The sequence below is a fragment of the Urocitellus parryii genome, chromosome 1, assembly GCF_045843805.1.
Source record: "Urocitellus parryii isolate mUroPar1 chromosome 1, mUroPar1.hap1, whole genome shotgun sequence".
NCBI classification, from domain to species: domain Eukaryota; kingdom Metazoa; phylum Chordata; class Mammalia; order Rodentia; family Sciuridae; genus Urocitellus; species Urocitellus parryii.
This window is the reverse complement of record NC_135531.1, coordinates 265,240,404-265,342,316: the sequence shown is the minus strand read 5'-3', so window position 1 is coordinate 265,342,316 and position 101,913 is coordinate 265,240,404. Positions and strand designations below refer to the sequence as shown.

The window sequence follows — 101,913 nt, the reverse complement described above, 5'->3', positions numbered from 1 at the left end:
TGGATTCCTGTCATGCTTCCATTTCTGTGCCTGGGGAGCTGCCTCCGGTGCTCTGGAACATGATATTCTCGCCCTTCAGTACCTCTGCTAGGGACATCTCTTCCCACTCATATGCCTGTAGAATCTGAAGTCATCTTTGTGCTGCATCTGCACCTTCTGCCTCTGTACCTTGTTTTGCATTTTCCCTCTTGCTGGGAAAGTATAACAAACTAAGTCGAGTCCTTCTACATGCAATGAAATGATTTATTTTCTGCTTAGAGTTGGGGGCCATACAAAAAATGAACCAAAAGATCTAGTCCTATCGTCAAGGCCCTGACAGCCTTAAAAAAAAAAAAAAAAATATATATATATATATATATATATATATATATATAATTTATATATATTATTTTTAGTGGGTGATGGACCTTTTTTTAAAAAATATTTTTTAGATGTTGATGAACCTTTATTTTATTCATTTATTTATTATATGTGGTGCTGAGAATTGAACCCAGTGCCTCACACATGACAGGCAGATGCCCTACCGCTGAGCCACAACCCCGCCTTGGCCCCCGCCCCAAGCATTTTATTTATTTATTTATTTAGTTATAGGTGGATACAGTGTCTTTATTTTACTTTATGTGGTGCTGAGGATCGAACCCAGTGCCTCACTGCATGCTAGGCCAACGCTCTATCTCTGAGCCACAACCCCAGCCCCCAAAAGAATTTTTTCCCTCCTAAGGTGCAACATATTTTTAGTTGATACTAAAATACTTGATACTTCCCAACTGAGTCAAGCTTGATGTAAAGAAAGACTTCCTTAAGTATATAACAAGGTATACTTTCTTTGATTTCCATCGATAAAAAATTAATCTAGGCATTGACATAGACACTGAAACAGGGCAAATCTGGCTATGCTTGTCAAACCTAACTTGTTTTGTTCACTTTTAGTATTTGATTTTAGTTGACTTTAAAAATCACCAATTTTAGAGGTAAGCAATGTATTATTAGACTTCAGATGGCTTATTATAGATAACATCCCCGACAAACAGATTCTGATAGTTACAGTTGCCCAGGCCATTTTTCAGGAACTTGGAGCAGCCTTTGTCTAGCTGAATGTGTTGATGCCATAGACCTCTTTGCTTGGGCCTGTGCAAGTGTCCAATGGGTGATATTTCAATGTCAGGGGATCAAAAAATCCAACCTCAGATCATACTAATGCAAACATTTTCTATTAATAGCCATGAAGTTTGATTATCTATGCATTACTTAATTTTTCCTCACCTTCAATCACATTTTCACATACTTTTTTTAATTCTATAAATTTCACAAGCCCTATCTTTAGGTGGATTTGGAGTTTGCTTGCCTGTGTCTGCACCTCATGAATAAACTCTTTTTCTCTTTTGCAGAACTCATCATTTTAGTGACTGGCATACAGTTTAATGGGCAAAACAGGCCTGATTTGGTAACATAACCATTAACTTTTCATATGTATTATCTCACCAAGCAAGCATCCTATTCCACGGCACAATTGTTTGGAATGAAATAATACCTTACTTGTTTAAGTTGACGCTAACATTTTTTTTTTCCCCTCAGAGATGCTGTCAAAGTAACAGAAAGAAAGAAGAAAAACAGTGTGTGTGTTTCATAGAAACCTTGACCCATATCCATAGGCCCTCTCTCTCTCCCCTGCCCCAGTGAAAACAAACTTCTTTACTTAGAAACCATGGATAATTTTCAGGACATTGCAGATCCCCGTCCCCAAATTATAGGCCAACATTTTCACATTAAGTCTTTTTCACTTTTATAATTTGTATAAATAATGTTAATACCTCCCTGCCCACAGGTACTCTAAGACTCTATCAAAAAGCCTAGGAATAAGGGCTGGGAATGTCCTTCAGATAGAGCACTTGCCTGGTATGAGAGAGGCCCTGGGTTCAATCTCCAGCACTGCAGTAAATAAATAAAAGTCTGGCAATAACATTTCCCATATATTCAAATATCGAAGATCCACTTTTTCTCTGGAGTATTTTTCCTTTCTCTTCTTCCAACTGGGCTGACATCTCTCTAGACTTTCCACACTATTGTCACTCTGGGATTTTCATGCAACACCAGCATGAAGGAAAATCCCAGAGTGACAATAGTATGGTGTTGTTCCTGGATCCCATCTCTTCCTCTATCTTAGTTTACAACTCTTTCCTTGTTTTGTGTAAGCACCTCCTCAAGTAACTTCCTAAGAAAGGAATATAGGGGATATGTTAGTATCTTTGCATATTTGTAAATGTCTGAATTATATTCTGACACTTGATTTGTAATGGTGCCGGATATTCATGTTTGAAGGGAATTTCCCTTATCCTTTGGAAGCTATTACTCCATTTTCTTCAAACTCCAGGGTTTTGTTACGGAAGTTCAATTCCTATTCCTATTCTTTTTTTTTTTTTAATATTTATTTATTTATTTATTTATTTTTTAGTTTTCGGTGGACACAACATCTTTGTCTGTATGTGGTGCTAAGGATCGAACCTGGGCCGCACGCATGCCAGGCAAGCGCGCTACCACTTGAGCCACATCCCCAGCCCCCCTATTCCTATTCTTGATCCTTTGTATGTTATACCTCCTGCCATCTTTGAAAGCATTAGGATTTCTCTTTAACTTATTGGCTGAAAGTTTTATAATGATATGCCTTGCTGTGACACTTTCTTATATTTATGAACTGAATACTCATTCAAAATGAAAGCTGGTCCTTCAGTTCTAGAAGAAAATTTCATTCATTACTTCATCAATGATTGTCTGTATGACTATCTGTCTCCTTCTGTAACACCTATCATTTGGAAGTTAGTTTTTCTGGGTTAATCCTGTAATTTTCTTTCTCTTTCTCTTTTTTATAGTACTGGGAGTTTAACCCAAGGGTGTTTTACCACTGAGCTATATTCCTAGCCCTTTTTTTTATTTTTTATTTTGGGCTAGGGTCTTGTTAGGTTTATGAGGCCCTTGATAAGTTGCTGAGGCTGGTCTCAAACGTGCAATCCTCTTGCTTCAGCCTCCTGAGCTGCTGGGGTTGCAGGTGTGCCCCACAGCTTCCTGTGATCCTTTAATTTTCTATTTTTTATTTATTTGAATTTTTTGGTTTGGTTTTTACATTATTTTATTTTATTTTTGCATGCTGGGATTGAACCCAAAAGGACTTTACCACTGAGCTACATCCCCAGCCCTTTTTATTTTTGTTTTGAGACAGGGTCTTGCTAAATTCCCTAAGGTCTTGAACTTGTAACCCTCCTGCCACAGCCTCCTGAGTCCCTTAAATAACATCACTGTGCTTACTGGTTATTAAACCTGGGATACTTAACCACTGAGCCATATCCCTAGCTCTTTAAAAATTTTAAATTAAAAAAAATTAGTTGTAGATGGACACAATACCTTTATTTTATTTATGTGGTGTTTAGGATTGATTCCAGTGCCTCAATCATGCTAGGCAAGCATGCTACCAGTGAGCCACATCCTCAGCCCCAAATTTTTAAAATTTTGAGATAGGGTCTTGCTATTGGTTGGGGCCTAAATTAGCTTCAGGTTTGAGGCTAGCTTCAAACTTGTGATCCTCCTGCCTCAGCCTTCAGAGTTAGTGGGATTATAAAGGTGTACCACCATGCATGGAGGGTTTTTAATTTTTTTTGGTTCTGGACACTTAACCCAGGAGCACTTTACCCACTGTGCTGCATTCCCAATCCTTTTTGCTTTTTTTATTTTGAGACAGTGTCTCAGTAAGTTGGTAGGTCCTCACTAGGTTACTGAGGCTGGTCTCCAGTTTGGGATTCTCTTGCCTCAGCCTCCAGAGTTACTGGGATTACAGATGTGCACTATGGTTTTTACTTTTAACTGGGGTAACACGTATCTTTTGTTTTGCAGTGCAAGAGTGGAGGAGGTAAATATCATCTTAAATATACAATTCAGTAGTGTCCATTACATTGTTATACAACCCACAAGAACTCAACGCTTCTTTTTATCTTGCAAAATTGAAATTCTAAACCCACTTGTTGCTTGTTTTTCTTGTTATTTTTCTGGTATATTTCTTTGCTGTTATCTTCAACCATTTTAAACTTCAGTTTTCTTATATTTATTTATTTATTTTTATGGGGCAGAAGATTGAACTCAGGGCCTGTGCATGCTAAGTAAGCGCTCTATCACTGATCTACACCCCAGCCTGGTGTTCTTATTTTATTTTATTAGTACTGGGATTAAACCCAGGAACTTTACCATTGAGTTATATTCCCAGCCCATTTTTAAATTTTTTTTTTTTTTTTTTTTTTTTTTTTTTTTTTTTTTTTACTCTGAGACACCGTCTCGCTACATTGCTTAGAGTCTCGGTTACTGAGGCTGGCTTTGAACTTGCCATCCTCTGACCTCCTGAGCTGCTGGGATCACAGGCATGTGCCACCATGCATAGATCTGATGTTCTTATTTTAACTCCCAAGATCTTTCTTTTTCTCCCCACTGACTGTCACTTTCCCTATTTTCATTTTATGGGTAGGAGTATCTTCTCTCTCTCTGAGGATATTGTAGTGAATTTGTTTTTAGTTTTCTTCTGCTCTCTGCTTTATCCCTGCTCCTTTGGGTCTTCTTTGCGCTAATTTGTTTGGGTCTTTTTGTTTCATGTTAATGGCAACCTCAAAAGCGTGGCTACCTTAGCAATCTGTTCATTTTAAGGATGAGACACTAAAAAGCTGAGGGCAGATTCTGAATGACAAGATTAGTTGATCAGCACCTGGCATCTCAAAAAGATCTGTCATCTGGGAGCCCACTGGAAAAGCAGTAGGTCCCTTGAACCTACAGAGGTAATATTTATTTATTTTCATTCTGGGGATTGATCCCAGGGCCCCATGCATGCAAAACACATCTTCAACCCTGAGCTACACCCCTATCCCTAACCTACTTATTTAAAAACTGCACTTGAACAGGATCACCTAATGTTTTCAATGCACAATTATATTAAAAAAATTGTATTTGTTTTTTTTAGTTATACATGACCGTAGAATGTATTTTGACATATAACTTCCCGTTCTTGTGGTTGTACATGATGTAGAGTTACATTGGTTATGGATTCATATAAGAACATAGGAAAGTTATATCTGATTCATTCTATTGTCTTTCCTATTCTCATACCCCCTCCCTTCTCTTCATTCCCCTTTGTCTAATCCAGTGACTTTCTACACCCCCTGCCCTACTGCTTACAGTAAGTTAGCATCCTCATATCAGAGAGAACATTCAGCCTCTGGTTTTTTGGGACTGGCTTATTTCACTTAGCTTGATAGTCTCCAGTTCTATCCATTTACCAGCAAATGCCATAATTTCATTCTTCTTTATGGTTGAGTAATATTCCTTCAATGCACATCTTTTTGAGAAAGAACTTGGGATTGAACCCAGGGCCTTGTGTGTTATGCCAGAGCTATACCCCAGTGCTTTTGAAAATTTTATGTTGAGACAGGGTCTTGCTAAGTTGCCAGGGCTAGACTTCAACTTGCAATATTCCTCAGCCTCCTAAGTAACTGGGATTACCAGCATGCTCCACTAAGCCTGCCTCATTACATTGTGTTTTAGTAAAAAACAATTTTTTCCCTTTTAGTTTTTTTAATAAATGTCTGATTTTTTAATCTTTTATTTTGTTTATTTATTTTTATGTGGTGCTGATGATCAAACCCAGTGCCTCACGTGTGCAAGGCAAGTGCTCTGCTACTGAGCCACAACCCCAGCCCTCTTTTTATTTTTTATACTTCATTATGCTTCTGTTTAAAAATTTGTTTGGGGGATATGCATGGTAGTACTCAACTATAATCCCTGAGGCTCTGAAGGCTGAGGCAGGAGGATTGCAAGTTCAAAGCCAGGCTCAGCAACGTAGTGAGGACCTAAGCAATTTAGTGACACCCTGTCTCTAAATCTCTAGATAAAATACATAAAAGGCATATCTGGGTTCAATCCCCAAGTATTAAAATTTGTTTGGGTCTGGGACTGTAGCTCAGTGGTAGAGTGCTTGCCTAGTATGTGCAAGGCCCTGGGTTTGATCCCTAGCATTGAAAAACAAATTCCTCAAATATTTTACTTCCCAATTTTCTTTTTTTTTTTTTTTGTCAACATAAAGATCTTTAAAAGACTAAGATCTTTAACTAAAGAATATAAAATCAGAGCTAGGAAATCTCAGTGGTAGAACACTTGCCTAGCATGCCCAGGGTCCCTGGATTCATTCCAAGGCCTTGGGTTCAATATCTAGTACTGCCAAAAAAAATTTCTTTTTTAAAAAAGCAGATGATATAAAAACTGAAAACTAATTTTTCATACTCTTGGCTTTTAAAATTTTATTGTATAATATTATAACATCATTTGGTTTTGTTGGATTTTAAGTTTCATGCTATATGGTATTACAGTCATGTTCTGTTAAGCATTTGGTTCCCTCATGCAGAGAATGCTTATGGTATTACTTACAATAGTATGTCTTTTACTTCATTAGGAAATCCATGAATAGCAGCACATTCTGTTTTGAAAAGTTCTGGATTCACAGGCTTTGCTCTAAGGTGCATAAATAATGTGCCAGACATCAAATGTCAGTATTGGGAGTTCTCTCCAGAAAACTGTTTGGGGCTCATAAACTTGGCTGTGATTGTTCCCAGAGTACTGAACAAGAGAGAATGCTTTGAGTCCCAGCCAACTTCTACTGATTCCTATTATCAGCCTTCTGCCTTCCCCTCCCGCTGCCCCAACTGCTTTCTATCAGGCTACAGCCATAGAAAATAAATCTCTAGTGGTGAAGGTGGAGGAAGGGTGTGGGTGGAATGGGTGGGGTAGGAAATGGCATAATCATTGATTGCTTGGTGACCTAGAACTCCAAAGGCACTTTATACAGATTTTTCAATCAGTCCTCCCATTTTATTTATCTTGCTTTTGTTTATTTAAACTTGTGATTAATAGAGCCAATATCTCTGTAGCCACCACCAAGCTTTTTTGAAACTTAATGCTTTTTAAAAAATTTTTATTTTTAGTTGTTTTTTAAATATCTTTATTAAATGGAAATATCTTTATTTCATTTTTTTAAGAGAGAGAGAATTTTAATATTTATTTTTTAGTTTTCGGCGGACACAACATCTTTGTTTGTATGTGGTGCTGAGGATCTAACCCGGGCTGCACGCATGCCAGGAGAGTGCGCTACCGCTTGAGCCATATCCCTAGCCCATATTTTTAGTTGTTGATAGACCTTTATTTTATTTATTTATATGTGGTGCTGAGAACTGAACCCAGTGTATCACACATGCCAGGCAAGTGTGCTACTGCTGAACCACAGCCTCAGCCCAAAATGTAATGCTTTATAGTTAAAATTGAGTAAGGTCCTTTAAAAAGTGAAATTTAGTTGACATCTCCTGTGAATCTCCTACAATTATATTCTCTTCTCTGCCTCCTTTCTTATTTCTGAAAATATAACCATCACCTGGCATTTGATATTTTTCTAATGAATGCTTTTAAACTTTTAATACATATACAAGTTCACAAGGAATGTATAGTTTATTTTTCATATAAGGAGGGAAGAGAAACCCTACATATTATGGGAGTGTAGATTGGTACAACTCCTTTGGAGAGCAATTTGGCAACATCTGGCCAAGTTGAAGATGCCCTTTGGCCCCTATCTCAGCAGCCATATTGCTAAGGGGCCAACACAGTTTAAGTCCCCACGGGGCAGGCCTGAAGTGAGTTAAAAATATTTTTTTTTTCTTAGAATAGATCTTTATTTTTTTTATTTATACATGGTGCTGAGAATTGAACCCAGTACCTCACACATGCCAGGCAAGTGTGCTATCGCTGAGCCACAGTCCCAGCCCAGCTGAAGTGAATTTTTGATGGAGAAGATTTAAAGAAATAAAACTGACCTTTTTTATATTTTCCTTTTTTTGCTTCTGGTATTTAAGGAAATCTGTCAGACTCCTTCACTGACTGCAGAGATAATAAAAGAGAGACTCCAGCGATTATACATGACAAGGAGTAGCCCTTGCAAAAATAGTTGGGGAAAAGATCCAAATATGGTTGCAGCCTTCACTAAGCAATAACAATCTTTGAGGCAGGATATAGGGAGAAAATCTGGTTTCTAGAGTTGCAATTTTAACGTTCAAAATATTCAGTCCTCATAAAAAAATTATAAAGCATACAAAGAACTAGGAAAACGTGTTTTTTTCCTCAATAAACAAGAGAAATTGATAGAAACTATCCCCGAGGAAGCCTAGATATTATACTTACAGAAAATACTTAAATTAATTGCCTTAGACATGCTGAAGGAAAAATAAATAAATTGTGGACACATAGAAAAATAGTTAAAGAAAATCAGGTGAATAATGTGTGAAAAAGCATAGAATCTGAATGAAATAATAGAAACAATAAAAGGAACCAAATAGAAATTTTTGGAGCTGAAAAGTATAACTGAAATAAAAATTTATGAGAGGTGTTCAACTGCGGATTTGAGTAGGCAGAAGAAAGAATCAATAAATTTGAAGATAGGGCAATTAAAATTACCTAGCTTGAGGAGCAGAAAGAATAGAATAAAGAAAAATGAATAGAGCCTATTGGACTTTTGGAGTGCAGGCAGGCACACCAAAATATACATATAGAAGTTATAGATAGAGAAGAAAGAAAGAAAGATTTGAACAAACAATGGCTACAAACTTCCCAGAATTGATGAAAGACATGAATCTACATATACTATATGCTCAAAAAAGTAGAACAAATCTGGAGAGTCACACTAAGACATAGTGAAAATGTTGAAAGATGAAGACAAAAAACAAATCATGAAAGTACAAAAGAAAATGAATTTGCCAGGTACAGGGATCCTCAACAAGATTAACAGCTCATTTCTCATCATAGAAACTTCTACTTCTCTTATGGAGGCAAAGGTAGTTGAATGATGATGTAAAAGTGCCAAAAGAAAAAACTTCAGCCAGAAATACTACATACAGGAAAATGTATAAATAAAAATAAGCGAAGTCTTTCCCAGATAAAGACACTAGATAGCAACTTGAAGCCACATGAAGAAATGTGATCACTGATAAAGGTAACTACATAGGTGAACATAAAAATTAGTGTTACTCTATTTTTAATATAACTCCTACCTTTATTTCTTATATGATTTAAAAGCCAAATGCATAAAATAATAATTATAAATCTATGTTATGGGCATGTACTATACAAAGATGTTGTTTGTGACAATACCATCAGAAAGAGAGGATGGGGCTGGATAGGTGCAGAACTAATATATGTTATTGAAGTTAGCTAACACCAATTCAAACAAAATCTTTATGAGTTTAGGGTATCAGTTGTAATCCCCATAGCAACCATTAAGAAAATAAGTTAAAATATACATGGGAAGGAAAATGGAAAAGGAATCAAAATTGTACTGAAAACAAACCAAACACAAAATAAGACAGTATGGGAGGAAAAGGAGAACAAGAGAAGATAGGAGACATAGAAAACACAAGGCACAATCATAGGCGTAATCACTGATCACTTAACAGTTATCATTTTACAAGTACATGGATTAAAATCCCAAATTAATTAAAGCCAGAGATGGGCAAAATGAATAAAAAAAAGTATTCAACTATATACTCTTTTTTAAAATATTTTTTTTAGTTGTAAATGGACACCATTTCTTTATTTTTATTTATTTATTTCTTATGTGATGCTGAGGATTGAACAGGGCCTCACGCATGCAAGGCAAGCCCTCTTCCACTGAGCCCACCAACTATATACTCTTATAAGAGACTACTTTTAGCTCAAAAGATACAAACACGTTAGGCCTGGTGGTTGATGCCCATAATCCCAGCTTCTAGGGAGACTGAGGCAAGAGGGCCACATCTAACTTCAGCAACTTAGTGAGACCTTGTCTCAAAATAAAAAATAAAAAGAGATATGGATATAGCTTCATGATAAAGTACTCCTGGGTTCAATCCCCAGTACTGCAAAAGAAAAAAGAAAGATACAAATAGATTGGAAATAAAAAAGATAGTCAAGCAAATAATAACCAAAAGAGAGCTGAAGTGGGCTATCCTAGCAGCAGAAAAATACATTTTAAGTAAAAAATCATCATAAAAGAAAAAGAAAAGACATTATATATTGATAAAAGGAAAATAATTCTAAACAGAAACATACCAAACAATAGAATCTAAAAATACATAAAGCAAATATTGACAGAATTAAAGGACAAAATAGACAATTCTATAAAAATAGTTGGTGACTTTAATATCTCACTTTCAATAATCAATTTAATAATCTTGGCATAGTGATGCCTGCCTGTAGTGTCAACACCTTGGGAGGCTGAGGCAAGAGGATCATTTTTCATTTATTTATTTATTTATTTATTTATTTATTTATTTATTTTATTGTTGGTCGTTCAAAACATTACATAGTTCTTAATACATCATATTTCACAGTTTGATTCAAGTGGGTTATGAACTCCCAATTTTACCCCGTATACAGATTGCTGTATCACATCAGTTACCTTCCATTGATTGACATATTGCCTTTCTAGTGTCTGATGTATTCTGCTGTCTGTCTTATTCTCTACTATCCTCCCTCCCCTCCCCTCCCCTCCCCTCCCCTTTTCTCTCTCTACCCCTTCTACTGTATTTGAGCCCAGGAATTCAAGATCGGCCTGGTTCAACCCCATTTCAAACAAACAAACAACACAAAAAATTTGAATATCTAGACAGATAAGGAAATAGACGACCTGAAGAACACTATAAATTAACTAGACCAAACAGAACATTCTACCCAACAACAGCAGAATATACATTCTTCTTAAGTGTATATGGAATATTCTCTAGCATAGATGATATGTTAGGCCATGGAACAATTCTCAATCAATTAAACAGTACTCAAACTTTCCATGTCTTCTTCCATCTGAAGACATTCTTCCATCCCCTCTGCCCTTCTACCTTTTCCCACCATGGAGGGAAGCTTTGAGAAAGTGCCATCTACAGAACATGTCCATAGCTGACACCAAATCTCCTGGTACCATGAATTTTGACTTTCCAGCTTCCAGAATTATGATAAATAAAATTCTACTGTTTATTAAGTACATAGTCTAATGCATTTTGTTATAGCAGAAGAAATGAATTAAGGCAGAAGGGAACTTCCTTGACATGATAAAGTCATGAAAAAAACCCACTTTTATGGTTTGGATCGGGAATGTCCTCAAAGGCTCCTGTGCTGAAGGCTTGGTTCCCAGTGCAGCTAGGCTCAGGGGTGAGGCTTTTGGAAAGTGATTGGATCATGTGGCTCTGACCTAATTGATGTACTAATCTGTTGATGGGTTCATAGTGATGGTATTATTGGGAGGTCCTGGAAATTTAGGAGGTGAGGCCTAATCAGCAGAACTAGGTGTAGGGGGTACGCTTTGTCCTTGGCCTCTCTCTCTCTTTCTCCTTCCCAGCTGCTATGAGGGAACAGTTGTGCTCCACCATGCACTCCCCACCATGATGTTCTGTCACCATAAACTTACAGGGATGGGCTAGGTGACTGATTATGGACTGAAACCTCAAACAGTAAGCCAAAATAAATCTTTGCTTCTTTAAATTGATTTTCTCAGGTATTTTGTTACAGTGACAAAAAGCTTACTAACACATCCATAAGACATCATTTTCAGTGGTGAAATTCTGAAAGCTTTCCTTCTAGGATAAGGAACAAGACATAGACATTTGTTTTCACCAGTGCTATTTGACTTTATACAGAAAGTTTTAGTCAGAGCAATTAAGTAAGAAAAGTATATTAAAGACATTCACAATGGAAAAAAAATAAAACTCTATTTGCAAATGACATGATTCGACATAAAGGAAATCCCCCTGAACTAATAAAAAAAAAACCTACTAGAGTTCATAAATGAACTCAGCAAAATTGAAGGGTACAAGGTCAACATGTAAGAATCAGTGTGTCTCTTTACACCAGCAATGAAAAATCTGATAAGGAAATTAAGAAAGTGATTCAAGCTGGGCACAGTAGCTCATTCCTATAATCCCAGTGGTTTGGAAGGCTGAGGCAGGAGGATAGCAAGTTCAAAGCTGGCCTCAGCAACTTATCGAGGACCTAAACAACTTAGAGAGAACCTGCCTCAAAATAAAAAAAATAAATAAATAAAACAGGGCTGGGGATATGACTCATTGGTTGAGCACCCCTTGGTTCAATTCCCGGTACAAAAAAAAAAAATTGCCATTTATAATAACATTCAAAAGAAGAAATTATCTAGGGATAAATTTAGCCAAAGAACAGAGAAACTCCTACACTAAAAACCATAAAACACTAATAAAAGGAATTTTCAAAGAATTAAATCAATGGAAAAATATTTAATGTTTGTGGATTGGGAGAGTTAATACTGTTAAGATGTCAATATTCCCCAAGCAATCTATAGATTCCATGTAATTTTTACTAATTCTCATGGCTTTTTTTTGTTTGTGCAGAAATTAAAGCTAGACTTCCTTAAGACCTTTGAATAGCCAAAATCATGTTGAAAAATAGAACCAAAATGGAAGACACACTTCCTGGTTTCCAAATTTACCAAAAAGTAACAGAAATTAAAACACTGTGGTTTTTGCATAAAGATAGACATATAGATCAATGAAATAGAATTGGAAATCCAGTAACAAACTGATACACCTATGATCAATTGAATTTCAACAATCGTGGCTTTTATCATCATCATCATCATCATCATCATCATCATTATTAAATCAGGGTTTGAAATCAGGAGCACTTAACTACTAAGCCACACCCCTAGCCTTTTTTTTTTTTTTTGATGCTGGGTTTTGAACCCAGGGCCTTGTGCATGTGAAGTAAGCACTCTGCCTACTGAGCCATATCCCTAGCCTATCCCCTGCCTTTTTAATATTTTATTTAAAGACAAGGTCTGACTGAGTTGCTTAGGACCTTGCTTTTGCTGAGTCTCACTTTGAACTCGAAATCCTCCTGCCTCAGCCTCCTGAGCCACTAGGATTACAGGTACAAACCTGTAATGAGTAGGAGGCTGTCATTGGAATCAAAGAGTTGTAACCAGTGAAAAATCATGTGAGTGTGTGTGTGTGTTTCAGGAGTGATGGTGTGTCAAGACGGAATCTATTTTTTCAAGTGTGAAATAAAGGTAGAATGCCTCCTTAATTCACACTCAATCAATGACCTAAATATAAAAGATAAAATTACAAAACTATCAGAAAAAAAACATAGGGCTAAATCTTTTTTAAAAAATATTTTTTAGTTGTAAATGGATATTTATTTATTTATTTATTTATACGTGGTGTGAGGTTCAAACCCAGGGCCTCACACATGCCAGGCAAGTGCGCTACCACTGTGCCACAACTCCAGCCCTGTAAATCTTCATGACCTCATACCTGGCCCTAAAAACACAGCAATATAAGAAATAAAAGATGGATCTGGGGATGTGGCTCGGTGGTAGAGCAATTGCCTTAATTTGATTCCAAACCACAAAAAGGAAAAAAAAAAAGAAAGGAAAACATAACTCATTCTTCATCAAAATTGAAAATTTGTGATTGGCATATACAAACTGTTTCTCTAAACCCGAGTCAGCCAAGTGCCGTGAAGTATGGTGAGCTGAAAATATGAACTTGAATAATGCAATAAGGTGCATTTACAGGAAATAAGATGTTTGTTTATTTGTTGTTTAAACTTTAAGTAGTTGAGTGGGCCTTCCAAGAGGTTATCTGCTTTGGGAAATCGCATGTATCAAGCTTCTTTTTTTTGGCATAAAAGGAGAAGCATGTCACTTTTTATTAATAGACAACCAGTTTCTTCCCATGTTCACTGAAACATTGTAGAATTGAAGGAATGCCAAATTATTGGCTGGGGTGCTCTGTGTCTTGGCCCGATTCCGATAGAAGGGGCAGAAAGAGTTGGGCTGTTCAGCTTGTCTGGGTGGGAGTTGGTGCCAGCTTGCTCAGGTGAAATGGTAGAAATGGAGAAAAGCCAATATTTTCAAGAATTATTTCAGCAAATGAACCCAAAATTCTTGTAATGGTTGGCTGGGTGCCGCACTAGTTTTCCATGCTGAGTAACAAATGACCACAAACTCAGTAACCTCAAAGAACACCTGTGTACTCTCTCGCAGGGTCTCTGGCTCAGGAGTCCAGCACAGCTTAGCTGGTCCTCTGTTCAGGCTCTCACCAGGCTTCAGGCCAGGTGTGACTGAGGATGTGGGCTCCCCAGGGTCTCATCTTTCCAGTAGCTTGGAAAGGTGTATTTACAAGCTTCCTTTTAAGCTTGTAATGTCTACGATGTTTCAGTGAACAGGGGAAGAAATTGCTTGTCTATTAATAAAAAGTGACATGCTTCTCTTTTTATGCCAAAAAAAAGAGGCTTGATACATGTGATTTCCCAAAGCAGATAACCTCTTGGCAGGCCCATCTAACTACTTGAAGTTGAGGTAGCTGGCAAGATCCACCTCCTGGAACTGGGGTACTGCATTTCCTTTCTGGCTGTCAGAGGCCCTCCAGGGTCCCTAGACAAACGGGCCATCATACTTCTTCAAAGCCAGCTACAGACTCTCTATCACTCCAGCCTGCTGAGATGAAGACTGTATTATATAACATAATGGAATTGTGGGGTGGCACTCTGTCACTCTTGGCACCTGGTGGGATCTACATGAGGGTTGACTGACAGCTATCACCTGGGCTAATGTTTAGAAGCAAGTCACAGGGAAGGAAATGGAATTGTACCAAGGCATGACTCATTGCAGGTGTGTGTGTGTGTGTGTGTGTGTGTGTGTGTGCGCGTGTGTGCCTGTGGGTCACTTTAAGTTGTGACTTATCTAATCTTCCATCGATTAGATAAGAGAAAATAAAGTGCCAGCCATGATGTTCAGGTCTTTGGCTTGAGCAGGTAGGTGGGAATTAATTGAGGTGTTTATTGAACACAGAACAGCGTGTTGGTTGAGGGAGGATTTTGAACTCAGCTGTTGACATAAGTTCAGCTGCTCAGGGGCATGAACCATGTCTGTTATGTTCTTTACTCCAAATCCAAGGCCACCTGTAGTTCCCGACATGCAGTAGGTTCCCGAATAAATGCATGAGTGAGATCTGTGAGACAGACATCCAAGCAGAGATGTTGACGAGGCCGGAGTGTCCTGGAGACTTGTTACAAGGTCTCCATGGATGGCCCATTCTCAGAAGTCACTGGGATTGTAAAGTGGTCACCACCCGTCTTGGATGAGATGGCCTAGGAAGGGGGCAGGTGGGGGAGACCAAGCAGAGGAGGACTGAATGCCAGGAGCCCCAACACGGAGAAGTTAGTCCAGAGAGGACACACTGGTCAAGGGTACCAAGAAGTATAGACGCAACAGGGTGAAGAAGCTGTGGACAGGTTCAGACAGACTGAGGAAGGGCCGTGGAGAACTGGTTTCAGCAGTCAATTCAACAGGGGGTGGGGGAATGGAGGGCGAGCGGTGATTCTTTCTAGAACTCTAGTATAGGGTGGGAGGGGCTGAGTGGTGGCTGGAGAAAGTGGGCTCTCCCAGTCAATATCACCCAAGTTCAAAGGCCCCAAGAGGGCACCTGAGACAGGTGCCGGGGCACGCAGAACTGGGGGCCGGGGTCTTGGTCCTGCTTTTATACGGCTTTCTCTTTTTTTTTTTTTTTATAATCAAGCAAATGCATTTCTTTAATGGCTAAAAATCATCACTGTTGGGGAATATTCTTGGATGTCTCTTCTTTCTCCTTTTCTCTCCGCTTCTCCCTCAATTCTGTCCAAGATTTCCTCCCTTCCTTTTCTGTCTCCTTCTCTTTCTTTTAGGACCCCAGAGACTTGAGCAATTTTCATTGTTGACAAGCAGACTGCAGACCAGAGGGAAAGGCCGAAGACTCAAAAAACAGGAGAGTTAGAAACAACCTAAGTGCTTCTGAGAAAAAGGAGGGATGGACTCCAGGACACAGGTACTGGGACTGGGTTGCGTTGACTGAGGGACAGCAACCCCTTTGTGGCGGGAGTAAAGGAGGAAGGTGTGCGTATGGGGGTGCCCAGGGATGGGACTGGCTGGGAGTGGGGAGGTAAACGTTCCCAGAGGTGCAGTTCAATGGTCGTTCATGTCCACTTGATATTGGAGGTATCACTCTGTACACACTAATATTTGTTGAATGAAAGAGTACATGAATAAATACTTTACAGGACAATATAAAGAACACATTTCTTCCTTCATTTTTCCACATGAGATCCTTATTGACTTTTGTTATCACACAAGTAAAATGACCTCCTTGTCAAAAGTTTGATATAAAAAATTCCCTTGAAATTCCAGTCCAGAGAGATAAGCGTTAATGGTAAGTGTTGACTTTGTCAGCGGATTAACCTTCAAACAGAGGGGGATCACGTTTACATGGAATTGTGGGGACTGCTTTTCCCAGAGTTCCCAGCAGTCTTTTCATTGTGTCCACACGTGCAGACGGGGCTGGGGGTGTAGCTTAGTGGTAGAGCCCTTACTTAGCATCCCAAGACCCTGGGTTCCATTCCCACACTAAAAAATATGTGTAAAGCTCTTCCTTATTTTTCATGACACCTGCCTGATCTCTGTAACAACTTGACCTTGATAAATTTATTGAACAAGACCCCTACCGATGGGCACTTAGGTTGTTTCTAACTTTTCAATACCATGGCTGTTCTTGATCATTCCACTTTTGCATATGGTGCCTTTATTTTCTCAAATTCCTAGGTGAGTGAAACATGTTTGCTCATTTCAAATTTTGATACTTATCTTCCAAATTGCCTTCTAGAAAGCTGTGCCAATCTATGTTTCCATCAACAGAACGCGAGGGCACCTACTTCCACACACCCTTGCCAACAAGTGGTTATTAAATATCTTTTTAATCCTGTCCATCTAAAAGAAATATGATAATTCATTGTAATTCTCTGTAGCTGTTAGTAAAGTTGAACATCTTGAATATGAATTTTGTCCACTTGCAGGTCTTCTTTTCTGCAATGCTTCTTTGTGCATTTTACTTACTTTGCTACTGGGCTTAGCGTTTTCTCATTTATAGAGCTGGGTGTGATGGCACACACCTGTAATCCCAGAGACTTGGGAGGCTGAGACAGGGGGATTGAAAGCTTAAGGCCAGTCTCTGCAATTTAGTGAGACCCTAAGCAACTTAGTGAGATTCTGTCTCAACATAAAAAATAGAAAAAGGGCTGGGGATGAAGCTCAGCAGTTAAGCCCCCAGTATCAAATTTTTTTTTCTCATTTATTTCAAAATCACCCATAATTCAATAATGTCACTGTTTATCATATTGTAAGTATCTCTTTTTTTCTCTATATTGTAAGTATTTCTTAAAATTTTTATTTGCCTAAAAGACAATAAACATAAACATACTTAAAAGACATACTTAAAACTATGCTGTTGGGTGTCTGTGCTGTTGGTTAGAGAGATATCACAGTTTCGTGTCAAATTTGTCAGCCTTTTCCTTTCTTTATGGTGCTTGTCATTGGCATAGGACTAAGAAAGCCGATTGCCACATCAAGATTATAAGAAACTTCCTTCTGTGATTTCTCTGTTACTTTGTGGTTCAGTCTTTTTCTTTAAAATCACATTTTCTGCTTACTTTATTTTTTTTTCTTTTGGTGGTGGGGATTGAATTCAAGGGGAATTTACCACTAAACTGTAGTCCCAGCCCTTTTTATTTTTTATTTTGAGACCATGTTGCTTGCTGTGTTGGCCTAGAACTTTCCATCCTCCTGCTCCAGCTTCCTGAGTTGGTGGGATTACAGGCGTGCGTGACCACACTCCACTGACACCTTAGTTTTGAAACAGGACCATTCACTATTACTACTCCTAATCCCGTTTAAGTCTCATGATTAAGCAGACCTGCCAATCATCTCCGTCTCCCTAGAAGAGTGGACGGTGCTATGTGCCATGTGGCTCAGGGAAAGACCTTGATCCATTACTTCCATCCTGAGAATTTAGAGCAACGGTCCCAGAGATAGAGACAGAACTGGTTTTGCTATTGCAAAGTGAGCCACTGGTCAAAATGAGGTGGTCATATGTGGTACGTGACAAAGTTGTTCTAATCATTATTTATTTTAACATGTGTTACAATAAATAAAACACCAGGAAAGTAGGTGAAAAAGAAGATGAAAATAGGTATTCAAGAACATTGTTAGTGAGCTTCATTACTGTAACAAAATGCCTGAGAAAGTTAACTTCCAATGTGAAAAGACTTGTTTTGGCTCATGGTTTTGGAGATTCCAGTTTGTGGCTCTGGACCTGATAAGGCACCATGGCAGGAGCTGTGGCCCAGCAGTCACTCACCTCCTCAGCCCTCTAGCAAAGAGGAAGAGGAAGCACAACCCAATGATGAAAGGACCTCCCGCTGGGTCCCTTCCAAGGTTCCACCACCTCCCAATAGCATCACCCTGGGGACCAAGCCTCTAACGCACAGGCCTTTGGGGACGCTTACTTGAATCAGAGCATTTATTGTACTTGAGAAAACATGGTTAAAATGCTAAAGATGGTTTGAGGATGATTGGAGTTTGGAAAATCCCAAATTAGATGAGAGAATTATCAGTGAAGACGGCCCTCAGATGTAAGTAATCGGAACCGAACTCACAGTAGCTTAAAAACACAGGAGTGAGTTGTTTTTTTTTTTCATGACTGATCTCTTCATGACTCTTTTGCCCTTTTCCTCATGGTTCCATGGTGGTTGCTGTGGCTCTAGCAATCACCACTGAAAAGAAGAACAAGGAAGAGGTGGTTCCAAGCAATGATTTTCTTTTTTTGTTAGGAAAAAGGAAGAGCTTTCCCAGAGTTCCCAGCAGTCTTCTTTTTAAAATACCTTTATTTAATTTATTTTTATGTGGTGCTAGGCAAGTGCCCTACCACTGAGCCACAACCCCAGCCGCCCCCCCAGCAGTCTTCTTAAGACTCATTGGCCAGAACTATATACATGTGCAGCACTAGGTGTAAAGGATGCTGGGAAAGTGGACAATAGTTCACCATAATTGGCTCGGGCCATCTTTATCCCACTGAGGTCCTATTAGTGAGGATAGAAGAGGAAGGGGTAGTGGATAAACTGCTGTATCTGTCACGTGAAAATGTGTGGACCCGCAGGGAGAAGCATGGATGGGAGACCATATGGTCCCAAGTGAATGTCACAGTGGGAGTCGTGTCAGACATCCAGCTCCCATCTGCAGGAACGACTGTACTCTAGTGCCTGTTTTCGCAGGGTGGTAAGATCTTCTGTGTATCATTCCACCAGCTCTCCTTTGACTTGAGCCCGTGAGACTGGGTTCTGCTCTTTATAACCCAAGCAGAGTCTTGGACACATCTTGGCTTTCTCATGGCTTTTATTAGTATCCTTAATTTACAAAAGGGAGATAGAGGCTCCCAGAGGTCCAGGCAGTGGCCCCAAGTCAATTGACTGTGACCTTGGTTTTCTCAGAGCTGGTGTGTGCTTCGTGCTGTCTTTAAAAGGGAAGTGTTTGTTCCTTAAATAGCACCAAGAGGACAAAGGAATAAATACAAGAGAGATTGAATTTCCTCTGGGGCCTGTCAATGTCGCCCATTGGCTCTGTCCCTGGATTAAGTCAGAGGGCAGGAGGCGGCTTGTCTCTGTCTCTGGCATCTGGGGTTTGGAGATCTGGGGAATGTTTAGTTTTCTGCTATTTGTCTATTTCCAGACTTTATGATATGATTTATTGTCCTGACTTAAATAACTTCATATGGTTGGAAGATGGGCGACATTCAAGTCACAGATGTGTATGGGAAGCGGGAGAGAAAACGAGTGCGTTTGGGAGCCATGGCCCTCTGCCCTTCCCAGGCCACAGTCTCCTTCATGAAAAGAAGAACATGGTTTACCACCACCCAGACAGGGCTGGCCTCTGCTCTGTGAGAGCCAATGTTCAGATGACCTCCTGGTTGAGCAGAAGTCACTGCCCCCTCCCCCTGACCGTCTCCCCTGTGTTGCCCTCTTGGTGAGTGGTCCAGCCATTCGGCAGGCCTGCTCCCCTGGGCCTGCCAACCTCTCGCCACATGATGCAGATCCTTCCCCCAAGTCACATCTGTCACATGCCCCCTCCGCTCTGCCCGAATGCCGAAGGCTGTAGCTCAGGCCAGAGGGCAGGGGCTGCAATCTTGTGCTTGCAGGGCTCCTCAGTTCTGGAAAACAGGCTGCTCTTGGATCACAGAGCTCCCAGGCCTTCTCACCACAGGTCTGGGATCTGAAGTGCCCCTGGCAGTTCACCTGAGCTGTAGACAGCACTGGTCTCTTACTGGCCTCCTTGCCTCAGGTCTTCTGTCAATCCCGCCCCTCTCTGCTGTAGAAGTATTCCTAAAATGTGCCAGGGGCTTTTGATCAGCTGCACAAAGCCCAAATTCTGTAGCATGGCCAATAGGGTGTGAAGTGGTTCCTCCCTCCCTCTCCAGTTCGTCTGCTTTCCTTGGTTTTCATAATTCAAGTCTGTTACCAGTGAGGAGCCCGTTGTTCTTTCATTGCTCATGACTTTTCACGTGCTGTTCTTTCTGCCTGGAGAACCCTCCTTCTCCAGGTCCACATGGGAAGCTCCTATCCACCCTGCAAGACCCAATTCCAGTGTTCCTCTTGTTTGGGGGCTTTCCTTGCTGCCCTGTAGAGAGCATATGTTTATGATTCCAGTTGCTCCATTGGCTTCTCTGTGGCGGGGACTCTGCTCAGTTCAGAGATGCGTAGAGTATTCGTCATAGTAGGTGCTCATTAAGCATGATGGTCAAAGATAGCTTTTCTTAAGCGAGAGGAAATTGAATGAAAATAAATAGGGCAATTTCCAGGAACATAGAGTTCCTAACCTTTCCCCGAGTCTGAACTTTAGAGCTTCCGGTCCCGCTTTCTTTTGTGATATTAAGGATTGAACTCAGGGCCTCATGCCTGCTAAGCACATGCTCTACCACTGAGCTATATTCCCAGCCAATCTCAAGTTTTTCCACTGTAAAAATCAGTCATCATTTTATCTATTTACATATTCAAAGCCAATCAATTAAATTGTGTAAAAATAGCACCATTGCCTGGTCCCCATTCTGGGCCAGGAACTTTGCATTCACCATATTACTTCAAGCAGATGAGGAAACCGAGGCTCAGAGGTGAACCGATTGGGCAAGGTCACAAAGCGGGAAAGCAGTGGGATCAGGACTGGGATATTAGGATGCACTTATTTTGGTTTTCGTCCATAGTTCAGGGCCCTGCGCTCCTTCCCCTGGGCAGGCTGTACAGACTGCTCTTCCCGCGGTGGGTCATGGGGTCATCTTCCCCGGCCGTTTTGTCCTGGAGCTGGCCATAATGAAATCCTCCGACCTGCCTTTCAGATAACAGGTCATAAGACCTGCTCATTCCAGAGGCCCTGCCCCACAGCCTGGAGGGAGGAATGTTGCAGAGGAGATCAAGATGAATCTGAACAGACAGGCCCAGCTGGGTCCCCCCCTGTCTGTGCGCCATCAGCCTGTGCAATGAAGTCTCCATAAACACCCCAAAGGATGAAGCTCGGAGTTTCTGGATGGTGGAACACATGGAAGTTTCTGGAAAGGGCATGGAAGCTCTCCACTCCTCCCCCATACTTTATGCATCTCTCTCTCTCTTTTTCCTGAGGTGCAAGGGTTTAAACCAGGGCCCTTCACATAAGAGTATCCCTGAGTTATATGAGTTGCTCAAGAAAATTAATCAAGCCCAGGAAATATAGGAAAAACCTGAAGCTTGTGATTGGGATTGAAAGTGTGTGTGTGTGTGTGTGTGTGTGTGTGTGTGTGTGTGTGTGTTTGGTGGGTCGGGGGCAGAGCTGGTGACTGAGCCCCCAACCTGTGGGATCCAACGTTGTCTCCAGGTAGATAGTTCAGAACTGAACTGGAGTAGAGGGGGTGGGGACGACTATGTGCTTGCTCTCTGACGGGGAGAAACCCACACTCATCTGGTCCGAGCAATAATCTGTACAGTAAGAGAAACAGTCTGAGTTTGAGTTTGGGTCCCCACCCCGCCATGTACAATGTCATCCTACCTCTTCCAGAGATTCAGTTGACAACTCTTAGGGCATGTAGTACGTGTCTAGGATAAAGACATCCTACTCTCAGGTGTGCAAACAAATAAATGAGTGAAGCAGTCCAGGCATGAGGCAATAAGGAGAGGTGGGGAGTGCTGCAAAGAAGAAAGCATACACTGTGTGAAGGAGTCGGCCAAGACTGAACGCCAGCCGGTCCCTCTGCACCACTTGTGAAAAATCTCAAATGCACAGCAAAGTTGAAATAATTTTCCAATGTACATCTATATATATCTACTACTTAGACTTGTTTACTTTATCTCATATTCATCTATTCCTATACCCATTAATCCATTTTTTGATGTTTTCCAAAGTAAATTGCAGAAAGCAGTACATTTCTCCTTAAATAGATTAGCAAGTATATCATTAATTAAAAATCAATATTTATGTATAGTTTTGATGTAAAATTCATATACAATGAAGTACAGAATTGTTTCCAGTGTTGAGGATTGAGTTCAGGGCCACATCATGCTAAGTAAGCAAGTATTCTACCAACTGAAGTATATCCCCAGCCCTACAAATCTTCTTCTTTTTTTCTTTTTTTGTACCAGGGATTGAACCCAGAAGTGCTTAACCGCTGAGCCACATCTCTTTTTATTTTGAGACATGGTCTGGCCAAGTTGCTTAGGGCCTCATTAAATTGCTGCAGCTAGCTTTGAACTTGAAATCCTCCTGCCTCAGCCTCCTGAATTCCTGGGATTACAGGCCTGTGTCACCATGCCTACTAGCCCTGCACATCTTAAATGTATTGTCACAAGATTTTGACAAATATATGATCCTGTACAATCCCAACCTCCATAAATTCAGAAAACATTACCATCTTTCCTAAAAATCACTTCGTCCACCCCTCTTATCTGTAGCCAATGTAGGTTCAACGTAAACAGCTTATGTTTTCATTTCTCAAATTTCTGTTATAAGAAAACTCTTAGCTGCAGCCAAGTGAACATTGCTATCTAACCTTGCTTCTGGAAATTGCAGGAATTTGTCCCAGGACCTACTCCTCTTTCTGGCTAGCATTCTATGATGGCTCAAAAACCACCCCTCACTTTTTTGCAGCTCTGGGGATGGAACCCCCAGCCCTCGGTAACCACCTTCATTTCAGAGATGCCTCTGTCTGTAGAGTCTGGGTTTAACACTGGCTTCCCCTTACCTCCCTCTCTGCCCTGTCTGCCCTTGTTGTCTCTGAATTCAATTCCAAAGCTGGATAAAGTGCCTCTCCACCTTCCTAGGCACTAGAGGAACTTAGCCTGTAGGTTTTAATTTCACCCTGGCAGTGATTCTTGACACCCACTGAATGGCCCTGAGGTCATCCCCTTTATCTTTCACTTAGAATAGGACTTTGGGCTGGGGATGTAGCTCGGTGGCAATGCAAGTGCTTAGCATGCTCAAGGTCCTGGGTTTAAGCCCAGCACCACATTAAAACATATGAGACTTTTGATGTGTACTTTAATGCACATATATCCAGCCTCCTACTGGAATGGCTTCTTCCAGTCCTGACGCCACAGTCCTGATTCAGCCTGCAGATGAATTTCTTTGACTTCAAGGGATTATGTCTTTGTGCATTAATTTTTTTTGGTACTGAGAATTAAAGCCAGGGGTGCCTAGCCACTGAGCCACATCCCCAGCCCTTTTTCATACTTTATTTAGAGACAGGGTCTTGCTGAATTCCTTAGGGCCTCGCTAAATTGCTGAGGCTGGCTTTGAACTCTTGATCCTCCTGCCTCAGCCTCCCGAGAAGCCGGGATTATAGACGTGTGCCATCAAGCCTGACTTGTGCGTTCGTTTCAATTAGAATCGATTTCCAACTTTTAGAAGGACAATTTTGGGACAGACGGTAGTCCATAAGAAGTACCGTTGCTTCTGATTGGTTGGGGTTGTAAGTGGGATTCTTGGCATCTGGGGGGTTGTGGTGGGATATGAGTTGAAGTTTGAATATGCATTCAGGAATGCGCAAGTCTCTGGGTGGTTCGGCCAACGGTTGCGGACTAACTCTCCTAATCTCTCCCTTCCTCCATCCCTCAGCCCTTGTGATTTTCTCTTCTCACAGGATGCCCTGATTTGTGGTGGAAGGATGGAGAATGTAGGCAGCTAGACAGACCCAGGAAAGAGACAGACCCAGAGCTGATTGCAGACTAGAGTCTGGGACAGAAGGAATGAAGAGAATGACGTCTCTAAACCCTGGGCCCAGAGAGCTGCTGCCTGGGGCTGGCCGAAGGCCTCTGGCTCTGTAGGTGGAAGTGAAGTCAGCAGCCAGAGGCCAAGGGCTGCAGCAGCTGGAGTTGCAGGCGGGCTGCTCGCTGCCCCAAGACTTCCCACCACCTTGCTTAAGTTACCACTTGGCATCTTAAAATAAATGTTTTTACATTTAAAATGTACAATGGGAACGATTGCACTTGTTTCACAAAATATTAAAAGCTATTAATGAAAAGTTTCCTTCCCACCTGTCTCCCATCTGCCCAGTTCCACCCCCATAACCATCCGTGGGGTTTATTTTTGCTGCAACCAAGGATACTACTTTGGTGGCTGAGTCCTGTTAGACAGAATGTTGGCTGTGTTGGTGGAGCCTGCAGGGTAGAGTGCGGGACTGTCGGATGCATGGAAGAGAAAGTAATCAAGCCTGTATCAAAGACAGATAAAAGTTTGTTAGAACTCACTGGAACATTGCTTCCTGAGTAGGTAACAGAGTGACACGGTACTTATTGTGGATTAAATGTTTGTATTCTCCCCCCTCCCCAATTAATTCATATGTGAAGGCCCTAAATTCTCCAACTACTCCAATGAGCTGGTGTTTGGATGTTGGGCCTTTGCGAGGTAATTAGGTTTAGATGAGGTCACGAGGATGGGGCCCATGATGGCATTAGGGTCCTTAGAAGAACAGACCAGAGCCCCCGCTCCCCATGTGGACACACCAAGAAGGCAGAGCTCTGCGAGCCAGGAAGGTGCCCTTCCCAGAACCTGGCCAGGCTGACCCCTTCATCCTAGCACTTCTAGGCCCCAGAGCTGCAGGAAATAATCTTCTCTTCTTAAGCCCCGCAGTGTAGTTAGCCTGAGCGTTCTTGAAGAAGTGAGCTGTAAGGATACTGAAAAGATTTCTAGTTCTTTGAAACTCGTGTTCTGAACCTGGTCTAGAGGAGCATGCCTGTCATCCCAGTGACACGGAGGCTGAAGCAGGAGAACCACAAGTTTGAGGCCAGCCTTGGTGACCTAGTGAGACCCTGTCTCAGAATATATATGTGTGTGTGTGTGTGTGTGTGTGTGTGTGTATGTATATATATATTTAAAAGGTCTGAGCTGGGTATGGTGGTGCAGGCCTGTAATCACAGTGGTTCAGGAGGCTGAGGCAGGAAGATCATGAGTTCAAAACCAGCCTCAGCTAAGGTGAGGTGCCAAGCAACTCAGTGACACCCTGACTCTAAATAAAATACAAAATAGGGCTGGGGATGTGGTTTACTGGTCAAGTGCCCCTGGATTCAATCCCCAGTGCCACGAAGCAAAACCAAAAATCTTCCATTCTATGTGCCTTTTAACCACTTGCCTGAGAGTAAATGTGCTGCATTTGAAAATGTGTGGTAACTTAGAAGATGAGAATCTTCTGGAAGATAGATCCGTGGGGCTAGAAAAGGGCTTTGTCCCAGGGACAGGAATGGTAAATACTCTAATCCTGTGACAACCTGAGTAATCTGTGAGCCCATGGGTGATAGAGTTCAGTTGCTCAATTAAACTCAGCTCGAATTCTGGCTGTTGCCGTATTCTCATCGGGAGCATTTCTCTGAGGAGAGAGATTTCCTGGTGAATTGATCTGCTCTGCCTCTCCAGTTTTTTGGTTCGCTTTGAGGACAATGCTGCCCTCTCCTGGACTAGTCCGCCAACCACAGCCCCTGGCCTCCAGGAGTAGATTCTTCTTTTCCCCTTGCTTGGTATCAGGTATTGCAGGAAAAGCTCTGCTTTGCTAAGTTGTTTCTTAGGGCTCCGTGGGCTGAGTTTTCCTTCCTGTATGATTTCCCAGATAATGGAGGTGAGAGAAAACCAGACAAGTCACCGGGGTAGGGGTGGGGGGGTCTCCCAGTCTCAAACAGAATCCATACTTTTTTCTTCTGCAACCACTATATATAATTTATTTATTTATTTATTTATTTATTTATTTATTTAATTTTTCCTGAGACAGGCAGCCCTGGAACTTGTGATCCTCCTGCCTCAGCCTCCTGAGTAGCTGGGATTGTGGTGTGCACCCAACTTGCAACAATTTTTATTGTACCTGCCAGTTGTCAAGTTGTCTCCTAGGTATTTAGAATATAATAATAAAAATGGATAAGGATTTGGTCTTCCTGATGCTTATAGTTGCTATAAGAGAGAGAGGAGAGCAAGCAGCAGACCATGTGTTAACCAATGAAGTATGTAATTTTTTTTTGGGAAGTGATAGGTGCTGTGGGAAAAGACATTTAAAATGGAGCAGGGTAGGGGACATCAGGAAGGCCAGGGGAGGTGCAGTTGTAAGTGGGTGGACAGGGTGAGCTTCAGGGAGAAGGCAGCATGCAGCAAGCACTTGGGCAGTGAGCAAGTAGCCTGCAGGGTATCTAAGGAAGAGCTTTTGGGACAGAGAGCATAGATAACAGATAGTTGCCATGCCCAGGTAAGAGAGGAGCCATAAAGGGGCCAACAGGGAGGAAACCACCAGGGGATATTCTGAGCTGAATGGTGTCCCTTTCCCTCAAAGTCACATGTTGAAGTCCTAAACCCAGAACATCTGAACGTGGCCTTTTTTTTGGAATTAGGGTCTCTGTAGATGTACCTAGTTAAGTTGAGGACATTCGAGAGAGCCCTAGTCCTATAGGAATGGTGTCCTTATAGGAAGGGGAAATTGGGACGTAGACATATGTCCACAGGGGAATGCACCAGGGAGATGAGGGCAGAGACTGGATGATGCTCTACAGATTCAGAATGCCACCGTTGCCAGCAAACCATGAGAGTGGGTTTGCTGGAAGAGTTGTGATTATCCCTCACAGTCCTCAGAAGAAGTCAACTCTGCTGACCCCTTGATCTTGGACTTCTAGCCTCCAAACAGTGAGAGAATAAGTTTCTATTGTTTAAGCCACTCAGTCTTTGGTACTTTGTTATAGCAGCTCTAGCAAGCAAATACAGACGGGTAATGAGGTGGGATGGGGTAGCGTGGGGGAGGTGGCTTAAAGGCCATTTAAGGGCCTCAGCTCTTATCAGATTCACTTTCTTAATGGAGTGGAATTTATTCCAAAAATTCAAGCATCCATTCATATTAAAAATCATTAGTAGTTGGGCGTGGTGGCACGTGCCTGTTATCCCAGTAGCATGGGATGCTGAGGCAGGGGGATCACAAATTCAAAGCGAGCCTCAGCAATTTAGTGAGGCTCTAAGCAACTTAATGAGACCCTGTCTCAACATTAAAAACAAACAAGGCTGGGGATGTAGCTCAGGAGTTAAGTGTCTCTGGGTTCAATCCTTGGTTAAAAAAAAAAGATAAAGAAAACCATTAGTATACATGCTAATATATCTAAGAAGGAAAAATGTCACATGGACTATTTTCATAAGCTTTGACAAGATTAAAATGCTTTTCTTGATTTAAAAAATCAACCTGCCAGGTATGGTGGCTCATGTCTGTAACATCAGCTACTAGGAAGATGGAGGCAGGAAAATTTCGAGTTTGAGGCCAGCATCAGCAATTAAGTGAGAACCTATCTTAAAATAAGATAGGTTATTTAATAAGGGGCTGAGGATGAAGTTCTGTGGTATAGTGCCTCTGGGTTCAATCTCCAGTAGCAAAAATAGAAAAAGCAAGCAACGAATCAAAAGGACTATAAAACGAACAAAAACCCAACTCCAATAATATAGATGGTAAGTTTTAAAACCACTAAACTCCAGATTTTAGTTGGTTTTGCCCAGTTTTTCCATGTGTTTCACTTTCTGTTCCAGAATCCAAACCAGGGTGCCACCTGATATTCAGTTGTTGGGTTTCCCCAATTTCTTGTGGCCTATAATAGTTTCATTCAGCCTTTCCTTGTTTTTCAAGATCTTCAGCATCTTCAGAAACACCTGGCCAGATGTCTGGTAGGATGTCCCTGTTATAATTTAGATAGAAGGGTTTCCCAGAAGCTCCCATGTGAGGTTATGCAAGAGCATTCAGAGTAAAATGATTACATCATGAGAGATGTAACCTCATCAGTGGGTTAATCCCCTGATATGGATGAACTGGCTGGTGACCGCAGGCAGGTCGGGTGTGGCTGGGGGAGGTGGGTCACTGGGGACGTGCCTTTGGGGTTCAGCCCCTGGTGAGTGGAGCTCTCCGTTTCCTTGTTGCCTGTCCTGAGCTGTTTTTCTCTGCCATGCCCTTCTTCCGTGATGCTCTGCCACACCTCAAGCCCTGAGCTAGGGAGTGGCCCACCATGGGCTGAACCTCTGAAACCATGAGCCCAAATAAACTTTTCCTCGTCTAAATTATTCTTGTCAGGTCTGTAGGTCGCAGTAATGAAGAAGCTGACTAAAACATCTCCCAATCTGGCTTCAGGTGATGTTTTCCTCACAATTACACGAAACCTTTAGAGCAAATTCTGCAGAGGTGAGGTGCCCTTCTTGTCACATCATGTCAGAGGTAACTGAAATCCACACAGCACCCTGCTGAAGCTAGCTTTCCTCACATGGATAAGGGAGTGCCTGCCAGGTTTCCCTGCTGTAATGTTACTTAAAATGTACTTTACAAATTTTAGTTCTAGCAAGAATCAGAGAAGAGAAATAATAGGCATTTGAATTGGCAAGGAGGGAGTCAAACTGTGACGGTTTACACATGATATGATCTTATATATAGAAAATCCCAAAGTTTCACCAAAAAGCTATTGGAACTGAAAAATGAACTCAGCCAAGTTGCAGGATCAATACCCCCAAATCAGTAGCGCTTCTATGCACAATAAAGAATTCCTGGAAAAAGACATAACAATGACATTCCATGTGTAATAGCTACAGAAAAAATCAAAACATCTAGAAACAAATTTAATCAAAGAGGCAAAAGGTCTCTGCAACACAAATCTGATGAAAGAAATTGAAGACGTCACAGAAAATTGGAAAAATATTTCATGTTCATGGATTGGAATAATTGATTTTGTTAAAAGATCCATGCTGTCCAAAGCAACCTACAGATTCAATGCAATCCCTATCAAAATACCAGTGACATTATTCACAGAACTTGAAAAAAAATCCTTGGGTTCACAGGGAACCATAGAAAACTCTAATAGCCAAAAGAATGAAGTGGGAGGCATTACATTACTTGACTTCAAAACATACTATAAGCCAGGCGTGGTGGTGCACCTTAATTCCAGCTACTTGGGAGACTGAGGCTGGAAGATCACAAATTCAAGGCCAGCCTGAACATCTTAGTGAAACACTTTTTCAAAATAAAAAAGAGCTGGGTATGGAACTCTGTGGTAGAGCACTTGTCTAGCATGGGCTAGGTCTGAGTTCAATCCCCAGCACCACAAAACAAACAAAACAAAAACAAAAGCAAAAAGCATACTATGAAGCTATAGTAATCAAAAGAGCAAGATGTTGACACAAGAACAGACATATAGACCAATGGAACAGAATAGAGAGGCACAGGAAGATCCACGCACCTATAGTCGATAGATCCTGTCAAAGGTGCTGAGAACACACATTGGGGAAAAGACGTTCTCTTTGATAAAATGGTGTTGGGAACATCAGATATCCACATGCAGAAGAATGAAACTATGTCCCTATCTCTCACCAGTTACCAAAACCAACTCAAAATGGATTAAGGAAATCAATGTTAAGAGTGGAAATCATGAAACTACTAGAAGAAAGCACGGGGAAACAATTTAGGACATTGGAATGGGCAAGAACTTTTTGGACAAGACTCCACACCCACAGGAAACAAAAGCAAAAATAGATGTGGGATTTCATCAAACCAAAAAGCTTCTTTCTGTATAGCAAAGGGAAAAACCAACAAGGAAAAGAGACAAACTACAAAAATATTTGCAAACTGTACATCTGATGAGAGATTAATATCCAGAATAAATAAAGAACTAACACACACACACACACACACACACACACACATACACACACCCTCAAAAGAGAATAAACCAAATACCCAGTTAGAAGTGGGCAATAGACCTAAATAGACATTTCTAAAAGCAGAAGCAGGAATGGCTGACAGATAAATGGAAAAATGCTCAGCATCACCATTCATGGCAGAATTGCAAATCAAAACCACAATGAGATATTATCTCACTCCAGTTAGAATGGCAATTAGCAGAAAGACAAAAGATAATAAGTGTGGGCGAGGATGTCGAGAAAAGGGAACATGGCACCTGGTGATGGGAATGTAAATTAGTGTAGCCATCACTAACAGCATGGCAATTCCTGGAAAAATTAAAAATAGAACTTCCATATGAGCCAGCAATCCCATTACTGGGACGGTACAGAAAGGAAGTGAAATGGGCATGTTGAAGAGACATCTGTATTCACATGTGCATGCTGCAGTATTCCTGGTAGCCAAGAAATGGAGACAATGTTACGTGTCCACCAGTGGATGAATGGACAAAGAAAATGTGATACTTAGACACCAGGGAATACTACTTAGCCCCAAGAGGAGTAAAATGACAAGGTGAGTGACACTGGAGGACATGATATTAAGTGAAATAAGGCAGGCACAAGAAGACAAAGGCCACATGATCCCCCTCATATTGCAAGTTGATCTCATAGAAATGGAGAGTAACATGGTGGTTACCAGAGGCTGAAGAATTAGTGGGGGGCAGAGGAGGTCAGTGGGAACTAAGTTATAGTAAGACAGCATGACAAAGGACTTCTGAAATGCCATCATATGTAGCAGAGTGACTATAAATAAAGATTGTGTGCTGAGTGTTCCAAAAAACCTGGAAGAAAGGATTTTGAACGTGTACACCAAAAGTAAAGGACACATGGCTGGGCGTGGTGATGCAGACCTGTAATTCTAGTGATCAGGGAGGCTGGGGCAGGAGGATCACAAGTTTGAGGTCAACCTGGACTACTCAGAGAGAACCCATCTCAAAATAAAAAGTGCTTGGAATGTAGCTCAGTGGTAGAGCATCCGTGGGTTCAATCCCCAGTACCCAGCCCTCAAAAAGATAAAGGTTTGAGGAGGTAGATATACTTTCCCTGATTAAACATTACATGTATTCATGTTTTAAGACATTCCATGGTGGCCCATAAATGTGTACTATTTCTGTGTCAATTAAAAACAAATTTAAAAAATTAAAGTGGAATTGATGATTTGGAGATATTGGAGGGTAGGGAGGAGTGACGGAGAGAGTGGAAGGATGCCTCTGGCCACATGATGGGGACAGCCTGCAGAAGAGAAAGGGCAATGTGCATGTATGACTACTCGACCTGGGTAACTCTATATCGGGTACCCCCAGACGAATGAGAAGTTGAACCCCATTTATGTATGATGTGTCAAAATGCATTCTACTGTCATGCATGACTAATTAGAACAAATTTAAAAATATTTTTTAAAAAAGGAAGAGGAAGGACAGAAGCAGGGGTGATGGAGAGGTTGTTTCTGTGATCTGGATGAGAAGGGATGGTGACAGGGGTCAAGGCCATGACAGAAGAGCTGGGAGAAAGTAGGAGAGGGATTTATTTGGGGGAGAGCCCATAGCATTTTCAGGTGGGTTGAACGCTGGGTTTAAGAGGTGGAGAGTCTGTGAATGTTGGCGTTTAGGAGGAAGGAGTTGCATTAACTGAGCTAAAATGAAAATCCCATTTTGCCATTTAGCTCTGTGCCCCTCCTTTGTTATTCAATGTATGTAGCAAATATTTATCTAGTATCAGGGCTGGCTGCATACTTTGTGGGACCCACTGCAGAAAGAAAACATGGGTCCCTTGTTCAAAAGGCAGGAAGAAAGTTCTCTCCTTTCTTCCGTGGTCTTTCTCCTAACCAGACTCGGTGTTTTTTATTTGCTAGTTAGTGGTGCATTCCCCGGGCACTGGCACACTCACAGGCAAGTGCAGAGGGTCTCGGGTGCTCCTGCCCTGACATTGACCTTCTCAGTGCCTGTGTCAGGGTTGAGGGTTGTCGTGGTCTAGGAGTGGGAGACTGGGAGGCTGAGCCCTCATCCCAGGGAGGCAACAAGAGGATTGCACTGGGAGCAGAGGCTCAGGACAGGGGCATGAGCACCGTCCCATCAGGCTCCGCTTCCAAAACACAAATTCCAAAGTAACATTATTAAGAATTATAAGACATCGACTGCAGAGCATTAAAACCTAGGGTGGGGCTTTACTGAGCCTGGACCCTGGGAGACTGGGTAGGTCACATGCCCACTCCCTGTGTCACACACTTGGCAGGGCACCAGGGATGCAAACTGGAGTCTTGTATTTCTGTCTTGAAGGGAGGGGCAGGGAGACAGGAAGGAATGTTTTGTCCATCACGGTCCCTGAGAGGCTGGTGCCAGTTTTGACTGCTTACAGTCCAGCGGGAGAGAAAACTTCCTACAGAGAAAAGTGACACAGCCTGAAAAATCAGCCTCAGTGGAGACCTGGGGTGGGAGGCCTGGGGAGGAGACTGCAGGGGACTTCACGGGGGAGGAGTTAAGAGCCCAAGGGGTAGAGGCTGAAGGCTGGATGCACAAGCAAATCTGAGTGTGGCCCCAGGAAGTGGCCATATAGTGCTATTTTTTTTTTTTTTAGTAAAATAGGTATATATATATATATTCCTGATTACAATAGTAATGGTCATTTTTCAAATTAGACAATATCAAAAGACATAAACAAAAAACCAAATGTCAGTCTCTGAAGACAACCACTGTTAATAGTTGGACTATTTTTCCAATTTTCACCCTGGACGACCACATACATATTTTTTTTTACAAAATGTTAGACTATGAATTTGGCTCATTAATCTTTTTTCCATTATTATAGTTTTTCATAGCACTAATTACAATATTATATTATTATTTTTTCATTACAATAAGAATTACATTATTACTTTTAACAGAAGCACAATGTCCTGTTATATATATTTATAATATATATAAATAAATAATATAAATAAATAAATAAATAAATAAATAAATAAATAAATATTATATATATATATATATATATATAGGTATCTCCAGTGTTAATGTCTCTTGGAGGACATTGATGTCCTCACCAAGTTTTATCATCATGAACAACCCTGTGATAAACTTTTTCCTCCCTCCTGCCCTCTCTATTTCCTTCTCTTCCTCCCTCCCTCCTCTCCTCTTTTCCTTCCTCACCCTCTCCTACTTTCCCTTCTTTCTTTCCTTCCTCTTCTCACATTAAATGGAATTGCAGGGTCAAAGATCTGCATTTTTCCTGTTTTGTTTCAACAGGACTGGGGGGGTTGTGTATCAAGACAGCTAGGAGTAACCGAACGCTTATTGTCTGTTAAGCACTTAACATGTATTAACACGTTGATCGTCATCCCAATCCAATGAATAAACTCCTACTTGTTATTGTTAAATTTGACAGTACAAATGGGGCACAGTGTTATAATTTGATACATGTATACAGCATGCAGTGATCAAATTGGAGTAATTAATATTCCCTTCTTTCTAAACATTTACACAATTTTTGATTAACATGTAATATTGTACTTATTCATGTAGTACTGTGTGATATTTCAATACACGTATACAATATGTACTGATCAGATTAGGGTAATTGACATTCTCATCTCCTTTCTCTGCATTTGGAGCCTTCAACTTCCTCTCCTCTGGTGATTCATAAAAATATCCAATAGATTCTAACAATAGTCACCCCATGGAGCTTTTATTCCCATTTTATAGATAAGAAAATTGAGGTTCAGAGGAAGCATCTCAGCTGCCCAAGGGAGCCAATTGGGCCTTGCATCTGGTGGTTTGGTTCTAAGTCCTGTGCTCTGATCCTGATTCATCATCACAGCAGCTCTGGGAATCAAGTATGATTATCTTCATTTTTGCAGCTAAGGATATTTTGATACATGTCAACAAACTTGTCCAAGATCACCAACCCATAAGGTAGAGTCAGCATTTGTATCATGGTGTGTCTGGCTCCAAAGCAGGCCTTTTGGGGTCCTTTGTGGGGATTTCTGAATGTGTTCAGGAGGGGTCCCTCAGGTGGGTCCTCAGGGTCCACTTTTCAAGGTCCTTCCCCAGCTTCCATGGTGCTCGGCAGTCAGGACTAGGAGGTCTGCAGCTCGGCCAGGGCCGTGCCCCGCCAGGTGCTGCACGCTCCTTTCTGACCCTGACTCACTGATATTCCTGCCCCCTCCCTTTCATCCCCCATCACTCTGATTTCCAACTCTCTTACTTGGGAGTGGTTTTAGTTGCAGGTTACAGAAATCTCAACTTGAATAGGTCTTAACAATAAAGAGAATTTACTGGCTCATGTGACTGATTTGTACAGAGAGAAGATGGCCCCGGGTCATGGTTTGTTCAGGATCTTGGCCCCATTTCTCAGCTCTGCCTTCCTCTGTGTGTGCTGGTTTGGGTCCTTGGGCTGGATTCCCATTTATGGTATTGAGTTGCTGCCTGCTACAAGGTGACAAACTTGCTTTTCCACCAGCAGTGAACAAACATGCTGACCTTTGCTTGGATTGACTCATCTGAGGTCACATGCCCTCTGAAGCTCCCTCTGTGATGATGGGAATGTCTTAGGGAGAGGGAAGAGATCCCTTTCCCCGACTCTTTCCTCCACTGAGATCTTCAGAGATAAGTGGATTTTTTTGGAGGATTGTGAAGGGATGTTTTTATGGGCATCAGAGCTGACACTGGGACAAAAATGATGTCTTTGTAGCCACACTCTTCTGCTTACACCATCTTGTGTAAAGCTGTCCATATTTCAAACAGAGTGGCAAAGAACAGTAGCATCTCAGAGAGACCTCCACATTTTGACAGTTGACTGGCATCTGGGCTGCACCTATCAAAGGTCATCTTTGTGGCACAAAGTGTTCTCTTAGGATGGAAAAATGCTTTCCCATTAGGAACAAAATGGCTCAGTGTAAGAGGAGCAGTTGTAAGAGGAAAATGAAATGCAGAAGATGTGTTGGGTGGGCGAGATTTGCTGGAATCTTTTCAAGTGTGTAAAATTTTGTTCCAAGCTTATCTTTATGCGCATTTCTGCCTCCTCTCATGAGACACTCTTTCCTACCATGAAGTGAAAGATTTTTTTCTACCCTTGTCCTCCAGCTCTGTCTTCTGGTAGAGACTGAGCAATCACTATTGTCACCACCAGGCTCATCCTGAGGGGCTGTTTTGCCTTCATTCCCAGGCTCCAGGGGAGACCAGAGTTTTTCCTAGGTCCTCTGGATTCATCGAAACAGACGGGCATGGTGAACTGATTTGACCAAGGGATTAGAAAAAGCAGAAGGGAACTGTACACAAAGAAGAACTTCTAAGTGGGGCTTACTCATAACTGCTCTTGACTGTCATCTTTCTCAATGGGTCTCTTGCTGTCCAGCAACTTGTGCCCCCTTGTGGCAAAACCTCAATTTCTCCATTGCCGCCACTTGTTTTCTTTTTTTAAAAATTTTCTTTTTGTATATGGTGTGTAATTCCACATCATATATGACCACATCAGGTTGTTTTTAGATATATGTGACAACAGAGTCTATTTTGACATATTATGCATACATGGAGTACGTCCCATTCCAATTAAGATCCCATTCGTGTGGTTGTACATAATGTGGAGTTACTGATTGTGTATTCATTTAGGAGCAAAGGTTATGTTCAATTTATTCTACTTCATGATAGCCAAGCTATGGAACCAACCAAGGTGCCCTTCAACAGATGATGGATAAAGAACATGTGAGATATATATAGTGTGTGTGTGTGTGTGTATGTGTGTTGTGGGGGTACCAGAGATGGAACTCAGGGGCTGTCAACCACTGAGCTACATCCCATCCCTATTTTGTATTTTATTTAGAGACAGGGTCTCACTGAGTTGCTTTAGTGCCTCACTGTTGTGGAGGCTGGCTTTGACCTTGAGATCCTCCTGCCTTAGCCTCCCAGCCAATAGGATTACAGGCATGCGCCACCACCCCACGGCTCCTTTTTATATTTTATTTAGGGACATGGTGTCACTGAGTTGCTTTAGTTCCTCACTGTTGCTGAAGCTGGCTTTGAACCTGTGATCCTCCTGCCTCAGCCCCTAGAGCCACTGGGATTACAGGCATGCGCCATCTTGCCTGGCTATCCACTTGTTCATGAGTTCACATAGATAGATGTTTTTGCAGTCTAGGTCCCATGGTCTCTTTCTTCCATGTCCTGAGTCACTATATGTGCAAGCACTCTACAACTGAAGCATATCCTCAGCCTGTAGTCACTATTTTCTGCCCCAGGAGATTCCTTTTCCCTAGATGATTAATAGGGTACGTCCTCTCCCTTCCAGAACTACCCCAACTTTGAGTCCTTTCAGATCTAGGCGTCATATCCCAAGAGTCCAGCATCAGTAAAAGCAGGGTATGAGTAACTCCAGGGCAATTGTCTCCTTACACTTCCTGCCATGCTTATAGATGTGAAAAGAACCCAGAAAGAGGACAATTTAGCTTAAAAAGTCTGCTTGCCAGTGGCAGAAGTGGAGACACCATCTGCACGATAAACTTGGCGTTTACGGGAAGGGCAGGATTTACACTTATACTATGTAGATTGGGGCTATCTTTAGACAAAAGAGGAGGCTGGGCAGCGTCACTGCAGCCAGACCAGCTAGCTGTGTGGAAAGGAAGCTTTTATACAGACTTCAGGTCTGAGTGTGTGACCCTAAGTGATAGATGCTCCGGCTGATGCTGGTGACCCATGCTCTCTAAGATCAGAGACCGCAACCATTTCTTCCACAGCCATTGGCTGAGCTCTTGCTATATTTCCTGGAAGAGGTTCTAAGGATGAGTTGGAGAAGGTCCTTGCATTCTAACAGCTCACCGAGTAGGGGAGAATCCTGGCTTGCCAACACGTGAAGACAGTACAGTAGGGTTCCTGTTACAGTAGTGATTTAAGTGCTAGAAGACTAAAGCCTGGGGACAGCCATCAGCCATTGGGGGCAGCTCAGCTAAGTTCCCAGAGAATCCATCCTTCATTATGGAGAGAGGAGCAGCAATGAAATGGAGCCCAAACCTTCCACAGCTGACTGGCCCCACCACAGTGGTCTCTGTGCTATCCAGCAGCCTCCCCAATGTCCTGTGACCCCTGCCCCAGAGCAATGGGAACCAACCAATCATTGACAGCAGCTGTGGAAAAGAGTGGGGTTGGTTCCGTTCCCAAACTCCACCAGGCCACACCAAAGAAGTCTACTGTGCAAGTAGGAATTCAGTGCAGTCCTCTGCTTCCTTCCCATCAACTGGCCCCAAATCCCTCCTAGGGGCTGAACTCCTTCTGAGCCTCTGCTGTAAAAATAAAAAAACCTTTTGTCTTTATTTTTGTCAGGAACATTGGTGATCTACTAGGGAATTTGGGAATAAACCAATGGAACTAAATTCAAGAAATGGAAGGCAATAATAAATGGTCATCCACGGAGTGGAGAATTCAGATAACAGACCTTAACTCCAGCCCGGTACACAGGAACCTCTGGAGTTTCTGATGTGCTGGAATTCTGTGACTTAATCTTGTTCCCCAAATGCAGACATGGGTGGGGCTCAGGAGGGAGGTGTGGTTTGATGTGGTTTCTCTATTTCCCTTTATTCATCCATTTCCTTCCAAATGTTAAGTCACTGTTGTCTCCGAGTTGCAGGCTCCTGCCTTGGCTGTTCCTGGCTGGTACTTCAGGTAAGAATCTGCCTGTTTGTTCAGGACTTTCTTTGGGCTAGGGAGGCTTGGTTTGACTTGTAGAATACGCATTTATTTCTCTGGAATCTGAGGATTTCGGTTACCTGGCTTCCTGCCTCCTCCCTGTGCCTTCGATTCAGTTCTGACCTTCTACTTGGTCATAGTTGGTGAGAAGGAGCCTTCTTGTCCTTTCTCTGTACTCTTTGCCCTTTTGTAGGGCAGAGGTCAACAGTTCCTCAATTGAATAGTCATTGGTTTGTCCTAAGACTACTATGACTCTGTCCTCTGTGAGAATGCGAATGCTGGAAGGGAGAGAACATACTGAGAACATACTGAACTTATCAGAGAAACTTAGATGTGGAAGCAAGGGAGAGGTACCTTCTCCATCTCCCTCAATTTGCTGATGTGAAATGGAAATGTATAGGTGTAAAAGATCCCAGTCAAGGTCACAAAAGAGAAAGCCACTAAGTGCCAGCTCACCTCGTTTCCAGTTTGGTGAACTTCCAAAGATTTTCAGAGGGTTCTCTGGAGGGCCTGGAGCAGGGGTGGGGTGGGGGTTGGGGACGTCTTCAAGGAGAGACCTGCACATGACCTCCTTGGCCTGCACTAGCAGCTCAGCTTTGATCTGTTTCTCGTACTGGGCTTCTGGGAAGTTTCAACAAATTTTTTTTTTTTTTTTTTTTTAAAGAGAGAGTGAGAGAGGAGAGAGAAAGAGAAATTTTTTTTAATATTTATTTTTCAGTTCTTGGCGGACACAACATCTTTTTGTTGGTATGTGGTGCTGAGGATCGAACCCGGGCCGCACGCATGCCAGGTGAGCGCGCTACCACTTGAGCCACATCCCCAGCCCCCTCAACAAATTGTTTTACAAGAAAAAAAAAACTATTTGAAATCTGCTGAATGATTCTGTGGATGTTTAAGCGATTGAGACGTTGTCCTCTCAAATGCTTAGACTTCCTTTAGACAGAGGACCAAGATATTTAATACTCATTTGAAGATAGGCTTAAAATAGAGACAGTCCCCCACTTACGATGGTTCAATTTATAATCTTTCGACTTTACAATGGTGTGACAGCACCACACAACCATTCTGCTTTTTTTTAAACTTTCAGTAGGGTATCCACTAAATTTAACACGAGATATTCAACATTTTATTACAAAATAGGCTTTGTGCAAGAGGATATTTTCCCAAGCATCATCTAATGTAATGTTCTGAGCACACTTAAGATAGGCAAGGCTAAGCTATGATGTAGGTTAGGTGTATTAAGTGCATTTTTGACTTATGATATTTTCAGCTAATGATTGATATAGTCCCATTGTAAGTTGAGGAGCATCCACATAGCATAATGCAATTTGATGCTGTCAGTTTCTTCTAGCAGATTTGTGAATTGAAGGCACAGGGAGGAGCACAGGAATTGGGAGCTCATAGGAGGAGAAATAAGGTAGAAAGGGACAACTGGATCGGGCTTGCATCCTGCCCTTTTGCAGAGTTCTGGCCTCCCCTGAGTGGGTAAGACCAGCCTGATTTCCCATCTGAATGCACACACATGGCAGAGGATGAAGGCTAAAGAGGGCAAGAGGTGGAGCTGCAGGTAGAGTTTCCCCAGTCCTCGGGCCAATCAAGTGCAAAGGTGTCTTCTCTGAGTTGGATCTTATCCCATGCTCACGCTGGGCCTCAGAGTATATGGAAGGTTGGTAACCCAGGGTGGTCAAGTTGGAGGTAAAGGGAATAATCTCGGGTTTCCAAACCATCAGAGAAGCAAAAATTGTCCTGATAAGTGTTCTCACATCCTTCATAAGAATCACTTGAATCTGAATAACTAAATCTTATTTCTTCTAACCTTTCAACTAGGTCAAACCATGTCTGAAATCAAAGAAGGCATGTGGAATATCTCTGATCTGTGGACATTCTTTGAGTATGATTTCAATTTCACTGGCATGCCACCTGTGGGTGAAGACTACAGCCCCTGTAGCCTGGACACTGAGATGCTTAACAAGCATGTTGTGGTGGTCATCTATGCTGTGGTGTTTCTGCTGAGCTTGCTGGGAAACTCCCTGGTGATACTGGTCATCTTATACAGTCGGGTCAACCGTTCAGTCACCGATGTCTACCTGCTGAATCTAGCCGTGGCCGATCTGCTCTTTGCTCTGACCTTGCCCATCTGGGCGGCTGCTAAGGAGAAGGGCTGGATTTTTGGCACACCCCTGTGCAAGATGGTCTCACTCCTAAAGGAAGTGAACTTCTACAGTGGTATTCTACTACTGGCCTGCATCAGCATGGACCGATATCTGGCCATTGTCCATGCCACACGGACACTGACCAAAAAGCGCCACTTGGTCAAGTTCATATGTCTGGGCATCTGGGGATTCTCTTTGATTCTGTCCCTGCCCTTCTTCATCTTCCGCCAGGCCTTTAGTGTTACCAATTCCAGCCCAGTCTGCTATGAGTTCCTGGGTAATGATACAGCAAAATGGCGGATGTGGTTGCGGATCCTGCCCCAGACCTTTGGCTTTGTCATACCGCTGCTCATCATGCTGTTCTGCTATGGCTTCACCCTGCGCACCCTGTTTAAGGCCCACATGGGGCAGAAGCACCGGGCCATGAGGGTCATCTTTGCTGTTGTGCTGGTCTTCCTGCTCTGCTGGCTGCCTTACAACCTGGTCTTGGTCGCAGACACCCTCATGAGGACCCACTCAATTGAGGAGACCTGTGAGCGCCGCAGTGACATTGGCCGGGCCCTGGATGCTACAGAGATTTTGGGTTTCCTCCACACCTGCCTCAACCCCATCATTTATGCCTTCATTGGCCAAAATTTTCGCAATGGATTCCTCAAGATCCTGGCTACCCATGGCCTGATCAGCAAAGAGTTCCTGACACGTCATCATGTTACCTCATACACTTCTTCCTCTATCACTGTCCCTTCAAACCTCTGAAAAGCATCAATGAAAGGATATGTCACCCTCATAAAGAAAGAATAACCCTCATCCCAAGGTTGTGTGGGGGTAGCCTGGGTCCAGACAGATGTTATCTGGGTTTGGAGGGGAACTATAAAATGTGGGGAAGTTAGGGACTTTTGTCTTCAGGGCCCTCACCAGCCTTCTGAGGAAGTGCCGAGAGACCTCCAAGGACTAGCTTCAGGTTTCCATGGAAAGGAACCCCACCATTTCTGTTGAATTCTTGGATCTTTGACCCATTAACTGGGTAATCAGCACCGTCACATGCATAGCCCCATCTGACATTGGAGCAAAACAAACAAGCAAGCAATCAAGCAAACCAACAAACAAAAATGGGCTGAAACTGTTTGCTCCTATGGGCTGACTGTCTTGGTGACTCTCTGGAGCATCACCCCAACTGCTGAGTATGTTCCAGCCAGCCTGTTTGAGAACTCTGTGTCCTGTGCTCTGAGTTCATGCAACTCTTTCCTTTCTTTCTTTCTTTTTTTTTTTGGGGGGGGGGAGGCTACCAGGGATTGAACACAGGGGCACTTATCTACTGAGCCACATCACCAGCCCTTTTTATTTTTTACTTTAAGACAGGACCTTAAGTTGCTTAGGGCCTCACTAAATTGCTGAGGCTGGCTTTGAACTTGTGATGTTCCTGCCATAGCCTCCCAAGCCACTGGGATTACAGGCATATGTCACCATGCCCGGCCACGCAATTTTTTTTCTATCTCCAGTGTGTTGCAGTGTCTTCTGGGGACATGGAAGCAGGTGCTGCTGAAACATCAAGCCATCCTTGTGACGGAGACCTTGTGATGGAGCAGGAAAGCGTTCTTTCTCTTAGGTAGAGTAGGTGAACAGAGGGTGGTTGGGAAGCCAGACCTATCGCAAGAGATGCCTCTTTTCATCATGACCAACATCCTAGACAGGACAATGTGCACGTTGGGAATGTGCTGAGCCGTGGATGGAACAAGGCTAGCAGCTCGTTGCCCTCTTGGTGCTTCTAACTTACACAGAGTCTCAGCAACCTCACAGATCCCCGCACAGCGGTCAATCAGCTGGGTGCTAGCCATTTCCAATAAAATTTCTGTTTTGTGAAGTTAGCCAATCCCCCAAAAACAAATGCTGAATGTTTTCTCTGATATAAGGAGGCTGATTCATAGTGGGGTAGGGAGGGGGAGCCTGGGAGGAATACTCTAGGGCAGAGGGGTGGGAGGGGAAGGGAGGGGGCAGGGGGTTAGAATTGATTGTAAATGTGATGGACATCATTACCCTAAGTAGGTGTCTGAAGTCACAAATTGGTGGGAATATACTTTGTATACCACCAGAGATATGAAAAATTGTGCTCTATGTGTAATATAAATTGTAATGCATTCCACTGTCAGATATAAAAAAATTAATAATAAAAATATATATAAATTTCTGTTTTGCATTTGTGCCTGTGGGAATTTCTTGGCTGTGATGTAGAGTAAAAGGTGTGAGTGATGTCACTGGTTGTTCCTACAGTAGAATGGGGGTATTACTCCCCCAAAAGTATCTCTTGAGACACAAACACATTGTTCTCGCTCCCTGGGCTGAGGATCCCTGTGGCCTGAGCAAAAGAAAATGTACCTCCAGACAATCTCAGCTTCACCTCCACTTAAGCTTCTTCCCCTGGGGTCCCTCAGAAGCAATTTAGGACATCACACCAGGAAACAGAGACTAAGCTCAGCTCTCAAAATACATACCCCAATCCTGACTGTGTTAAGTCACCCCTTCCCCAAATGCTTACGTGGATGGAATAGCAGTTTATTCATAGTTTTTCCTCTGTGAAGCAGGAATCATCTGTTTGTTCACTCTGTATCCCTGGTATCTGACACGCTGCTTGGAGCCCATTTACCTCTCAGTAAATATTTATTGAATGAATGAATAGTTGCGAAAAGGCCCAAGCTCATTTGCACACCATCTGCTCAGAGCACCTCTTATCTATGGGTCCCCTCCTCTTCACCCTCCTGCTACCCTGGGTGAGTACTTCATCCCTTAAGTTTGCCTGTGTGGTTTATCTTCATTCTGTTTTTATCTGTGTAAAAATGTTCTGAAGACATCGGGGCTCCTTTAATTGCTCATGGTAGATACTCAACTCCAACCAGCTTAAGCAACACTGAGAATGCATTGGAATATGGGGCATGGCGGGTGTCAGATGGCTTGAGCTGGAGGTTCCCAGGTGGGCATTCAATAAAGGGTGAGACTGGGTCAAGGGTTGAGGTTGGAGTCAGATGAGGTGCAGGGATGGGTGGAGGTTGGGTTAAGGTGAAATGTCAGAGAAGGATGGATGTCAGGAATAGGGAGAGATTCAGAAATAAGGAGAGATTGGGGATGGGGTGGGTGAGGATGAGGGATACTATGAGGGCTTGGAGACAGGGAGTGTCCAGTTGGGGCTGGACCAGGTTGGAGAGAGGCTTAGGGGTTGGGTAAGTGCGGAGGTGTGGGAGGCTCAGGGAGGGGTGTCAGGATGGGTGACTGGCTATAAGGCTGGAGCAAAAAGACCTCACTAGTAGGGTCACTCTTTGTTTTAGTCAGCTTTTTTTACTGCTGTGACCTAAAGAAAGACCTGAGGAGAACAATTAGAGCAGGAAAAGTTTATTTTGGGGCTCAGTCCCTTGATGGCCGACTGCATTCCTCAGGGTCTAAGGTAGGGTAGGAAGTCAGGGCCGAAGAGTGAGGCAAAGAAAGCAACTTAGGACATCACACCAGGAAGCAGACGCTAAGCCCAGCTCACAAAATACGTACCCCAAAGGCACACCCCAATTTCCACCTCCTCCAACCACACCCTATCTGCCCACAGTCTCCACCCAGGGAATCCCTATCAGGGGATTAATTCACTGATTGGGTTAAGGCTTTCATAATCCATTCACCCTTCTTGCATGAACTTTCAGGCGACACCTCACATCCAAACCATGACACCATGGTTTCTGGAGCATCATCTACGATGCTCTTGATGGAGGCTCCTGGGCTGGTTCCACCTGAGGTTCCCCAGGCAGGTGGGTGAGAAAGAAGTCAGGGACTCCAGCGCTCAGACACGAATCTGACTCAGGAAAGAAGATGAGAAGAATGCAGAAAGCATCCCTGCGAGGAGGGCTAAAAACAGGAAGGACCTCTTTTCCTCTCTCTCCCGCCCCTGTGTCCTCTGCCCTCCCCTGTTTCCTTAATATCCATCTTTCTTCTCCGACACCCTGTGCCAGTTCCCAAAGCAGCTCCCTTATGGCTTCAGAAAGGAAACGAAGAACCTTATTGGGTCTAGGGAAACACAAGTGACTAGCAACCACTATGCTTTGCTAGTAGTTTGGGAAATGGGAATTTAGCAGCCATAAAATAAGGCGGAAGGGTTTTAAACAGGGGAGGGATATAATCAGAGCTCTTCAACCCAAAAGTTCAACATTATTTGATTAGATATTTCAATGTGGCACGTGGTCCTCTGGGTTTAGCACAAGACATAAATGACTTGGATTTCAGATTTTTTAAAATGCCAGGATTTTGGTACTCCCTTAACATAACATACGAAGTATCCAATAGAGGCGTTTCAATCACTAGATAGAGTGAGGATTAGATGACTGGTCAGATCTAGGGCGATAGGTCCCCGTAGGGAGGGGCTCATGACCAGGATGGGGCTGGGATCAGGGGTGGGCAAATCAGGGGAGGAGTCGGGGTCAGAAATGGGAGATGGTGAGAAAGGGGATTGGGATTAGGATAGAGGGCACATCAAGGATAAAGTGGGGGGCAGGGGCTGGGTCTGAATTTATGTTCTGTACAATGTGCAATGATTTAAGCATTTATTTTTTAAATGTTTAAAATGTTCCAGCCTCCAAGTAATTATGTCAAAATCTACTGTTTTCTCCTGAATTAGTTCCCCTTCTCAGGAGCGACAGCCCTCACCATCTCCTGCCCTCCTATCCAGTAATCCATTCTTGTCAGTTCCAGTAAAAATATTAACCAAAAGTTCAGGTTTTATGCCAAAAGGGTTTAAGATCATCCCTTTCCCAGCAACTTGCATTTTAATAAGGGCCTTTCGGAGGCTAAAAATCTCAGAGAGGCAAAGGAAATAAAATTAAATGACCATCTCTTCTTTGGTCTAAAGGTCTCTCCAGCAATGTGTCCTCCTAGAAATGGCCACTTGCCAACGGGTGGTGTGGAGCTCAGCCTTCTGCTGTCACCAAGACTGAATGGGTCATTCCGGACGGGACCCAGAAACCCACCAAGGGCCCATAGTTGAACCACCTTGGGGTTCTTGCTTTAAATTCAAGATCTTGAGGTAGAAATGAACAAAAGACATAAAAGATAAAAAAATGAACATGTTAACGGGGTCTTTAAAGATTAGCTTTTCTTTATCAAAGTATTTTATACACATTGTTTATAAAGCTTATAAAGAGAATCGGTGGCCTTGCAACCCCAAGTCCTGTGACAAACCCAAGGCAAAGATGACAAAGTTCCACTTTTAAGCTACTTCCTCTAATAGGAGTCCACATAGTCCTCAATGTCATACTCAATATCATACCTGTTCCTTTTAAAAAAATTGTTCTTTTTAGTTAAACATGACAGTAGAATGTATTTTGACATCTTACATACATGGAGTTTAACTTCCCATTTTTGTGGTGGTACACAGTGTGGAGTTACGCTGGTCGTGTATTCACATGTGAACACAGAAAGTTATGTCAGATCCATTCTGCTGTCTTTCCCATTCCCATCCCTGCTCCCCCCACCCCCGCCCCTGCATGTAACCCTGTCTCATCCAGTGAGCCTCCATTCCTCCCTCCCACCTCTGCCTATTGTGAGTCAGCATCCACACATCAGAGAGAACATTCGGCCTTTGGTTTTTTGGAATTGGCTTATTTCATTTAGCGCCATAGTCTCCAGTTCCATCCATTTACCAGCAAATGCCATCGTTTCATTTTTCTTTATGGCTGAGTAATATTCCCTTGTATATATGTATTACTTCTTGCCTGTGCTTGAGACCCCTTAGTTTTGGGTATCATGTATTGACTTTCTGTTTGGTGATGGAGAATTTAATGCTCTCTCGGCTTGTTTTTTGCTTTCATTCTGGTCCAAAAATCCCAAAATACCACTTTCTCCATTCTCCTAGATATGGAGAAGATACCACTGATACCATATTTTTGGTTCAATCAATATTCAATCTTTTTGTTATAACAACCCCATAAAAATTATCACAGTGAGGTACAACATTTACACTTCCTTTTTTTGGACCAGTTCTGTTTTCCCTGGAATTGATGGTAGACTTTCCATGCACCAGTGTCCAATGTCTCTCTCCATGCACTCCATTCATTGGGTAATTTAGTCATTTATTTTCTTTTTTGGAGACATTTCTTCCAGAGCCCTTTGTTGTTTTGCTTCAATCTGGATAGGTTACTCCCTGGTTTGCTCTCTCTTTTTTTTTTCTTCTGAATTTCTTTCATTCCATTTCTAGATGAACTTTAGATCTGCTGGTCAATTTCTACAACAGTTTAGATTTTTATTTGGATTACCTCAAGTCCATAGATCAATTTGGAGAAAATGGTGACATTAATATTGAGTCTCCTAGTCTAGGAACATGGTATCTTTCTTTGTTTGCAAAGAATGTTTTCTAGTTTTTGGTACACCGATCTTGTACATGTTATTAAATTTACCCCTAAGTATCTGTGGCTTTTTTTGGGCAGGGTGCTATCACAAATGGTATTTTGAAAGAAAAAAATTTCCATTTCTTTATTACTAGAGTATAGGAACATAATTGTACTATGTATATTGACTTTGTAACAATTTACTTACTAATGTACTGTCTTTGTAATCTGGAACCTTTTCCACTTATTAGTCCTTGTAGTTTTTTAAAAAAAGTATTCTCTGGATTTTATATGTATGTAATCTGAGAAAATAGCTTTATTTCTTCATTTTACTTATGCCATTTAATCTTTTTCTTGTCTTATTTCACTGAGCAGCATCTCCAGTCCAGTGCTGAATAGAAGTGTCAAAAGCAGACATCTCGCCCTGCTCCTGGTCCTAAGGCATCCAATTTTCACTAAATATGATGTTAGCTGTAGATTTTTCATAGAGACCTTCTATCAGGTTGAGAAAGTTCTACTCGTAGCTTGTTGAGAATTTAAAATTTTTGAAATCATGAATGGATGTTAAATCTTCTTTTCTCTTTAAGGACCTGGGCCCTGAAGCCAGATAGCCTGGTTTAAAATCCCAGTTCTGCTGTTCACAGAATTTACCTCCCGCTTGACAAGAATAAAGCTCAGCTAATTGCTATGAGGATTAAATTAAATGAGTATACATACACATAAGTACTCCTATGGCAGTTAGAAGAATGCCCAGCATACAATAGGTTCTATTTGAAGTGTAACTATCATTATTCTTAAACTGACTCATATTTTGCTGGATTATTTGATTTGACATTTTTTTTCTTGGTAGGGGATTAAACCCAGGGGTTGCTCTATCACTAAGTTATATTCCTAGCCATTTTTATTTTCTATTTTGACAAGGTCTTGCTAAATAGCCCAGGTTGACCTCCGATTTATGATCCTCCTGCCTCAGCCTCCCTAGTTCCTAGAATTACAGGCATGTACCACTGCTGCGCCTGACTGTATTACTGGATTTTGTTGAGAAAGGAGATGTAAGAGATAACCTTTTTGAGAACTTGCATTTCCAATAGTGCCTTTCCTCTACCTTCATGCTGGATTGGTCTTTTGGTTGGGTACTGTGTTCTAGGTTGGAACTCATTTTCCTTCAGAAATTTGCAGGTTTTTCTTGTTTTTTTTCTAGCTTCCAGGGTTGCCATTGAGACTTCTGATACTTTTGTAATTCTTGATCCTTGGTAGGTGATGAATTTTCTCTGAGAATCCTTATCTTCTTTCTCTTTCTCTTAGAATCTTTTCTTTATCTTATCTTTATCAGCTTTAGAAAGCATGATATGTGCTTCCTAGAAGCCTTCTCATTCATTATGCTGGGTACTGGTAAATCTGTTTAATCTGGAAACTTGGGTTCTATAGAATTTGCTTGTTTTATTATTTTTTTTGTTGACACTTGTTGATCCTTCATTTTTCCCTATTCAATTTTTCTAGAACTTCTTTTTATTTAGGTGTTAAACTTCCAAGACTGATTCTCTAATATTCGTATCCCTTTCTGCCTGTTTCAAAATAACTTCATCTTTCTATTTTCCAAGAAGCTATCCTTAATGTGTTTCCCAACTTTCTCACTGAAATATAGATATTTCATATATTTAAAATATAATATATAAGATAGATATTTCAAATATAATATAGACATTTAAAATTTTCTATAGTATTTTAAATCTCCAAATAGATTTTTTTCTGTTCCCCTTTGTAGCATCTCATTCTCGCCTCACGAATGCAATATTTCCTATTATCTTTCTGAGGCTATTCCAGTTTTTGTAGTGATTTCATTGGTTCCCTTTGTTGTCTCTTTCTGGTCTAGTAACTTAATTACATTCACTCATCTGTTTTTTTTTTTTTTTTGACTCTGAAAATCTGCTTTCTTTTCTCACATTTTCTTTGTTCTTGTATCTTATAGAATTGTGCCTTAAAATAGTCCCCTTTGTGTCATTTTTAGTGGGTTTTTTTTTCTTCTTCTTGGTGCTGAGGATTGAACCCAGGGGCTCTCTATCACTGACCCACATGCCCAGCCATGTTTATTTTATTTTGCTAAGTGGCCCAGGCTGGCTTTAAACTTGTGATCCTCCTGCCTTAGCCTCTCGAGAAGCTGGGATTATAGGCATGTGCCATTCCTCTCAGCCTTAATGTCCCTGCCCCCGCCCCATAAGGGTCTTGCCTGTGCCCTGGGTTATGAAGACTACGCAGGGGCAGTTCCTGGGGGGCTCACTGAGCCCTCCTAGGTTACGTGGTTTAGAGGGTTCTGTTGTTGTTGCTGCTTCTTGACTCTGGGTTTCTACACCATTCCAAATGGCAGATTTGGGTCCTCGTCACTTGCTACCCAGGCCTGGGATTTGGGAAGGTTCCTGACGTGCTCCTCTGTCTCCCGAGGCCTGGGGCAGGCAGCTCCCTTGGGGATCGTCTCAGGGCTGGCAGGTGTTCTTCCATTTCCACGCAAGGGCAGGCAGCTCTTTCCCGGTCCCCACTTGTTGCGGGAATTCTAGTGGCAGTTGATGGCTGGGTCCATGGGATCCACAGGTGTGGATCATTACCACCCCCAGCCTTAAGGTGCGTGACGAGCTCTAGCATCTTTTTCAGCTCCTGTGGCTTCAATTCCTGCTCCCTCAGTGCACACATCTCTAAGTGCCCTCTTCATTTCTGTCCCTAAAGATTTTTCTCTCTCGATTTCAACCTTAGATATCTATTTAAAACTTTTAAAAATGTATGTTAGTTAGCCCTTACATGCAGAGTGTGTGCATGCGTGTTGACGACTGTTTTCCCCACATCTCCCCATGCCACTATCCCTAAAAATTAATCTAGCACATAAAATGGAAACAAAGTTTTCCTTCTTCTTTATTTCCTTAAAGATCAATGTGTTAAAATGTTCTCCAAGTGAGTTTAAAATGTCAACCTGTGGCCTGGGGATGTAGTGCAGTGGCAGAGCACTTGTCTAGCGTAATAAACCCAGGGGAGTGCTGGGTTCAATCCCCAGCTTCCCCTGCTCCCCTCATAGTGTCAGCCTGCAAGATACATCGCCTGGATGTCTAGGGACTCGGAGTGTGCACTTATGTTGCACGTACGTGTGTATGTGTGTGTTGGGGGCAAATGACCCCACATAATCCCAGAATCATCATCCCTTTCATTTAGCCAGACTCAAATCAGGAGGTGGAAGAAGTGAGATCTAGAAGGTAAGGGGAGGGACTCTGAAGAAATCCAGTCACTTTCGACATGGGAAGGAATCGTGTTGCCCAACGGAAACCGAAGTGGCCACATCCGTCCTCTTCCTGAGTCCTGTCAACAACAAGCTGTCTTCCTGAAACAGCTGGCTTTGTTCCAACTCTGAAGGTGTGGAGGGTGCGGGGAGATGAAGCAAGTCCAGGCCTGGGGGCCATGAAGCGCGGGGCTCCCACGTCACAAGCACCCCTGTGAGCAGGAATCCTGACGTGCTCAGCATACCCTGTCCCCTCTGCCAGGTCCCACGTATTACGCAAGTTGCCTGACAATGTGACAATGCTTTCTTACCTCCACCTTTGTGCTGTGCTGAGCCCTGTGAACAAAGTCACATAGCACAGAAATGACATTTAGGGGGACAAAGGAAACTTACAAATGGAGGACATGTGAGAAGGTCATGAAACTCCCTGTAGAACAAAAGGAACAAAGAGATCCCTTTGGAAGTCCTAACTGAACCTGACGATTTGGAAAGATGTTTATAATAATAATAATAATAATAATAATAATAATACAGAAAGAAAAGAAAGACTTGTTGGCTGTGTCACATGAACATTCATGTCAGCTTAGGGAACCTGTTTCTTCTTTCATGAAAGGAGGTCTGATTGGGTAAGCTCCCTTCCAGTTCTAAGAAGATGAGCTGCCCTCGATCTGAGTCTTCTGAGAGATGTGAAGAGTCCCACCTCTCCATGTGAACTTGATAGGCAACATCTCTCTTTGCTGGATGGTGATTATCAGTGACCAGGGGCTCCAGAGAGGCTTCCCCCGCAGCTGCTGAGCAAGCCTGACCAAGCAGTTCTTGGGAAGTCCTCCTACTGTCCCTTTCCTCTCCTTCCTTTCCCCTCGGTGACTCTGATCCTCCACCTCCTCCCCCGCCTCCTTCCTGATCTGTCAAAATCATCACTTTAGAGGAGGGAGTCCCCTTTAGAAAAGGACAAATGCTCTTTGGGTTGGGAACGTTTTTCTTTCCGTCATTAAGCATGAAATGAGAGTGGGTTTTTAACATCATTCTCTTGCTGCACGGAAGATCCTCTTTTTCTGAGGCTTCAAGGTCATGAGCAGATTGGTACAGCACAGTCCAACATGTTAGTGTAGCATCTCGATAGCTGTGTGTCAGTGCTGACTTACCTGGCCTCTCCTTGGACCCTGGAACAGCCTCTTAGACTCTAATACGACACATAATATTTGTACATATGTATGGGGTACAGAGCTATAATGTGATACACGTACATAAGGTGTCAAATCAGTGTCATCTGTTAGATATTGCAAAGGGAGACAGTGTAAGGGGAAAAGAGGGGGGAGAGAGAGGGAGAGAGAGAATATGGGATTTCTTAGAGCTTCAGGGCAAGGTGAGAAGGAATCCCCAAATAAACTACTTCTGCCCGTTTAGTGAAACTGAAACTTTGACCCCAAGTTCTATTTCAGTTTTCACGCCATAAGAAGGGCCCTTATCTCAATCCTTATATATGTCGTATGTTTCCCATGATGTTAAATAATAGATATTAATGATTATTATTTGCTGATAACTGAAAATTTACCATGTGCCAGGTACCACGAAAAGCACTTTCTATGTGAATTATTTTATTTAATGTTCACCAGGACCTTATGGTAGGAATCACCACTATCCTCGTTTTATAGAAGAGGGAACTAAGGCCCAGAGAGATTAAGGCCTTTACCTGATGTAACTCAGCAGCAGGTAAGTGGCAGGAGGAGTTTCTTCTGGGACTCACCGCGGGAAGCCTGAGTTCTCAATGCTGTGTGACATGGAGACGGGCTGCTGTGGGTAGGGCCCTGGGGCGGGTCCCAGTGAGGTTTGTCCTGCCTCACTGTGTGGTCTTGAAAGAGTTCGTTGGTTCCTCTGACCCCTGTGTCCTCTGAGGGATGGCAACATGAGAAGGGTGCTGTCAGTTTCAAGGTGAACGCCTGGCTTTTGGGACAGACTTGGGCCCCCATAAGTGGCAGACACGATCGTAGCAGAGAAGCCTTGGAAAGGTGAGCCAGGCCAAGAGGAGGCACACGACCCTGCCTTGTGAGTGTAGTGGCAGTGCTTTGTGCTGCTAAGAGGGGAGTTGGCATATGTCACTGTCCCAGGCATCCAACTGCTTTGAGATGAAAAAGACAGGACTTGGAAAGAGGATGAAGTGTCAACGTCCCCCATTCCTGTCACGTCCCCCATTCCTGTCACACCCACTCCCTCTTCACCCGGCAGTGCCCTATCTGCACTCAGGCTGCCGCGAATGCCCCTCCCTGGACCCCACATCCGGAAAGCCATGACACTGGTTCTCTGTCCACTTTGCAGCCAAGGTCTGAGTGGACTCTGAATGGACGCTGAATGGACGCTGAATGGACCTGAGAGGAGGTGAGGGACAGTGAGGTTTGAGCCTAGCCTGGATCCACCCTGGGGTTCACGGAAGCCTGGTGTTCCCGAGAGGAGTCCTCTGCAGAGGGTGAGGGGCACAGGCCTGCAGAGCTGTGGCTCAGGGCAGGGTACCAGGCAGAGCCTGAGGGCTGTGGCAGTTGGAAGCCATGCCTGTGACCAACCTAGCCCAGGGACTGCCACCTCAGTGGTAGGAGAGGGGACTGGCACTTGGCACTGTAAGTGAGAAAAGCCGGGGGGTTCTGGCAGTGCAAGCAACAGAGTCAGGCACCATAGCCAGGGGTCAGCCGGAGTTGGCAGAGGGGTGGAGGCCAGCTTGGCAAAAGGCCCAGGCAGGGTGCTGGGAAGAGGGAAGAGGGTCCCTGAGAGGTGTCCCGAGGGGCCGAATCCCAGGCTTGCCCATTGGGTTTGCACATACAGATTACAAACCAAGTTAGAGCTAAAAATATAAAATCCAAAAACCAAATAAAAAAAAACAGAACCAAACCAGGCTGCCTGTGTGCCCCCCACCCAAAGTCGACCACCGTGTATAGTTTGGTTCATTTCTTTCCAGCATTAAAAAAATATATGGCTTTATTTTCTAGAGCTGTTTTAGGTTCCAGATAAAATTGAGCTGAAAACCTTGTGGCAGTTTTATTATTATTATTATTATTATTATTTTAAAATTTTTGTGGTGCTGGAGATCCAACACAGGACCTTAGCACTGAAACATTTTTTTTTTAAATGTTACAATGTCACCATATCATAGTATCATGTGGTCTGTTAGAAGAATCTAGATTCTACCTATTTGCATTTAATATAAAGCAATCTTTGGGTTATTGTATATCACATTTCTTTGCTTATTATATTTTTTCTACTTTGTTATTTCCTCAGACTTTCTTCTAGCCTCTTGTTATTTCTGCACCTTCCATCTCTAGCTTCTGACCCCAGAATAGTATCCTGTCTGTCTGTCTGTCTCTCATTTGGTCTGCCATCTACCTAAGGCTGTTGGGCAGGAGGTTCCTCTGCATTGACAGCTCTCTGAACCCTGAGCTCATTCCACTCCTCCCCTGACCTGTCCCTGGTGTCCAGGACAGAGGTGGCCTTCTATTCCCTCTGTTCAGGTTGAGTACCCGGCAGTGCCCCGTCCAGCCCCACCTCGGTGATGTTAAATACCACCTCTGCCCACCTCTCCCAGGCTTCTAATTCTTCGCCCAAAGTCTATGCATATGGCATTTCTGGACCATACTTCCTCTTGGTAGCATTTGACACTATTCATATCATTTAAAAAATTATGGAGGGGGAACATCTGTGAGCCAGGTTTTCTTGCAGTGTCTGAGGGACACCATGAGTAAAGTACCCACAAATCCTTGCCTTACTAGAGTTCAAAGTCACATCTCTCATCTTCATTTCTTTTCCCTGGTTCTAGGGATTAAGCATAGGGGTCCTCCACCACAGAGCTACTCCCCAGCCTTTTAAATTTTATTTTGAGATGGGGTCTCACTAAGTTGTCCAGGCTGGTCTTGAACTTGAGATCCTCCTGCCTCAGCCTCCCAAGTAGCATGCGCCATCAGCTCATCTTAATTTTTTTAAAGTCATAAGTAACAAGACTCCTGTATAAGAATGAGAAAACTAATTACATAAAATATTACATAAAATATCATCTCATATTAAAATTTAGAAAATTCAGATAAGGAAAAGACAAAGATGAATAAATATCCTACTCTCCTTCTTGGAGATAACCACTGTCAACAATGATCTGCACATCCTTCTATACCTTGTGGCATGTGCATAATATTTCATTAAAAAACAAAATGAGAATATTATTCTTTTGCCTAATTTGTTTTTCTCTCAATGCAATCTGTTTTGCTATAATGCCATATGATATTCCTAAGAAATTTTGTTAGACCAAGATTGCCTTAAAGGTAGGGAAAATGCTGACCATCAAGACAGCTCAAATTGACAATGACATTTATTGACCTCTAAGAATGTTTTTTTCTTCGGGGAGGGGTGTCTAAGAATTTTTTTTTTTTTTTTTTTGGTACTGAGAATTGAACTCAGGGGCACTCGACCACTGAGCCACATCCCCAGCCCTATTTTGTATTTTATTTAGTGCCTAGCCATTGCTGAGGCTGGCTTTGAACTTGGGATTCTCCTGCCTGGGATTACAGGCATGAGCTACCACACCCGGTGCTCTAAGAATGTTCTTAATGATAATTTTTGAAAATAGTTAAGTCTATGACAATAAACCCTAAAGCCATTGTGCAAATTCACAGTTGGTTATACTTACCTTTTGCTCCAATGAATGGCTTTCTACTTTTCCTTCTCTCTCTCTCTCTCTCTCTCTCTGCATTGTTGGGAATTGGACCCAGGATCCCATGCATGCTAGGCAAGACTTTACCACTGAGCTGCGCGCCCAGCTCTCAGATGGCACTCTCTTCTCATTTCTGGTGTGTACAGGCTCCTATCATTTCTATTACCCATTGTGCTGAAAAAAAAATGCGCAGAGAGGGCAAGGTTTTTACCTTGTAGAGCTCAAAGTGCCCTGATTTCATTCTAATTAACAGCAGCCCTTGCAACTTTCCTACATCCAGCTCATGCTGGAGAGGAGGTGCTTGATTATTGCAAAAGTCTTCTCATGTTCATAAAGAGTCATGTACAGCCTCATTTACGGCTGAGCAGGATTCTTCTGTCTGCATGGGCCACGCATCATCTAACCAATCGACTCTTACAAACAACGCTACAGGGAACATATTGTACCTGAAACTTCATGGATAGTCTTAGTTATTTTAATATGATAGATACTTAGAAGTCGAATCGGGGTGAAAATGGTTACATTTTCCAAATTAATATTACCAAATGAATCCATTCAACAAATATTTAATGATTGCTCTTTTCCTGACCCTGATTTAAGGGCTGGGGACACAGCGGTGGTCCAAGCAAATAAGGGACTGTCCTTCTGGGACTCAAAGTCTGAAAACAACAAACAAATAAGTATAAATGTAAAGTTAGGCATCAATTATTGCTTTGAACAAAGCAGCTTGAGGGAGTGTGAGTGGGGGGGGGACTAGTTTAGATAAGGTGGTGAGGGAAACTTTGTAACAAGTTGACCTTCCACAGAGACCTGGAGGAAGTGAAAAATCAGGAAGGTCATTATAGGAAGAGGGAAGAGTGGTGCAAAGGCCCTGAGGCAGGACTGTGCTGGGCATGCTTCTGAATGGGAAGGAGGCCCAGATGGCTGGAGTGTAGTCATGGCAGGGTATCTGTGCAAGAGATGATGTTAGAGAGGCAAATGACAGATGAGTTTGGACCATAGAGGCCAAGAGTGGAGGACTGTGAGCAAGGTTTTCATCAACTTGGCTGCAGGATGGAGAGTGAAGGAAAGGGCAGAGAGGGAAGTAGATAGGAGGCTATTTCAGTTGCTCTGAAGAGAGATGAGGTGTCTTAGACTAGAGAGAGAGTGAAGGGGGTGAAAAGAAGTGGTCAGATCTCCTCTCCCACCATAGAGCATGACAGTGTCATTTTTCTCACCTGCCACACTTCCTCCTTCTTGAACTTTCCTTTTCCTTGGGCTCTTGCTTTCTTCCTACACCTCTGGCTTCTTTTTGGTCTCCATTAAAGGCCCCTCTCCATGTGCCAGTCCCTTGACTGCTGACATTCTCCAATGTTCTCTTCCCTTCCCCCTCCAGTCCTTTCTCTGTTCTTCGATTTCCCTGGGGGATGCCATCTACCCCAGGGGCTTCCATGCCCTGCCATAGCAATGAGAATGACCTTCAGAACTGCTTCTAGGCCAGCCGAACAGTCCTGGGCTTCCAGAGCTGCCCTTTCCACACTCAATGACGTGTCTGCTGTGCCCTCGCTACAGTCCAACATAGAAGGCCGCACCTCCCCCAACCCACCAACCTGCCTCCTTTATGCCATTTGTCCAAACTGTGGTTGAAGTCTTCTTTTTGACTCCCTCCCCCTTTCTCACTGCCCGTGGCTGATCCACCTGAGAGCCAAGGCCTGTGGGTCTTCCCTTGAAGTTCTCTGCAGCTCACCTCCTCATCTGCTGCCCCTGTCCTTGCTTTGTTCAGACCTGCACTGTTCATGCTGGAGCCTCCGAATTAGACTCCTTCCTTGAGCCTCTGCCCCTTACAAGTTCAGGGGAGACATGGGTTGTATTACTCATCTGCTTAAAGCTCATCCGGGGCTCCTGTGGCCTGTGGGGTAAAATTCACACGTCTCTTATGGCTTTGGCTCGTCCATGCTGGATTCCTCAGCGTTCCCCTGACACGTGGTGCTGTCTGCCTTCATCTAGATGTCTGTGGTTGTCAGCAACAGAAACCTGCTTTAATGAGGCTGAAGCCCAAAGGGCATTTCATGGAAGAATCCAGTGGTTTCTGATGGACCTCAAGGGTCATAAGTTTCTAAGAGGGACCGAAACCAGGAGCAGGAAGGTGGCTCCTTTCTTGGGCTGTCTCTCTTTGGGACTCCTGAGTCTCAACTCCATGGCATTTGGCAGGTCTACCTCACTCCTCCTTCCAGGCATGTGGCTTTGTTTCTGCCCACAGACACACCCCGAGTTTACATCGCCCAGATCAACTGAAGTTCAGGGAGCAGCCCAATTGCCCCTTTCCAGAAAAGCAGCTCTGATTGACCCAGCCAACAGCAGGGAGCCATCAACAAATGATAGGGCCACAGAATTCTCTAAAGTCTCCATGCTGAGCCTTTGCACGTAGTGTTCCCTGTCACTGTACCCTTCCCCGTGCCTTCATCAAGCTCAAGAGATAGACCTTGCCAAAAGCGTCATCAGGCTAGGAGCCCCATAAAACTGCTGCATATCTTGATCCTCACACTTCACATCACGGTTGTGTTCATTGGTTTCTTGTCTGTCTCCCATTAGACTGCGGGAGTCCTTAAACAGACTCTGCTCACCTCCTTTTCCCTAGGGTCAGGGAAGGAGGCATGTCTGACATAGGGCTACCTCCAACTTATAAATGAAGGGACCAAACAGCCCATTAGTCTCTACCCATCACATGCAGGTGACTGCGGGGGGGGGGGGCAAGATTCAGGCATCTGATAGGAAAAGAGACAAGCAGAGCTAGCTTATTCTGCTGGCTGCATGTACCTTGGTGCCACCAGAGTCCCATGAGTACCAGCCCACAGGAAGCTGTAGAATTTAAGGTTTGTTTTTTGCAAGGTAATAGGGGTATCTATGGCTTCCTAAAGGACGGCTACCTAATTGAACTTATAAATGGTTTAAATAAGTGGACAGCTAAGAGTAGAAAAGGTCAGGTTTAAAAAACATCATTACCTGTATATGATGGGCAAGCCAATGATGGCTGTGTATATTTTGTATGAACACTGTGGCTAAGATCTGATTTGAACTCTGTATCAAAATTTCTACGCATGAAGTTTAGTTCACATTACTGAATCTATCTGTGAAGTTGGAACAAAACTACAGATTTAAATAAATATTCACATCTGACATTTATTGGAGCTTACTATGTTCTAGGTATTGGGCTTTATATATATATTAACTAATTTAATCCTTGAAAGTACACGAGGAAGCTGTTTCTATAATAACCCATTGACACAGGAGGAAACCAAGGCAGAAAGGGCGAGAGCTGGGATGTGCAGATAAGAATCTGACCCCAGCCTTACACCCGTAGCCACTCGCGGGACCAGCAAGGTCAAGGTAGAGTTTAGTACATTTCTTCCAACACTTCCCTGTTCATGGGTTGCCACTTCAAATACGCTTTTGTTCCCTGACATTTTCACAGGGCTTTTCTTTTAGCACATTTTTTATGTTTATGTTTTGGGGCAAAAAAAGAAACCTGTCTCTGCAGGTGTAAGGTATGTTGGCACTAAACTCTCTTGTAAGAAGCTCTCCTCATGCCAATGTTTATCCCCAAGCCAGCTCCAAATGTTTGCCTGCCTTGGGTGACAGAAGGGGATAAATGAATACGCCGAGGAGAGGCTTCAGGACTGCCCTCTGGGTCTCTGTTTCTGGCTTTTCTTTCCTCTTGAATGTATCCTCAGGTGCTGGAGGACAAAGGTCAGGACTGTCATATGAGTGCTGCCATTAGTCCCATTCGCATCAGGTTTCTCGGGGACTAGAGCGAAGGTGGCCTGATGGAGAGAAGAGGGTAGTGAATGGGTCCAGGGTTGCTCCTGTCATTGAAGGCCTCTGGCACTGTGCCCAGCTGTTGTAGGCCCTGAGTAACTCACTTGTCACAAGGGGGGAGTTCCATCAAAATGTGGATCTTCACGTCCTGTCCCCTGAGACGTTCAGGGTTTCAGGAGAGCAGTTCAGGGCCACCACTCACTTAAGGAGTGAGCGGACACTGGGAAGTAGGATGTGGGTGACGCGCTGTGCACGGTGGGTGCCCTAAGCTGAATTAGCAGAGTGACTCTATACAAAAGGTTTTTGTGTAACCCTAACGCTGGACCCTGGAAACTACTATGGCATCAAGACCCCTGAGCCTTGAAGAAGCGGAAGGCAAGTGGGCTGAATCTTTGGGCAAGCGTGGAATTGGGGTTAAGAGGTGGAGGGATCCAAAGTGCTAGAGTCAGTTGGGCAGTTCAGCATAGAAAATCCTTTAGTGTGGTGCTGGACACTCCCCAAAGCCCTCTTGAAACACTAGCTGCAAGTATTACCGTAAAATGTGGGGCCCACCACCTGGTGGGAAACCAAGCCTTTAGCCCTGCTTCTGGGTCAGCTCGGCACGGAGCCAGTGTTGATGGGAAGCTGGCCCTCTTGTTTGTGGCCAGGGGAACATGTGTGACCTCACACTTTGCAAGGCCCTGTTGAGAAATCAGTGGTGTGTCGGACTTCTCCGGGAAGGTGACTTGTGCACGTCCCTGAGCCACTGGGGGAGGGGCTTTGACTTGGGGACAGGATCTCTGTTCCTCCCCTCTCCCTTGGATAGCTAGTCCTTGTGCCTATGGAACGGTCAGAAGTAGGTGGCAGTGCAAAGCCACCTTCCTTTGTCTAAGGGTCAGCTACAGTTGGGGGTCCTAGAGAATGCTCAGCCAAAAAAGACATTAACCTAGAGAGAAAGAGAAGTAGGAATACCTGAAAGGGGAAGAAACACGCTCATAAACAATTCTAATTCCAAGAGGCATTTTCATCTCTGGTTTGAGTAGCTCAGCTACCACTGCTTCTGGTCAGTGCATTAAACTTGAGTCTTTAAAAATATTTCTTTGCTTTTTTTTTTTTTTTGGTACTGAGAATTGAACCCAGGGGCACTTCACCATAGAGCTACCTCCCTTCTAATTTTTATTTTGAGGCAGGGTCTCACTTAGTTGCCAAGGCTGGCCTCAAACTTGTGATCCTCCTGCCTCAGCCTTCTGAGTAGCTGGGATGGCAGGCATGCACCACTGCACTTGTCTTAAACTGGAGTCTTGATTGGAGTCCTCTAGTACTCCCTATTCCCAGGGTGCCCCTCAGCCTTCCAGATTTGATAGAACTGGGACCACCACCCTTACCTTGACCATGAACTGGGGCAGTGAGCTGGGCATACTCTATTTGTTCCTCCAGGTGCTCCCTCTGCCTTTCTCTAATGTGCCCTCTGCCCTGGGATGCTGACCTGAGGGACTGCCTCTGTGGACTCCCTTGTCCTCTCATTGCTGAGCTCAGCCCGTGAGAATCCAGAAAGGAAATCAGACAATGGGAGTTGGATTTCTGGTAGAAAGTCAGGAGGGGCTCAGTGGACAGGATTCCTAGTAGGAGGCTGGATTGAGCCCAACCAAGGGGACAAAGTTGTAGACTGGATGGAGATGAGCCAATGGGAAATCTGGTAAGAGAAGCTTCAAGAACACTGAGCAGGAGAAGAATCAAGTCAGGTCATCTACTCCACTAGCCCTTGCCTTATCCTATGAGGTCTAGAGATTCTAACAGCACCACGCTGGTACTAGTCTTGGGGTACTGCACCGATTGTCATTATTTCCCCAAATCTGTCTGGCAATTTTGCTAAATTCCCTTTATTTAACTCTTTTTATTTTGGGGGGAGGTGGTACCGGGGATTGAACTCAGAGGCACTCAACCACTGAGCCACATCTCCAGCCCTATTTTGTATTTGATTTAGAGACAGGGTATCACCGAGTTGCTTAGCTGGCTTGGTTGCTTAGCTTGGTTGCTGAGGCTGGCTTTGAACTTGTGATCCTCCTGTCTCAGCCTCCTGAGCCACTGGGATTACAGGCATGTGTCACTGCGCCTGTCTTTTTATTTAACTCTTACTGAGTTTGATAGAACTCTCTCTCCTCGCCCGTCCTGAGTGTGCCCATCCTGAGAGAGCCAACTGGTTCCTGACACCACACTGACCCAGGAATTGTCACCTGTCTATTTCAGGAGTTGCCCATAAATCTAGTTTTAATCAAGAAGGCCGTTTTAAACACGGAACATGCTTACAAATGTTGTTCCCTGGCTTTCAATGGTGCTTAGTTCTTTTTCAGTTTAACGTCATCAAGTCCCTTTATTGCTTAACTCATTTGAGACTGAGGTGACATTTCTCAAAAAAAACAACTTACCAGGAAAAGAAGTGGAAAAAAAAGATTAATATTGTTCAATGAGAGAATATTAAATACAGAAATGGGCATATCCACAAAACCCAGCCTGCTTTTTTGAAAGGACTCCTCTCTCATGCTGGCCTGGAAGACCCCACCCAGACTAGAAAATTCCTTCATTTTTTGAAAAATTGAGCTTCTACCAAATAAATGCAAAAATATATGTTAATAAAAGATATTACTCCACCTTCAAATTCTTCTGTTTTGCAATAAACCTATTAATACCTTGGGTACATATCCCAGACATTTTCCTAAACATCTTTAAAACTCACATACAGCAATTTTTGTATGAAGGAATAAGCCATTTTTCTATACATGATGTTCTACCTTCCTTTATCATTAAAAAATTTTATTTACTTAATTTTTTTTGGTATGAGGGTTGAACCTGGGGTGCTCTACCTCTGAGCTACACTCTCAGTTCTTTCTTTTTTTATTTACTTTTTACTTTGAGACAGAGTCTCACTAAATTGCTGAGGCTGGCCTCAAACTTGTGATCCTCCTGTCTCAGTTTCCTGAGTTGCTGGGATTATAACCATGTGTCATTGCTCCCTGCTCAAAATTATTTCTTGAAGATATTTCTACATCATTCATAAAACGACATTATTTTACTTTATTATATTGTAATTTAATTTTTTTTTGGTGCTGGATATTAAACCCAGGGTTTCACACATGCCTAGCGTGTATCTGCTAATGAGCTACACCCCAGCCCCACTTCATTATTTAAGATTATTTTTAAAACAGCTTTACTAAGGTATATTATAAGATTCACAATCTGCTTTAAGTATATAATCTGCCTTAGTCCATTTTCTGCTGCTGTAACAAAATGTCATCGACTGGTTAGCTTGGAGGTCATTTGGCTGTGTCCTGACATGGCAGAAGGGCAAGCTAGCATATGCAGAGAGAAAGCCAGGAGAACTCATCTTTCTAATCAGAAACTCCCAGAATAATTCACTCAGAGCTAGTGGTGTTAACCGGCTGATGAGGGCAGACCCCATATAATCTAATCACCTCTTAAAGCCTCCAGCTCAGTCCTGTTACAATAGCAATTAAATTTCAACATGACTCTTGAACAGATGTTCAAACTGTAGCACAAGCCAGTGATTTTTTAGTAAATTTACACAGTTGTGTAAATATTACCACAATCCAGATTTAGAATATTTCCATCACCTCAAGAAAACCCATTGTGCTTGTTTGCGGTCAATGTCCCCCTGCCCTCGCTCTGCCTGCTCCGAGTGAACGCTTACCTGCTTTCTGTCTCTGTAAACTTGTCTTCTCTGGACATTTTGTGTAAATGCAATCAAGGTTCACATGATCTTCTGTCCCTGCTTCTCTCACTTAGCATGCTCATTTCAACCTTGCTGTTAACCACCATGTCCAGTGTGTTCTGTGGTATGAACATACCTTCAGAGTTGAAGCAGTTCCTTATTTATGGACGTTACTGTTGGTTCTAAGCTTTGGCTTTTATAATGTGTCCATCGATGTGGGTTTTTCTGCCGGACAGATTTCTAAAAGTGAAATACCTGGATCAGAGAGCCTGTGCACTCAAGTAAGATATCAAGTGTCTTCTCCAAAGATCACACCTATTTACTGTCCTACCAGCTGTGGGTGATAATATCTTTCAATCTGGTTTGTTCTGACCCCCAAGCTCCAGGATGTAAAGCCTGGACTCAACTCCCTGCAATAGTTCTCAAAATTGTCCTTTGTCCTTTTGGTCACTTTCTCCTTATTTTTCATTTGTATTAATGACTAAAAATTTTCTTAAGATGAGTAGTATACATACTACCTGCTACAGAAAACTTACATCTAAAGCTTAAAGACTAGGATAATGCCTCGATCTCAGACATCCTTCAGTGCCCTCAAAAGCCCTGACTGCCTCTTTCTACAGTAAATGTTTTCTGAGGGTGCTGGCACCTGCACCCCATTTTCTTTGGCACTTGCATCTGTGTTGTGTGGAGGCTTTGTGTGGCATCCACTTAGCTAAAATGGAACTGTTCCTCCCAATTCTCTCCTGCAGTACTTGCAGGAGATGTGGGCCAGCAGATTTTCTATGTGAGACCTGGCAGGTGGGAGAGGAGTAGTATCTGCACATGTTTCAAGCTCTGGAAGGTCAGAGCAAGGCACCTGACGGTCGCACATTGTTGCTTACCAGCTGGCTTGTCTTGTAGGCGTGGGGCAGCAGCCGGGGCCGCAGTACCTTGGTGCCATCTACACATTGAACTTGGACCAAGGCCAGTTTCAGCGTGTTTCTGTAGGCTCCAGCTCACCCTCCCCACTCCCCACTTCATGTCCATCTTTGCTTTCGGGCTGTCTGTCCTGCCAGCTTCAGGTCCTCGCAGAAGCAAAGTCAATAACCTGGCACAGTCTGGTTCACCAGTGCCCACAATTGCATGGTATCAACTTTCCATCACAAATCCCAACTGCTAGTGGCTCTGTCTCAAATTGAGCCCTGACTGATGTCGTACGTGTCCTCAAAAGAGGGTTCAGTTTTGCCTGTCTTTGAATTTTGCATTGAACTCTGATAGTCTCCTTAAGTGTCCTGCCTGCCAGCTCAGAATGGCCTGCAGCCACTCCTCAGGCCCCTCAGCCTCTGCTGATCCCTACATCCATCAGGACGATGGAGACCCAATAACCCAGCTCCAAGGCCCAAGGAGTGCAGGCACAGAAAAAGTACACAGGTCCTATGCCCGTGAGTGCCATGTTCTGAGAAAGTCACATACCGTTTCCCACCCAGCTCTCAGCTGCCTGAAATGCCACTGTCACTAAAGCAAAAATAAGATTTTTTAAAAAATGAGTGGAACTTGGAATTTTTATTCCAATTCTACTATCCAGCCGTGACATTTTGGCCAGTTTGCTCTGCTTAGACCTTTGCTCCTATACTTACATATAGAAAGAGTTGGCCTGGGGACCTTTAGGCTTTTTTTTTTTTCCTTGTGTTTTATTTTGAGACTCTTTAGGCCTTTTAAACTCTACTATTACATAGTGCAATGGGTCTCCATGTGGGTCTGCACACAGTGAATTTTATTTAATGTGACACGTAAACTAGGGGCACTTCTTAATGTCCCCTCAACTAGACAGGAGTTTGTCTTGATTTAATGAACAAAATGGAACCCGTCTTGCAGAGACTGGGGATTGTGGTGGGGAGAGGTATTATTGATTCAGGAAGACGGATAAAAAAGACAGCAGGTGTTAGGCAAGTGGAGGAACTATGTCATAAGCTAGAAAGGCCAGTTTGGAGCAGGCAGATCTAGGCTCAGAACTGAACCCTCAGACAGTGGGACTCAGGCCCAGGAATGAGGGAGGAAAGAAAGGAAATAATAACTGAAAGGCAGCTCTGGATTTGCCCTGTCCTAGTGGTGACTCGGCTGCGAAACTATCTGTTCCAAGAATGTTCTTATGGAAGAGAGGGAGGGTGGGGGGAGGGAGGGAGGGAGAGAGACACAGAGAGACGCTGGGATAAACATCCAGAATCCACATCAGTGCAATTTAATCTCAGCCCCCCTCTCTCTGGGCTCATTGCACCCTCTGGTTTCCTTGGAGAACCGTGTTTCCTCCAGGCCTTGTTAGAGGAGCAGAGAGCAGGGTCCTGGAATAAGAGTGAAACCTAATTTGGCCTCCTCCCTTGGAGAGTCATCTCAGGGAGCCATCTGGCTGGCCGTCTTGCCCAGGCAGAACAGCACTGGTCCCTAGGGCAACTGGGCTGTTTGGTAAATAGGTGACGTCCTACTGAATCAGAGGAGCCTCTGAGTCACGCTTGTTCTTAAGTACCTGGCACAGTACCTGGCACAGAATGAGTTCAGGACAAGAGACTGTTGACACTGCATTAATCCTATTTGCTGAATGCAATAGGAAAAGCACTTTCATGAATCACGGTGGAAGTGCCTGCTCTGAGCCTCCTCCCCAGAGCTTTGCTCCTGCCTCTCTGCCGGCTCCTGGACTGTGGTTAATAGGAAGTGCTGCTTGGGACAGTGGGAGTTCCATCCCTCTTGCTTTCTGATTCTCTTAACAGGCTGCTCAGAGCCAGAGCCCCTCTTGTCAAAGACCCTTTCAGAGACCAACCCTGTGAGAGTGAGCTCGGCCGGGGCAGGGCTGTTTGGGGCGCTGCTGTATCCCAACTCCCTGCAACAGCAAGCACTCAATACACACTGAATGTCGATTCTGGTTTTTATTTCCTCCGTAAGACAGACTATAAATCACTTCCCCATTCTGTAGTGGCACTGTTTTGTTACACCCTGAATGATGAGAGTGTGTCTTGGAAAGGAGAAAGGAGAGTGTGAGGGAGTCTCACGGTGGGAGCTGTTGCTTCATCCAGAGCTCCCTGCCTTCCTGAGCCCAGTCGGGTCAGCATTCTGCACCTCCAAAGACCCATTCCCAACGCTCCTGACTCCTGTGTCACCCGAGGACCCGAGGAGCCCTGAGGAGCCCTGAGGATCTCAGAACATATTTCTTCCGATGAGCCATGTTCAGCAGCAGGGGCCCTGAGCTGGCTGGGCATGTGGGGTGGAAGACCAGGCTCCATCTCTTCCCAGCCTTCTCTCCATGGACCCAGTAGCCAGCAAAGGGATTTATTTCTGGAAACGCCCTCCCTCGGGATGTTGGCTCATCCCTACATGTAGCAGTTTACATGCTTTGGTTGGAAGCAATGAAATAAATGCCAACAAAAAGTAGCTTATAAAAAACATATTTAATAATCTCACTTTACAAGAAATTACAGGTAGATAATTCCATCATTGGTTCAGTGGTTAAAGTGCCTTTTGGGCTCAGCATTTTTTTTTTAATTGAGGTAAAATTTACCATTTTAACATTTTTTTTTCAGGTGTTGGGATAAAACCTAGGGCTTCATGCATGCTAGGCAAGCACTATACCCTTCGAGCGACACTCCCAACCCCCATTTTAACCATTTTTAATGCATAGCTTAGCAGAATGAATTACTTTCACATTATGGTTCAGCTATCCCTACTGTCCATCTTCGGACTTTTTCACCATCCCAAACTGAAACTCTGATCTATTAAACAATAAATCCCCTCTGTTCCCTCCCCTGGTAACCACTATTCTACTTTCTGTCTCTGTGAATTTGACTATTCTGGGTGTTTCATGTAAGTAGAATAAAAATATTTGTCCCTTTTTGTATCTTGCTTATTTCCCTTAGCATAACATTTTCAAGGCTTATCCACGCTGGAACATGTATGAGTCCGCCATTTATTTTAATTACCAAGTGATCTTCCATGGTATGTATGTTCCACATTTTGTTGATCCATTCATTTGTTGATGAGCCTCGGGGTTATTTCCACTTTTTGACTCTTGTGAATAATGCTGCTGTGAACATCAGCACACAAATATCTGTTCAAGCCCCTGCTTTGGATTCTTTGGGGTACATACCTAGAAAGGGAATTTCTGGATCATGTGGTAATTCTATGTTTCATGTTTCATGGAAAATTGCCAGGCTGCTTTCCAGAGTGGCGGGCCATCTTACATTCTCACCCGCAGTGCGTGAAACTTCCAGTCCCTCTATATCCTCGCTGACACTTGCTAATTTGTCTTGTGCTTTTTTCCTTGATAATGGACACCCTCAATGGGTGCTGTGTAGTATCTCACTGCAGTTTTGACTTGTGCTTCTTAGAAGACAGTGTGTTGGGTCCAGCTGTAGGATGGATCAGCTCTAACAGTTGGCATGTAATTATGGAGAGGAGTGAAATACCAGGACAGGATTTCTAAGCCATGCTCTTCCTGTCACCACAACGGAGGGGCTGCACGGATGTGGGTACCACCACGTGCAGCTTAGCTATCTGTCACCCTGAAGGGAAAGGTGGGACCCCCAGGGTTGCAACTTAGGCAGGCAGCCTTAGAGGGTGGTGGAAGTGTTCCCTGAAGAAGAGCCAATGAAGGAAGGTTTGCCTTCCTTGGCCAAGTACTTCTTGCTGACCAGGCCATGGGTAGCCATGATCCTAAGGAGTCCGTGGCGAAACTTTTGGCCAATGAAGGCATAGATGAGGGGGTTGAGGCAGCTGTGGAGGAAACCCAAAATCTCTGTGGCATCCAGGGCCCGGTCAATGTCACTGCGGCGCTCACAGGTCTCCGCAATTGAGTGGGTCCTCATGAGGGTGTCTGCGACCAAGACCAGGTTGTAAGGCAGCCAGCAGAGCAGGAAGACCAGCACAACAGCAAAGATGACCCTCATGGCCCGGTGCTTCTGCCCCATGTGGGCCTTAAACAGGGTGCGCAGGGTGAAGCCATAGCACAACAGCATGATGAGCAGCGGTATGGCAAAGCCAAAGGTCTGGGGCAGGATCCGCAACCACATCCGCCACGTTGTTGTATTGTTACCCATGTCTTCGTAGCACACGGGGCTGGAATTGGGTGGGTAGACAGCCTTACGGAAAATTAAAATGGGCAGGGACAGAATCATAGACATTATCCACATGCTTAAGCATACAAACTTGACCAAGTGCCGTTTCTGGATCAGTGTGCGTGTGGCATGGACGATGGCCAGGTAGCGGTCCAAGCTGATGCAGGCCAGGAGCAGGATACCACTGTAGAAGTTGACTTCCTTCAGGAATGAGACCACCTTGCACAGGCCTGTGCCAAAAACCCAGCCCTTCACTTTGGAGGCTGCCCAGATAGGCAAGGTCAGGGCAAAGAGCAGATCGGCCATGGCCAGGTTCAGCAGGTAGACATCGGTGACAGAGCAGGTGCTCCGACTGTACAAGACAACCAGCATCACCAGGGAGTTTCCCAGCAAGCTCAGCAGGAACACCAGAATGTAGATGACGACCACAACATAATTGTTGATTTCCAGGGATTCTGGCTGGCACGGGGCAGAATCTGGTAGGATAGAGGGCAGGCCAGTGCCATAACTGTAATTATATAATTCTTCTAAGATTTCATCCAAGTTGTAATTCTCCCAACTGAATCCTTCCATTTTGAGATAAATCTAAATCCTGCCTAGAAAGGAGATAAAAGGGTTATTGCACGTAAGTCCCCCCATCCCCACAAGATTTTGCCCACCCACACAAGAAATTAAGAGAGGAAGGATTCTTTTGCATTGGCTTGCAAGTTACATGGAAATAACTTTCACTTCAAATTGGTAAATAATAGGAGAAGTAAGGCTATGAGACAAGTAAATAGTACACTTTATAAAAAGTTTACAGTTTCCTTGAATATTCCACAACGTTGCCATCACCCAAACTTTGTTGAAACTTTCCTTTGCATATAGAGTCCTTTTTTGGGTCCCTCAGTGGTGAACAAGTTTGGTTATTGAGGCTGGATATTTAAAATTTGGAAATGTGAGATGCACTTCAGTTCTCTCTCTCTCTCTCTCTCTCTCTCTCTCTCTCTCTCTCTCTCTCTCTTTCTCTTTTTTTGGTACCACAGATTGAATCCAGGGGGTGCTTAACCACCGAGCCACATCCTCAGTCCCCGCTTTTTAATTTTTTTTTTTTATTTTGAGATAGGATCTCACTAGGTTGCTTACAGCCTTGCTAAGTTGCTGAGGCTGGCTTTGAACCTGTGATCCTCCTGTCTCTTCTCCCAAGCCACTAGGATTTCAGGCGGGTGCCACTGTGCCCAGCCCCTTCAGTTCTTAATGTTCGGGAGTAAGCAGGCCAAGATCAAGGCTTTACTATAAAACTGACAGATGAATCCCTTTATTTAGCTTTCTTTAACTAATTTTATTTATTAATTCATTTTGAAAACTTAGAAATTCATTAAAATGCATGGATTCAAAGAAGCAAGATGGAAAGACCGTTTGAATCACAGCAGCATGGAAATTCAGAAGGCTTGTACTAGAACAAACTTTAAATCAGTTAATAAGTCTTCGCATTAAGCTGGGCACAGTGATGTACACCTGTAATCCCAGCTACTCTAGAAGTTGAGGCAGGAGGATTAATTGCAAATTTGAGGCCAGGATGACAACTTAGTGAACTCCTACCTTAAAATAAAATTTGAAAAGGGGCTGGGGATGTAACTCAGGGGTAGAGAACTTGCTTAGCTAAACAAAAGGATTCATCTGTCAGTTTTGTAGTAAAGCCCTGGGTCTAATCCGTGGTACTGGGGAAAAAAAGAGGTCCAGCATTTCTCTTTTGGGAGGAAGGAAGTCAGACTGGGGGGAATGTATAGCTTAAAAATATTTTAAAAACGATAGGCTGGTGGTTGCCTAGTTCTGTGAGTGGATGGAGACATAACATTACTTGGAGAGCACCAGGCAGCCATATTCTGTCCTGTAGGGGTGTGCCAGTATTATGCTCCCAGAATAAAAGGCAGGGATGTCAGGAAATAGAGAAGACAGGTGGAGACACACTATTCCATCTGTCCTGTGGTTTGCACCTTCCTCCATCTCCGGCTCCTCTGTTCCCTGTAGAGTTTGTCTTCCTCTGTGGGCTCTGCTATGGGGACAGCAGAGGTCTAGATTCTGGGGAAATCTTATCCCAGTTTTCCAAGAAGAGGCAATCCAAAGCAAACCAGCTACCAACTTAGCTTCCTCTGAAATCACAACATAGATCACCGTCTTTCCACTTCTCTATAGCGAATTACGACCTATGGTCATAGTCAAGCTTGTAACTTACCCCCAAATGGAACCAGTGTTAGAGAAGGATCAGGGAGTAAAAAGTTCCAGGAAGCACTTCATACTTATTAGACTGGGCATAATTTTAAAAAGATGGACAGTAAGGATGTGGAGAAATCAGAACCCTTGTACATTGCTGCTGGAAATTTAGAATGGTGTAGCTGCTTTGGAAAGCAGTTTAGCATTTGCTCAGAGAGCTAAACCATGTCATCCAGCAATTCCCATCCTAGGTATAGACCCAAAGGAACTGAAAATTTATGTTCGCTAAAAACTTGTACACAATGTATATAGCAGCATTTATCATGATTTCCCAAAGGTGGAAACAACCTAAATGTTCATCAATGGATGAATGAATAAATAAACTGAAATATATCCATACAGTGGGATATTATCCAGCCATAAGAAAGAATGAAGCACTGATACATCACACATGGATGAAGCTTCAAGACATTATTCTCGGTGAAAAGAGCCAGACAGAGAAGGCTTCATACTCTATGATTCCTTGTTTGTGAAATGGCCAAAATGGGCAATTTGCTAAAGACAGAAAATAGACTAGTAATTGCCAGGAGCTTGAGGGAGGGAGGATACCAATGAGTTTAGAGTTTCTTTCTAAGGTGATGAAAGTATTTTGAAACCAGTAGCAATAGTGTTATAATATACTAAAACCCCCTGAATTATACACTCTACATGGGTGACTTGTGCTGTGTGAATTACATCTCAAATTAAAAAGATTAACCAAAGAGTACCCTGTCTTACAAAGCAAATACCAATATTAAAATGATGACAATAATCAAAGTCCTAGGAAGCTTTTCTCTTTGCAGAAGGTAGTCTCTGTCAAATCATATGTAGCAAAGAAGAAAGCTGAGCTAGAGTAAAAGAAGCTGGAAAAATAATGCCTTTTCCCCCAATGAGTGATGGAATTCCTAACCCTCATTCCCTTGTAAGAGAGAGGGGACAGACAAATTGCCTTCAGCTCCCTAAGATCTGCACAGAGAGAGAGAGAGAGAGAAGATTCAATCAGTCCGTGAACCTAAAAAAAATGTCTTGAGGAGGGTGGGGCCCTGTCTGGCAGGGAGGGTGGGAGGCCGTGGGAGAGGAAGGTTGTACTGCTGGCTGGACCAGCAAGATCCGCAAGACCCGAAAGGAAATTGCTGGCTCTGAAGTATCAAGGTCAAGAGCAAGTTTCATCAGAGCTAAGCCCAAGGAAGTCATGAGGTTAAAGATGGGTCACCTCTAAGAGCAGATAGATCAACGATGCTTTTAAAAATATTTTTAGTTGTAGTTGAACACAATATCTTTATTTTGTTTATTTATCTGTATGTAGTGCTGAGGATGGAACCCAGCGCCTCACACGTGAGAGCAAGTGCTCCACCACTGAGCCCCCAGCCCCTCAAAAATGCTTTTTAAGGAAACAAATGAACAAGAAGAGAACCCTCTTTGAGAGTGAATGCAGAGCATGGCGGGTGCAGAGCGCTTTGAGGGCAAGCCTCTCCATTCAGGGGCACCAGCAGTGAGAAGCGGGGCTGGGGCTGCTGCAGAGATCAGCTGACAAGCAAAGGCAGCAGTGGCAGCATGTGTTGCTGGGGTAAGTCCTCCTTCTCAACCAGCTAGCACTCAGCTGGACGGCAGGTATATGGGTGAGGTCACCATCCCAGGCATCCAGGGCTGGCCTGAGGATCCAGGGGGAGACCATGCAAGTAAGGATGGATGGTCCAGAAATCAGAAAAGAAAACCATGACAGGCCAGTGGCCTCCAGTCCTGGGGACTGGGGAGGATGTTTGTTGCTGGTGTTTGTTTTTTCATTTACCATACTTTAGAGGTTGGGCTGGTGGCTAAAGGGTCAGCCCCAGGGAAGGGAGATGGTGCAGCTGAGGTCTGCTTTGTACCTCACAGATATGCAGTTGCCCTTGGTCATTACAAATGGCTATGATGTTTACCCGTGAGAAGACTGAGGCCGAGAGGCTCAGCAAGGGCCAGTAAGGATCTAGTTAGGATTCCAACTAGATTAAATGGCTCAACTTGCATTATTTTCAGTCTATAACACTGCTTCTTTTAAAAAAATATCACATCTCATATTTTAAACATATTTCTAAGCTAAGTAGTTTTTTGTTTGTTTGTTTGTTTGTTGGCAGGATTGGCCCTGCACATGCCAAGCATGTGTTCTACTACTGAGCTACACCCCAAAGCCTTTGTTTATAAGTTAATTTCTTGAGATGTGGCTCAGTTCTTGGGCATAGTTCACTCACACTGCCTGAATTTTGTGCATTGTCTTCTTTTGCTGAACCTTAAGCCCCCAATTAAAGAAATATCCCTTTTCAGAATGACAAACCAAACACCCTTCAACTTGCTGGCTTCTACTGAGTGCCCAGTCATGTTCTCTGTGACCCAGTGGGAGCTCCCCTGCTGGAACCGAAACAGCAGCCCCTTGGTGACTCCCCACCAGGTAGTTGAGAAGCTCCAAGGGTGGGATGACCTCCAATGAGCTACACACAAACGCAACAGCACAGGGGAATTGACAAGATCCCGAACGCTTAAGGGAAAAATTTTTAAACAATGACAAAAGATGCAGACATTTTCCTACAATCCCAGCATTCCTTCTCTATAAACATCGTCCACAAATGCTGGCTTCAGTGTCCAGCCCAGGCTCAGACCCCGACCTAGAAGAGCAGGGAAGGCTGCTGGTTCTGGAAGGCTCTAGAGCCAGGGAAGGAGGTGGGTTGGAAGTGGCCCTGAGTGGTTGCTGGAGAGGGTTGTAAGAAGCAGGCAGAAGTTCTCCCTTTGGGGACAGGGAAGCCTAAAGCAAGAGTTTAAAAAGGAGGCTGAGGGAGAAGGGGGAGGGGGAGATGCCCCAGAGTGTGGGGTCAGAGAGGAGAGACCTGGGAGGGTAGGTGTTCCAAGACTTACCGGGCTGCTGGACTTTCCACCTGCGGGACACCTCCAGGAGGCCAGCTGTGACCTAAGAGAAGGAGGTGGTGGTGAGGACGCACCGGAGGAAGTGAGTGGTGGATGGGATTGCTCAAGTCAGGGGCGGGGCTCCCGAGGGTGCGGGATGCTTTCATGTCTTTGAATAATAAATTTCCGGATTAGCTCTTGAATATGTTGTCGATTGATGGCCTCATGGAATTCATCCTGGGGCAGGGGGCTGTGGGCTCTGTGCCTGTCTTGCTATTTCACAGAGGAGATGAGTGAGTCCCAGACAGGGGGAGTGTTTGCCTAGGACCACTCTGCTCTCTCTCCGTCCTTTGCCATGATATTGGCCGCTCCTGGCTCTTTCCCATCTCCAGAGAAATCCGCAGAGATAGAACCTGAGCTTTTGGTGAGTCTGGTAGCTTTTCTCCCTGGACCTAAGCCTTCTTGTTTTCTGTCTCCTCCAGAATCAAAACCTCACGGACTTCTCCATGCCATGACCTTGAAAGAATCCTCAACCCCAAGGGAGGGGCCGTTCCTACCTCTCTTGTCTTTGGCCCCCCTCCCAACCATCTGCTCTGACCACAAGCCCAACTTTGGGGGTTTCTGTTCTTTATTGTCTTATGCACTAGACAATGAGTTTGAGGATCCCAAATCTGTATCGGTACCCATCCTGCCCTTTGAGCCAACACCCTCTAATTTGGAAAGACAGCCTTTTGGTAAAAGTGAAAGTCTCACCCAAGTTCAAACACATTTTTGAAAAATATTGAGTGCCACTGAGGATGCATTTTGTTCCACTTGCTACTAAATACAACATTCATTTCCTGCTCCCTCCCATCTCCCCCACCCCAGTGAACAAGATCTCAAGTCCCCCACCCCCTCTTACCCTGTCCTCTTGCTTCTTGTGTCTCAGGGCCTGGAGAGTACTCATAGCCCCTAACCGACTCATTTAGGTGACCTATCCCAAGGAAAGGACCCTTGGGTCCAATGGTCACCAAACAGTCCTCAGTATTTGTCACCTCTCCCTTTCCCATGTTGGTGAAAATGCAATGCCACTTGGCCATTTGATGCTCAAACCAGACAGAGGCTTGTTACACATGAAGAGAGGCAGATGAGAGTTGCTTAGCCAGGTGAGCAACTCTGGGCAAGTTACCTTCCTTGTCTGAGTCTCAATTTCCTCATATGTGAAGTGGGCCAATAGTAGAATCCAACCAATTGGGCCGTGAAGAAGATGGCATGAGGGATGACCCACAAAGCATTTGGGACACACACAGAGCACACTGTTAGATTTTCTTGTTAAGATGATTATTATTGAACTAGTTTATTAATGGATGACATAATGCCTCTTCTACTCCATCCCCAGTCCAGGGAGAGCAGCAAACCTGCTTTGAAGACTGACACCCATGTACATCTGAATTTGCATCTATCTACAACTATGGTCAATTAGCATAATCTTGAGTGCCTACTGGGTTCTAGCTTCATGGGCAAAGTGCTTTTCAGAATTGCATCTTTTAATCTTCATTACAACCCCATGAAGTCAGCACTTTTGGCACTTTCTGAATGTGGAAACTAAGACTCTTAAGAGCTTAAGAATTTACTTAGAATGAGGTGGCTGAACAGGGTTTTAAGCAGTTTTTTAAACTTTTTTTTTTTTTTAATCTGCTCTCAAGTCCTATGTTCTGTCTAATGTAACAGGATCCGGATCCCAGGCCTCAGCTGGATTAGGTACTTCTCTGGCCCAGACAACCAAATACTATGGTGCCAAAAGGGGTCCAGACCAGGCGTGGTGGCACATGCCTGTAATACCAGTGGCTTCGGAAGCTGAGACAGGAGGATCGCAAGTTCCAAGCCAGCCTTAGCAAAAGCGAGGTGCTTAGCAACTCAGTGAGACCCTGTCTCTAAATCAGATACAAAACAGGGTTGGGGATGTGGCTCAGTGGTTGAATGCCCCTGAGTTCAATTCCTGGTACCAAAAAAAAAGGGGGGTGCCAGACTGGACATTTCCCAGGTGGCCCACTTCTTGATGTCTCTTAGGTTGGTTTTATTGTCACGGATCCCATCACATGAGTATGCATGAGGGAATGGATTTTTTAAAAAAGCTTCTGTTCTGCTTCTGCTGTTATGGTCAGGGTTAGCTTGGACAGGTCACTTCTTTCTGGGCTTTGGGTGATCCTTTGAAAGATGAGAAGGTTGTTCCAGTTACACCCTATCCAGGATGGTGGTTATAGTCACATGTAGCTATTTCATGTTAATTAATTAAAATAAAATAGAAAAATTCAGTTCTTTGATTATACTAGATGCACTTCAAGTACTCAGTAGCCACATGAGACTTGTAGCTATCATATTGGACAGTGCAGATGGAAACACGTTCATTTTGCGCAAAGTTCTGGCACCGTCTAGGCAAAGACTCAATGATTTGAACTCTAAAGTCCTGCAATTCTTCACCCCAGTTCTTAACAACCTCAGGGAAGGGCTGAAGTTTCCAGGTCCCTTCTGTCAGAAATATGTCCCTAGCAGCCCTGAGACCAGACAGCTCACTTACTGTTCCACGCAGCTGTTGTAACTGAAGTGGCCACTGACACCCTTGCTGTGACTCAAGGCTTGGTAGCAGGCAGGGCTGTTGGACAGGAAGAAAGTGGAGCAGCCTTCACGGGAGACTTCTGACCTGGCTGCCCAGAAGGACGCGCAGAGGCTCACCAGGAGGGGTGTCCCACAGAGGAGTGGCGAGGTGTCCCAGGACTCTGACACCAGGCGAAGGTCCCACCTGGTGATTCTGAGATGAGCTCTGGGAATTTCCACTCCTTCCTGTCTAATGGCTCCCGGAGAGTCTGCCAGCCTGAAGGTGGAGGTCTGCCTCTCGGACTGCTGAGTCCGCACCTCCTTTTCAACAGGGAAGATGCAGGCGCTCTTCCCGCAGCTGCCAGCCTGAGCTTGCATGAACAGCTTCTTCCTTTCTTAGAGGGTCAGCACAAAAGTGTTCCTTCTGCTGTTTCTTGACAACCCTTCCCCTATCTGGGACACCCATTGCCTCACTCATTCTCTGAGGATCCTGGCTTCTGTCCCCTTTGTCCCTCAAGGACTCCTTCCCTTCTGCTCTGAACTTGCTTATGGCTTTCTCAATTTCTCACTTTTCTCTATCCTGGGAGCCCTTGAGCTTCTATTCCGCTGTATTCTCCTTTTCATGGGCAAATTTAGTGCAAAAAATAGCAGTTGCTGCCTTGGCTTCCTCACCTCCTGTTTCCTCCTCAACGAATCCTGCAGCAGGCTTCCTTCCTATCACTCCACTGAAACAGCTTTTTCTAAGGTTGCCAGCCGCAGCTGGGCTGCTGAACCCAGTAAACCTTTTCTTAAATTGAACTGCCTTAGTATTATAAAAATAAAGCAATGCATATTATAAAAAATACAAGCAATAGAAAAAGCATAGAGAGTCAAACTTGAAAGTCTCCCTTCCGATCCTTTCCCTTTCTCTGTTCACCCATATCTTTCACCAAGGAAATGACTCTCTATAGCTTCTTGTAGAACTTTCCAGATTTTCCTTCATACAAACACAAACAGATATTTTCCTTCCTTCTTTCTTTAATAAATGAAGATATTTTTTATTAATTCGATTGCTCTACACTTAACAATGCCTCGTGGATCTGTTCTACATCAGTATATATAGATCCATCTTTTTTTTAATACTTATTTTTTTGTAGTTGTAGTTGGACACAAAAACGTTATTTATTTATTTATTTATTTATTTATTTATTTATTTTTATGTGGTGCTGAGGATCGAACCCAGGGCCTTGCGCGTGAGAGGCGAGTGCTCTATTGCTGATCCATAACCCCAGCCCCTATAGATCCATCTTATTCTTTTCAATGACTACACAATAGCCAGAGTAGGCATCATTTATTTGATAATTGCCTTATAGATGAGTATTTAGGTTCTTACCATGAACATCCTTTGGGAACTTGTATGAGTATTTCTGCAGCTCAGGTATAATTTTGGTGGGTGATACTTGTGTACATTTAAATTTTGATAAATACTACTAAATTGACTTTCAAAAACATGGTGCCAATTTACTGTCCCATCATCAGTTTATCAAAGGGCCTGTAACCTGTATATTCACTCTGAGCATGGTACACAGTCAATGGTTTTCCCAATCAGATAACAGGAAATGATGTCTCACTTTTTAAATTTTATGTTTTTGATTGCTGGTGAGGTTGAGGTTTGTATTTTTCTCTTTCGAGCTACTAATTCTTTGCTGTTTTCCCTTTGTGTAGGATTGTCCCACTTACCATTGATTTGCAGGAGCTTTTCATGTATTATGGGAGTATTATATTTTGAATGTTTGTTGATTATGTTAAAATATTTTCTCTCAGCCTCCTGTACACTTTTTTTTTCCCCTGGTACTGGGAATTGAACCCAGGACCTCACACATACTAGTCAACACACTAGTTCTGAGGGACACCCCCAGGCTCTGTAGTAAGCTTTTAAACACTAGGGTGAAAAACTGACTGTGTAGGTCTTACCTTGATCTCTGGGTCATTGAATTTATTTCCCATAAATTTCTCTTGGTTCATTTGTTGCTTTATATCTCAATTCATCCTCAAATATGGGTGTTCCCCAGGCTTCTATCCTGGGCCTTTCTCCTCTCCCAAGGGTAAGTCCGCCTGCCTCCCAGCTTCAGCTAGTGCCTCATGGGCCGGTGTCTCCTGTTCCCAGTGGTTCCTACCAGTGAGGCATTCCTCTCCTCAGTGTTGCTCTTGACTATCTCCTCCTCACCATCCCATGACTTTAGAGAACACTCGATGTACAATAGTGGCATATATACACAATGGAATTTTACTCTGCATTAAAAAAGAACAAAATCATGGCATTTGCAGGTAAATGGATGGCCACTGGAGAAGATAATGCTAAGTGAAGTTAGCCAATCCCCCCAAAACAAATGCTGATGTTTTCTCTGATATAAGGAGATTGAGTCATAGTGAGGTAGGGAGGGGGAGCATGGGAGGATTAGATGAATTCTAGATAGGGCAGAGGGGTGGGAGGGAAAGGGAGGGGGCAGGGGATTAGCAAGGATGGTGGAATGTGATGGACATCATTATACAAAGTACATGTATGAAGACTTGAATTGGGTGTCAACGTACTTTATATATAAACAGATATATGAAAAATGGTGATATATATGTGTATTAAGAATTGTAATGCAAAAAACACAAAGTACATGTATAAAGGTGTAAATTGGCCTTTGAACATACTTTATATACATACTTTGAACATACTTTATATACAGAGATACGAAAAATTGTGCCCTGTATGTGTAATAAGAATTGTAATGCATTCCACTGCTGTTGTGTATTTAAAAAAAAATAAAATCAATAAAAAAAAAAAAAACAGCCATGCAATGCTCATGGGCTCTGGAGCTGGGTTGGCTGAGTTAGAAGCTGCTTCCTAGTTGTGAACCTTAGGCGGGAGTTCTAATCTCACTGCATCTCTGTTTCATCATCTGTGAAATGGGCATAATGAGAAGACACTAGGGTTGTTATGGGGATTGATTGAGGGTACTCAAACGTGCTCGGCACTGTTAGCCGCTGCTCCTCCTCTCTCCCTCCTTCCATCTCCTCTCAAGTCATCTCCGCCTCAAGCCTTTCCCTCTTCAATTCACCCTCCACTCTGCTCACAGAATGGTCTTTCCACAATGTGAATTTGATCACCTTCTTTCCCTTGTAAAACCCTTCAAGGATCCTTGTTGCCCTTGGGTTCCAGCTCTGAGCTGGGCACACTGTGTCCCTGCAGCTGATCCTTATTACTTCTGCAGCCCCGTTAGCTCAGAACATGTCCCAGAACCCTTAATGCTAGTCACTGGGAGTCGCTTGCTGTCAGTTCCCCGGGGGCTGTTCTCTTTCTCTTGGGATCTTGGCATGCTTTCCCTGTCCTTGGAATGCTCTTCCTCAGGCATTCTGTCTGGTTGACTAACTCTCCATTTTCTTTCTGCTTTCAACCAGGAGTTTTTTTGTCCCCCCATCCCACCCTGGCACTGGGGATTGAACCCAGGGCTTTGCCCATGCTAGGCAAACACTCTCTCTACCACTGAGCTACATTTCCAGCCCTATTTTTTTTTTTTTAATTTTGAAACAGGGTCTTGTTAAGTTGCCCAGGCTGGCTTCAAACTTGCGATCCTCCTGTCTCAGGCTCCTGAGTCACTGGGATTACAGGCACGAGCCACCACATCCAGCTGGAAAGACACACTGCATAGGGTTGTTATGGGGTTTGTAGTCAGTCATCTGTTTGTCTGTTTCCTCTTCCATGTCTTGAAGGCAGTGATTTTATATATATATATATATATTTATCTCATGTCTCCAAACCAACCGCAGTGTGAAGTGTATTATGAATACTTAATACATTTTTGTTTATTGATAATGAAAAGCCTCAACAGTTTGGAGAAACTGATATGCCTGGGGATATCTTGTTGTCATCTAATTTTAAAAACTATGTAATTTCGTTGCCCAGATTTCCCAGGGCATCCCTAGATTCTGAGCACAAATGAAGTCATGACGACAACATTCTCTATCCGTCTTAGACCCCACGCGCTCACACAGGGCTTCAGTCCCTGCAGAGACTCCTCAGGGATTTGGGGGAGTCTGTGGGAGTGTCTCCCACGTGTTCCTGTGGACACTGCTAGGACTGGAAATGTGCCCTGGGGCCACTTACAGTGGCAGCTGATGGGGTAGTCTAAAGTGACCACTGTGGAACCCTCTGCTACAAGGTCCACAGAGTGTCACAAAATTTTCTGATTCTTATTTAGAGCTTTTTTGCCCTCCATTGAATTCTGCAGGGGGCAACGTTGAGCTGGAGGCTGGGACTCAGCATTGCCTTTTCCTTTTTCCAAATGGGGAAGAGGTCAAGTTCCCCCCCATCCTGGCCCTAGATTCCCCTGTGATGGGTTCTCTTCCAAGAGCATCTTGCTTCTTCTTTGAAAATGGGCTTCTGCTGGTGACCTCACCTTCATCAGTTTATCAGGAAGGTCTGAATTCTGTGTGCTGGAATTCCTGCTAATACAAACTTTTGTTTTTCTGCCAAATTTGTGTGGGTCAGTCAGTTCTCCAGAAGGAACTGCTCCGCTTTAGGGTGATTCTGTTACCTTGACTGCTCTTGGAGCTCCTACTAACCTCGGACACCTTGTTACAGCGTTTGTCAAAGAGAAGTTCTCACTAGCTCTCCAGGGCAGAAACTGCTGTTGCAAAATTCTTGCTCCATATGAAGGCAACAGGATGCAACTCTGGTGACCCCGAGAGGCCATCCACAGGCTCTGGTCAGAGCCACAGAATTGCACAATGACTGCAGAGGCTATGTAAGGCAGAGCAGATGGGGACAGCATGGACACCTGTCTGGGGCACTCAGTGTGCCCTAGAACCAGGGAAGCGCAGCTGATGGCCTTGTCATAAGGTGGGGCCCACGCTTCTGAAACAGTGTTCTCAGAAACGCCACAATTAGTGAATGACATACCCATTGCATAAGACTTCTTGGATAGTACAGGGGAAATGATCTTACCAGCGAGCCATTAAGTGTGGAGATTTCTTATTGGTTGACTGCTGTATCTAGTTTATGTTAATTAAGATAAGCTGTGTGGAATGTGTATATACCCCTCCTGTCCTACAATAAATGGCTCCCACTCCTGCTGTATCAATCTACACAAGTTCCTCGTCACCCTCCGGTTATTTTGCTGCAGCCGGACTGCGGCACTCAGTCCCTCCTTCCAGGCACTATTAGCTAGGGGCCCATCAAGTCTCCATACTGTTGACAGCAAGTGACAGAGAGCTGCATGCCTGCACAGCTGCTTAGAGGAAGCTTATTTGTAATAGTCCCAAGTTGGAAACCACTCCAGCATGAAGCAACAGGTGAGCGCATAAACAAATTGAGGCATATCCATTTGGCCGAATAGAATATAATAGAAAAGAACTATTGATATTTGCAAGAACCTGGATGAATCTCAAAATAATGAAGGTGAATGAAGGAATGCAGACAAGGAAGAGGAAAGAGTGTATGGTTTCATTTATATAGCATTCTAGAAAACACATATTAATCTGAGGTGACAGGAAGCAGGGCTGGTGGTGGTCTGGGCTTGGAGGGGGACAGCGATCATGAAAGGGTGTGAGCAAACCTTGGGGCTGATGGACATGGAAGTGACTGTGGTGACAGTTTCTCAGATGTATCAAAATGCAAAAATTCCATCATGTTTATTATATGTCAGTAGCACCTCAATAAATCTGTTAAAGTTAAAACAAAAAGGAATCCAACACAGATCCGTGAAGCAGATTAGACCAGAAGCTACTGAAGAAGCGGCATCTGCGCAAGCTTCACTCCTGGTGCATGGGGTGGGCAGCGCAGCTGGGTGAGGAGGGAGGTGCCGGGGAACCATCAGGGCCTGGGCTTCTAAGTATGGCCATGGATTTTCTGTGCCTTGAAGGACTTTGCAGACAGGCTGTAGGCCACCTCCCTCACATTAGTGGCAAAGCCCTGAGAGCCAGGGGCATGTGCTACTCTGCTCATCCATGTGGGACACGCAGGGCTAGAAATGTCTTCAGACTGTCACCCTGGCTGCCGCTGTCCCTACACTGGGGTGCTGTTGCTTTGCTCACCAGCTTCTAGAACATGAGGCCCAACAGACCAGAGGACTTGGAAGAAGCAGGGAAGGGAGAGGACTGGGGTGGGATTGTAGGTGTGGGGTGGCTGATCCTGGGTTGCTCTTTCAGGTGACCTGGGCTTCTCCTCCCTGGGCACACAGTGGGCAGCAGCGCTCCTTCTTCTTGTAATCCGCAGAGCAGGCATGACATACCAGGCCTCCGCAGAGCCTGGGGAGCAGAGACGGGGCAACCTGGGGTGGACGCTGCAGCTGGCCGAGGAAGCACAGGGGTTTGTGCCGGGGCTTTTCATCTCCCAGCAGGATGGCCCTTGGTCTGTCTCAGAAGTCTCCCCTTTCCTAAAGGGAATTCTGATGCCTGACCTCCCTGGACCCTCAACTCCAAGTGGCAGATTCTCCAGATGGCTCATGTCCCCCTCTTGCTCTGCTGGTCTTGCCATAGTGAAGGCAGAGGACATCTGAGGAAGGTAAGGAGAGCAGCTCGCTCCGGGCAGGAACCCTTCTCCCAGATGAGGAGCCCATGGTCTGTCCTTTGAAGATGATACAACCCTGTCACCCAGGACCCATTCCCTCTCTGGCCCCTTCCCCATGTTCTTGATCATGACAGCTTAGTGTCCGAGGCCAGGTGGGGTGAACGAGTGGCCAGGTGTAAGTGGCCTTTTATAAATGCCCAATTCCTTTGTTCCTTCTCTCCCTAGGGTGCAGAGGGGACTGTGGGCTGGTGGAAAGTAGACTGTCCCAAAGGAAAGAGTCTGTGTCCTTCCTGGTACCTGCAGGGATACCGCCGGGACAGCCTGCTGAAGACCTTGCCGCAGCCAACGCAGACGGCGGGAGCCACAGAGGAGAGCTGCTGCAGCCTCTGCCACTGGCGGTCCTTCTCACTGACAGACGGGGGGACAGGGCGGAGGCAGAGGCAGAGACAGGAAGGAGGAGATGACCCGGATGGAGGGACAGAGAGGGGCAGAAAGAGGAACATGGAGGCAGAGAAGGAGGAAGAGGGGGATGGAGAGGGTGACAGAGGCAGGTGTACCCAGGTACACAGAAAGACAAAGTGAGATGGGGACAAGGGGCAGGGAGACAGAAATGAGGAGGGAAGTGGATGATGGGAGACATTCAGAGAGAGAAAGGACGTTGGAGAGTTGGAGAGGGGACAGACGCACAGAGAAGGAGAGAGACACAAATGTAGAGGGAGAGAAAGACAGAGAACACAGACGCAGGCACACACGGAGACAAATGGTGATAGAGACAGAGACGGGAGGAGAGAGAGAAAAATGAACAGGAGTGAGACACACCAGAGCTGGGTGAGTTCATTCTTGGAGAATCTGGATGGTGACACCCAGCTCCCGGCTCCCAGCAGAACGTGACCCAGATCTATAATCTCTTCACCTCCCAGTGCACCCCTTGGTCACAGAAGCCCCTGTGGTCCTGGCTCCAGGTGCCTACAGCACTTAAGGCCCACTTCACCTTTTATTTGGCACTTGAAACAAACTGGCATATATTTATCCGTGTCTGCCCTTGCAAAACTATCTTCACTGTTTTGTTTTTTTTTAAAGGATATTTAGAAATATCAGTTGTTTTAAAATTTTGTCAAAATAATACATATACACATTTTAAAACTCAAATAGCACAGAGGGCACATATTAAAAGACACTGGCACCTCCCCCTCCTTTCTGTTTTCAGTTGAAACTCATTCTTGCAGATTTATTTTTTTTCTTTTTGGTATTAACTTCCATATCTCCCTCCTTCAGTAGAGAATAGTTGCTCTGGGGCCCTTCCCTTGACAGCAGAGCATTTAGCTTATTTATTACCATCCTGGCCAGTTTCTCTTCCTTCCTCCAATGGAGTTATATCCCTATTTTTGGTTCCTCTGTTGGTTACCATTAGAAGTTTCCAGAATGTACTCACATATTTTTTTCTCATTCTATCTATGACTCCCGTTCAGTAATATGATGTTGCCCTTTCCCCTTCCCTCATCTCTTCTCCTTCCTTCTCCTCCTAACTTGTCTTCTATTCCTGAAACATACAATATGGTAGCCACTTGCCACATGTGTCCAACTGAGCTAAAATTAAATAAAATGAAAACCTTCTTTCCTGTGTTGCACCGGATCAATATTTCAGGTGCCCCATCTCAACATGTGATCTGTGGCTACCACGGAGTCAACACAAATATCAAACATTTTGTCTCCACAGAACCTTTATTGGATTATCCTCTATACTTAATGTTGTTAAGGTGATAGCATTCATGTTTCTATAATTGCCTCCTATGCTTTGTCTTTAATTTGATTCTAAGGTTGAAAAAAAGTTAATGAATTGTGTTTACATTATTAGACAATATATATATATATACATATTATGTCCCAAAGAATTGTATTCTATAATTTATAAGTTGTGTTCTATCATTTATAAGTTGTGTTCTATAATTAATTAATTAACTCATTCATTCATTCATTCATTCAGCATTGGGGATTGGATCCAGGGCCTTGTGAATGCTAAGCAAGCACCCTACCACTGAGATATATCTCATCCCTTTCTATTTTTATTTTGAAATAGAATCTCTCTAAGTTGTCCAGGCTGGCCTTGAACATGTGGTCCTTCTGTCTCAGAGATTGAACTCAGGGGCACCCAACCACTGAGCCACATCCCCAGCCCTATTTTGTGTTTTATTTAGAGACAGGGTCTCACTGAGTTGCTTAACACCTCGCCATTGCTGAGGCTGGCTTTGAACTCAAGATCCTACTGTCTCAGCTTCCCGAGCTGCTGGGATTACAGGCATGTGCCAACTGTACCCAGCTCCCTCATATTTCCATTCTTGAAAGACTTATTTTTCTCAGAGTTTTTAACTGCCTTTCTTTATTCTTTGCATGAATTGCCTTTTACCTATAGTGCCCTCCCAACAATTCTCTACCATAGCAAATACACGTTTGCTTCTCTTCCCCAGAGACCTTCTTCTAGATTCCTCTCTTACAATCTAGAGAGCTCCCTGAACTTGCTGCCCACTTGTCTTCTTGGGAATTTCCTTTCCTTTTCTCCTAGGCTAGAACTTTTGTTCCCTGAATTCCACATCTTCTCCTTTCTTTGCTTACTTCCTTGTTTTCCTGGAGCACATCCTCAACTAACTTCCTATGAAAGGCTGTGTGGGAGGTGAATTTTCTAAGACCTTTCTGTCTGATAAATGTCTTTCTCCAATTCCTTCCCCATTTAATTCAAGGTTTGGCTAGGCCTGGAATTCTAGGGCAAAAGTCAGCTTTTCTTAGAACTTGAAGTATTATGTCATGGACTCTTGGCCTGCATTGGGTTCTACTTCTTTTATATGTGACTTGTGGTTTCCTCCAAACAGTTTGGAAATATTTTCTTTATCTTTGTTTGACTGAAATTTCTCACGATTGTATCTAAGTGTAGGTTTAGTTTGTTTTACGTTTTGTTTTTCATTTCTTGTGCTGATCTTTCAGGGAAATCTTTACATCTGAAGATCTATGTCTGTGAGAGCCTGGAAATTCACATTTTCACCTTTGTCAAATTTTATTTGACACTGTCCATTGTTTTTACTCTCCTTTTTAGGAACTTCTGTATGTGGGTGAGGATATTGGAACTGTTAGACTGATTCTTTATGTCTCTAATTCTCCCATGAATTCCAACTTTCTGGGCTTTCCATTCTTTCTGAGAGACTGCCTCATTTTTCTCTTTCGATTCTTTTAGTGAATATTAAGAGGTATTTAGCAACCATATTTTTAATTTCCGAGAACATGTCTCTTTCACAGCACCTTGTTTTAGGGGAGACACTTTGCCCTTGGTTTGTTGATTTTCCTCTCTCCCTTTTGTGTTCTAGACTCTCCTCAAAGCCTGGGTTGTCATTTATGTTTGAGAAAGAGGCAACAGAAGCGGATTGGTGCTCCAGGTATTGGACAGGGCTGAATGACAGGTGGCTTCCCTTTCAAGGGCACTTGGCAGGGAGTTACCTAGTGTACTAGACTCCCAAATGCCACTACAATCTGGTCTTCTACTTGGGACACCTAAATTTCTTTAGAGAGGACCTGTCGATTATTTGCTGCTGGGTATTCTGTGGGGGCGGGGGGGGGGGAGGCAGGCAGAGGAGGGGGGACGTACACTCCTCTCACTAATGACTTTATCCCCTCCTCTTCCTTCACCACGGGGTCCGGGGATCTCCAGGTCTTCGAGGGCTACCTGGGGCTTCACACAGCATCCACTTAGCCATCCATTTCCCAGCTTTTGGAAATGAGCTGGAATCTCTCCCCTTTGGTCAGTCCAGCTCCTTTTCTCTATTGTAAGGTTTATTCTCTTACACTCATTATGGTGAGCTCTCAGGATGGAGAACAGAGTCCTGTCTTCCATAAAGCTTCTGCCAGAAGCTTGTATTATATAGATTGGAGTTCCCTGAATACACCTGATTAATGTCTTTAATATCAGAAAAAACTAGTCCATGTAATATATATCAGTGTATATATCTAGTATATTTCCTTTGAACGGATAGTGAGTGTTAGGCAATTCTCTCCTTGTCTTTTCCTTTTTGATCCTGCTACAAAGATGCTTAGAGATGAATTCTAACCCTAATCTTAATATACATCCTAGCTCCGCAGAGTGTTTTTTCCTTCTTTTCATCTTCCATTTAATCTTCTACTTTTTTCTCAGCAATCTCATGTACGTGTTTTTTTCTTGTTAGCTACCTTAAACTCTTTTTTAATATTTATTTTTTTAGTTGTAGTTGAACACAATACCTTTATTTTATTTATTTATATGTGGTGCTGAGGATCGAACCCAGGGCCTCACACGTGCTAGGTGAGCGCCCTACCTCTGAGCCACAACCCCCGCCCTATCTTAAGCTCTTTGGTGAGGTAAGAGGTTGTTAACCTTTTCTATCTCCCTTCCTCTTGCCCAATAGACACCTTGGAGGAACTCTTCCTTAAATCATTTGTCTGTGCCTTCCAAGTTGATCTGTCTTTCTCAGCTTTAATATTTGGAGTTTCCACAAGAGAATTCCATTCTGGGTGACCTCCCAACAACCTTCTAATTTTAATGGAACCTGAGCCCAACCTGAGTCTCCTGTCCCCTCAACTACACCAAAGGATAACACATGTGTGAATTATCTCCTTATTGGACTCAAAGGTGGAAGCGGTGCTTCACAGCCCCACCCCCACTCTCTGAGAGCACAGTGGTCGGAATGGACCTGGTGACCCTGGCCTCTGGAACCTAGAATGGCTGACTGGAGTCAGGCCCACGGGCCCAGGGGTCTGAGGAAGACCTGTGGGCAGGCAGGTGTGGGACATGTGACTATTTGGTTAATCCCAGTGTTTCTTTTCCTCCCTCCCCTAATTCCTTCTCAACCCATGAGTTCCCCTCTCTTCTCCTAATTGCAGTAGGGGTGTGTATGTGGAGGCAGGGGAGGCCTCATTTTCAGGGGACTCTGTAAAACCTATATGCTGTCTTTGGTGACCAAGTCAGCCCCTCTGACCTTCAGTCTCCTCATCTGTAAAGGAACATCCAGGGATATAAAGATAGCACTGTGGGATCTCTAGAATCCTGCTTGAGAGCTGTGGTTGGGATAGTTTTCCTGTCCACTCTCCACACCCCTTACCTTTCCTCCTTCGGCACCCCAGCCCCTCCCTCCTGCCCGTCCTTACTGAATCAGTTCCAGCACCCTCATCTTCATGGCCTGGACCAGGTCCCGCTGCCCTCCGAGCTCCTCCTCGTGCAGGGCGCCCCTCCTCTCAGCCTCCTGGTGCTTCTGCTCCAGCTCTGCCTGCAGCCGGGCTCTCTCCTCCTGACATCTGTGCACAGAAGGAAGACCGAGTCCTGAGGGAGAAGGCTCAGCCTCTGCCACTGAGCCGGGCTGGGCCTCTGGCTGCCAGGGAGCCCCCTGCGGGGAGGGAGCTGGTGGCAACCGAAGTCCATGGGTGTGGGTGTGCACGGTGCACAACACACGCACACGTACTCACCAACACTGAGCTGAGCCCGTGTGAGGTCTGACACCTGTAGGCTACTCTTCAGCGATCATTTAGAGAAATGAAAAGACGGGCTAGCTGCGTTCCTTCAGGGGCCACTTGCCAACATTTCCATTCCCCCCTTATTCCTTTTCCTTTAAAATATCTCCATTTAAAAGTGAAGTTTTCCTGAAAGGTGTGTTCACAGCATGGCAACCTTCTGAGGCAAGGTGTGTGCCTGGGAACACAGGCAGGATGGACTGTGTCCAGCTGGAAACAATCATGTAAGGAGCGGGGGACCAGTGTAGGCTTTGGGGTGATTTTTTTGCTTTGAAAAGTTATTTTAAAGTTATGTCACTTTTTTTTTTCCAATTTAAAAAATAATAGTAAAAATATGGCTTTCCTAAATTTCTGTTTCAATTTTGGGCTTGGAACTGTCTCAGCTCTATTCTTGTCTTTTCCTTTTGTCTTTAGTGGTTTTCTAGAACATTCCAAGAAGTCTACTGACTTGGACATTAAAAAGTCCCATCCCTTTCTCCCTGGCTCCGTCTGGAGGGTGTCCTGATGGTGGGTAGATGCTGGGGAGGGTCTCACGCTCTCTGGATGTCTCTGGGTGGGCACATGTGTGTAGGTTCCCCTGGGCTTCAGCATGTTGGAGGGGAAGAGGTTTGACCAAAAACAGAGCCATTAATTTTTGAAACATGGCCATTTAGGGTGCTGTGTGGGTGGGCCTGAAATCAAACTGACACTAGGTAGCCACTGAGATTCCACCAAGGCCAGTCACTGCAGACTGAAGTGGGGTTCTGCTGCTCAGGCCTGCTGAAGGTCACCTTGGGACTTTTAACAACACTCTTGACTTCAGCTTCCTCGTTTCTTAGCTGCTGACTTGAATTTTCCTGAGCCAGTTTACAGGCTAAGTGATCCCAGGTCCTATGCGCCCACGGTGGTGCGTATCTTTGGGGTGGGAGAGAAAACTCATGCGGCACCTAGTGTGTGCCAGTGATTATTTTAGGTGCCAGGAGTGGAGCAGGGCCCAGGGTCCCGTGGAACAGTTAAACAAGTGGTGGACCAATAAATCAATTAAATCGTTAAACCCACTGATCAGTGTATGACGGAGATCAAGGAGGGACCGAGGCAGAGACCAGACAGGGTCTGGGGGAAGGCGTCTCAGACACAGACATCGAAGTGGACCTAACAGAGGAGAACTTGGCCTTCAGGAGCCAGAGACAGGCTTGTGCAAAGGTCTGCAAGCTGGAAGAGCTCGGCTTGTTTGAGGAACTGAAAGAAGGCCAGTGTTGTCAGAAGCCAAGGAGGGCTGTGCAGGAGGGGACACGGAAGGAATGAAAGTTTCTTGAGCACCTACTATAGGCCAGTCACCCTCTTACTGTTGTATAGCATTGTTTCATTTACTTTTCATCATGTGATGAGAAAAGTAATATGATCTCGAGTTTATGACGGGAAATTAGAACCTCAGAAAGGGAGTGACACTTGTCCAGAGCCACACGGCTTGATAAGCGGAGGGAGTAGGAATCTGCACACAGGCCTGTCCGGCTCCAAACTCTTTTTGCCTCCCACACTCTCGTCCACACAGGGCCCTCATCACTAGGGCCTGACACCAGTGCAGTGGACAGCAGGTGAGGGAGGGGTGGCTCCTTATACCCCTGACAGGTCTCAAGGGAGCTCAGAGCTGCCACCTGAGGGTGGAGGGAGATGCCCCCCTGAACCCCCTCTCCTGGTGTGTGCCTGTCCTAATCTCTGTGGCCTGGAGGTTTTACACAGAGGGCAGCGGGAACCACACAGCTTGGAAAGATGGCCCCCTAGAGCCCTGAGCTGGAAGGAGGAACGTTAGAGACCCCACTGCCTCCTTTTGCCAATCAGGGTCCGGCAACCCTGGAGGGGAGGCCACTGTCCCAGGGCCACAGCCTCAAAGCCACGAAGTGTGGGAAGCCACATATCTCAGATCCAAGTGCACTTTCCCAGCTGCTGGTGGGTCCTGGGGCTGCCTGGGGGGTCTGCAGTGGCTGCCTGTGTGTCTAGCCTGGGCTCAGCCCCGCCCCCCTCAGTCTGTCCTTTTAATTGCACCCACTCAAAATCCTCCGGGAATAATTCCAGGGTCTCATAATCCCAGAGTGTCACCTGGCTCTTCCAGGCTCCTGGCCACCACCCGCCCTTCTCTCTGCTCTGGGCACATCTTCTAGACCTCTGGATCTCTTCTCCCCCGCCCATAGCACCCTGGGTGTGGGTGTGGGTGCAGTACAGTCTCTCATGGCTGGGGTTTGTGCTCAGACGTCACCTCTTTGGAGATGGCTTCCTGAACCCCAAATCTGAGTGACAGCCCTGTCTTCCATTACCTTCCTCTCTGGCTTTATTTTTCTCTCCATCATCTGTTATTGCCTGATGCTGTATTTCTGTTAGTTTCCTGCCAGTCTCTCCAGGTCTTTCTAAAAGACACAGGCTGACACCTGCTCAACGCCAGAGAGGCACAATAAATACAGTTGATGGACTAAATGGGCTCTGTGGCCTTTCCGCTGGCTGCTGGTGAGACCCCATCCCCAGCTTGATGCCCACCATGCCTGTGCTGGGCAGTGAGCTCTGTCCTTGGTTTTCTGGACTTTGGGGCTCGGGCGGCAGGTCCTCTTCTAGGCTCTGGAGCTGCTATTACCATCTGTTCTTCCCAGCTCTGACATCTCTAGCCCCGCTTCTCTCTGGAACTCCACACCCAGCTTCTTGCCCAACGGCCACATGTGGCTGTCTGACAGGTGTCCCCAACTTTACCTGTTTACAGGGAAGCTCCCAAGCGTTTCCCACCACCTGCACTGCCACAGCCTGCCCCACTTGGGTTAATGACGACTCTGGCTTTCCAGTCCCTTGGGTCAAAAAACTCAGCCATTCTTGACATCCATCTTTCTCTCAGCATCCCCCCAGCCAGTCCCTCAGGAAGTCCTGCTTCAAAACGTATCCAGAAGGCAGCAGTTGCATCTCCCCTGCCGCCCCAGCCCCAGTTGGGCACCTCCATTCTCCCTTGTGGGGGACAGAAGCTTCCTGGAGGTCTATCTGTGCCCAGCCCTGCTCACCCACGGTCCAGCTCCATGGGACCTTTTAAAACATATGGCAGCCAGCTTGGTGGCACACACCTGTAATCCCAGTCGTTTGGGAGACTGATGCAGGAGGATCGGGAGTTCAAAGCCAGCCTCAGCAACTTAGCAAGGCCTTAAGCAATTCAGTGAGACTCTGTCTCTAAATTAAAAAAAAAAATAAAAAAGGGCTGGTGATGTGGCTCAGTGGTTAAGCACCTATGGGTTCAATGCCCAGTGCAAAATAATAATAATTAAGATAATAATAAATAAAATAGAACACACAGCAGTCTGGAATAGGCAAATCTATAGAGGAAGAAAGTAGTTTGTAGGGCTGGGGTTGTAGCTCAGTGGTAGAGCACATGCCTTGAATGCATGAGGCACTGGGTTCCCTCCTCAGCACTACATAAAAATAAATAAATAAAGATATTGTGTCTATCTACAACTAAAAAAATATTTAAAAAAAGAAAGTAGTTTGGGAAGTGACTGCTATTGAGCACTGGGTTTCTTTTAGGGGTGATAAAAATATTCTAAAATCGTGTTGATGGTTGCACAATTCTGTGAATATATTAAAAACCATCGAATTGCTAAACATTTGAAAAAGCATATAAACTCAATTTGACATGAAAAAGAAAAAAGTTAGATCCCGTCACTCTTTTACTCTGAACTCTCAATGGCTTCCGACTTACTCTGAGTCGAAGCCAAGGACATTTTGATGACCTACCAGGCTTTCCCCAACTTGACTCCCTTGCCCACTGGACCTTGTCCTTCATCCCCTCCCCTCTTCGCCCCACTGGGCCAGAACAGCCTCTGTGATGTTCCCAGCACCCGCTGTGCACTCTCCCACCTCAAGGCTTTCGCTCTTGCAATATCCTCTGCCTGGATACATCAGAGGATGCCCTGGCGTCCGCCTACCCTAGACCTGAATGTGTCACTTTTTCCTTTCTTCAGGTCTTTATGCAAACACCACCTTTCAGAGAGGCCCTCCCTGTCCACACCACCTTATTTAAAGCTTCGCACTGACACACCTGATTCCCTTTCCCTGCCTTATTTTCCTCCTGAGAGTTGACATCAGTCGTGTTCCCTGCGCTGTGCTTCTTATCAGGTTCACGGCCTGCCTCTCTCTCTGGGTGGAAGCTCCAGGAAGGCCGCCATTTGTGTTCTGCCCACGGAAGTGATTCCTGTACCACAACAGGCCTGGCTCGAGTGGGTCTCGAGCGTTTGTGGAATGACTGAACGCAGGCACCAAGCTCATGTCAGGGCCCCTAGTCACAGGGAGCCTGAGCTCCCTGGAGCCACCCAGCTGCTTCTTCCAGCTTTCTCAATCCTACAAAGGATTCTTGGGTGGCCACGGCTCCTACATTCACTTAGGGCTTGAATCATTGGAATATTTGCTGACAAAGGCAGCGGGCTCAGCTGAGTATGTGGTGGGAGGAACCCTGGGGGGAGGTTTCTGGGCTCCTGGGCCTGTCTCTTGCTGTTAAGCAGACAGTCTATAGATTTCCCAGTGATTCAGTCTGAATCACAGCGACTGGGACTCTACAGGAGGTTGGACTGGTGCCCTGGCCCAGGGCAGGTGTGAGCCACATGGAAGAGAGACAGAGGCGGGCAGGCGGGCTGAGACAAATGGAGACCAGGGAGAGAGACACAAAGAGTCTGAGTCACATCCAGGAGGGTCTTTGCAAGGTGGACATATTTTTAAAACATAAAGTAGGAGCTGGCTGTGGTTGCACACGTCTGTAATCCTAGCTACTTAGAAGGCTGAGGCAGGAGGATCCCAAGTTTAAGGCCAGGCTCAGCAATTTAGCAAAACTCTGTCTCAAAACCAAACTTCAAAGGGGCTGAGAATGTAGCTCCGTGGTAGAGAAATTGCCTAGCATGTGTGAGACCCTGGGTTCGATCCCCAGCAATACATGCGCAAGCGCACACACACATACACACAATTCTTGTTATGATTTGTATGTGAGGTGTCCCTCACATACAAATCATAACATGAAGTGCCTACAACCGAGCCCGGGATGTAAGAAATGCTTGGAAAATAAGAGCTATGGTTATGATTATCAGGAGGGTAAAAGATCATGTAACAGAGAACAAAAAAGCTTATTCGTGAAACAATGCAAGAAGGTTACTAGAGCTTTAACTCAATCAGTGAATTAATCCCTGATGGGATTAATTGAGTGGTAACTGGAGGCAGGTGAGATGTGGTTGGAGGAGGTGGGAATTGGGGACGTGGCTTTGGGATATCTATTTGTATCTGGCGAGTGGAGTCTCTCTCTGCTTCCTGATCATCATGGGAGCCGCTTCCCTCTGCCACTCTTGCCATGATGTCCTGTCTCACCTCACGCCCCGAGAATGGAGCCTGCTGTCTATGGATTGAGACCTCTGAAACTGTGAGCCCCCATGAACTCTTCCTCACCGACAATTGTTTTTAGTTGCAGTAGCAAAAAAACTGACTGAAGCAATCATGAAAGAGAAACTGAGTCATGGGGAGCCTGAGGGGGAAGGGTTGCAACGGACTTGAGTTCAAGGTGATGATGGGAAGATGGAGGGGCCGGATAATCGGGCAGACATGGAGAGGCTGAAGGACAATCGCACTCCATATCTGTGGAGTCAACCAACCAGGGAACAAAGATATTTTGGAAAAAAAAAAAAAAGAGTCGGCATTGGACACATACAGTCTTTTTCTTATCATTGTTTCTTAAATGATGTAGAAATAGTTTAACTGCTACTTACCTAGCAGTCACGTTGCATTAGGTATTATAAGTGACGTAGAGATGGTTTAAGTATGTAGGAAGATGTGCACAGGTTCTATGCAGACCATTTTGCCATTTTATATAAGGGACTTGAAGAGTGGGGACACAGCTCAGTGGTAGAGCACCTGCCTAGCATGTGTGAAGCGCTACATGTGATTCCCAGTACTGCAAAAAGAAAAAGAGAAAGGGAAAAAAAACCCTCTACCCTCTAGGGGATTTGAGCATCCATGGAGTTTGATATCCATGGGGAGTCTGGAACCAATCTCCTGTGGATTCCTAGAGATGGATGCACTCAAGCACTCGGCTGGGAAGCAGTGTTTAAGCCCATGGTTGGGGAACCCCATGCAGGGTTTCCATCTCAGCTCCTCTGCTAACTAGTTGATGCTGGGTGAGTTATATCGCACCGCACCTTGGAGCCTCAGTTTAATCATTTACAAAACAGGAATTCTTATAGAACTTATTTTCAGAAAGTTGCTATGAGGAAGTGCCTACAACCGAGCCTGGGATGTAAGAAATGCTTGGAAAACGAGAGCTAGGGTTATGATTATCAGGAGGGTAAAAGATCATGTAACAGAGAACAAGAGATTGAGAGACAAATGGAGACAGAAAGAGATCGTGGCGGGGATGATTGGGTGGGGGGCAGAGGAGATTGAAAAGACAGAGGGGGAGAGACAGAGGCAGGGGCCCAGGAGACGCAGCGACAGGAGACAGGAGTGAGGTGGGAGGGATGGAGGGCAGGATGGAAGGACCCTCCTGGGCTACTGGGAGGTTGGTGAGGGAGGGAGGGTGGGAAGGCCTGGTGATGAAGAGCAACGCACTGGACAAGCTTCCCAACGTGAACCCGCACAGGGCTGGTGCGTGGAGGTGCTGATGGAGGACATGGAGCCCCGCCTCCCGCGGTTGCCACGGTTACCTGCTGAGCTGCTCCTGAAGGGCCTGCAGCTCCCCCTCCTGTGCCTTCAGTAGCTGCTCCTGGCGCTGGGTCTGCTCTTCAGCCTTCTGAAGCCCAAGTCTGAGGTTCTGGGGGATGGAAGGGGGGAGGGGGAAGCTGAAGGAGCCGGCCTGATGAACTTCCCCATGAGGCCCCAGGCCATGCTGTTGAGGGGAGGGCAGGACTGGGGACCATGCAGTGTTTCCTCCTTCACTGGAGGATGGAGCTCAAGGACCTAGAAGGCTCTGGCTAGGGAGGAGGCTGAGGGAGGGCACGGTGGCAATCTTAGGTGACCGCCGGGACAAGTATTTACAAGAGTGGGGTCTGCAGCAGTAGGAAGGTACCTGCCATGGTGAGGGAGGGAGACCCAACTTGAGAACAAGTGACTGCCCCTGAGAACTGTCGGAGGGGGTCTCGAACTCAAATGCTGACAGGGCTAGGCAGAGTATGGAGGAAGAGAGTGGGGCAGTGTGGGGCAGTAGGGAAAGGTGGGAGCTTCCAAGAGGCATCCCCAAATAATAATCCTGGGCAGGCCAACGAAAATTGATCTGTGGGCCGGGCACGGTGGCACATGCCTGTAATCCCAGCAGCTTTGGAGGCTGAGGCAGGAGGACTTTGAGTTCAAAGCCAGCCTCAGCAATGACAGGGTGCTCAGGAAAACAGTGAGACCCTGTCTCTAGATACAATACAAAATAGGGCTGGGATGTGGCTCAGGGGTCGTGTGCCCCTGAGTTCAATCCCTGATACCCGACCCCTGCAAAAAAAAAAAAAAAAAAAGAAAGAAAGAAAGAAGGAAGGAAAGAAAATTATTTGGGGGCTGGAGTGCTCCTGTGTTACCACTGGGGACCCCATCTGTAGGTCAGGTTAGAAGGAAGGACAGCCAGGCGCAGTGGCACATGCTGTAATCCCAGTGGCTCTAGAGGCTGAGGCAGGAGCATTGCAAGTTCAAAACCAGCGTCAGCAACTTAGCAAGTCCCTAAGCAACCTAGTAAGACCCTGTCTCAATAAAATAAAAAGGGCTGGAGGCCAACAGTTCTCACCTTGACTGTGTCCTGCAAGGGCTCCTCTGCTTGGTCCTCCCCACTGGTCATACCAGTCACTCCTTTTTGTTCTTGTGGCTCTTCTGTGGTGGGGCCTTCCTTTGTTCCGGGGTCCTGGGGGACCCAGAACTCCCCCAGAATGTTAGGCTCCTCCCACCCCAGCCTGCTCCCTGCTAGGGCTCCCTCCGTCTTCACTCTGGGGCCGAAGACCAGCAACCTCTGAGTGGGACCCCACTCTGTTTCTTCTCCATGGACCCCTTTTGTTCTCTGAACCTCTGCACCTGGCAGAATCCCTGTGCCTCCAGCTGCCATCCCTGTCACCTCCGTCTGAGCCTCCTTGGCCCCCGCCTTCTTTGGCATCATGCTGGCTCTTGGCTTCTCTAGAAATTTCTTGGTGGGCCGCGGAGCTCCTTCCTCCAGGTCTGGCTGAAGCTCCTCCTGCTCCTGGAGGAAACCCAGGCTCCTGGAATCTTTTAGCTGCTTTTCCAGACAGGAGGGAACATGCCTGTATTGCTGAGACCTGGGAAGTCCAGCCGGTTGGCCTCCTCTGGGGGCATCTTGTAGACAGCTGGCTTGAGTGGTGAGTGGCTTCTCCAGCTGGACTCCTTTGGGGCCTCCCAATGCTGCTAAGATCTGTAAAGAAGCCCCCCAAAGCCGTCATCTCATCATCAATTCACTCACCTGGTGCACTGAAGAGGTCGCAGTCCCAATCCAAAGGGCTTGCTAAATATACAGATTCCCAGGCCCTTCCACAGTGAATTTGATCAGAACAGAAATAATTTCAGCAACAAGCCAGGTGATCGGAGAGCCCAGCTTTGATGTGGAGGGAGCACAGCAGGGTGTCTTCCTGCCCCTTCCTCCCCACCTCCAGCCTGTGTCCGTCTCCCTCCCTCACCTGGGTCTTCAACGGTGATCTTGTTCCCCCTAAGTTCCTCCCACCCCTCTCCTTTAAACTTTCCTCCTGAACTTCACTCTGTGTTTCAGCTTTCACATTTCAAAATGGGAATAATAATAGATGTTCTATAGAATTGTGGTAAAATCTCAAATTGACTGACACCCAGCTGAGTGACATCTCTCAAGAAGCCCTCTCTGTACTCCCATCTTCCTTTGTCCATATCTGTGTCGTTATAGTTGTCCCTCGGTTTCCAGGAGTATCTGTTTCAGGACCCCACATGGGAACCCAAATGCATGGGTGCTCAATCCTGTATATAAAATGGCATAGCAACTGCATATAAGCCATGCAATCGTCTCATATACTTCAGATAATCTCTAAATTATAAAACCTCGAATGATGTCAATGCTAGTGAATAGCTGGTGTGCTGTATGGTTTAGGGAATTGGGACAAGGGGAAAAAAAAGTCTATAAGTATTAGGCACAGAAGCGATCATTTTTCCTAAGTATTTTCTATCTGCAGTTAGCTGACACCAGAGATGTGAAACCCAGATGCAGAAGGTGACCACACGCTTAACATGTATTGCATGTGCTTCTTTAGGATCCATCTCCCTGCACAAGACCTTGAACCCTTTAAGGTTAGACACAGAGTCCTCCTGGTATCTGAATCTGGTGCCTGGAGGCTGGTGGGGATGCCAAATGTGCTTGTGGAAAGATGGAAACAAAAACGATAATGACCACAAGCTGCCCGTGGTGAGGCGAGCCAGGACCTTGCTCTGTGCTGCACGTGGGTGTCTCAATCCATCCTTGCTGTGACCCTACAAGGCAGGCAGGTAACTTGCCCAAGGGCTGTGGTTAGTAAGGGGTGGGGCTTGGCTCTGTGCCAGGCAGTTTGGCTTTCTAGTCACTCCCTGAACTCAACTGGGTGAATGTGACCTTGAAGTAGACCAACGAGAATGGCCAACAAAGGTTGTCTCCCTGCTCTGTTCCTGCAAGCTTCTTCCCAGCACCTCCTCCTCCCTGGGCCCCAGGAGCTCCTGCAGATGGCGTTGGTGCTCCCTCCCCCCCCCTGCAGTATCCCCATCACTCCAAGAACAGCAGCCTTCTCCTCCCCTGTGCTCCCAGTGGGTCCCCTGGCCCACACACTGGCTCCTCTCTCTCTCCTGTTGGTCCCCTCTGTACACAGAGGGAAGGCCAGCTACCATTCAGTCTGGGGGTCCCGGCCAGATGCGCAAGAGGCAGTCAGTGAAGGCAGGAACAGAAGCACCACCTTTGGGGAATCTTTGGTCTTTCTGGGTCTTCTTCTCTGGGTCCAGCTGGAATTGGAGCAGCGGGACCTGAAAGTGAAAGAGGACGGGGACCCTGGGCCCCACTCCAGAGGTGGGCTTGGTCCTCAGATGGAGGAGGTCCCATCTTTCCAACCGCCCTGTCATCTACCCCCCTCCCACTTTATCATGCTCTCCATCCATCCACCAACACCGCTGACCACTCCTCCTCCCAGCCTCTACCCACCATCCAGCAGGTCTGGAGTGTGTATCCCCTATGCAGGGCCCTGGGACAGCATGAGATTACAGTGGGCACACAGAGGGCCAGGGCAGTGGAGAATCAGACAGAGGTCAGGGATGGAGCTGGAGGCCGACAGCTTCCAGCTTGCTTGGGATGCAAGGGGGCAATGAAAGCCTGCAGGGAAGAGGCTCCACCCGATGCCGCACCCACTCACTCTGAGAACATGGGCCAGGCACCATCCAGGTCTGGCCGCTGCAGGTCCAGGTCAAAGGCCACCCCATTGAGCATGTAGAGAGAGTCCAGGATGTCTTCCCGGAGTTCAGGGCACAAGAGAGGGCTCCGAGGGCCGTACCATTCCCTGTGTTAATAGTGATCGCCAGCCTTGGCTGTGACCTGGTGCTATGCCACCCCAAACTCCATGAATCAGCCTGTGCTATACACCACATGGGACTTTTCCAGAGAGGGTGTGGCCTTGGGTCAGGAGGCCACTCCATCATGATGCTACCACTCACTACTCCTGGGTTCTGGCCATCCCGTCTGCTCCATTCTTCCTGGCCTTTCCTTTCTGACTCTTGTTTCGTCATCTTGGGGCGAGGGAGGCTCTCTCATGAAGGAGGGAGTGGGCTCCGATGGTGTCCCTGGGGGGATGTCCCAGTGGCCGCACCTGATGAGCTCTGGGCTCAGGAGGCAGAGCTGCAGGGACTCGGCCAGCTGTCCATGGGCCAGACAGAAGCGGATGAAGGCGCGGCCTCTGCCCAGAGGGGTCTTCAGCTGTGGAGGGCACAGAGGGCCAGAGAGGGGGCAGTATTAGGCCACAGCGAGTGAAGACACAGTGGCTGACCAGGAAGGGCATAGTGGGACTTGGAGGCTGTGGAAGGAGATGGGGCTGCAGGGTGCTGGGGGCAGGGCTCACAAGACAGGGGGTTGTGGTCAGCAGATGGGGCTGCGTGCCCTTTGCCCCTGTCATTCTTGCAAAGAGCCTGGTGCCAAAGCCGCATCATGCTTCCGAGGTCAGCCTTCCCGCCCGCCTGGCCCTGGATACCTTCTCCTGCGAGTCGATGAAGCGAGTCTGCTCCGTGTCCCCCCGCTGCCGCCGCAGGGCAGTGCAGAGGAAGTCCCAGTAATCCTTCGGAGGGCCCAGGAAGCTCTTTTGCTCTTTCCGGTCAAACTGAGCCCAAGAGAAGGGAAAAGAATGTAGAGAAATGCTTCCTGACTAGGGGTGCAGATGTGTATCAGGCAAAAGATGAAGTCAGAGAAGTAGGAAGGATGCTTTTGTGTGCATGAGGAAGGCCATCGATCACCTCAGAAGGTTCAAATGAGGATTAAATAGAGTCAGTCAAATAAAGGACTTTTTAAGCACATAGTAAGTGCTTAAAAAATTCAGTGATAGTTATGATTTGGACTTTAACCAGCATCATGAAGGGCCAGTCCTAGGACATCTGTGCATCTGAAGCTTCAGTCTTGAGACCAGCATGTCTGACTCCTGGTCCCATCCTACCCAGCTTTGCTCTACCTCCCTTCTCAGGCTGCAACGACAGCTCCAGGAATGAGGCTAGATGTCAGGGAGAACTTCCTGATAGAGGGAGATGGGACAGTGCAAAGTAAAATAGGGAGGCTGCAGCTCTTCCCTGGTATCTGTAAACCCTTGCTCCAGGCCTGGGGCTGGGGAGAGGGCTGGGGGAGGGCAGGGTCCCACCTGCAACAGCAGCTCCAGGCAGCCGCAGAATCTGTGCAACTCAGCACTGGCATCTGTCACTGGCCCCTGCCCATCCCCATAGCCCTGGAGGATGGCAGAGACAGCAGCTGTGGGGAGAATGACAGACACAGACAGGAAGACATCAGCGAGCGAGGCCTCTGAGGGGGGAGACGCTTCTGAGAGCCCTCACTGGCCCTACAACTCAGCCTCAGAAACTCTCTCATGGCACACTTACCTTTCAGGTCCCTGGTGACCTTGAGGATGGCCCCGTCATCTGCCATGGGTACTTGGAAATGATGCAATTCCCTGTGACTTAGAAGATCAGCCCAGGAAGAACCTTCTAGGCTCAGCTGCCCAGCTCTCCTTTTACAAACGAGGAATCAGAGCTGGAAAGGGAGCAGGACTCACCTAGGGTCACACAGCAAGTCAACTAGTGTGGGGGATAACCCAGCTTCCTTGAAGGTCAGCGTGTAAAGATGGTGCCACGGCTCCACTTACTGGGCAGTCCCTGGGTTCTAGACACTGCGCTCATTGCTTGACATCCTTGTCGCGTTTAATCCCTACAATAACCCCAGGAAGTTATTAGCTCCATTTTGTACCTGGTGGAGGGTGAGTCTCCAATATCACAAAGGTTTAACCGATGAAGTCAGAACTTGAACTTAGAACTGTATGCCCAGAGGCCCGTGTTCTCAGCCTGACGATGTAAGGAGCCTCTGAGTGAGCAGAGCCTATCATGTGGACACTCTGTGGGGGAATGTCACTTCCTTCCCCCACGGACAGCCCTCCGTCTAGGCAGAGCGTTGTCATCCTTGAAACCCACACTCATCCTCTCCTGGGCCCCAGCTGAGTGGAAAATGTGTGTTCCCTGAGGGGACGGAGGCAGAGGTGGAGCGAGTCCCCACAGCTGGGAGGGGCTGATGCTGAGGAGCAGGGCACCCGGTGTTAGTCCCGCTGCCTTCTTGCAGGGGCCTCTCGGCCTGTTCTCCCAAGGGATTCTGGGACTCCAAGATGGACATTATGGCCCCTGAGGGCTGATGGGCTCAATCCGAGATTCCCAACATCAAAGACCTGGCAGGAGCAGAAAACCCGGGGGTCCTACCTCCCAGACAGGGTTGCTGGGGTTTGGGGTGGGGTGGGAGTGACGAAGCAGTAGGTCACAGTGGAGGAGAGTGGAGAAGAAACTGAAGGTAAATGGGGAGGCAGGAAGCGGGATGGGGTGCAGGGAGAACAGCATTGGGAGTCTACAGACCTGAGTCTCCAACCTGGCCTGGCTACTTGCTTACTGTGCATCCTTGGGCAAAGCCACTCACCTTTCTTGGTCCTTAATTTTCCTATTGTCCACCAAGGGGTTGAACTGAGGGTCTGGGCAGCACTTTCCAACCCAGATCCTCTATTAAATCCTCCCCTCTCTCCAGGGTCTCTCTGTTGCCGACTCCTAGAGTCACCCCCTTTACCCAGCTGCTCCTAGGTCCCAGGACCCTCCCTACTGCTCACCTGGGAAGACCTGGGTGGTGGTGCATGGACAGCTGGACTCTGCAGCCTGGGCCTGTCGCTGGTGACTTCCTAGCCAAGGGCCTCGGGAAGTGACTCAGGCTCAGGGCAGCACCCTGGAAGGGGAGGGGCCAGCCCTTGCCAGGGAGAAGTGGTAGAGGCAGCTCAAGGGCACTGGAGCATAATGGCTCCCCTTAGGCACACCTTGGGGTAGGGCCACTTGTGGGCTAAACTTGAACTCACCCCTGGAGTCTGTCATCCCTGCTGTTCAACTTCCCAGTCCCTTCTCCTTCTTGCTCCTGTCTTTCTCCCTTTCCACCACCAGATGGCACAAAGAGGCTGAGGCGTTGGTCGCCTGTTCCCTTTACGGGTCTCTGCTCTGTCACTTCTTGGAGCTGGGCTCTAGTTGAGGGCAGTGAGAGGACAAGGGCCCCCTTGTCCCTTCCTCCTCTCCACCTCAGCCTACTGAAGGCTCCCCATGAGTGCTTGTCATAAGTGCCCTCCTCCCAGTCCTTGTACCCACTCCTTAAGAATGGAAGTAAAATCTATGTGGTCCTGCAAAGGGCCAGGTGGGCTGCCTAGGGGGCTGTGGTCCTCCCACCCTGGCTTGCTCTGCTTCTTGGGGTCTTTCCTTTGGTTTCTAGTCTGGGACACCCGGGGCTAGTACTGGGGGTGGAGAACAGAGGAGCAGGGACCTGCAAGATCTGTTTTCCCGAGTCCCAGGAACCACATGTAAATACAGCACACAGAGATGTCCAGTCTGCCTTCCGCCCCACTGCCTGTCTCATCCATGCAGAGGCTCTGGGTCCCATCTCTGTCGCCAACGTCCCTGACTCTGTCTCTCCTTCCTTCACTCCCGGTGTCTGCTCCCTGCCTCTCTCGACGCACGGGGGTCTCTTTCTCACTCTCCCAACTTAGCCCGCCCCCGCCTCCGTGTCCAGGACCCTGTCGCCGCCCCTCCTCGAGTCCCCTGCAGCCCCTGCGCCCTTGGATCTCTCCCTCAGTCACTGGCTGCGTCCGGGCGCGGTGTCACCGCCCCTCTCCGGGCCCCGCGGTCCCCAGCCTCCAGGCGGTGCAGCGGAGAAGGCGCGGACTCCCGCGGGCCGGGCTGGGGGCGTCACCGCTCTGCTCCCGACGTCGCAGGCGCCCTGGGCCGAGCCGTCGCCAGGGCTGGGGGCGGGTCGGCTCCCGGGGCGCCCTTGTCCCGGGCCCGCCGGTCGCCCAGCCGGATGGGCTGCACCGTGAGCCTGGTGTGCTGCGAGGTTCTGGAGCCCGGGCCCCGCTGCGGCCCGCAGCCCCCCGGGAGTCCCCCGGCCGCAGCGCCCGCTCAGTGCTGGGAGCCCGGGGACCCCGAGCACAGGAGGCGACTGCTGCTTCAGGTAGGCGCTGCGGGAGGGTGTAGGGGAAGGTCGCTGTCGTTGGGGATCGGGTGGCAGGCAGAGTCTCGGCCACCTGACACAGGTAAGGAGCCAAGCCAGGAAAGTGCGGGTCTGCGCTTGCCAAGTAGCCTGCCTGGATCAGAGTCTCTTGTGCCCTCGGAGGAGGGCGATGGGGACTTGACTCTTAGAAGGACAAATAACTCAGGTGAGGTTTCAGAGCCACCTCAGTAGGAGCAGGGCTGGAGTGCTGGGGAGGGCAGGGGAAGGGTTAATTTCTCTGGAGCTGGCCCATTGGGGAGAGGTGGCTGTCTTCCCTGACCTGGGCTCTCTGGACTGGAGGGAGGGGCCTTCTGAGCCCGCAGGACACCTAAGCCAGGACTGAGGAGGCTGGTGGGACAGCTGGGTCTCCCTCTGTGCAGTTCTCTGTCCTGGGTAAGTCTCAGAGCCTTTAAGTGGGAACCCCACCCAAGGGTGGGAATAGCCAGAGATGGAGGACTCTGTTCAGACCTCTAGGCCTGGCCTCTGGATTTCCCTGGGAAGAGGTGGAGGAGGAATTTGGGGTCACTATGGCCTAGCCAGCTCCACCCTAGCCCCTCTGTGGAATCTG

General features: G+C 45.3%; 3 protein-coding genes across 3 annotated transcripts; 1 reads left to right on the top strand and 2 right to left on the bottom strand.

The window, feature by feature from the left end:
* The first annotated feature begins 39,671 nt into the window (after positions 1 to 39,671).
* Cxcr1 (C-X-C motif chemokine receptor 1) lies at positions 39,672 to 40,745 on the top strand. The gene has a single exon (XM_026390444.2). It carries the CDS (start codon positions 39,672 to 39,674, stop codon positions 40,743 to 40,745), a length of 1,074 nt encoding a protein of 357 aa, XP_026246229.2.
* Positions 40,746 to 66,360: 25,615 nt separating this feature from the next.
* Positions 66,361 to 67,437, bottom strand: Cxcr2 (C-X-C motif chemokine receptor 2). The gene has a single exon (XM_026390439.1). The coding sequence runs from the start codon at positions 67,435 to 67,437 to the stop codon at positions 66,361 to 66,363; it is 1,077 nt and encodes a 358-aa protein (XP_026246224.1).
* A 13,280-nt stretch (positions 67,438 to 80,717) lies between these two features.
* On the bottom strand, positions 80,718 to 98,717 carry Rufy4 (RUN and FYVE domain containing 4). The gene is made up of 11 exons (XM_026390455.2): positions 98,672 to 98,717; positions 98,437 to 98,543; positions 97,783 to 97,908; positions 97,405 to 97,511; positions 96,955 to 97,098; positions 96,502 to 96,571; positions 94,344 to 94,976; positions 93,286 to 93,392; positions 86,246 to 86,392; positions 81,380 to 81,490; positions 80,718 to 80,820 (listed from the first exon to the last, which is right to left on the bottom strand). Exons 1-11 carry the CDS (start codon positions 98,715 to 98,717, stop codon positions 80,718 to 80,720), a joined length of 1,701 nt encoding a protein of 566 aa, XP_026246240.2.
* Between the last annotated feature and the right edge of the window lie 3,196 nt (positions 98,718 to 101,913).

What these genes read in the sequence shown, in the direction of transcription:
- Cxcr1 (XM_026390444.2), top strand. Translation starts at nt 39,672, where the DNA reads ATGTCTGAAATCAAAGAAGGCATGTGGAATATCTCTGATCTGTGGACA.
- Cxcr2 (XM_026390439.1), bottom strand. Translation starts at nt 67,437, where the DNA reads ATGGAAGGATTCAGTTGGGAGAATTACAACTTGGATGAAATCTTAGAA.
- Rufy4 (XM_026390455.2), bottom strand. Translation starts at nt 98,717, where the DNA reads ATGGCAGATGACGGGGCCATCCTCAAGGTCACCAGGGACCTGAAAG. An exon ending in CCAAAGATTCCCCAAAGGTG is followed by an intron (nt 94,977 to 96,501) that starts GTGCTTCTGTTC and finishes GCTTCTTTACAG; the next exon opens with ATCTTAGCAGCATTGGGAGG. An exon ending in CTTCAGGAGCAGCTCAGCAG is followed by an intron (nt 86,393 to 93,285) that starts GTAACCGTGGCA and finishes TTCTGTGCACAG; the next exon opens with ATGTCAGGAGGAGAGAGCCC.